Source organism: Cyprinus carpio, chromosome B15 (genome assembly GCF_018340385.1).
Source record: "Cyprinus carpio isolate SPL01 chromosome B15, ASM1834038v1, whole genome shotgun sequence".
In the NCBI taxonomy this organism is placed as follows: domain Eukaryota; kingdom Metazoa; phylum Chordata; class Actinopteri; order Cypriniformes; family Cyprinidae; genus Cyprinus; species Cyprinus carpio.
Genome location: NC_056611.1, coordinates 16,232,606 through 16,376,784, shown reverse-complemented (window position 1 = coordinate 16,376,784; position 144,179 = coordinate 16,232,606). Strand labels below are relative to the sequence as shown.

Genomic DNA, 144,179 nt, shown 5'->3' with positions numbered 1-144,179 from the left:
TCGATGCTGCTCAACTGTAAAGTACAGTAGTAGTTGTTTGTGCTAGATTTTGAAAAAAGTATTTGACATAGTACATCTTGTTGCCAGATCATTATTTAAAATTAAATTAAATTAAATAATGCACACCTTACAATACAAAAAAATGTGTTAATATTATGTAATGCATTATTAATTCCTACAAATACATTTTAACATTAGGTTGTATAAATTATTACTAGTTAATGTATTCTAAACAAACATATATCAACAAGTACATGAAAATAAATAGCACAGGAAACTAATGTGAACCTAGATAAATAAATATAAAAAAAAAAAAAAAAAAAAAAAAAAAAAAAAACATTGTTTGTTCATGATAAGTACCTTCACTGTTAGGTAATTTTTTAGCAAATTAACCTACAAAAGTAAATTATTTTAAGTAGATTAACCATATTAATAATTAAGCAAGTTCACATAATTAGGAACTTGTAGGCAGAATATTAAGCATTTTATTAACACATTAGCCAAAATAAACACAAATTAGCCTTAATATTTAATAAACAGACACACAAGAGGCAGGACACTTGTAGAATTCTATTAATTAAATTGAATTAAATTGATAGATGAAAATTTTACTTACTCTCAAGTTGTTCCATATCTTCCATACTATGAAGAGAGAAAAAAAAAAAACTATATGAAAGTCAAAGGCTACCAGCAACTGTTTGACAACCAACATTCTTGAGAACATCTTTTGTGTTCAGAAGAAGAAAGAAAGAAACTCATACGTTTAGAAAAACTTGAAGGTGAATAAAAGATGACAAAATGTACATTTTTTAGTAAATTATTGCTTTAAGGTGTAGATTTCATGTGGGCTCAGTTAAATAAAACATCTCAATGATTTTCCAATATTTCACAAGTTCAGTAGTTTATTAACACAGTGTATTCTTGCTGACATGCAGCTGTATTATGGAATTTTAACATTTGCTATGTTTGTAATGGACCGATCTAGGGTGCTTTGACTTACAAATGAATTCATTTCTCACACCAGACAAATCATTGAACTCAGGTCTGCAAAGCTCATGTACTCTGTTGGCAGTTGTATGCGACACAGATGTCTGTATTTCAAAATCAATGTGCAGTGGCATTAAAGGAGGAGAAATTGATCACAACAACAGCTGAGGTTCACACCAGGCCACTTCTTTGTTAATATGGACAGTGGGCATCTCCTCACAGTGTTCATGACAGCCAGCTCATGCTCCCACAGATTTATCTGAATGTCAATGAGAGCGGGGAATGTTGAGTACTGTAGGGTAGGGGACAACTGAGGAGCATGTACCCAAAAACACGCCATTATTTTCTGCAGATTACAACTGAGGGACTACGAAATGTTGACAATCCACAGCAACGTGGTGGGAACAGATATCAGTTTCCACACCAATTACGACAGCGGGCACAGATCCCCTGAAGATAGAAGCTAAACGCAAAGAGCAAGCCACGCAACTCAGCACCAATCATGAGGAATATCAACAGTACAACTGCAGAACGCACACATACACGAAGCTGACACAGATCAGAAAATAACCAATCCAGAAAACACAAATCAACGGGACATAAAGCAGAGCGCTAGTCTATTGTTTGCCAAAGTAGAGTATACGAGAAGACTGGCTATACCTCTCCTGAGATTTACGTCTGGACCAGTGTGTATTTAGTGTTGACCCTCTAAATCTCAGCTCAGGTTGGTCGGGTATTGATTTCTGACAAAATACGAAATGAAAAATGCAGTGAGCTTTTCCAGGGGTTCATAAATGCATCCCGTCTATTTCGCAGGCACACACAGAGACCATTGAGCCCACACAGAACCGCTCTGATGCAGAGGTTCCAGCTTCACGCACCTACTCGGTGTAAACACAACAAGGTCACCATCCACCTCTCACCAAACATCACCTGCTCCTGATTTAGACCTGTCTACTCTTAGCCACCATCTGTAAAAGAAAAACAGCCACTTTGGTCTTTCAAGCAATGGACCCCTCACCATCACGACCCCTGCATAAGGAGGCCTAAGAGCTGATATCTGGTGTTTTGAGGTGCTGTTAACAGCATGGTTGAATTACACTTAATCGATCCATTATAACTTCCCTTTGTGCTGAGGTCCCTTCAATGTCACAATTACACGGCTTGGAAAGTATTACAGGCAGCTAATGGAGACTAATGATACCTTTGTGCATATGCCGACTGGCACCCACCTTTCAAACAATTTCATGAATGTCTTTAGACGTCAACCATTGCCTATGCTTTGGCCTTTTCCTGACACGACTTTACCGTTCAACAACATCAAATATGTTACAAAGTAGCACTTCTTCCAGGGGGATATTCACAATTCATGTTTTCACACGTTTAACAGGCCCAGATGGACTTTTTCCACATTGTCAGAGCTGATTATGCAGTAAAACCTGTGGAGTTAATTTTGTCAAAATACATTAATCAGATTAGCATTAACAAATTTGCCTAAATATTAAATTCCTACTTGGAAATAAACAATACTAGCCTAAATATTAGCAAATTAACTGAAATGTTAACAAATTCACATTATTACCAAGCCATAACATAAGGTAATTATCAAATAAACCTACATGAGAGACCTCTAAGTACAATAACAATATTAGTAACTTAGCGATTTTTCATTATTAGCAAATTAGACAGAGTATTACCCAATTTTATTAGCTTAAATACGAGCAAACTAGCCTTAATATTGAATAAACGGACATACAAGGGACAGGAGTCTTGTAGGATTATATGAATGTAGCTTGCATGTGAGATTTTTCATCAGGAACCATACTTTAAGGAATAAACAACATTAAATATTATCAAATTAGTTTAAATATTAAATTCACATAATTAGCAAAATAGCCTAAATATTAGCACATTTTAGTAATGTAACCTAAATAATAGTGATTTCATATTTTATCAAATTAAAATATTAGACAGTTATTTTAAACAAATTAGACTAAATACAAGAACATTAGCATTAATATTTAATAAGTGCACACAAAAGGGGCAGGGATTTGTATAATTTTATAAATTAAGGTGATTCTATGTGGTCTGTTCTAAGGTCTATTTACATCAGTAAAAATATAAAGACAAAAAAAATGGTAACATTTTATTATAGGGACCAATTCTCACTATAATTAATTGTTTGTTAGCATGCCTATTATTAACATACTGGCTCTTTATTAATGCTCATAAATCATATATTCTGCATGACCATATCCTATATCACTAATCCTAACCAATACCTAAATTTACCAAACTACCTTACTAATTATTAATAAGAAGCAAATTAGGAGTTTACTGAGGCAAATGTCTTAGTTAATGGTTTTTTAATAGCGAGAATTGCACCTTAAAATAAAGTCTGACCAAAAAAACTTTAGCTATATAAATAAATCTTTGAAATAAGGGTTTGGTCTCCAAGGCAGACCAGGCGCAGCGTACAAAACATCATCCACCGTTGGCTGGTCTCCCTGACGGGCTGCACATCACATATGGCACATCTATATTATTGCAAGTGGCGTGATTAACATTGTGAACCCTGCTGTTGAACAAAACTCACCACTCACTATAATAGGCCTCTGGCTGAAAGCCATGATGTCTCCAAAGACAGATGAAAGAAAGACTATCTGATTGAACCCATTACCATACTGATGCATATGGGTTGCCTTACACTGAAACACTGCATTCCACCTAATCAAAATATGATAGGTGTAGCAATTTGATTATTTGTTGGCATGGCAATAAGCTGCAAGCAACAACAATGAAGCAGGAAATAATCAGCTCTGATATGCCCAAATTTAATTCATAGGTTGTGTCAATTTATGAGTGTCTTACAATAGCAATCTGTGGGAGTTCCCTAAAGGACATCAAGGAATGGTGTATGACAAAAGGGAATTAACAGAAGACTAGACAAAGAACAGCGGCTCTATGAGGAAACCTCTCTGTGCCTCATCTTTTCCGTAATGGAACAGAAAACACACCACATCTTCCTTTAAAGCAATTTCTCTGTATAAGTATTCTCAGCCATCAATCAAATATGCATTTATCTGCATAAATTAAAAATAAATACATAAATCACAAAAAAAAAAAAATAATAATCTAAGGCTAAGCGGACTATTTCAAAGATCTTTGGCATTTTCAGATATCTTTGGCATGGGTGCCATTAAAATAAGAGCTGATTAAAACATCACAATAAATAGTTTTAAATAGTTATTTTTACTGGAGGAACCGTTATTGTGGACTGTGGATGGTTTAAAGTTAAAACACCTTAATTATGGAATTGGCATAAACTGAAGGATTGGAGTCATGTGGATTACCTATTATTGTGATGGTTTTTATCAGCTGTTTGGACTCTCATTTTGACAGCACCCATTCACTGCAGAGGATCCATTGGTGAACAAGTGAATAAATCTGTTCCGATGAAGAGAAAAATCAATTATATCTTGGGTGGCTGAGGGTGAACAACTTTGCAGGAAATTTTCATTTTTGGGTGAACTATTCTTTTAAGTGATCCTTTAAGGAAAAAAAAAAAAAAAAAAAAAATCCCTGGGGCCCAAGCATTTTTAATCAATTTCTATGGATCATTTGCATAGACACAACACACTTTCTACAACTTTTAAAGGTCATCCAATTGTTCTGCCTGATTCTTGTCTTCGCCTGCTAAGAGTGTAGATGCAATACCTAATTTATAATAACCTACAATTCATAATTGTACACACCTTAAGAATTTAATATGTATATTACCTAGGGCTGTCAATTCAGTTAATATATATCAATCTTTGTTGAGAAAATTCCCTAAGGGTGCTTTCACATCTCTAGTTCGGTTCATTTGGTCCGAACCAAGGGCAAACAATTATACATTGTAGCATTTTTCAGCTTTTTTGGTTCCTTTTCACACCACACCGAACCAGTTGAAACAAACCAAAATGCAGTCACATGACAACATCCACATCACTCATTGGCCATGACGTATTTCCTAAACTCCTTTTCTATTGGTCAGAATTTACGTGCGGGAAAATTCCAACATAAGAGGAAAAGCCAGCAAACAACACGGAGACAACACAGCTATGGAGAGACGACTGCGCGGCTGGTTTTGTCCCTGGCCATAATCTATTACATTGTTTGTATACACCACAATATGCAAACAATACATTTCTATAATGAAGCGCGGATGCGGCTTGAAAACAACGTTCTAATGCACTGTAAACGGCGAGCGGGGCATCGCTCGTAACTTCAAGCGGAGGCGTACATTAATCCACGAGCTGCCATGCTAAAGTGCAAACTGTCAACAAACACTTTCTCATCCCATAATGCACATCGCAGCTGACTACGGCAGCTGGTTTAGTCCAAAAATGATCAGTACTTTTTGCAGTTGGGTCTGTTTGAGGGTCGGATCACGTTCTCACCACAAACGAACCGCTCCAGAGTTCGTTTGAAAGCGTACTGAGACCACCTCTTCAGGCAGGTCTCGGTACGCTTGTTTGGTCCGCTTTTGGTGCGCACCCGAGTGCGATTGCTGCTTTCAAAACAGACAAAACAAAATAAACCAAAGAGAAAAAAACAAACACTTTTGAAAATCAAACTAACTAAATAAATAAAGTACAAAACCACCCCAACAGGCTTTAGTAGTCAATACTTTGCATATCATCAAACTTAAGTCTACCACTGAGTTATAGCATTATGCAATATAATTTCATTGTTGGTCTACAAGTATGTCTAGACATCTCTGGCTGTTGAATCAGCATCTCACATTGCTGCATTACGATGGCTATTATGTTATAAACATTTCAACCTTGAAAAATGTATCTCAAGACCCCTTTTTTATTACCATTTCACTGTAAACATTACCTAGTGTCTACACTACTTGCTTAGTAATTGTTATAGTCACTCCGAATAAAACACAAGGCCTTTAGATTGCATAAATTAATAATGCTTATACAGGGTTGATGACAGGTCTTGCCAGGTCCTGTCAGTAAATACAGATTCTAGATAATAGAAACATTTAAATAGTAATGCTATATTTCATACACTTTAGATGAACTATACATAAATGGTGTCAGCAAGAACATGGCTCACCTGATGCTTGCTTGTACTGTGAATGCTGCAGTCATTCTTCTGATGCCAGACTAGCTGTCCTATTGTTGCACTACAACAGAATAATGTTTGCTGAGCAGGACTGTGTGCAGAAGTTGACTTTTGTGACCTCTGAAGACCAAATAAACACAGCCTTGGTCTGGAACTGGCCTTCAGCTTGTCGTCCCTGACAAGACTGCTGTCTATTTTTAAGGTATTAAAGGAGGTTCACACAAAAAAATAAAAATGATTTCATCTTTGTGTCTTTCCAAACCTGTAGGGTTTTCTTTTGTCAATGTATTGCAAAAAGTAATGTTCTGTAGAACAGAATTTTCAATACAATATGTTTAGTGATTTGTTTACACAAAGTTTAGCCTATAGCATAACTTCAGGGTAAATAGATACTTTTCTACTATTAAGATACTTTCCAAGTTTCATATGTCAGGTGGATTTTAAATATCATAAGGGTTCATAAATGATGACAATTCAATATTCCATTATTATTATAAATACCTTGGACAGCCTATAGTTCTTGGACTGACAATTCTGGGTCTGGCCTTCTATTTTGTTGCATACTGTGTCTACAATTTTGGTTTGATAGACTACATTAAGTGAAAAAAACATGAGGTAAACATAAAACATAAAAAACTGAAATATTCAATGACTGTGGCAATGACTTTAATTCATGCATTGTACCTCCAAGCAACAGAGAGATTTTTTGTCCCTATTGCTTAATAAAACAGTCTAATGTGAATGACTTCTGAGAGTCCTCAAGGTCCTGTTAGCTCTGGAATGTGAAAAGAAATTTAATGGCCCCGTTTATATGTTCCCTTTCTCAGTTTTATGTTACTCAACCAATAAATTATAACCAAATAAATAAAATCACCAATACCACATGGTGCGAATAATTACCTGTACAACTCCATTTTATGTAAAGTATTAAATGCTGATCTCAGCTCTTATCACATCAGTTTCTCATGTCAGATATACTAGGTATATCTTTTATGTACATTAGAGTTTTTGGCTGAAGGTTCTGTTCAGACCGCATTGTTTTACCAAACCAGATTCAGACATCTGAGGGACCTTTTGATTACAAATGACTATACCTTGCAATGGACTAATTAATTACTCTCATTAATGCTTAATAATAAGTTTGAATAAAACATCCCACTAAGTCCAGGACTAGAGGTCTTTGCAAAACTTGAACAGAACAGCAAAACTTGACTATTTACAACTTGTTTACTAATAAAATACAGGCCTATTCTCTTAGCTAGTGATAAACAGAACTGAGCTTTGTGTTTGAGACTATACAGTGGATTCATATGAGGATTAATGTTTGATGTTTCCCAGACAAATAATACAACAAATCTGCTGATCAGGTTTTAAAATCATCACTAAAATAAATATTAATTTTGTACGTGACGTTACAGCACTTTTATCACCTGCAGCAATAAGCTTTGTGTCTGAAAATACAAAATGGACTTTGCAGATATATGGTGCCTTTCTAGGGAATGTTAATGTCTGAGGCCAATACTATTGTAGGGTCATTAACACCCTGCTAGCTGCAGAAATTCAATATTACATTTTTATGCTCACACAAATGAAAAGAGCAGTGAATCGCTGTATCTCATTCTTTGTTTCCGAGCTAATTGACATAAGCATTATGGACTCATCCCTGTAGGCACACCGACTGTTGGACCTTCAGTCATCAAAAGCCAAATGTGTCTAATACACTGACATCTAACTTTTACCATGTATTTCTCAAGGGGATGAAATGTAGATTTCACCTACAAACCTTCAACTGTTAGGTGAAGATGACAGTCAGATCTTGTGAAGAAGTTCCTTACTTCCTAACAGCTGTTGCTGGGTTAGATTTTACATTAGAATTCTGGGTTTAATAATTTACTCACCCTCGTGTTGTTCCAAACTGGTGAATGTGTGCAGGAGAGCAATGATAACCAACATGATTTTGAAACTGCTTAAATATTTTGTTTCTCACAAATCAAAACACTTATATGGGCTTTTTCTGATACTCTTGTGTGTTTTATTAAGCATGAGAGTGAGTCACAATGTTCTGCCATTGTATTGAATGCGCCCAAACAGATATTAAATTATCTTCTTTTGTGTTTCAAGAAGAAAGTCATGCAGGTTTGGAACAATATGAGGTTGAAAAAGCAATGCCATCATTTTCATTTTTGAGTGAATTAAATACAGTCTTCTATACAGGTTTAAAGGTGCTGGAAGAATTTTTTTTTCTTTTCTTCTTGTTCTATATGACAGATATCACTGAAATAGGTGTTCGAGAAATAGCATCTGTCTTTGACAAAAAAAAAATAAATAAAAATGTGGGCTGTAGTTTTAAGAAATGCTCAGAAACGCTCTCTGCCTGTGAATCATTTAGCATGTTCGGTTTGCTGAGATTGTTCTTTCTGACACATCCTGACAGTGTGTGTGGTTGAAGTTAGCAAAATGACTGAAACTTTAAATCCACAGAGACAAATAGTTTAAAGATTTAGTTCAGCCAAAAATGTTATTTTGTCATTATTTACTCACTCTCATGTTGTTCCAGACTCTCTTTCACCTTTAAAACAAATTAATTTATTTTTAATGAAACCTGAGGGATTTCTGTCCCTCCATTTAAAGTTCACTTTACCAAAACTTTGATGCTTAAAAAAGTCATCTGAAAAATGAAAAACAATATGATTTAGGCTTTTATTCACATATGAACATTGAAAGGACTGGTTGACTAAAGAATTAAAATTTCCTGATAATTTACTCACCCCTATGTCATCCAAGATGTTCTTTCTTTCTTCATTTGAAAATAAATTAAGGTTTTTGAGGAAAACATTCCAGGATTTTTCTACATATAGTGGACTTCAGTGGTGGCCAACAGGTTGAAGGTCCAAATAGCAGTTTCAGTGCAGTTTCAAAGGGCTCTACATGATCCCAGCTGAGGAATAAGAGTCTTATCTAGCAAAACGTTGGTCATTTACGCTGATTATTCGTCTTGCAGTACCATCTGTGTCGACAACTTTACACATTACGCAGTCACATTGGAAAGGTCACTTGTGACGTAGGCAGAAGTACCGACCCAGTGTTTACAAAGCGAACATGCAAAGATTAAGGGCCAGATTTACTAACAGCTTGTGTCTGTATTTTGGCGTTAAAATAGTACTGTCAAGAATTAGCACTGAAAAAGAATGGACACAGTTATGTTTGATCTGGCTACGTCTGTGTTCTTTAATGTGTACATTGTGTTGCTTTTTTTACGCCTTTATTGTGAAAGGACAGTGGAGAGCTGACAGGAAAGCACTGGGAGGAGAGACGGGAGTAGGATTGGCAAAGGACATCAAGGCAGGATTCAAACTCAGTTCACCATGAGGGCAGTTGCGCTAACCACAAGGCTATGGGTGGCATAATGTGCACATTGTTAGTAAATCTCCCACAAAATTATTTCCTACCCTCTGCACTTTTATGGAATTGCGCTCTAATGCTTATTTGCCCTGTTTAGTAAATCTGACCCCTAGTCATATGGCCTTTACAAAAAAAGGTAAAACAACGATGTCGGATGATTTTGAAGTTGGAGGAGAAAATTTGTGGTTTTTCGCCATACCCTACCTTTTTGAACAGGAGTACACAAATGAAGAACTAACCGTGTGACCTTTTCAATGTGATTACATATTGTGTGAAGTCATAGACATGCATCGCAGAGCTAGTGCAAGATGAGCATTTGTGTTCATACATACATATTTTTTTTTTTTGAAAATTAACAATAATTTCTCTAGATAAGATCCTTATTCCTTGGATGGGATCGTGTAGAGCCCTTTGAAGCAGCATTAAAAAAGCAATTTAGACCTTCAAGCTGTTAATCCCCATTGAGGTCCACTATATAGAGAAAAATCCTGGAATGTTTTCCTCAAAAACCTTAATTTCTTTTCAACTGAAGAAAGAAAGACATGAACATCTTGGATGACATGGGGTGAGTTAATTATCAGCAAAATTTAATTCAGTAGTGAACTAATCCTGTAATCACACTGTGCAAAAAGCATATCAAATATGGTAACAGTCAACTATACTTAAGTGACATGAGAAAATGTCTCATATTTTAATGTGTTTCGAAGACGAACAAAAGTGTTCGGTCTGGAATGACATGAGGCTGGATAACTGATGATCATTTTAATTTTTTGGTGACCTAGCCCTTTAATTGGTCCAACATCTCAATTTATTGCTGAACCAATGGCCTGAGATTGGGGTGGGACTACCTGTTATACAGAACAATTAAAGACAAGAGTTGGGACAGGAGGAGTTTTTAGGAATTCTGTTTGTAAACAATAATGTTTGGCACCACTAGTTATGCAGAAAACACATTTCACCTTTAAAATCCTGCAGATGGAGTGAGTTTAATTATGATTTATATCTGCAAAGATTATTAAAAGGTTACGATTTCAAAGATGGAAAAGATTACCACCGTAATGGGATTTTAGGAGAGGGGAGGGTGCTCAGCGAACATCCATGTTTAATGTTGGTAATCTGAGGAGGATCTTGAGGAAAGATCGGTCTCAAAGAGAAACATCAATGCAATTAACACTGCAAATTCCAAAGGAAGAGAACCGTCTTTGATTGGATTAAAGATTGAATGTCTGTGAGATTTCTTTAAAAGAAAACCACTGCATATTAGGGTAATACTATTTTATTTATTCTCATCTCGCAGACTGCTGAGATGGGCCATACTTTTAACTAATCAGCCTGACCAAGGCTTCCTCCCTCCTCTCTCTCAGTCCCAGAGTAATTACGGCAGTGGAGACCCCCGCTCTGCGTTCCAACAGCACCATTAATAACTGTTGTGTAATCAAATTATCCGTCCTCTCCCTCTCTCGGTCGCTGCTGATTAGTCTGCTGTAATGAGCAGCGCTGATGGCCTGCATGCAGCTTTGATCTCTAAACTCCCATCAGAGGCCTGTGGAGCCGGAGGCCATGAGACCCACTCTGGAGGTGTGGTTCGCCAGGGGTCTCGACTGCACTAGGAAACTAATGGCTTCGAGAGAGAGGTCCTGCAAAACTGAGACCGCCTTATTTAAGAAACAACACCGTGGCACTGAGAGCGCAAGGGGCTGAGAGATAAATGATGTCAACCTTTGGTAGAATAAAAAAGACGAGAGCAATGTAATTATTTCTCGACAAGGATCACTGACCTTGCAAAGGTGATAAGTTCAGAGGAAATATCTACCCAGCTTGTGTACTCCATGAGAGACGCTTCATGACACAGCCTTCCAATTTCTTACCTTAATATACTTCTTGCGTCAGGAACGGGACAACGAGTTGTGTCTGACCAGTGAATGGATGCCGGTATGATCCACAGGTGTTGGAGTGAGTAAGATGGCCTTGCGTTTGTGTCATTTGAGCTCACGGTGGGGTGACGGCTGCCATATGTTGGTCTCACCATTTGCTTTGACATCACCATTACTCACCTGCAGTGCTTACGGCACATGTAAGCAGTTCGTGAAGACTTTATGAGCAAGATGGACTGTACCAACAGTGTTACTGATTTTCTTACTATGCTACCATGCAGTTGTCACCTCTGTGTCATCCAACATCTGCTAAATAGACAAAAGAACTCTCCAAGCTCAAAGCATGCTTGAAAACACACAAAGGCCCTCAATGTCACATTGCTGTAGTTTATCATTTATGCACGTTTATTTGAGCTTCAGATGTTGTCTTTTTCTTCCGTGTTGCATGACAGATGCCTCCACTGAATCTTGTTCTACCGAGGGAATGAAAGCAGCTATTTAATGAGCACCGAAGTAATTATCATAACAGAGAAACTATTAAAGAAAACTAATGAGTAGAATGGAAGGCTCAATTACATTCGCCAAAAAAAAAAATTTACATCTTTTTTCCCCCATTCTTAAAGCACTCTAATTCAAGAGCAGGAAATGAATCGAGTTGAGTGGTGCAGCAATGGCTCTGCGTGACTAAGCAACGGAATTCATCTTTTGGATATTTGCTCAAATTTAATACCAGTTTAAAGCAGCTTCTTTGTAAGATTCAATGAGAAAAATACTGCTACAACTAGTTGACCAATACTTGATTGTTAAAGCATAATGGCCCCTAAATTGAATAATTGACCATTGCCCGGCAAATGATTTCCTCCTTAGCTGTGCTAAACTCATATCACTCTTTCTTCTCACATAATACTCTAATCAATATTTCATGTTGGTTTATTTATTTATTTAGTAAGTAGCCATGAAATAAGCAAGATAATGTATAGTTAGCCAACCATTATCGTAAAAACAGCCGACTTCAGGGTTATGTGACACCTGTGTCTAGAATACAGAAGTGCTGATCACCATATCTGGGTTTATTTTGTGATAATAAACAGCTCTTATTTTATTTATAATGCATAACAATATGCAAGCACTTCATATGGCCAAAATGGATAATGTGCACAAATAAATAAATAAATGCACAAATGAATGTTATGTGTGATGTTAATTATATAAGGTATATCATATAACAAAGCACCAACATATAATAATTGGTCATGGGAGCTGGGGAGGTTGTGGATGGCTTTAAGTTAGACCACAGCACTAAGACTAGATGTGGCACTGATCTAAACTCCCTTTGTGTCACTGTAGCCTCACTGCCACGTCCAATTAACAGCCTGTCATATTTCCCAGCATGCAGCCAGAGCGATTCATCCCTGGGGAGACAGTCTGCCCTGCATAACGATGGTCTATCGCATCTGTCTCAACATGCACCTTTCTGCAAGCAGATCCGTTCCACTCATTTCTGGATATCTGCAAAACCAGACTAAATGGTCTAGCATCAGTCACATGAATAATTGCAGCGGTGTTAACTGGTCCAAGAGACAGTATCCATGGACACAGTCCCCCTGGATGGGATAAGTTCACTCAACATGTGATAGCGGGTGAGCAGGCCAGGATACGAATGGTGTCAGAGCACCTCCGATCAACCCTAATGAAGCCCAACTGATTCATGAGCGAGACATCTGGAATGACTCATCTGCCGTGAATGCGAGAAGTGACCCAATCTCTGCCAGTCTGCTTCAGGCATTGCCGTGCCACGCTGGCTTTACATGGCACCTTTAAAGTCCCACGTCACTGTTTTGTCTTTGTTGATTGCTAACAAATGAGAGATGTGTGGAATAAGCAGTGATGCTGCTGTCATTAGCAAGGCTTTCACGGCAAGAGGTTGTAGACCACAGTTTGGTAACACTGTAGGTGAATAAACACTGTGATTCATGCCCAGCTCTGAACTGCTCATTTTCTGATCTGTGATAATCAAATTCCCACCCTCTGTGTCATCAAGAAGGAAGCGGTCTTGTTGTTTTTTAGCATACTGAAAGGAGAGCAGAAGATAAAAAGCACCATCACAACATAAATGGTTGTGTTAGGTAGCTAATGGATATCTGCAGTATTTCTTAGAAACATGCACTTTATAAAGAGAGAAAAAAAGCTCTTTAAAGGCCCTAAATAAAAATGACATCAGAGTTTAGAAGTTTGGGGTCAGTATGTCAGTATGTGCAAATCCAAAATGTGCAATGCCTATGTTACATCTTGTACTCATTTACACTTGAAATGTAAGTTGAAATGTAAGCAGACATAACTAAATATTTATGGTAGCCTCCAACCAGGAATACTGACTGGAATAAAATGGAATACATCAAGGAGCTTACTCTTTGTGTGACAGATTCAGTCCTTAAGACACATATAAAGAAGCTGACATTTACACTTGTTTACCAGAGAGAACATTAAAGAGATACAATACTTCTTAGCAACTCTTGAGCAAATAAAAACTCTTTAAACTACAGACTTTTCTGAGTGAGTCAGCTTGTGCTTGCCAGGTTTAAACACAAAAATATAAAATAAAATGCATAAAATGCCTATGGATAAAATGTCACATTTTCCAGTCTTCCCCTACTTGAACTTTACGTCCCAGTTTAAAAAAGGCCTTAAGAATGACAATGCAGAACTGCAGGATTGGTAAACACTGGTCCAGATGATTCAGTCAGTTCAAACACCTCCCACTGATCATGTGAGATTTTCTTGTGCCAGAATTATAAGTAACAGTGCTTTGTGGAATACAACCACTGGGAACAGACATTTGCCACATTGCTCATATGAAGGCGACTGGATGGAATGAGTATTTTCTCACAAAATAAAAATTGAATAATATAACTAATTCCCTTATGTTTTAATCCAACATTGTTCATTGTTATCAATGTTATTAACCAATGTATTTTTTACCTCTCAACAGATTTGAAGTCAATATTTCAGTAAAAGGTCAAAATGAAAACGGTGCTAGAATCAGGTATTTTTCACACTACTGACTAGAAAAACTTTAAGAAAACTCTTAAATATTTTTTGTACTGATGATTAAATGGTTAACTTATAAAAAACATCTTACACCACGGCTGACCTCAGGAGGCCAGATTCTCCCTTTCAAAAAAGGTTCGATAGCAGAACAGTATAATTAATAACGTTCTCAAAGCAAAACCCCTTTTAGAACAGAATCCCAGGCCATCAAGCGATCAGACATCAATATCAGCACAGCAAGAAACACATTTAGCATTGCCGCTTTAGCCTGGAGCTAAACAAATGTCTGCACGGCTGTGTAGAGAGAACAGACGTTTATTTTCAGACACTAATACATCAGACACACGGTCGTCTCTCTCTCACTCTCTCTCTCCTTCCCAGGAGCTAGGCTAATAGCTGACCATGAGCACAGCAGGGCACGCAGTCTGAAAAGGGAGGGCTAAATGATAGCAGATCTGCAATCTCTCCAAGAGAGCGAAGTAGTGTGAGTGGGAAATGGACGACCTATCTGCTGTCTTCACCATGGGAACTATTATCAGACCCGGTCATGCTGTGCCATTTCCAAATAAATAAATCATCTTCAAGGCTCAGCAGAAGAATTAATCACCTGTAGCATTGTCTCACGCACACACGCAATCACCCGCCCGTCATCAAACCCCATTAACTATTATGTCACATACAAAATAGGATTAAAAGCTGCATATTCAAACTTGATTACTACATTTTCTGAAGAAAATCTGTGTGGTGTTGGCATGTGAAACTCGCCAACGTGATGCTAGCGTATTGTGGGTGGTTGCTAAAGTGCTCTGAGTGGTTTGTACTATCCGTGTTGCTATGTGATTTCTTAATGGCCCAAGTGAAAAAGCTCAAGTGTCTAAGACTGTAAAGGCCTGTTCACACCAAGCACAATAACTATAAAGATAAAGATAAAGATATAGTTCTAAAAATCATTCTCAGTATTAAAGTATAGCAGAGTCCACACAACAGCTATAATGATAAAGGCACAGAGAAACGATATCGTTGGAATCACTTCCAGAACGATTTTCTGGAAGAACGATGAACGATAAAATCATTGACACCCAATCATAATTAATCCTGCTTTAATAAGCCCAAGAATTTAAAGCGGCAGACACATGTGCACTTAGCATAAACAGACAATATCATCCACTGGTGTGGACACTAATATTGTTATTTTTATAGTTATCATATTCTTGGTGTGAACGGGGCTTAAGTCTATTAGCTTTAGGGTTGCAAAGGGGTGGAATATTTCCAGTAAATCTTCTAAAAACTTTTAAAAGTTTAAAAAAAATTCTGGAATGCTTTCAGAAATTTACTGGAAATTCTCAGCCTCTTTGCCACCCTAATCAGCATAAAAAAGTATTTTTATCTGTCACTTTGAGACTACATGATTTGAGGTATTCTTTTTTGTAGCAGAAATGGCCTGGGATGAGTAAGTAGTATGAGAAATAGTAGTTCCTGTGGCTCAGTGGTAGAGCATTGCGTTAGCAGCGCAAAAAGGTTGTGGGCTCAAACACACGTTAGGTAAAAAATTGTATAGCCTGAATGCACTGTAAGTCGCTTTGGATAAAAGCGTCTGCTAAATGTAAATTAGTTACCTATTGGAAAAAAATAGTCTACGGGTCACATTAAATATAAAGTAAACAATAAGTTTTACATCACAGCCATTAATTTGATATGGATGCAGGAGGATTTATAGAAACAAACATTTTAATTCTGGAAGGAATCTAATTGGATACAAATCAGTCGATGGCAGGATAAGTCATCAATAATTTGGCTGTTTTCAGAATATAAAAACTACATTTTAAATGTTTAACTGCAAAAAGTGGATTTTGATGTGAGTGACCAGGTGCGTGAGCTGACAACAACGTGGGAGTCCTCATGGAGGTCGAGTGCTTAGAAGGAAGCCCCGTCCACACTCCCACCGCTTTTGGACATTTTTGAATTGGATTTTATATACTGGTTTGGACAGTTTGTTCCCAGTTCCCCTGAACTTCCATTGTCCCCTACGTCTCCTGAGTCTCCGCTGGTTCCGTCCAGCTCTTCTATGTCTCCTAAGTCTCCGCTGGTTCCATCATGCTCTCCTGTGTTTCCTAAGCTCCCACCTAGCCTCCCTCTCCTGCCTCCTCTAAAACCAGCCAGTTCCTCAGCTCTATCCCCGTTGGGGCCTGTCAGTCCCTCCCCCATCAGTCAGCACCATCTGAACGCTCTGGTCTGCCTCAGAACTTCCAGTCTCCAGCTCTGCCTTGGCATGAGGATCCCCTGTTTCACCTTGGTCCTTCGATCCATCGGCTCTGCCCTAGCTCCTAGTTCCCTCGTCACCACCATGGCCTGTCATCCCACCAGCTCCAGCGGGCTCCCTTGTCTCTCCGGCTCTGGCCTCTGCCTACACCTCAGGACTCCACTCCTCCATCTTCACCTTGTCCTTCTATCCCTCTGGCTCCAACGGGCTCCTCCCACCCTCCAGCTGCGGCATTTCAGATCCCCACCTCCGCCTCAGTCGCCGGCTCTCCAGCAACTCCATCGTGGGCTGCTTTCCTGGCTGGACTCTGGTTCCTCACTTGGCTCCTCCTACTCCTGGCTCCTTCCTCCATTTACTCCACCCTGGCCCAATGAACTGTGCCCCTTTCCCATTGCCTGCCCTACGCCTGCCTCCTGAACCCCACCCTCCCTCCTCTGTTGGACTATTTTTGTCGGTGCGAGGACACGCCGTTCCGGGAGGGGGTGAACTGTCATGGTTATGGTCTGTTTTGGTTCGGTTTCTGTTTCCGTGTCTATTAGTTTCCATGTTTTTTGATTAATTAGCTCCACACCTGTTTAACCTCCTTAATTACATTTCTGTACTTAAAGGTGCTGTATGTAGGAATGACACCGAGTGGTTGAACTAGGTATTGCAGTCCAAATTCAAAATATTGGAGAGGGTTTTTTTCACCCGTCCCCTCCTACTCAGACTTGACGCACACACAGGTTGCCAGATTGACACACAAACAAGTAGGAGCGCACTTGACGATGAATGAAATTAAATATGCTGTGTTTTCCGACAACTGGCAACCTGGGTGGCGAAATACATTTGGGTAAACTGTCAGTGGGTGGGTTTCACAAACCAAAAGAAACACAGACATTCCGAGCCGGAACACACATTTTCAAAGGAGAATAACTGACTGTAGCATTGTTTTTCAAATAAACAAGTATGTTAACTTAGCATGTTTCTTAAATATCTGCAAACATATTATGGTATTTTTATGCTTTATTAGAGTCAAAATCTTACATACAGCACCTTTAAGTTCTGTGTTCTCCCCTGGTCCTTTGTCTGCTATTGATGTTGATTTGGATTTTTGTTGCTGAATGTTGGATTTACTACTGAATTCATGATTAAATACTCTGTTGACTCTGTTCCTTCTTCGTGCGCTTCCTTCTTAACCAGCTCACATGTAAAACATGCATGACCAGTTGAATGACCAACTGAATTATATGGGGTCTTTAATACTCAAGATAATGAGTTTGTTCAACTCAACTAACCTTAAGTATGTTCAGTATTAATAATAATGCTTGCAAGTAGTACTAATTGCACTCACTATCCTAGACACATCATCTTTTCTCTTAGTCTGCTAAATCAATATATTGCATCATGGCAGCAGACCATACATACACTACAATCTGTAATGAAAATCAATGGTATTTAACTTGAACATGCACACGCATGCCACGCCCCTGAGCACTACTCTGTATTTAGCTTTACACATCAATCGACTGCACGCACATCAATGGCAAGCTACGAGCAAATCAAATGGATCATTTATTTGGAAGGTAAAAAACATGGATTTTGATCCGACAGATATTTATGGCATGCAGTCAGAAGGAACAGTAAAAAATGACAATGTTGGCAGTTACTCTACTTGATGGACTCCTTTGCAAAGTGTGGGATTGTATTTTTAGTAGATTAAAACGATTAATGATGCACAACGTCCAGTAGCTCAGATAAAAAAAAGGACATCTTTCCCAAAATCTTTGTCCTTCTTACTGATTAAAGTTATTATCTGTTATTTAATCATAAATGCATTTTTGCATATCGTCAAGTTTAGATCATACTGTAAATCAGCTTAACATTCAGTCCACTGATACAGATATAATATCATACATTGTGATGAAGTGCTTTTTTGCTTTGGTAACCGGATCAAACCTGCCAGTCACTTTAAGAATAAGGTTTAAACACCGACATGCTGTGTTTTATTTGTTCTGCTCAGCTGTGATAAACCCAAAGTTGATGTGATGAACCTAATTAAATCGAACTGAGCCGACAGTTGATTTGCGCCCTACACTGAAAGCAACAGAAGAAATTCATGCATAGAATGTGACTGTGTTTTAATCCACACCGAGAAATCACGCTGCCAGCTTCACCGAGCTCCAGAAATGATTTTCGTTAGTCTTTTGGCATCCACTCCTATGACTCTTTAATAAACAGAAACAAACAGAGCTCAAATCAAATCAGTGAGTATTTGTGTGTGAGAAGCCTCAGCCCACTTCTGTTGGCAGACACTTGCTATTGCTGTGCTTTGATTCAGCCCATCTCCATCCAGAGAGAGCTTTACATGGATCTCTACGCTCAAAAGCACTTACAAAATTGTTTTCATTCACTGAGCTCATGAGCTGGCTAAACAATCTGATGGATAAACGATGGATGGAGATGTGGACCAGTAGTTAGAGCGTGTTTCAGCTTATGTGGGTAATGCAAGTCCAGCTAATGTTTTCAGAATCCTGTTTCCTCTCTCTTTTCCATCATTTCCTGTCCTGTATCTAAATTACAAACATTAAAGAGTAAGTAATTTATTACAATAATTCTTATGTGTGAATACAAACTTTTGACTACACATTATACATATCATACATCATATCATAGGAAAAGATATAGCTTGCGTAAAAAAAAAAAAAATAGGGAAAAAACAGAGAAAAGGACAAAATGCATAGTCAGGTGCAATCTATGTGCAACAACGAACTCAACATGGAGAAATAACAGGATTACGCGCACACATACAGCACTGCAAACGTTGCAGTTTATGTGCGTATTCTTATGCTTAGCTTGACTTGATTTCATGTAAATGGTATATGGGTCGCGACAATTTAGTAAGAAAAAAGGAGGCGCATTTTAAAAAGTTTAAACCACTGATATACATTATAGATAAGGCCATGCCTATGCCATCCATTGTGTTATTACAAACAGCAACCTAAACTACAACTACATACTGGTATCTAAATATGATTTTATAATTGTATGCTATAGTAGACCTACCACATTAACCTATGTCAACAAATGTATAGCTTAATGAGCAGCAATAAACTACATTTTAGAATGCCTAGTCATACGTCTGAGGATATTTTGGGGAAAGCAACTCAAAAGTAACTCAAAAGCAGTGTAACGCATTACAATTCAGAGACAGTAATGTTTTAATGTAACTAATTACTTTCAAAAGTAACAGCAGTAAATAGTAAAATATAATGTACTACATTTTGGAAGTAACCTGCCCAACATTGTCTGTACATATATAATACAGTATATACATTTAATGTTTAAAAAACATATTTTCCATCTTATATTACAAAATTAGAAAATTACATAATCTATATCTTTTTTTTTCCATCCACTTCTATACAAAGGAAGAAAATGGGAACTAATGTTGTTGACAGGACAATCAAAGTCAATAGAAACCAAAACTGTTATCAACTTTCTTCAAAATACCTTATTTTGTGTTTCACAGAAGTAAATAAGCCAAACAGTTTTGGAACAACATAGGGTTGAGAAAATTATGACAGAATTATAATTTTTTGGTGAACTATCCCTTTACCATTGAAAAAGTTATTCACGTCAGCTTTAGATTTATTGCTATCTGGAATTACTCAATATTTAGTTCAGAAAGCAGTAGATGAAGCAGTTTAGCAAAAGTATTGCAACATCTGAAATGGTCTTTAGGTCTTGATTTATACTGCATTTCTTCTTGTTTTAGTCATTTTATGTGCTTTTGTAATTTTTATTTTTATTTCTTTTACATTTCTTTTTAACATTAATTTATCTTTATTTTAGTTTTAGTCATTTTAGTTCTTCAGCTGTTTTCAACTTGTATTTATTTCAGTTAGTTGTCAACTCAAATTATTTTTTTAATCAATAATTTATATTTGTATAAATGTTTTATAAATTTCAAATGAACAAAAAAGGTTTTATTAGTTTTAGTTAAATAACAGCATAGATATACTCGCTCAAAAAATAATAATTTAATGGAATAAATAAATAAATACTGATGGCAATGAATTCTAAAAATGGAAATGTAATGGAAACCTTGCTAAATCTGGTATCATCTTAGTAAATTCTTATAAGCTAAACATTTCAGATAAATAGAAAGAACAACATGAATATAAACTAATGTAACGGCAGTTACAAGTAAAGCTCTCACATATAATTCATGTTCAGATTTGCATCTTGTCATCACTGATGCCAAATTACCACTGGCTCAGTTCTGTTTCTCTTATCCCATTTAGGGCTTGACAGTAATGACCGTTTGTTTTTATACGAACAGTATAAAATTGGATCTGTCACATCCAGCCAATACTCAATCCATTTTAAAAGGTTGGTATGGGTGCCAATACCGATCCAGGTATTGGAGTGGGGCATTCCTACAATAAAAATGTTCCAAAAAAGCCCCAAAATGTCAAGCAGCCGTTTTGCGGTAGGCAGCCGGAAAAAGTCACAGTATTTGATAAATCTGAGAGGTAAGAAGGAAAATATGTGCAGAGAGGCTGAAAAATGCAGAGTAAGGTCACGGTCGAGCTCCCGACCGACAGGCCTGTTCTCGGCCAATCAGTCGACAGGCTGCCTGTGGATGATTGACAGCAAGGGAGACAGGTTGGCACAGAGGGGAGGCAGAGTCAAGCTCCCGCAAACCACCCCAGGGCAGACCAGCTCTTACTCGCACACACAGGCACACTTTTCCAGTAGATAGACTGAAAATCCACGGCCTACTGAGACTCTGAGGCCCATCACATTGTGTAGTGGTTCACATACGTCTCCCAGCATCCATTACCCCTGACACTCACTGCCTGACACTCAGCGTCATTCACACTCAGCCTAATGTTGCTGTTTGATACGAGCATAAAGGCTGGCTTTTCAGGAACCATAATCCTACTCAGATCCAGCATTGCGAAAAAAGCAAAAGAAAGGAATAGAATCAAAAAAGGTCTCTTTTTCTGTTTGGCTGCTTACATTAGCAGCAGGCTCTGACAGAAGGATTTCCATAGGATTAATAGGGAGCAAGAGAAGGTTACTGTAATAGGGCCCGGCTTTAAGAAATCCTTCAAACTTGGAAAAATCCTTCATGTTTATCCAATTTTTCAGCACTTTTATTTGGATTGTTGGAGTCTTCTACAATCACATCCAACAGTTTGATAATATAGGATCTTTGGCACAGCTAAAGAAAAGCTGTAGTTTCAGCAAACAGAGTGAATCACCTTTTTAAAGGCTTCACACAAGCAGTACAGCAAAGGCTGCACCTTATTCTTGTAAAAAAAAAAAAAAAAAAAAAATAATAAATGAATAAAAAACACTTATTTTGCTTTTTACCTTGCTACTATGCAACTAAAAAGAAGCATCTGAAGCCACTAACAAGGCAGATTCACTGTGTCAACCAAGTACTTTGTAAACATGACTATGATTCCCTCCAGAAGTCAGCCAATCAGATTAGAGATTTCCAGATCAAGTTTTGTGTGCAATATGCTGTAGGCGGCCCATGGGCGATGGCTGTGCCGTCTGGGCTGAGGCTATTAAATAGGTAATAAAGTCAAGGTTTTCTAGAATCCATACATCTCATCATGGTTATGATGCCCACATGATCTCAAACTTCATATTATTGATAACTTACATGTACATGTACATACGCAACCATGGCAACGACGATCACAGAAACAATTGAAGATGACACACAAGCATATTCAAACAAAAGCCAACACGGATAAGTTGTGTGAAATGATAAGTTGTTACTCATTTATCAAGAAGAAATAACGCAACCTCGGTGTCCGATTTCAGGACTTCCTGCTCCTTCAGTTCTCTGCACTGGTGGAAAGATGCTCTGATATTCACAAGGGTGCAACCTCTTGCCTGATCGTAACCTTTCTTTTTAATGTTTTGTTTCTGTGATATTTTCTTCTTTTTTATCTGCCATCTCTATCTATAGTCGATCTGCTAATATTTGTCTGTGCACTAAAATTGAGCGCTCTCTTCTTTCTATTATTGCAAGACACGCCCCCTCACTGCTGATTGGCTACAAGTGTGTTTTGGGACTCAGTCCGATGCTGTGGTCAAAAGTGTTTTTCAAAAATCACTTAGTGCACCTTTAATACTGTAACATGATTAAAGTTTCCCCCCATAGGTGAATCACAGTACTTCACCAATTAACCTTTAATCTACAGATAGACATCTTAGAGCTTCTGTTTACCTGGTCCTTCCATTGCTGGCATTGAACTTCCTGTTCTTTATTAACCATCTGTCTGAACATCACACCTAATCAAATCTGCTGCACACTTGCAGTCTTCAGACCCAGCGTTTTTAACCAGAACACAGTCTATTACTTGAATGACACAAGTGAAGGAGAGCACAATGATAGCTTCCATTAGAGGTCGGTACAATGCGGAGAAAAGACTGTCTAATTACTGTTATGCACTTATGCAAGAGCTGCCCTCTGAATTCTTAACACATCCTGCATGTCCATTGATATTCAGCACACAGACGAGACCCACGTCCAATAGGAAGTTTAGAGCGTGTGGGCAGCGAAGGGTAGGAATATCCATCACAGATGTGCTGACATCAAGCACGTTTTCAGTTTGAAAAACATCTCAGCAAACGATCATATTCACTGGCTCAAGCTACGTCCTTGATTGCACATTAGAGACCTTGTGTACGGACACAAAAGATTCTCATCTTGGATAAGCTCACAGCATAGACGCTCACTGCATCAGCCACAAGGTGCTTCTTTCTCGATCGATACGAGCACAAGGCCGTCGTGAATCACGCAGGGAACGCTTACGGAGAGCAAAACCCTGTATCTGAGCAAACAAACAAGATTTGTACCATGTGAGCTTAATATTAGCACACAGTTTACCAAGATTTTCTAATGTGGCTCTTATTACAAGCACATTAATGTAGTGAAATTGTTTGTGGCGTCAGAAAAGGTCAAGACGGTGAGGGACTTGTACAGTATATCTCTATTAGAGTAAAGGAAGAGCATGTAGCTAATTACTCCATTTGATTTCTTCCCCAGGTTGACACAAAGGCCAATGCCAACAGAGGTGAGACTGATGCGTCACGTAATGAATTAAAGCTTCCTAATTATTAACGTTTAAATCACCATATGTCGGCATATACGTGGCTTGGCTTCGATCCTGCTTTCCCCTTAACACTCCAGCAGCGCTACGCAGGTGCGTTATCAGGCACTTTCTAGCAAACCTTTGGCGATTTGTATGCACATGCGTCCTTTTGGGATCTGATAAGCTTACATTTGAAAGGGTAAAATAAAAGGGGATTAAACCAACACATACTGGTCCGGGCTGAAAGAAATCTGTGAACACTTCACTGGCCCAGAACCAGGCACATGAGTCAGAGTCATTAGAGCTTATCCCTGGAAATCACAAGACCCTTTCCTGTATCAATATTAGCATAGATTGGGATGGCACGGTGCCCAGAGGAATGGGCCGGAATGGGAATCATTAGGAAGTTTGCGACTGGATTAATTTTACTGTGTATAATTAGAGAGCTTGCAAGGCACTTCCTCTTGATTACCATTGAATCGCACTAATAGAATCATTGGATGGAGGAGCCACAGCCTTGAAGGAAGCGCACTGACATATGGCACAGTCGCGCTTCAGGCGACAAGAGTACGAGGTATTTTTCCAGCCTTGCTTCCATTTGCTTCCTGTCTTTCCTTCCACTTCCTTCTATCTATCTTTGGATATCTAACCATCAGTGATGATATCATGGAAATATTAGTGAAATGGATTGTGTGTTTGGTCACAACCTCTCAAGCTACTGGTTTTAATCTGTCTCTACTTCTCTCTGTTTGAAAGTATGACTTTTCGAACCGTCATTTTGCCTAACTTCAAGTAACTTCAAATTATTAAACTTTAAATAATTCATAGTTCCCCCCAAAATGGAAACTGTTACATTTACTCCTGCCAAGCTCCAAATAGGGAAAAAAGCCCATAGGACTTGTTCGCCTTCTGAAGCCACTGCTTTCAAATCTTATTCACAATTAAAAACTGGCATTTCTAAACATGTGGCACCAGGTCTTAAGTCTTTGATGCCAAATGCCATTACAATAAGGATGGCCTGCTGGTCTAGGGCCAGTTGATGTAAAATTGACTTTTGATAGACTTGAAAGCATCAGTAAGAATGTGATGAAAACTAGAATCAAATTATTCAAGCTCTGCATCTTATGCAATGAGTTTCAAGCAAAGCTTATGAATTCATGTAGTTACATTATAGCTATAATTGAAAAACCAAAAATGCTATGAAAATACAACATTCAGTGAAAAATTTACTTATTTCTAGAAAACATAAAATGTATCATTATTTTGTGATGTGGTTATTAAAATGTTAGCAGGGCAAGTAGTATATAAAAATCCTTCTTGTTGAGCTCTGCATTAGTTTTCTGGACTGATCACAAGTTTGAAAAAAATGCAAGTGAGATTCAAGTTTTGTATCAACACAGGATATGTTCAGTGAAAAATGTCACTTCCTGTTAAACTGGCACTAAATATCAGTAAGAAAACTAGGAGAACTGAATATAATAATTTTCATATATGATAAATTACTTGCGCCTCAGAGCGAGCAGACGAAACACAATAAATAATGTCATTGCTTTAAGAGGCAGATGCATGCTGCTGTTTGGGAACGCAGTCGTGTAAGACATTATACAGAAATACTTAGATGACAGACTTTGCTCAGGCATTTCAGAACGACCATAACAACATTTCAGATGCTGTGGAACGAGATCATGCAGTCCGCTGCTAGTCAAGTTATCCTGCCTCATAGCGCAAAGTCAATTTTTTTTTTTGTGTGTGTGCTTAGAGGAATTTATTCTCAAAATGCATTTCCATCTCCCATTATTCGCATTAATCCTTTTTCGCACAAGTCAAAAACCACCTCAATCGAGCGTAAAAACTTTTTTGAAAATTAAGGGATTTTTATTTGAAATTTGGCATTTCCATCACTCGTTTCTCATTCGATACTTCAAAATGCGCCTTAAAACAGGGTGATGGAAACATATTCCTGCACTTGAAAAAACGAAGATGATTACGAAAAGCAAGCCAACAGAATTTAAGAAAGCCCATGGACATCACGCAGCACCACCGAAGTGGGCCGTGTTGCCAACTAATTTCCAGGGGAAGTTGCTAAAGGCAGATTGATTTATTGCTAAAAGTTGCTAAATGACGTTGTGATGTCATTGCGTGATGACGTCATAACCTAACCTTGACACAAAACAGCTTTTTTTACGTAGAATACACAACGATATTACTCAAATCTCAGTGAAAAATATATATTTTTAAATGTTATTTGTTCCTTCAAATATTATGAACATAAAATATTTTTAAATTGTAAAAGTAACATAAGTAACATCTTTATGATTGGATTTTTTACAACATTGAATTATTGAACAGTTAGTAACAGTTAGTATTTTCTTATCAACTAGTAAAACTGCACATTCTGAACAATTAATAGTTTTATGTAGTGTACTGGTAGTTAGTTAGTGTGCTACACAAAAAGTCTGTAAAATAGGACAATGTACTGTTAATATGAAGGAACAATCCGTATTTATTTTTTGCAAGTGTTTTACCTGTGTTTTAAATTCCACACTGCATTTTTTGTTTTAAGGTTACAGGGTTACAACTTAATGGATAACATCCTGGCAGAAAATAACTAGTACCTTTTCAGTTTTTAACTGAACAACAATTATATATACAAGCTAATAACACAAGCTAATAAGTAACATAAATGTGCATTTATTATTGACTAACTGGAACTTGCAACTTAATGCACATTTGATGTTTGTACTGTTTGCATCTTTCTCCAGCTCTCTCCAGGTTGATGTGCTGCTTGGCTGGCTAGCTGTTCAATGATTTCCTCTTTTCATGTAATTAAGATGAAAATAAGTGCCTTTTTATCATTTGAGTCACCTTAAAAAAGTTGCTAAAACTTTTTAAAAATAGCTAAATTTGTTGCTAGGTACTTTTTGAAAAAAAAAATTGCTACGGTAGTCTGAAAAGTTGCTAAATCTAGCAACAAAATTGCTAAGTTGGCAACAGTGGAAGTGGGTCTTCGAGGAATAGACGGCGCGGAGGGGATCGCAGCGGCGGCAGACTGTAGTGATTGACATTAGCTGGCTTTGGCTAGTCTCTAAGCTAACGCCTATGTGCCAGTAATGAATATGATTATGCATCGCTCCAGTAGAGTTATTGTAAGCCAATTTAACATTACACAGTTCACACATAACTTTTCAGTTTCCTTTTAATTCAAAATAATCCCACACCTTGCTTGTCTTTTGCGTGGTCACTTTTGAGCTCGCCACAACTGACACGAAAATAACTCATGCGAGGCATGAGATAAAAATGTAGTTTACATCCCGAAACACTTTTAAAAATAATGTATTGATTTTCAAATGCTTTATTTTAACTTGTTATTTAAAATGTTTTAAATGTAACAATGGGAATTTGATAGTAACATAAAATGATGGTAATTTGAATGATAATCATGTTTTGTTTTTTTTCTGTCGTGTAATCGACTATTGTTTTCAGTGTCGACTAGTAGGAGCTGTAACGTTTAGTCGACTAGTCGACTAGACCCGCACATCCCTACTTTGCACATGTGCAAATGTTGAAATGCAAATGTACTTCTGCTTTTATGATAGAGGGGTGACTGTCTGATACAGAGTGGAAATGGAGTGTCTGGTTCATGCAAAGATTTCAAAGTCCTTTTTGACCTCACCAACAAGTGCACTCAATTGCATCTACATTATGCAACCGCAAGGTTACTGCAGACCAGCCATCAGCCGAATGAAGACATGAGAAAAAGAGATGCCTTCAATTTTAAATTTTTCTGCCAATTTTATTGCTCTTTATGTGGACTTGATGTTACACTGCCTGAATGGACCACCATGACTCACCAAGTCTTTGCTAATTGTGGCCATTCATTAGCGTTGTGCTTGGACAGCCAGACATAATGGCCCGGCTTTATCAATTTTGCCATGATGGCACAATTAAGCTCTTATTTGACATTAAACATGAAAGGCAGTAAGGGACAGCCTGGCTGCAGAAGAGCTCACACAGAGGAAATGTCACCGTGTCTGGGAAGGGGACTGGCTTGCTGAGGAACAGAGGTTTGGACAACACAACTGAGAGAAAGCTGGTGTTCCGCCAGCCCGCTGCCACGGACATCGAAACCCAGCAGGGAAATATGCCTCTGTCCAGCATTAGCGCTGACATTCTGCATTCAAACAGTGGGGTGGCTCGGCGTGGGCAGCTGTGGCGGGGCGTACGTGCCATAAAGCTGCTATGACAGCCCACCTGGAGCTGGGGATGGTGTGGATAAACCTGCCGTAGTTTGATTATGGGAGACCGGCCCCAAGGAGGATGCAGGTGACAAATCAGACCCGACAACAGACACAACAGCATCTGACACTTGGGAGGGGGCACTGCCTGTAAAAGCCAGCATGGAGTATCAAGCACACCTGACCCCAAAGTGAGAATAATGAGCTTCTGGCTGGAACACACCAGCGTGGGGCCCTTCAAATCGTAGTGCGGATCGTACGTCCAGAGCATCATTTCACAGCAGCGGTTAGCCAGACAAATGGAGAAAAATGGCACTCGGGTTTGGCTGATGTACCCCTCAATGTTGGGTCAGAGGGTCAACCTCAGCAGGACACCTTGCATTTCACTTCACAGCTCCTTGGTGAAGTGTATTTCAAGGGCACGATGAGAAAAATGAGTGGAAGTATACAGTAATTGTAAAAAAATAACAATGGACAGTTAAAAATGACACCTCTTTGAGTTTCTTATTTCTAGAGGGCAAAAAAAGTATTCAAATACATAAAACGAGAAAAAACTAAGCAGCTTTCTTGGTAACAGAAAACTCTCCTGGGACATCTAATATAAGAAGCCAATTTACTGCTATTATTATAATCCATTAAAATCTTTGCCATTTTATTGCATGGGTTGTTTCACTTTATTTCAACACTGAGGGAATAAAAAATAATCACTAGTAGAGAGGTTTCAGCGAAGCCGCTCATCACCCCACAAAACCTAACAAAAATTAGGCCGGGATCCGTGGGTATTCAAGTCAATCAGTATGTAATGAGAAACGAAGAAAAGAAATGATACTGACCAAAAAAAAATAGTGGCAAAAAGCCACACAAATTCATGCCGGAGCACTGCTGTGTTTTTTATTAGTTCTGCCTCAGTACTTTTCACTCTAAAACAAATATCCACTTGAACTCCAAGGACGAAATAAGACCTCATATTACATTTCACCATGAGTAACTAACTATTCATTAGGAAATCAACTGTAATTATTTTCACTGTTTGAGTCCTGACTCAGTCCCGACCATCTTCAGTCGACCGGTTTGAGTTTATTTTAAGACATATTTGATTACAGCTCCATTCTATCTGGTTTTTACAGAACAAGGACAACAACATAATAAATGCTGTCAGATTAAAGTGTATGATAGTCCTTTGAACGTACACTAGACTCTGCTGCTTTGATAAAATATTGATCTGTTCAGTGGAACCTTTTGAATGAAAAAAATAACCACAAATGACATCTCTTTAATATCTCCACTGCTTCACCTACTGTAGATGCAATAAGATTAAATAGAGAGCAAAAGGACACTTGATTACATCTTCAAATTTTAAGAGTTAGCTCCTAAGAAAAGGACACTGATTTAGTGCTCTAAACACAATCCTTCTTGTTATTTTTGTGGAAACCAAGAAAAAGGTTTTTTTCTTTGATAGACAGAAAATTAACATCTGAGACAACACTGATCCTTAAAAGAGACCAAGAAAACAAAGAAAAACCAACAAACCAACAAAAAAAAAAAATAATCATAAAAAAAATAATAATAAAAAAAAACAAAAAATAATAAAACAAAAAACAAAAGTTTTACATTTACATTTACATTTAATCATTTAGCAGACGCTTTTATCCAAAGCGACTTACAAATGAGAACAGTAGAAACAATCAGATCAACGAGAACAACAACGGTATACAAGTGCTATGACAAGTCTCAGTTAGTGTAGTACAGAACAACGTAGCCAGGGTTTTTTTTTTTTTTTTTTTTTTTTTTTTGGGAATATGATAGAAAAGAAAAAAGTTTACCAAGGATGATGGGTTTTTGTCAATGCCTTGATTAAAAAGAAAGAAGGTTTTATCTCAGAGGATCTTGCAATAATCCACATTTTTCACAGAAGCTGGTTTGGTACAAAACACAGGGTTGTCTTCCATGTCAACAATGGAGAGCTTGAGAAACCATCCTATTTCAAACAAGATATTAAAGCATAAGCCAGAGACAAATACCAGTGGCTTATTGTGACCTAGTGTGATAGCTAATACTTCAATTTTCTTTACATCCCACACAAATTGTAGTTTGAGAAACTAAAGGATTTATGTGCAAGAGAGAAGGAGAGAGAAAGAGATTAATTCTTCTCAGAGCACTTTATCTTCATTACTCTGTGTTTTAATGTCCATTGCTATAGCCATCTCTAAAGCTCAGCATGTATCTCAAAGGAGCGTTCCAGAAAATGAACCTCAGATGTGATTCATTCCACAGTGCTAAATTATCCCAGCTCTGCTACAGGAATTAAATGCCTTTCTTAACCCCACAGGACTCACAAGGCACTGGGCTTTTAAGAGAAATAACAGAAAACTCTTTATAGCATTGAGAGTGACAAAAAAACCTGAACATGTGTAGATGCCCAGTGGATGGCAAGTTCAACAATGCAAACCTTCTGAGAACACACACACAAAAAGCAAGAAAAAATGTATAAAAATAGAACAAATGCGAAACGAATTCCTAATTCTGAACCACACCAGACAGACTGAGTTTTTGCTTCTCGTTAGCCCACTAGTGCTGGCTTAACCCCGTTCAGAAAACAACAGGTGTTGATGCTCAACCTCGATGAAGCTCTACAATCCTGAGAGCCAGTCAACATTATCAATTAATTAAAATTTAAAACCAAGTTTGTTCTGAACATGAACATATGGAGCTCATTTGTGCTGAAACAAACATGTATGTTGTTGGTATGTGAAAAGCTGAAAATAACTAGGCTTGTATTACAATTGATATAAGGAAACACGAGCAGTGCTTGCCCATGTAGAACTTGCTAGGGCAGATTCTAAAAAAAGTGTTTGTTTGTTTTTTAAAGCAATCCCAGCTTTTTAGGCTATTTTCTTGGCAAAAAACACACTTTAGTTATTACATTTTTTTAATTAGAAACTAAATGACACACTGAATTTTTCTAAAACTAACTTTGGATTAACCTGATTAAAAACATTTTCAGCAGAACTAAATTTTCTCAGAGTAGAAATATTGCAGCACAATTAAGGTTTGACAGACAATGAGCTCTAGCAAATAAAACAAAAACTAAAGAATATTTAGATTTTTGAGAAGTTAATTTACAAAAAAAAAAAAAAAAAAAAAAAAAAAAAAACAGTCGATTCAGGAGGCTCTGACTGTGATGCAGTTGTTTAAAACTGTCAACTAACTTAAAACCCTTAACAAAGTTTTGCAATAAAAGTGATGTTTTGTCAACCTTAAAATAATTTTTTGCCCTCTTCCCATCTTTTTGGGATAAAAGACAATAAAAATCCTCTGCTACCACTAGGGGCACCCTACCTAACATGTGGGGCTGCAGGTCCTCTATCTGTCATTTTTATCATGCACGTTTAAAACATTAAAATCTTTACCAAAAACAATCAGATAAAAAAAATTAACAGTACAACCTACATTACAGCCTGCTTTCTTTAAAGCTTTCTTTAAACCTGATAAAACCAATGGACAGTATGTTAGTTAGACAATATGTATTTTTTTTTTTTGTCTGTCTGTCTTTGCATCTGCGGATAAATACATAAATAAATAATCTGACTGCTTAGAAAAGTAGAAGCACTCCACTCAACAAGCAGCATGATTTCAGGTATCATTCACATCAGGACTAGTATGAGCACTAGCACCTCAGCAAATAGCAGTAATTAGAAACGCAAGTACATCAAAGCACAGAAGTGTAAAGAAAGGTTCAGAAAATGTCATTTGGATGAGTGGCTGCGATTGACTATTGGATGTGTCAGCCTGCAGGTGGAGGTCAGTGCTGGAGAACGATGGCTTTAGAACGGACTGAGGCTGAGTAATCACTGCGCTGACATCACAAGTCCTTAATCAATATTGGACAGAAGATCACACCCAGCCTCCCTTCCTGCAGATTAAGCCGTTTTAAAGGTGCAAGCATTATTGCTTACCTAAAACGCCATATCCACTTCCAGTCCTTACATTCTGTTTGTGGGTTTAATTAGCAGAGTAGTGACGCTAATGGGAGCAAGACAACCTTCCCGGAGGAGGAGGGCAGGGTGAAGATTGCTAGCTTTCTTCATCCAGTGTTGACTTTCCCAGGATGATGAAAGCAAAATCTAAGAGTGTGTCCTCCTGACCTCATAAGACGGGTGGAGTGTGATGTGTGCAGCCCAGGCAATCTCTGCTTTGTGCCTGCGGGTCTGATTATGATGGAGATGAATCTGGCACATGAAGTCGCCATACAGTAGCGCCGGCCACCCACACCCGCCTTCCACCACGCAGTCAGCTGTGCCGCTCTGACTCATGGCTCGCTGGCCAAATTTCAACAGTAAATCTGACATCACAAGAATGATAACGACGCGGGTTCAGCCAAGGATCCAAAAAAAGACTGCAGATCTTCGCCTCTTGATTCTTGAGTGCTCCTCCCAAATGAATGAATCAATCTTGATTTAACACTGTGCCCTTCAGTAAGGCTTGCCTTCCAGTATTACAGATAGTAAAACGCTGGGGTATGAGTAATTTTATATCACCATAATTGTAGGATACATATCAAGATGTAGTTATTTTTGTTGGAAATGACTAAACTGTTTATATTACACAACAACTAAATGATACATCCGACATCAGTGCAAGTAAAGCTTTTTATTACAAAACACTTATGTAAAATAAACAAAAACAAAAAAAACATCTAATATTATAAAATCGATAGTTTTGAATTTTAGCCAAGCTTAGTGTACTTAAAGGGATAGTTCACCCATGGAGTGGAGTGCTTCAACTAAATGCAGACTTGTAAGTGCATTACTGCCACCTATCTCTCAAGTGAACCATTGACACTCATAATTGAGATTGTAGATAGAGTGTCAATGGTCCATTTGAGAGATAGGTGGTGGTAATGCACTTATAAGTCTGCGATCCGCCATAAAGCAAGAAGAAGAAGAAGACACGTCATGTGCCTGCTGCTGATAATGCACTCAGGAGAGTTCTAACAGCTCTGACATTGCGTGAATCAGAGGTAAAAAATTATATGAATACTGTTCAGTTTCTTGCACAGACAGATCGTTTTGTGTCTTTACACATCAATGTATCATCACGAGCCGCAGGGTTTAATTTGGTTTTGTTTGTGTATGTTTTTTTGTTTGTTTGTTTTATTGTATGTTTTAGCTGTGATTCCCATCCACTTACATGCAACGGTTTGAGTTAAAAATCTTGGTTTGTGTTCTACTGAAGAAACAAAGTCATCTACATCTTTGATGCCCTGGGGGTAAACAGATAAACATCAAATTTTAACTTTTGGGTGAACTATCCCTTTAAGTTTATAATTTAAAATAATACATTTTATTATAGTGTTATGACAATTAAAATGGCACAATTAATGACACAATTAACATTAATATTATATATATATATATATATATTATATATATATTATATATATATATATATATATATATATATATATATATATACACATACAAGCATACATATAACACTTTATTATACACTGAACAAAATTATAAATGCAACACTCAAAACTCAAAGATCTAAGACTTTAACTATATACACAAAAGGCCTATTTCTCTCAAATATTGCTCACAAATCTGTCTAAATCTGTGTTAGTGAGCACTTCTCCTTTGCCGAGATAATACATCCACCTTACAGGTGTGGCATATCAAGATGCTGATTAGACAGCATGATTATTGCACAGGTGTGCCTTAGGCTGACTATAATAAAAAGCCACTCTGAAATGTGCATTTTTACTGTATTGGGTGTTCCGGGTGGGGGTGGGGGGGTGTCCAAAAACCAGTCATTATCTGGGGTGTCCACCATTTGCCTCACACAGTGCAACACATCTCCTTCGTTGATCAGGTTGTTGATTGTGGCCTGTGGAATGTTGGTCTACTCCTCTTCAATGGACATTGGCAGGAACTGGAACACGCTGCCGTAAACGGTGATCCAGAGCATCCCAAACATGCTCAATGGGTGACATGTCCGGTGAGTATGCTGACCATGCAAGGACTGGGATGTTTTCAGCTTCCAGGAATTGTGTACAGATCCTTGCAACATGGGGCCGTGCATTATCATGCTGCAACGTGAAGTGATGGTCGTGAATGAATGGCACAACAATGGGCCTCAGGATCTCGTCACAGTATCTCTGTGCATTCAAAATGCCATCAATAAATTCCACCTGTGTTCATTGTCCGTAACATACGCCTGCCCATACCATAACCCCACCGCCACCATGGGCCACTCAAGCCACAACGTTGACATCAGCAAACTGCTCACCCACACTACGCCATACATGTTGTCTGCTATCTGCCCTGTACAGTGAAAACCGGGATTCATCCTTGAAGAGAACACCTCTCCAAAGTGCCAGACGCCATCAGATGTGAGCATTTGCAGACTCAAGTCAGTTACGATGACGAACTGCAGTCAGGTCGAGACCCTGAAGAGGACGACGAGCATGCAGATGAGCTTCCCTGAGACGGTTTCCGACAGTTTGTGCAGAAATTCTTTGGTTATGCAAACCGATCGTTGCATCAGCTGTCCGGGTGGCTGGTCTCAGATGATCTTGGAGGTGAAAATGCTCAATTTGGAGGTCCTGGGCTGGTGTGGTTACACGTGGTCTGCGGTTGTGAGGCCAGTTGGATGTACTGCAAAATTATCTGAAACACCTTTGGAGATGGCTTATGGTAGAGAAATTAACAATTAACATTCAATTTACAGGCAACAGCTCTTGTGGGCATTCCTGCAGTCAGCATGCCAATTGCACGCTCCCTCAAAACTTGCGACATCTGTGGCATTGTGCTGTGTGATAAAACTGCACATTTTAGAGTGGCCTTTTATTGTGGCCAGCCTAAGGCACTTCTGTGCAATAATCATGCTGTCTAATCAGCATCTTCATATGCTACACCTGTGAGGTGGCTGGATTATCTCGGCAAAGGAGAAGTGCTCACTAACACAGATTTAGACAGATTTGTGAACAATATTTATGTGAAATAGGCCTTTTGTGTACATAGAAAAAGTCTTAGATCTTTGACTTTAGCTCATGAAAAATGGGGACAAAAACAAAATTGTTGAATTTTTTAATTTTGTTCAGTGTACTTAATTGTAGTCTATCTTAAAATATGTATTCTATTAATATTTACATATTAAAAAAATACAATATACATATTTATTATATTAATTTAAAATGTAATTTTATTTGAATTAGAATTATAGATAGATAGATAGATAGATAGATAGAATGTTAGAACAATAGATAGAACGATAGATAGAACGATAGATAGAACGATAGATAGATAGATAGATAGATAGATAGATAGATAGATAGATAGATAGATAGATAGATAGATAGATAGATAGATAGATAGATAGATAGATAGATAGATAGATAGATAGAGTTTAGGGCACAGCTTGGCTCGGTGGGGTTTAGTGAGGTTTAAGGAAGAGAAACTGGAGGAACAGAGCAGGAGTTGGACTGTGGAGAGACAATGTACCAACTAAAACAGAGAGAGAGAGAGAATGGCCTGAAGCATCCCACTTATCTCACCCCTCACTGTTTGTCGATGATAACAGCCTATGCTCTCTTACACACTACTGTCTGCAGTCCAAAAAAGCACAGAAATAACTCACAGACACACACAGAAACAGTTCTCGTGGCGAATAACTGGGCAGCGAGTGGCCTATTCGGATTAGTGTTTTGAAAATGATGAAATTTCATTCAGCCATGAGCTCAATCAAGCCTTTATGCCAGCAACCTCCTGTAAAGCAAGCTCTCTGACAGACTGGTAAGAAGAGAAGAATAGATGAAGAGAAGAAGTAGACTGATCAGGGTAGGTGCTACCTGCATTCCTCCTGCATTATTTAACATAAATTCACATGTCTAGACGATTCATTAATTTGACAGATATACCAGTGGAGTGCGTATGTTATGGGACACTGAAACGCCATTAGGAGCTGCCATATCCTGCCATCTTGAAACCAGTTCTCACACAGAGACTGCCACTTATGTGTATTCTCACCTGTTAAATACTTATTCATTCCAGAACTGAAAAATGCATGCAGAATAAATCCAACACAGAATGAATGCATATGATAGCAAGTATAGATAGATAGTATAGTGCTGTGAGTTCCAGAAGTATTGTTTAAAGTCAGATGAAACAGCGCTGACAAACAGGAGAAACACTGTGCACAACGATACAGTCGGGACTCAGAAGGCTTTTCAGTCAACCAATTGCCATGATTTACCATGGATATAATAACTGCACCATATTGTTGCAGAAATGTGGGATATTCATATCAAATCGAAATCTTATTATATTATTAATGTAGACATGTATTAAAGGAGTAATGGAATATCATTACAGCATTTTTTTGTGATTCAGCTATAGCATTTGTGCAATTCAATCCAAGTGGATGCTGCACACTGGTGGTGGTTGAGGAGATACCCCCCACTTTGGCTGTACAAAAATACACAGTTAAAGCTCTATTCAAATGCATCATTCATTCATTCATTCATTTATACGAAATGTATTTAGACCACTGTTTTTTATACAAAAACCTAGAAACCATAATAGTTAAATTTTTTCCATGGTATTGAGGTGCTATATACTGTATGTGGTTTTAGCTGTGGTTATCATGAGCTAAATGTATGCTACTATGGAAGACCAGTGGTTAATTGGAATAAAGCTCAGACAGAATAATTACATTTGCTGTTACTATTTTTTTTACTGATGTTGCTGTTTTTGATAATGAACCTAATCTGCATCTGAACTCAAGCTAGTACTACTGTCAAATGTGCTTTTCTAAGAGACAAAAAAAGACTGCCTGCACTGCAAACTGTGCTCAAGATATCACAACACACAAACCTGTTTCATGATTTGAAACAATATCACTCATTAGAACAAGCAGAAACTAAGAAATATTTTTTTCTATTAAGAATTTATAGAAATGTTGTAAAAAATAAAAAAATAAAAAAATAATATTAATAACTACAGAAGTGTAAAACAGTAAAAACAGTAAAAATGTGAAGTATTTGTCATGTTCTGACCATAAAAAATACTTTAAAACCACAATTAATGGTCTGGATTATACAATTTTCATTTAGGAGTAAAAATCTGCCTTTCAACTTGAAAGACTATCAAAATCATCTGATAAGAAATGGGTTTCTTTTCGGTTTTTTTTTTTTTTTTTGCCGTATCGCCCAGCCATACTTTAACACAAACAGTTCTTTATAATGGTAAAAAGGTTCTTCTGATTATTAAAATAAAAGTCACGAATGTTTGTTCATTTCAAACATAAACCCACTTAATTTATTTACTTACAAACAAGACTTCATATAGTATGTTCAATTTGCAACTGAAGTAAATATAAAACAAAAACAGAGGAAGATGTTGATTTTTTTTTGCAATGCAACATTTAATGCCATGGCTTTATGAATTAAAGGGATAGTTTACCCAAAAATGAAAATTCTGTCATTAATTGACTGTTCACAAAGACCCGCCCTCCTTAGCTACTGTTGCTATCCCTGACAAACAATGCCGTTCTCACACTACACATCATGTTCTCATGCAGTGAAAAATACATCGCAAAACAAAGAGGAAACTGACAACACACCGACAGACAAGACAGAGCAGGTTACTTCTGATATGAAACAAGGTCTCCGGACTCTCAGCTTTTAAATTGTCATTTTTAAAGAAATTCAAACAATAAATACCGATTTTTGTGGCTCTTTAATGTGTCGTGACAGATCACTGTATTGCCTCTGCTCAAACACATGAACTGATTCATTTTCATATTTACTTAAAGCATGAAATGAACATTAATAAATATCAGAAAGTATTTTATTTCAACCATGGAAAACACCATTTTTCAAGTTTAAGTTGAAGATTCAAGATGGGGGATAGCTGCGGAGGCACATAATATCCATGTTCTGATTGGTCAGATCGCCTGTCAATAAAGCTCTTTGCGAATGGTCAGTTACTCACCCTCATTTTGTTCCTAACCCGTAAGACCTTAGTTTATCTTCGGAACACAAATTAACATATTTTTGATGAAATCCAAGAGCTTTCTGACCCTCCATAGACAACAACGGAACTGATACGTCCCAAAAAGGTAGCAAGGACATTGTTAAAATAGTCCATGTGACATCAGTGGTTCAATTTTATGAAGCTACAGGAATATTTTTTGTGCACAAAAACAGAAACCAAAAATAACTTTTTTAATGCACAAAAACTATTCTTGTTGCTTCATCAACTATTTTGTCGATGTTCTTGGTACCTTTCTTGGCCTTGAACGTGGTAGGACCCTTGCTGTCTCTGGAGAGTCAGAAAGCGCATCAAATAAAGCTCTCAGATTTCATTAAAAATTATCTTAATTTGTGTTCCAAAGATGAACGAAGTTTGGAACAACATGAGGGTGAGTAATTATTGACAGCATTTTCATTTTTGGGTGCACTATCCCTTCAAAAAACTTTCCAGTCTGATTTAAGATCTTTATAGACCTTAATTTGTGGACGGGTGAATGAAGACTTTTTAAGAGTGTATAATGATATAATTTTGATCATTTTCTTTAAGTCCATTTTGGTGGCTTCACAAACATGGAACATGGTTAATCCAAGCATTAAATGGGTATACGGTTTAAGCCGGAAGACGGTTGATGATTCCTGCAGTGACTGACTCCACATGGCTATGATTGAAAGCCATAATGTGTATACAACACACACTGGGCAATATATCAGAGCAGAGAGCTGTTCACCAGGAAAGGGTAATTACCCCAGTCTGTGCACCGTGTTCCTCTGCTCTTACAGCCAGACTTCATTCACTGCCCTGACCTGAAATCCTCATCGCATGTAGCAGGAACCACACAGAGTTGTGGCAGCACGTTTTGCAGAGCTTTTCTCTCCATTCTGTGAAGTACCTAACTTGCCCCGATCCACTTGAGTGGTAAATGTGTCATTATCCCAAGAGGGGACACCCATCTAAGCTGTCATTGTGCAGCTGGGGCTGAGTGGATGAAGCCAAATGTTGTCGACCCAGTGTCGCGTTCCCGCTGAACCAATGAGTGAGCAAGTGATGACAGGGTGAGTGGCATTAAATGTGACTCTTCTCTAAACAATCGGTTTAAAAGAGATGCTCTGTTCTGGCTCTCCAGTTGATTAAAGACGAGATCTGAGATGAGGCCCAGCATCTGGTAACACAACTGAATGTTCGGGGAAGCGGTGACTAATGAGCTGCCTTCTCCCTCAGTGTCTGACTTCCATATTGCAACCATCCCATTCCATTATGTAAGCATGACAAAGAATGAATCAAAGTTGGGTTTTATTACACATCTGTGGATCTAAGACTTGAAAAATATAAAGCGTGGTTTGGACAAAGTAAACTGCAATTCTGCATCTAGACGACCTAATGCAGAGATAAAGCATAATATTAGCAGTTCCTTCAAAGTGCTAAAGTCTTTAACATTAAAGTCAGAGTTTTAATATTATATATGCTTTTAATTTATTTAAATTTTAGTCATTTTGTTACATGCTTTTGTCATTTATTTGTTTGTTTTTTAAATATTTACTTTTAGATTTCTTTTTTCACTTTAAGTTTTAGTCATTTTAGTACTGCAACTTATTACAGTTAGTTCAGTTACAGTTTAAGTTTTTCATCTAATATTTATTTTCATTTCTTTCAGTTTTATTTTAATTAATCAAAGGAAATCAAATGTAACCCTATTTACTATTTATTACACATTCCAATGCAAAATAATATACGAAACTACTCTCATCTATGGTTGGCATCACTTGTTATGCAGATAAAACAATAAGTCACATTTCATAAGTAGACATTTCAAATGCCATTTTAAGTCTAACTGCTGATATTGTTTTGAAGGACAACCTTTCCTAGCCAATGTCTGAGTGGTTTGCCACTTCCACTTCCTCCTAATTGAATCAATGGTGCCCACTGCAGCATCTGAATCCTTTAATACTGTTTTGTATCTTTTCCATGATGTCTTTGTTGTACTTTACTCTTAAATTCTTGACCAAAATCTTTAATCTTTGTTATCACGGATGTCCTTGAGATTCAAAGGGATCTACAATGAAACACTGATAGAAGCAAAACTGGCTAATTGTATTATCTTTATGTCAACTGTAGTTCATTTGTTTAAACATATAGTTTTGTAACATAACCTGTTGTTTACCAAGCATATGGTGGCAAGCTATGACCAGTGTCTCAGTGGCACTAATTTAATGTCTTTGTCTCCTCCTGGTCATTACCATCTTTGTGCTGTCTAAAAGATCCACCAGAACAGTTTAAATTTTAACTGCACCTGCAAAGTCCTAGAAGATGATGATCCTGTCAGCAGCCAGACATGAACTGGCACTGGTGTTAATCCAAAATAATCTAATGGGAATCTAGGAACAATCCAATGAAATGGGCATAGTTCTGTGGGTAAAATAAGGACACTCAGTTCTTAAGACTCTACAACCACAGGGCTTGTAGGGCTTTCAAAAGGGGGCCAGCAGACCCCTGGTGGTTCACAAAGGTACTGTATGGCATTTAGAAAAATTGTTGCTCACACTTTATTTTAAGTTCCATTTCTCGCTTTTACCAAACCACTGACTACAACTTTTGCCTCAATAAACTCCTAATTTGCTGCTGCTCATTAATAGTTAATAAGGTAGTTGTTAAGTTTAGGTATTGGGTAGGATTAGGGATGTAGAATATGGTCATGCAGAATATATGCTTTATAAGCACTAATAAACAGCCAATATGTTAATAAAGTGCATGCTAATAAGCAACTAGTTAATAGTGAGAATTGTTGACCATTATTTAACCACATTTATAAAAAACATTTTATATGTTTTTAACATTTTAAACATTAACCTTTTCAAACATTTGAATGCATTAATTATGCATTTTAATACACCTTACAATGCATTGTACAGTCTCATGAATAATTGGAACCACAGTTAATACATTATAACACTTATCAAGTCATTGTTACACTATGCATTTTAAATTTGGTTATAATTATTTATGACAAAATATTACAATGTATTACAATGCACATTATAAATAATTATATTTCTTAATAACCCTTTGTAATGCATTATACATAAAAGCTTTAAGTAAAATGTTCCCCTTTTTTTAATACTTTTATTTGTCAGTGCTAATAGCCTCAAGGACAGGGCACCGACGTCTTTGAGTCCCAGATTGCGGATCTTTCTCGATCCCATTCCACTCTGTCTCCCACTTCACTTCCTCTCAATACTTAACTGTCCTATTGCAATATAGGCCAAAATGCCAAAAATTGATCTAAAAAGAAAATAAATACTTTTATTTGGCAAGGACATTTTCCAGGACATTTCTTTTTAAATCAAATGAATTTCTTTTGAAATTTCTACTCAAAGAATACAAAAAAAAAAAACTTACATCATGATCATGATACATCAAAGTTTCTTGATAATAGAATGATTTCTGAAGGATCATGTGACACTGAAGCCTGGAGTAATGGCTGCGGATATCGAGGTCATATAATTGCCGCCTTTGTAAGACTTCTTTCAAAAACATTTTTTTTTTCAAAACTACCGACCCCAGACTTTTGAATGTTAGTGCCTATAAATTAGTGGTAAAGTCACAAGTTTGGTTTCACATCATTACTCTAAAAAAATATGTGATCTGCATGCTAAACAATGTGATCTGCATACTAAATATGGAGAAGAGGGTTAGGGCTGAAGCCTTCTGCTCTAACCTTCTGCTCCCCCTACTGAATACTGATTCATTCGCCCCTTTCACATGTTGAGTAAATCCCACAGTCACGGCACAAGGCTGTCCTCCTTGAACTCTAATCTCAGTACATCTCTTATCGACAATGCTGAACGACATGATTAAAAAGGAGCCAGGACAATCCAGCCTTCCGCTTGGGATCTCCTTTACTCCATGGCCTCTGTCAATCACCCAGGTAGCTTCCATGGCTTTGCCTGGGCGGCCAATTAGGCAGCTTCAGCAGTCACCTCTGTGGTGCGTTAAGCGCCCTGTGGGCATTAGAGATTCTATCTGTAGAGCCTGTGTATGGTAATGAGGAGAGGTAAAGAGAAAGTCTTCTGGAAGCCCAGTCTGAGAGGAACTCAGTTGGTGCTGATGGTTTTTTCTTTCAGAGCTGTTAAGAGATGCTGGCTGTACTCGCTCAGACTGCCACTCCAAAAAGCAAATGGCCTAGGGCCCCGGCACTTCAGCCCCCATTAGCAATGAAACAAATCACAGCGGTTGCAAAGGCCTACCTGTGAAATGTGCACCATTTGTCTCCAATGAACCTCTCTCTGAGAGCGGGAGGCTTATTTGCGGAGGTGGAATCTTTCAAAAGTGTATAGACATCTTCACGTATTGACTTAAGAGCGGCGGAGAGGAAGAGAGACGCTGTTGAACTGATGAAGTGAGTGATCATTGGGACTACCTCCCTGACAGCCTGGTATCATAATAGAAATAATTCAAACCGTATGGACGTACCAAAAAAATGCTAACTTGTATATCAATGTAATCTTCAAGGTTCTGAGTGAGGACTCGTGGACACACGTCGGTGAAATCTGAGGGTAGTATGGGAGAACTGATATTGACAATGCTAATTTTCAGGTCTGGCAAACTGGAGAAATCAGTGAAACAGAAAATGGAAAAATGAAAGCCAAGCTCCTGCTCACAGAGCCTCCTTCATCGTGCAGCCATATCTAAAAACAACGAGCAATTTCACACAATAATTGACAAACATTTTGCAGAAATTAGAAACAGGGAAACAATCTTTTGTACAGCTGTTTTTTTTTTCCTGGCTGGCCATGTCAGGGAAATATGACTCATAAAACTCAGAGAAAAGATGCTAAAGGCTGAAATACACTACATGATTTTTCAAATCCGAAAAGATTTTAAAACAATAAACTGGTTTGAGAAAAACATAAATAATAAACTAAATGAGAACTAGTTTTAATCCATCATAATCTGCACTATTTCCTATGAAATCTGTCAACTAGCATTGTCTTCCCCAGACTGTAAATTGGACAAAAATCTGGGCAAAAAAAACGTGTAATGTATTCCAATTCAACTGACAAGAAATTGTTTAATAAAGTCAATATTTTTGTTTTCTTTAGCCACAAAAAGTATTCTCGTAGCTTCATAACATTCCAGTTGAACCACTGATGTCACATACACTATTTTAACAATGACCTTAATTCCTTTTCTGGGTCTTGAACGTGGTAGTTGTGTTGCTGTCTATGCAGGGACAGAAAGCTCTAAGATTTCATCAAAAATATCTTAATTTGTGTTCCGAAGATGAACAAAGGTCTTACGGGTTTGGAAAGACATGAGGGTGAGTAAAAAACCACACAATTCAAAAAATATTTAAAAAAATCCCTATTAAATGAACACTGTTTCAATGTAAGGCCCTTGCGAGATCTGAAAGGACAAAATTAGATGTTACCAAGATTGATGAAAAAAGTCCTCAGGCATTAAATAGGACCAGCCTCTAGGTTGTTTTATGCCTTGTAAAACCTTAGAAGGTCATTTTATAAGTGCATTTCCTTCATTTATCAGTCAATTAGAAGATCTGACATGCTTTAAGTCACAACAATCTTTTATGTTCACCCTAAGCCTTCCCTAAGCGAACGCAGAAGCGGTTCATTCAAGCAAAAGCATTAGATCATGTACGATATTCAGTCACTCGCCGGTTATGAATTCCCTGCAGGGAATCTGCTATCATGAAAAGATCCCTGGACTGCTTTTTCGCTCTCGAAAGATGCATATTTGCTAATTCTGAGATATTAGACTGCTTAAACTTCAATGATGTCTCATAGGATATATGCACGTCATTCGCTCTCATCACAAGAGTGACACAAAGTGGTAGCTGCTGTCATGGCAACGGCTGCTAGGCATGAACTTAATAAGATGCGCTACAAAGGTGGTGCACAAAGTTGATAAAAAAGTGACTTCAAAATCCTGCAGGAAAAAGCAACTCATGTGACCTCGAATGGCCTTGAAAGGAAATTCAGCTAGAGACACATCTGACAACTGACACTTCCAGGGCAACATGAAAGAGGCATTTTCGGAGGGTGGGTGACATTCAGAATGTGCTCGACAGCCAAAACACTGAAATCAAATGTCTGTAAATAACATCTTGCTAAATTCAAATAGCACACATCAAACTCTCAAGCCTACTTTTATGATGTTTCATGAGCCAAGGAGTTAACGGTGGCAACTCTGTGCTATATAAAGTGCAAAACCCATGCTGCATAATAATAATAATAAAGCTAAATAAGCTGCAGAGAATTATATTTTGTGCAAGCCTCAAGGAAAATAACATAGCAGCTGCAATTTTCAGCCATTCACCTGGGCTAAACTGATTTGTGCCAATAATTATTAACTATGATATACTGACTGCGCTGGGCTGGGATTCTCTGGGGAGGAGAGGCCTGGAAAATTCACTTAAACACTACTGACCACAAAATCAATATGAGACACAGAGGATAGATATGGATATGTCATGCTTTCTGACATTATATTCTGCTCACTGACAGACATATGGATTCTGAAATGGCCTTAGCTGCTGAAGGCATTGAAAGCACAAACAATTCTCTATGGTTTTAACATGTCATGATTTTGATTTTTATTTTATTAGAATATACTATTAGTGTTTTCTAACTGGGGTCAGCATGACTTGTGTGTATTGGTAAAAAAACAAATCAATCAACTAAATACCAAATATCAACTTATATATCTTATATTTCAACTTCAATATCAGTATTAATTAAATACATTATACAAATCAATCTGTTTCAACTTAAAAGTTTCAACTGAAAAGTAAGGATATAATAAAATTATGTTCAATACTGATACGTTGATAATATAAATGTATTATGGTCAATTAATAAATTAAAAATAAAAAATACAGAAAAAACTTAAATCAGTTGTTTAAATTGGTACATGCAAATTTAACCATCACAACATTATATATTAGTAGGCAAACTAAAAAGGCATGTATCAACTTATATTTCAAATACTGATTAATTTAAAAGAAATATTATTATAAAATAAAAACTATAATATTATTCAATAACCAAAAATCTATGGTGCATCCCTATTGAAAATATTCTAGACACCACAAAAGCATGTTTGTTAGCATCACTAATGTTTTTCAATCAATAATTGTACAAAAAGGGTTTTCATTAGCTAGGAAAATGGGCTGAGTGTTGAGTTTGTGAAGGGCTGGTCTCATGGGTGTTCTACAGATTGGCAAATGTCCTGTGAGTGGCCCTCAACACAGAAAGTGCTGAATGATGCCCTTGTCTCAGTTCTGTGGAGACCAGCCTCATGGATACTGACAAATTGTCACACCATGTTGGTTAACCTTCACTACAACAGAGAGTTGTGCTTCTCCGTGACCTATCCATCAAATGATCAGGCATGCAATGAGATCATGCATCTTATTCTGTTTTCTGTCAGGTGCATATACATATGCGCTGCCAGCCAGGCACTCAGATTCCAAACTTGTGTGGGCCTTTGTGTGCCCTTTTAATCATGTTTGTTCAGTTGCTGGGCACATTCAGTCTACTGGGACAGGGCTTTCTGTGAAAACAAATGCAAATCAGTAGTACCAGTCCAAGAAACACTCGCTTTAGCCACCTTTAGCCATAATTACACACTGGTGATATCACTGAACTACAGCAGACCCACTACCAATGCCAGAAATCAATACTGTACCTTTAAAGCTGCTGTAAGTGACTGGGGCAGCATTAGCTGCACCAAACAGAATCACAATAAGAACTTTCCAAACAGGTTTCCCTAAACAGGTAGCCTTCCATTGTTCCAAAACATGTAGTCCAGACCCAAACCTATGCCAATGATATAGTATTGTTTTAGTATTTTTGTTTTAGCATTAAATAAAGCAAAAGCTCCAGTGCTGATATTTCATTTTACCAGCCAGTAAAAAAATACATATACAAGCTATTCTGCAACAAGACGATAAAAGAAGCCTTCTAGAAACCCATTCAAGCATGCCTATGCCTGCAGCAGACTTTATTACATGTAAAATAAATATGGCAGTAAATAATAAATGAGATAAAGTGGAAGTCTTTGCTCCATTGATATACAGCAGAACACTGCACTAAACATTTCACATTTTACATTATACTGTATATATTACCATTGCATTTTAATACAATTTTGGATGTTTGACCATGTTGATATATAATGACACAACCTTCACAGCTCACATACTTTGGGCTTGGTTTGTAAAGGGGAAAATCAAAAGTATCAAGAAGTAAAAATCCCATTTATTTTCTCTAAAGGGGAACTGATTTAACAATAACTTATTAACCTTAAAGATAGACCTACTGTGAGCTAGGTAGCCTAATTGTTAATGGTATTTTCTTTTCATAAAGCCATTAGTCTGCATTTTTTAAAATTATTTATTCAATATTCATGATTAAAAGTGGGATTCCTGGTCAAAAAAATACATGACCCATGATTCATCAAATCCACCAATCAAATAATCAGTGTCCTATGGTCTCAAACAACTTAAAAACATGTAGCCTATAAATATGCATATTTTGCAATAAACGTAAAATACGCTGCTTCTACATATTAATTAAATCAATAATTGCATATTTATCCATTATTTTTTATTTTGATTGTCATCCATAGTAGTTCTCTTTACGTGCACAGTCTTGTATCTTTGTCTTTTTACTTTTTTTTTTTTTTTTGCATCAAATCAAAGTCTGTAATGTTGTGATTCACCTTATAGTAGGTTGATTTGATTCTAATAGCATATCTCTCTAACAAAGACTTTCTTTTTATTACCATGGAAAAAGCTGTAAGCACCTTCCAAACGAACAAGCATGCCGATTTTTCCTTTACAGAGCATGTTACTCACCAACAACGATTGCATCTACCAGTAATGCCTCGCAATGTAAAGACATTAAATGTGCCCCATGAGCACGCCGACAGTGAAAGCTTCTCACAGAGTTTAATTGCCTGTTAATCAATCAATCCTGTCAATCCTCCTTCCTTTGAATATTTATTAAATATGTTTTCTAATTTCTGATTTCAGTCAGCAGAGATTTCAGGGACTAGGGAATCAAATTTGTTCACAAAGTGAGAAGGAAGGCAGAAGTATTATGAATGCTTAAAATGACTGACCATTATACAAATAAAAACTTAAGATGGTATTTAAAATCTAATTTATTAACACAGTTATTGTTGTTGTTTCTATAACCTTCATCATTTGCTTCAAAACATACTGATCGGTGGACAACACCAGAGGTGATAATAAAATGACACATCAGCCTTATTGTCATTTGTGCAAAAAATGATGCTTAAAGGGTTAGTTCACCCAAAAATGAAAATTAGTCTGCATTTTACTCACCCCCGAGACATCCTAGGTGTATATGACTTTCTTTTTTCAGACGAGTCCAGTCGGAGTTATAAAAAAAATTGTCTTTGATCTTTCAAGCTGTTTCATGCCACTCAACAGTATCCATATTCAAAAAGTCCAAAAGATGTGAAATAAAAAGCACCCTTTCATAAAAAAAAAAAAGTGTCTCACATGGCTCCGGGGGGTGAACTAAGGCCTCCTGAAGCGAATCGATGTGTTTTTGTAAGAAAAATATCCATATTCAAAACGTAATAATCACTTTAATCTAGCTTGTGCTCACTGTTGTAAATGAAGTAGTTCCGGGGGAATGACGTATGAGGTTAGCGTCAAGCATTATTACGTTTTGAATATGGATATTTTTCTTACAAAAACAGATCGCTTCACTAAAAAAACGCATTAATGTTCACCCATGTGACAACACTTTTTTTTGTAATGAAAGGGTGCTTTTTTAGGATCACATCTTTTGCCACTGAAGGAATGCAACACCCGTTGAGTGCCATGAAACAGCTTGAAAGATCAAAGACAATTTTTTAATTTTTGGGTGAACTAACCCTTTAAACTCGCTTTCTGTGGTCTCATATTAACCTAGGATGCTTTGGGGGTGAGTAAAACACAGCCTAATTTTCATTTTTGGGTGAACTAACCCTTTAAACTCGCTTTCTGTGGTCTCATATTAGATTTGTAGTCAAGCAATTTTAACAAAGGATTAAAAGTCTTGATGTTTTTTACGGAATCGGTTGAGTGAGTGATTCCATGACTCGTTCAAACACAAAAGACACTCACTTGTTGCCACCTATTGGCGTAACAATGTAACCTATGGAAAGTCCTATCAAGCGTATGAGTGAAAGAATCATGCAAGAATCCAAAAGATTCTAGTCATAGAGACCAAAATTTCTAAGTTTGAAGTTCACATTAAAAATGCATTTAGGAGAAGGTAGGAATATCCTTATAGTTATAAAAGAAGCATTGTGTTGACATTACAGTATTCACCCTTTTCACGACTTATCACTAAGCACTCATGAACATTAGGGCTTTACATAAGAATCAGACCACTTTTTTTAACACACACTGAAAGCAAATAATGACTGACATTAAAACAGAAACCAACTCTTTTTTTCTTCTTCTTCTTCTTTTTTTTTCAGCACTCGCTTGCCATTATCCACCAGGGGGTGCAAAGATGGCACCCATTCCACCCTCATCCTTACCCTCAACACAACCTGACGAAGCTCTCTAATACATCAGGTTATTTCAGTTCAACCAGGGTGGATTTCAAATCATTCAATAATAATTGTAATTCTGTGTAAAAGCTGAACCAGATGCTGCAAAGTTTAAGACACACATGTTGCACAACCTAATGCATTATAACATCACACCTATAAAACAAACCACCATAACCGGTTTAAAGGTCACTTTAACGGATGAAGATTCGATATTTGACTTTGAATGCTGTTTGGAACCAATATAGAGCACAACAATTAAGTTCCTTGCATCACAGGAATATTCCTAATATTCTGCCTTTCATATAGCATTTTTTTCCCATTAATCTGGATGCATACGCAATAGTAGCCTACACTAGAATTTGTCATAGTAACTCTCCCGTGTTCAGTATGAATAAACTAGCACCACTTAAATAATAAATTATTTCAAAGAACGATCTAATTGTCATGCAAATCATGAAATGTTCACTGACTATGAATTGTTGGTGTGACTAATGCAGACCATCGGGAGAAAATGTGCTAATTTACTTTCAAATTCATTTGTGACATAAGGCTACTAAATGTTTCCAATTGCACATAATGATATTCAAGTTAAGCATATAGCCAATCTGCATGATGCTTCAGTATTTATAATTCCCATGCCGTGTCCACGGAATTAGAATGCTGTAAATCCAAACACAGCATTAACAAGTCTCGCGATCTACAGCAATTTCCCATGCAATACAATCCATCACATGTTGAATAAACTAAATGCAGAATAGACCGTAACTGCATGAAGCAATGATGCGAATCGTCTTACCTGTTTTAAAGCTCGTCGTTTTTATGCCCCCGCGGTTTCTGTATAACAATATCAGTGGTAGCTATTATTTCTTCTGGTAGTGTTTTATTTGGCTTGATGTGAGCTTTAATGGTCAGCTGTTGTTTTATAAGCACTGCGCGCGTGCCCTATCAATTCCCGCCGTTCCCTCGTGCCCAGTGCAACGCTGTTGAACACGATTAAAGAAGAAATAAAGCCCTAGCGAGCGGTACGCCGTCAAAAACTACTTTCGAAGGTCACTTCATCTTAATTTGTTCTCCGTATATATCCGTATGATACGAGCGATGCGGGGCAGACGCACGCTGTCAAGAAAAGAAGGGAAAAAATCCGCATCCCAGTGAGAAATAAATGAAACAGATATCCTCTCTCATGTCAAATTTAGTCAAACATCGGCTGGCGGTCTTCTTTTGCTCTCTTTCCTTCACTTTCCTTCTTGCTCGTTCCAGAAATGAGTTGCTTTAAATAACGGTTTTAAACGCATGTGATAAGAGCCCAATAGCTCTCTCTCTCTCTCTTCTCTCTTGTGCTTCAGGACCTGCACTGATACAGCTCTCACTCCTTCACGCTGCTCTCTTCACGATCTCCCACTCCGCTCAGTGCATCTCTGGCTTCGTAGGTTTTGTTGCAAATGACAGGAATGCAAGTTAGACTGTCAAATATAGGGATGGGAAATTAAATAGGAATGATTCTGGATGCGATTCCAGTTCTTCTTGATGATATGTTACCTTGGCGATTCCATTAACTGCCCTTTTAGTAGGCTACTTTTGCAGAATAATTTTTTAAAAGGACTCTTTAGAAATTAGGGAAATTCTTATTGGGTTTACTGCCCTCAGTCTGTTAGAATTACTGAGATAATTCAGAATTCAACAAAATAAACCAAAAATAAAAGTCTTTCAATAACTTGTTTATAAACTTTAGGGACTTTTTAGACGCGACATAATCCATTAATTTGTATTTAACACGATTAATGAACAAACAAAAATGCTGTCAAATGTAACTAATTAATTTATATAAAATAGGCTACTGATTACAAATCAGCTTTCATGAAAATAACCTACAGCGATTTAAATCTCGAGCTATAAATAAAACATATAACTTGACCATTTCGAGTTGGACATGACGAAATTAACAAGTAAATTTAGTAACCGCACCGATTGAATCAAACGACTCGTAAGAGTCATTTTTTTCCCAGACATCAACCAATATCCGCCCAGACACCTCCCACATCTGGCCCGCATGGATTTCAGATGTGGGCCAGTTCTGGGCCGAAACTGCTTGCTGTCTGGGTTGTTCGGGGAAATGGTCTTCATTGCGGGCGTATGTTTCAGAGTAACTAAAAAGAACCGACTCAAAAGAGTCATTGGTTTGGGGAAACGGACTACACTGGTAGCGATTTGGATATACATTCAAAAGAACCGGTTCACAAGAGTCACCCGCACGCGAAATACCTTGGTCGCAGGGTGGTAATGATTCACTTAAAAGAACCGACTCATAGGAGTCGTTACTTCGGGAATCGAACTTCACTGGTTGCGCGGTAGGCTATGATTCGTTCGTAGCCGCTGAATGATGGAGGAAAAACTGTACGGTGTTCCATCAGCACGTTCGAGAACCATTAACCGAACGTCTCATAAATCATCCGCTTCGGGTATTTTTTTAAATGAATCCAACCCTGCATGAAATGGTCATTCCCATGCAGGCAGCAGCCTCTTCAGTCAAAGCAGCGTTATAGCCTACTCTCTTTCTTGCTCCATCATGTTATGTATGAGCCAAACATCCTCCGTATTTCTCATCACGTGCTCTGTTCATTTGCATTAGACATAAGCAGGGCCTACTCTCCGTTTGGTGCCAATGAGTAAGTCATTAATCACATCTTTCCATACTCCACATGGACCTCTAAACATTTTGCAAATTCTACTCAAGCCCAAGCAGAATCATCATGGATGAATGGCGATTTACCAAAGTGATTCACATGAGTGTCAGCATCAGCAAACTCAAACACAGCAGATGAGGGGTGCAGAAGATGAGAGCGGTTTCATTTACTCGACTGCCCAAAAAGGAAATTCCCACATTAACATGAGATCAAAGACACTCTTTCTTGTCCCATCTGTGGTTCTCAGTACAATTGCCTCTTGAAATGGCTAAATGGTGTGCACTAGACTCAAATAAATACTAATCTTACTCTCACGTGAGCTGCAGAAATTATTAATAATTGTCAATAACAACAAATAACACATCTACAGACCCTGCAAGTTTTTGCAGACAATAATTAATGAGGCCTCTCATTTATCCCACCCTTAATGATGTATTTAAAATTTAATGCATTCTCTAAACCTTGAGTCAGTGAGCAGTGCAGGTGTTCAATAGCTTGTGTGTCAGCATCCCTGTAGAACTGCCTATGAATCAGCAAGGCTGTAGCTCTGCTAAGTGAGGACAAATCTCCACGGACTGAGAGCTAGATTTAGGCTAAACGGACATATAATTGTAGTTAGGAGATACGCATCTGTGATTCGGTGCAAAGAGAGAGACAACAAATCTGCCTTTTATGAAGACCTAGTTCTTACAGAGCCCTATCTTAGCTGGATCTAATCCACGTTTTCTTGACATTTGGTCCCAGAGTCGATTTACACTGCTGGATAATAAGAAAGGATGTCAAGCTATGTGACCTTTTCGCTCAAACACACACCAATCACGCAACCTGTCATTCCAATAGAGGTGCACACTTTGAACTCCCAGAGAACGGGTGAGGAAAGGGGCAGCGGGAGGCTCTGCTAAACTGATGACTGGAAAGCTCTACAGATTTCTGGGTGCATGTCAAATAAGTGTGTCCATAATTTCCAGACATGAGTTTACATGAATTAATAAGTGAAGCTGTTTTGTTAAAGTCTAATAATTAATAACAATAATATTCCAAAAACCTAATGAAATCTTCTTCAAAAAAATAACATTACACTTTTTTATTATTAATTAATCATAAAAAACAACAAAAAAAAAAAAAAAAAAAAAACATGCTCAAGTTGTTGTCATGCTCACGTCAAGTCATTCGCCCTTCAAAGGGAATTTGACTGACAGGCGATCCGACCAATCATAACACTGAATCTGCTATATTGTCCAACAAACAAATCAGACCAGAGAGTAGATTAACATTGGTGGACTTTAACTTGATAAATGGTGCGCGGTGCAAAAAAGAAACCTTCTGATGTTCATTCATGTTTATTTCGTGCTAAAGAGGAAATTATGAATGATAATGTCGTCACTGTCCCATCAGCAAAATTCAACATATCCCCAATCCCTTGTTTATTAATGAAATATTTTGCATTTAATAATGCTTTCAGGTACCAATAAGGCATTTTACTTTTATCCTAATTCACTTCCAAAGAATTCTGGTTCTGTGTGGGCCTACTCACTCCTCTCTAGTATATGCTGTCAAAGGCCTTCACCCAGTGGGACTCTTCATGAGCCTTCCTCATATAGGAAACATCTGACATCTATAAAAAGGAGAGGACTAGCAAGTATAATGAAATTTACAAATGCACATCCACTTTATCTTCCATAAAGGCACATACTCCCCTTGTCAGTAAAAGAACAGAGAGAACAGACATTTAATCTCCAAAGATGTAATGGCACTTTTAACCTCAAATCAATTTTGAATGTGTGATCCGAGCCAATGATTTAACATTTGCATTACGCATATCTAAGTGAGCCAAGTTTGAAACTTATCACCCAATACTTTTGTTCTATGGAGTCTGTATTTCAAACACAGCCTGTGAGGCAACAGATTTGTTCTGTATTAAGTTGAAATGAAATCTGAAATGTCATATTTTCCAAGTATGTTTGTTGTACCTCATATGATGCAAAGCTTCATCTTTATACACTAGTTTTTGCACAAAATATGAATATTTGAGGCATCGTTTGGATCCCGCTGGCACTGAACTCAAAGCAACAGAATGTGATCATTAAATTTACTGTTTAAGTCACTGAGTTTCCATTACAGGCTACATAAATTTATGCTGAGAGAAATTAAGACAACCCATGGGATGGTAAACAGATGTAGTGTGCGTCTGTTCCTGGGGTGATGGATACGATTTCCTGTCTTATCATCTATAAAGCACAGATATTTCTTGTTTTATCAAATACACTGACTTGTTACAATGAGGATTTAGGGGTTGCTGTGAAATTTCATCCATCAACAATGGAAAAAGACAATCTGTTGACGGTCTTTTCTCTTCATAGCACCTAGATTTATTAACTCAGCTACGAGGGGCCAAGGAGATGATTTGCCTGTAGAAAGGTTGTTACATTGAGGCAGCTCAATCTCATGCCAGAACCAAGGGCATTTGCACTTCATTATCACAGAATAATTTCAAATAGAAACTGCAAACCAGAGCGCAACAGGTGATGCATTATTATAAACGGGATGGTGTTTGGAATGGCGCTGGCCATCAATCAAGAGCTCCATTTGAAGAAATGATGCATTGGGGCGAAATGCAGGCGCACATTATGCTGCAGAGCGTTAGCCGTAAATGATCCCCGCATTTCCACAATATTCTAGCATCAGTAGACAAGATGCAGTGCAGCACGCACAAATATGGCTGAAGTGAGAAATGAACTGGACAAAAGAGAGGTGACACTTCTGCTACTGAAAAGGATTCTGAGTTGGACATCAGTCTTGGTCGTCCTTGTTGGGGTAAGTGTTCTGAGACTGCATTATGATGTTTGCACTCATAAAAGTCTCTGCCAGGACTGCTTTTGCGGACCATCTAACACGAGGATGAGTTGTTTATCTTTGTCTCTGTGCACAGAACACTGGTTCTATTGATTGAGGGAACTGATCCCGGACGGGGAGCTGGTGTACTGGGTCTTTGGTGTACCTGATGGAACGTCATATTTTTGTAGGGTCAAGGCTATAACTGCAAACACTCCCAGATGTACTAAAAGAAGAACACAAACACTCTAAGAATTGCTGAGTCATGTAAATATCATCAACATCACATTCACTACCATTACAACTTTAAACTATTCTGACCTTATCCTGTGCCTAACACAGTCAAAATGCCATATTAGCAAGACCAAATTCCATTCATAATCGGCCTGACAATCGTGTAGTGTGTTCGGAATTTTGGGATATAAATTCATAATTGAGAGAAAAAAAAAAGTCAGAATATGTATATATATACTGTAAGAAGAGTTCATTAGCAAAAACAGATAACTCCATTTTTAACTATTTTCAAAAATCATGTTTTTATTTTTATTTTTTATTGTGCATTCCAATTAATCTCAAGCAAACTGCAGTTGGGTTATTTTGATTAGTTTTAAAAATAACTTTAAAATACAGCTAACTAACACAATGAAACATGATAACATAAAAAACTTTTTTTGAAAAAAAAAAAATAATCAAATCAAATAATATGGGACTCCCATACTGCTTTGCAGGTGCAATATTCTGTAATTTTTATACTTACCATATGGCGTTTTTATCTCTGAATACATGAACACACATATTATCATAAAGTCGTCCATGTTTTATGAAACAAAGCATCACAAAATTAGTCAGTATGGTTTGTTCACATTATTCCAAGTCTTCTGAGGACATTTAATTGTTTTGTGTGTAAAACTTTAGTTAAAACCATGTCCACACCCACTTGAATATGATGCATAAGCGAGAATGACATTGTGTTTAAATATGCACAATGTAACATATAAGGAGAAGAAGGCAGAGAAGAAGAAACTCACATAAACCTCATTGCTTCGCACTTCTATCATCAACACTTTAGATTTCATTGTGCGAAAATGAATGTAGGAGTGTGTGCAACATACTTTGAGAACCACTGGAAGTACAGACGTCAAGTTATTGGCAGTTTATTATCCCTTGACAATAGTTTATATAATATTTCACTGACCGGCCAATTTGCACCACAACAAACATGCACATTTGACAAGAGACCATTTGCTGTGAGCAGACTTCAGAGCTTAGTATTGTCAGCCTTTATGATTTGCCAATAAGCCTTTTAGCTGCCAATTAGATTGTAGTATACTCTCAGCTCAGCTTAACACAGTTTACAATATTTAAATCCATTCTGCATTTTGACCCTTGCAATCAGTGAAAAATCTAAAAAGTGTGTAGATTTCATGAGGGGCTAACCAGAACTGGTTCAGTGGCTCCTGAATTGTAATGTGCAACCTGAGCAGGCTTGGAAAATATTCATTAGTTATGAATCAGCCAATCTCCTGGGCCTGAATGCACTGCTGTGCTGTTGTGTTTATGTCAGCCAGAAGTATAGATTTCTCTCCTCTCTCAGACAGACAGCTGCGTAAAGGCTTTGGCATTCTCCCAATATTCAACCACAGAAAGCCTAGTGTTCTGAAGCCATAAAACCGAGACCTATGTTCATTTAACAAAACTGCCATTCAATCTCTGATGATATATGACAGGGTTTAGAATAATAATGCAATCAGATTAAATGAGTTAAACTGATTTTAAAAGAATAGTTTCTCAAAAAATGTAGCGTGCCTAGCACATGTAGCACAGCATATACAATAGCACGTAGAACAGCAACTGGAATATTAAATAAAAAAATAATTGGTAAAAGTAACATTTAAAATAAGACACATAGTGACTAAGCATAAATAGGACCAACATTCTATTCATTACAAATGTGTTCACTTGAACTCTCTGGCCTTTGATAGAAAATTCTATTAAACCTCTTAAACAGATATTAATATTGTATAAGCAGACTATATGCCAAGCTCTACTTACAATAACCAAACCTCATGGGTGATACGTTAAAGAAAACAAAATGAGCATTAACAAAAAGCCATCCATCTGTCCACATATCTGAAACTACGGATTGGATCTCAAGGGCTGTATTTTTGATGCGTTTTATTTTGAACTTGTTAAATTAGTACAATGAATTCTAATAATGTGTTACATGTTTAATCAAGACTCACCTCACCAAACCAGTGGCATCATGCCGTTAATTTGATTAATTAATCAACCTATCATGTAATTAATTTGATTAAGATCTTTGTTCAATGGACAACCCTCGTTTTGTGATTATCTTCACTCTTTGGAAAAAACTCTTTGGACTCATTTATTATGTATGTTGGTTTACTGTGTCAGTCAAGCTTAAACTTTATTAAGGGCTAACCAGAGTCAACAGGCCCTTTTTCTTATCAAGAGGACTGAATTTATTGTACGAGCATTTGTAATGAGACAATTAGAGTGGAGAAGCTATCAGTTTATCCCGTTTTAAACACACAGAATTGAAAATAAAACTAGATCGCTTTCTGTACAAGTAGAACTTCAGTTTCATTTGTCTACAATACATGTGGAACCTGTTCATTCTTCACTAAGTGTACGTTTCTGTATCTCCCAAACCATTCATTATTGAAGGTAAAAGGCGCATTGAACTTTTCAGCAGCACTAAGGGCAGGTGGAAGAATGGCAATACTGGCGAACAGGTGCCCTTTTCCTGCAGAAGCCAGGAGGCTATCAGTGGACAGCAGGATGTCTGACTGCCTCTTTAGAAGGGCTCCGTATTGAGTTTGACCTGTAAAGGTAACGGACAACAGCACAAAAGTCATTTTAATTCCAGTCAGACTTTTGTTATCCGTAGCGAGGATTGTCTCCTCATGCTGACATTAGCATGAGAGTGTATTGATCAGAATGCTGTGACAGTGTTTCACATAGATTAAATCGCCTGACCTTTTTTTTCACTTACAAACAATTCAACGTTCCCAAAAGAGGCATTCGTTTCAACTCCTGTTATCTCACTCCTGGGCATGCTTTTCAAATGGATAAAGAGTGGCAGGAACATATGTATCATATGCCAGCATCAAATCAAAGACCTCACCTTTTGGCCAGGCTGTGAATAAGAATCACATCCGTGATAACATATGTTCGCCTCTTGGCATAGTTTAGTGCAGCTAATTCTGGTCAAGATTCACTTGCTTGAAGAGACTGTCTGAGTGACATGGGAAATAAATAAAATAAAAAAATAATTAATTATTTATAATATACGGCTATTTATAATAAAAAAAAAATAATAAAAACAAAAATCATTTTGGAGAATGGATGTACAGAAAATACTACTAAAACTATGTGATTTCATTGGTATTTTTAAGCATTCATGCATAAAGTGCGGCTCTAGCACATTTGCCAAAAATAAAACTTTTTATATTAAAAACAAACAAGCCCTGCCCACATGAGAAAAAGTAATGTAAAAGTATCGTAAGGCATTACTTTGCATAAAAAGTAACTAAGTAACGCAATTAGTTACTTTTTTTGGCAAGTAACGCATTATTGTAATGCATTACTTTTAAAAGTAACTTTCCCCCACACTGTCTAGCACAATTTCATACCTGTGAATAGACACTTCAACATATTGTGTATAAACGAAAAAAAGAAAGAAAGAAAAATTGTGCACAACTATAGAGATTACAAATTTTTACAATGTTTTTTTTCTTCTTAGATTTTTTTTATCAGTTGTATACATTATGTTTGTATGTAACATTTAATATAGTTTAAATTAATGTTTATTGCATTAAGTTTCTTTTTTTTTTTACCATGATGGTGTTTAGTGTTTATGTGAATGACAATCTGCACCACATACTGTAAATATGTTAGTATTTTCCTTTTAAGCTCGTGGAAAAGCTGCTTGTGATGAGCTTTGATTCATCATGTGACTTTCCTATGCACCACCTGCTTTTGGTGGTTAGCAATGTATTACAATGGCCCTAAACAGATTTCAGTACTTCAATAAGTTGGTATGTTAACATTATATCAGATAAGGAAACATGAATTTTAAATGTAAATGTAAGTTATAGCCATAAAATGTTGCTACCATATTTTTTATGGTAACATTCTGGCAACCTCAGCTTGCCAGTTTTTTACCGTAAATTATATAGTCAGCAAAAAAAAAAAAAAAAAAAAAAAAAAATTAAAAAAAACAAAAAAAAAATTTTTATATATATATATATATAATATATATATATATATATATATATATATATATATATATATACTGTATATACTGTAAAAAAATCTGTAAGATTTACAGTAAAAAAAACTGGCAAGCTGAGGTTGCCAGAATGTTACCGCAAAAAATAACAGTATAAGGTGTGTATATTTTATGTATATGTATATGTATATATATATATATATATATATATATATATATATATATATATATATATATATATATATATATGCCACTAACATCGAACAAACACACACACACACACACACACACACACACACACACACACTGATAACATCATTTTGTTTTTTGGCAGAGTGATATGTAAACATCATTTTGTTATTTACCATATTAACAAAAAAGTTAGAATGATTCATTTCATCTTCTCTGACAAACCAAAAAAACCCAAAATCATGACCAGAATTTTCCTGACTGCTAGGGACCTTATCAAGTGCAAAGTTAGAATGATTCATTTCATCTTCTCTGATGTCACGCTCAAAGCACCCAGGCCCTGTCTCCATCATAATTAAACAGGGCTTAAGGCATCCAATAGTGTCACAGAAGAAGATGGAAGTGTCATTCATTTATTTCATTGCTTTGCGGGCAAAGAAAGGGCACCAGGCCCCTGAACATACCGGGGTCAGTCCTGGCATCCGTATCTCTCAGATGAACGCTTCATACAGGAGGCCCAGGATGATGAAGCAGACGTGTCAGATTGCTCACCATGGTAATAAGACAGTGGTTAAACCCCCTCCCGCCTTCAACTCCATCTCAACCAACAGCTCGATAAGTACATCAGTGTTGTTGGCACCCTACAGGAGAAAGTGCTGCTGAAATTTATGGGGCACCATCCGTATGAACTTGAGCTAAGCCGCACTCCCTGTGGACAGGACACGGAGATACGAACACAATGAGAGTTGGAGGAGAGGGGCCGTGAAGCATATCGTACAGAGACTCCACCAGTCTTTACTCCGTGGTAGTCTGTTGTCAGCGCTGATCGATTGCTCTGCACATTTGCCATAGTTCTGCATTAGAGGCCTTGTTCACACAGCAGCAGAATATGGTTCAGTCTTGTTTTTGAGGACTTAATACGATTCATACATAAATTGGTTATTTTGTTTATACAGGAACTGTATTGTATAATAGTTAAATAATAGTATGCTAACTGTGTCTGTGACAACTTTGATTTGCATATCAAGCCAGTGCATGTTGTAGTATTTCCCATCATCAGCAATAAACTTCTAAATCTCACCAAATCCGCTAATATTAATTTGTAAACTGGGTCGACTGGAAAAATAATTCTTGCATGACTTTTTCAGTTCATCCAATCTCCTATAGCACGAATGTCATTCACACAAACTTGTGTGTTCTTCTCTGAGTGGTTTAAATAATAATTTTGTGGGGGCGTGTTAATTCGTTCTATATTAAGCCAGGTTTGTTCACCTATGTAATTAAAAGCAGCTGAGTGCTGTTCCAGTGAGACTAAATGCCGAGGGGTAACGTTCCATTTAGACGAGTCAATATGAGCGGAGAGGTTCATTACTCACCAAGGGGTGGAAGTGAGGTCATAATCAAACACTAGCATCCTACGGGGGACTCGTAACCTCTCCTTGCTTCTCTCTTTGCTGCCATGTTACGTGATAATAAGCTTGAGAGGTTTCTAATAGCCTAGCTTAGTCTTCACTGTACTGGGAAAAACTCTCGGTCAAACTCAGATGTCTCCAAAGACAATAAAATAGCTCATTTACAATAATTTGAGAAATCAAGCCTTTAAGCACTATTGTTTTAGTAGACTTACTTTTAATATTAAACCATGGGTATCACATTATGTCAAGTGGAAAATAACTATGATTATGTACCTTAATAAATGTGTTAAAATATGGGTAGCATAATATGTCAGGCAGAAAGTGGCTGTGCAGATGTACGCCCACTGTAATGAATGAGCTAACCAAACCCACACATAATATATGTGCACCTGCAGAACAACATCAAAAATTGTGGTACTGTACATGATACTCTTAAAAATAAAGGTGCTTAAAGGTTCTTCACAGCGATGCCATGGAAGAGCCATTTTTGGTTCCACAAAGAATCATTCAGTCAGAGGTTCTTTAAAGGTTCTTTATGGAACAATTTAGACAAAAAGGTTCTTAGATGGCATCGGAAAGCACCTTTATTTTTAAGTAGGCTATAACTCAGTTTTAGGCAGAAGGAAAAGCAGTGGATGTATTGCACCATTTGTGTTGTAGGTTATACAAAGTAAAACTTAGAAGACTTTACTAGGCTAGACTAACATAAAAGCCTACTGACAAATAGGGCTGGGTTTTGACAAAAATTTCCGATCCAACATACCTTATCCTGGTTAGAAATGCTGGTACATGTCAAATTTTCTCAAGGAAAAAAAAATCTCTCAATTACTGCGTATATTTAGCAAAATTCTCCTCTCTAGAGTTAGAGTTTTTCTAGCTGACTAATGAGTCACCGAATATGTTTTTCCAAGGTGACTTTTTACAAGCTGTTATATTGGGATTAAATCTTGCTAAATCGGGATATCGTTTCGTAAACATGAGAATCGATTAAAATCGATGAATAGATTTTTTTCTTTACCCGACAGCCCTACTTTTACCAATAACATGAGATTACCATTAGATGCTTAGCAATAGACACCCAATGGCGCCTCACATTCACATACTCACAGAAAAACCGCGTGTTGTAGTGTTTGAGGGGAAAATGTCAAATAGTGAAGGAAAACACGTGAGCTGGAAGGAAGAAGATACTTTTTATTCTTACCTTTCTATGTAGCTCCGATCCAGTGCTGTGCTCGTTTTCTTCTGTCTGTATTTGCACAGCATTAAGGTTAAGTCTACGAATTTACGAATGAACCGCTTGTTTTAAAATTATAACATTTGTTATGACATCTGCTTCGAACATTACAATGTACATGATAACTTTGGTTAATGCTACAATAAGTAAATCCATTTAACCAGCTAATTTTCAACAGGCTATAGAGCTGACGCAAAAACGGAATTTAAATCATTCTAAAGATGGCTCTGAACAATATATAATACGAGGATTTTATCAATGTAAATGTAGATTGTGATGAATGTGGATGTAATTGAGTTTTTCTTCATCATAACAGATTTGGAGAAAACTTGTAAATTACTAGTTTTTATCAGCTGTTTGGACTCTCATTCTTATGGCACCCATTCACTGCAGAGTATCCGTTGGTGAACAATTGATGTCGTGGTAAATTTCTCCAAATCTGTTCTGAAGAAGAAACAAACTCATCTACATCTTGGAAGCATTTTTTTCACTAATGGTCTCAACTTGGACTCCATACCTTGGTAAGAACCACAGCACTTCTTAGATCTTCATAAAGCAGCATATTTCAATAGTTTATGTTTGTGCAATCATGCACACTGCTTTCAAGAGTGTGGAACAGAGAGTATGGAAACAGGAATGGCTCTTGGGTTGACCTAGGTGACCTGAGAGACTGTGAGAGATGTGATGCGACACCACAGTTCGCCCTTCTTCTCGCGCCCCCCCTCAGCTCTTCAATCAGATAATTGACAGGTGCATGCCGAGACTGAGACAATCAATTATCCTGCTGACTGTCTGTTTCTCTGCACTTAACCGCACCGTGTTTTAAGGGTGAAACGATGAGGACATATTACCTCAGAGGACACACAAGGTAAAAAGGTAACCACTTTCCTTCAGAGGAACAGTGTCTTTCTAAAACTGCTTAAGGGAAACTAGACTGAGGCTACAATGGAGCTCTGTGATTCATGTGAATGAGCACTACTGATGTATGCAAGAGCATGGTTAAGTGAAAAGCTTTTTTTTCTTCTTTTTTTTTAATGATTTGCAACAAGTGTCACGGTAATGAGCAGTGCCTGAGGTGGACTGACTGAGCTTAACAGGAGTTGTAGTTTTAAACACTTGCTCTGCTCTGTATCTGCATGGCTAACCTGTAGAGCCCAGTTAAACCCAGAGCATTGATGTCATTGCAGCCCTTTGGGCAAACACAGTCTCTAGACAGACAACAAGCACTATCTGCCCTCTACTGGCCTGTCACTGTATAATCAACAAGAATATCTGGTGCATACTTATTTATACCATGTAATGTTGGATGTCTCAAGCAAAGAACAGAATAAATCAATTCTTTGACTTCTGCTCCTCATCATGATATTTATGGTTTACAATAACATAAGACCCCATGTTATATGGGAATGGTCATATTTATAAAATAATAATGATGAACACCACCACAATACCGTATTTACTAGTGAAAAACTTGCATTTGTAGAGAGAACAGATTTTGGAGCTGGAGTGACTCAAAATCGTTTAAATTGAAGGGGAATTGAAAAGTAGTGCTGGTAGATAACTAGTCCATTACAGATTCCAAATTACATGACAAAAATGTTAGTAATCCAATCAATTACATTTCACATTTTAGGTAATAAAATCAGAATACTTTTAGATTACTTTTGACCTAACTTATTGCATTGGTTTAAATAGGATAATTTTGTACAAAACTGATATAAAAATATAAAGACCAAGAAAATATTTTCCATTTAATGTTATTAACAACATGAAGTGCATTAAACAGTATGTTAATAGTAAATTAAATCATAAAAATGTAACTGATTTTAAAATTAACCTTTAACCAACTTCAGAGAACAGTGAACATGTAAATGTGTTAGTTATTATTAACTTATTACCTTAAAATCTTAATATTTCAAGTAAATTTATTAAGTGAGCCACTGAGCGATCATTCGAATAAACAATGTCTTCATCAGTAGCTGATGTGATGTTGACATTTTTAAAAAGTACTTCTTAAAATTAAAATGGTTTTTGAAAATCCATTGTTCAAAAACATGCTGTGTGGCCTCTCCATTTTTGTGTAATTACAGCCACCTGACTGAGTTTCACAAAAAGGTATATAAGCAGTAGGCTATTTTAAAAAGGAAAAATTTAAAAGATGAAAATGGAGAATTAGGTAGAATCAATAAATTAAGAATAATTTATTGCTATTGTGTGAATAATATGTAATCAATCAAAAGGTTAATGTAGTCTGTGTCCCAATTGGAATTTACAATCAATTAAATGTTTGTATATGTTATATTTTGGTTGCATTGGTAAACGAATAAAAAGTTTAACTGTAACTATAATAAAAACACATAAAAATAACAATAGCAACAAACAAAAAATAAATATATATATATATATATTGTGTGTGTGTGTGTGTGTACATACTATTGTGTATATGTATATATGTATCGATCACAGGCCCCTGAATCTAATCAATATGTTATCGTATCGTGCCATGTTTTGAGGTATTGGCAAACACTGAATCTCTGGTGAGGAGAATCTATGTCAGATCATATCATGATGAAACATCAGATATAATCCTCTAGTATTTTCAAATAGCACTAAATATTTGCAGTCACCTGCATAGATAACCATAACAACAGTAAACAGCCCGAGCATTTTGTTAAAATATTCTTTTTTAAAGACTATGGGTGCCAGAAGCCAAACCTTAGACTTTTCTCCAAAATCCCTCATAGAAAGTACTATAAAGATTCTTCTCACCGACACTCAAGTGTGTAATTCGCACACTGGGGGTGTCAAGGAAAGAATCATGGCAGAGGCAAATTTGGATTGATCATAAAACGTAACCGTGAATGATGACTGTACAGTTTCGTTTGTACCCACTTTATGTACCCTTGATGAGGAATGACGATAAAGCTTGCTAGAAAACACAACTCATTTAGCTGGTTTATGAGGAGACAGACTTCAAAAACAAACTAAATTTCCGATCATTCTCCGTGGCAGCACATAATTAGAGCATTAATTATGCTCGCAATCTTTGCTATCCATTAAGTAGCACTAATACTAAAAAGCTTCCTGTCTTGTTGTGAAGTGAAGAAAAAGAAATATGAAACTACTTAAACTCATAAGGAGGAACTTGCCAGAAGCTCTTGTCCATGTTAAAAGACAATCACAACAGTGAGTTGCAGTTATTATATGCAGTTTTGATTGACAAGCTACTTAAATTCCCATTCTGTGTCACGAACATTCTAGCACATGCACTCATTATACTCCTCCAGCACCTGCATTTAAAAAAAACAGCCAAAACTGATCAGTACAAAGATTTTGTCATTGCATCTTTATTTCCAGGTTTTGCATCACCTTCAATCCTGATGGCCAATCTTCTCTTTTTGCAGTCATCAAAATGTAGCTGCAGACTCTATCCACTCTTCATCTCAGCGGGAGGGTCTCAGGGGCGAATGAATCAGGCCAGGGCTCTGGGAGGAATGTCAGCTGGCTGGAGTAACTGAGGGAGGCCTTGAGCAAAAACTTGACTTTATGTACTGCACAGACTTAGGCTTCCACGCATAAAGATTGTGGGGGAGAGAAGAGTCTGAATTCTGGAGCGCTCACCCTGTTCAGTCACACTGGAGCCTACAGCGACAGACAGCTTAAGAGTTTCAACAGCCAAAAGCATGCGAGAAACATGGAAAACACTAAAAGGAAAAATAAATACATCTTGGGATTTTAAAAAAAAGAAAACAGCTTATTACATTATTAGTTAAAAAAAAATCCTTTCTCAACTTATATATTTTCTAAACACACAGCTTTGTACATTTTGGTATGGTTCTCCTTTCTCTAGCGAGGGTTGCTGGGGAAGGAGAAGAGACTCGACTGCCCACGTTCATTGGAATGAGGACATGTAGTCGGGACAGGTAAGGCTGAGAGGAGACAGTCCGTCTTCCCTAATTGACGAGTGCTGACAGAAGCGAGAGGCCTTGTTTGAGTATTCCTCTTATTTTTGGATGGAGGTGTTCAGCAGTGAGGAAGACAGGGTTGTGCGGAGCATGTTATGGATAGAAGCGATGCCCCCTTCATCACAGGAGCCGGGAACTTCTGCCACTCTATTTCTTATCTGTGGGAGGAATGAGACAGAGTAGAATGATGGAATAATCCTGAAACAGTTGATCTGAAATGTTTAGCAGTCACTGTGGTGTCCACGTTACCTCTGCTCTCGTCCGTATCTGCGGCTGAGCCAACTGGCCTTTGGCGAAGTAGATTATAATACTTTGTTTCCATCTCCTGAAAAACATTACCAAGATATGATCCAAATTAATTTAGTCTCAAACGTATAGAAACACTGATGATCATTAATAATTGGTCAATAAACTTCAAAAACTCTTTCTTTAATATTAAGTCTAGTAATAAATAGCAACATCTGGTGGCTTAATTATTAGTTATTATTTAAATAATTATCAGATTTTTCAAACAGCTATTTCTTAAATAATAGCATCAAATGAGAATAAAAAATTATATATTATATATATATATATATATATATATATATATATATATATATATATATATATATATATATATATATATATATATATATATATATTTTATTATTATTATTAGTGCTGTCAAAAGATTAATCACATCCAAAATAAAAGTTTTTGTTTACATAATATGTGTGTTCTGTGTATATTTACTATGCATATATAAATACACATGCATACAGTATATACATTTTGAAAATATTTACATGTATTTATATATATATATATTATATATAAATATATTTTCAATCATGTGCGTGTATTTATATATACACATAATAAATTACACAGCACACATATTTTGTAAACAAAAACTTATTTTGGATACGATTAATCTCTATTAATTGTTTGATAGCACTAATATATTATTTATATTTATTGATAATACTGATCATTAAATGAATATAATTATTTGTATTATTAATTATAAACAACATTTTTATAATGCATATATAATATATTATTACTATTAAGAAATCCTATCAACAATACATTGTTTATTAATCATTAATAAATGTATATAATTTAATAATTGTATTAATACAATTTTATTAAATAAATAATATAAATAAATGATGTATGATTACTGTAATTAAATCAAGAACAGTGATACAATTATTAATAAAGATCATTAATAAATCATAAATTATGTATTAATAAATAACATTTTGAAAACTGATTTTATTTTATAATACACACACATTTGTGCATATATTACAAAAAATATAAATAACATACATTATTAAATGACAATACATCACAAAAAAATAAATTCTACATATTGTTTATTAGACAAAAATCTGATCTGTATCAGTCATAAAAATTCAGTATAGTGGCTAAAAACGTATGAACTATAAAAAAAAAAAAAAAAAAATTTGTGCTAAAAAAACCTGATGCTCCCATATCACAAATGACCAAACTAGCCTAATGACCGACTTTAAGAAATTAATGGCCTCAAAAAAGTGCACTAAAATAATCAAGATCATATTATATTTAGCCAACAAAACAATCGTGAGTATATTGTAAATATTGAATATATTGTGGAGCCCTAAAATTCATAGAGTGGTGAGAGCAGACAGACCTTGAGGTGGTTGAGGTTGGCCTGCAGGCAGCGTAGATGTGAGAGGACCTGTCTGCTGAGGCGGGACGTGCTGCCTGAGGAGGGCGAGGAAAACTTGAGGCTGATGCCCGAGTCAGCAGCACAGCTGTGGGCCAAACTCGACTCCTTTCTCCGGACCTGAATATCATCATCTGTACTGCTCTCGTCTGGGCCACCGTACCCCTCCAGAACCAGGTAAGCTGCTGGAAAGCACAACCACAATCAGCCGGGACACCTGGATGACGGAGCATGTGTACAACCCTCCATGCCACATCTTGACAGTCCACCTCTCCTATAAACCAGCATTAACTCAGGACAGGAAAGTTTCTTGGTCAAACACTCACCATAGTCCTCGGGGCACTCGTAGAAGCCCGTATCTCCAGAGGTGTAGTCCTGAGCTTGACTAGGGGTGCGAGTGGAGCTGTGCTCCACCGGTGTGCGTAGAGAGGTGGTCCTGAGGAGACGACTGCCAGCCGATCGGCACAATCGCTCGCCCTCATCCTGAGCCATCAGCTGAGTCACCAGCACCTGCTTCAGCGCCGCCACTGAAAAAGACCATGTGTACACACAGATCTTACTAAATGATACACTACCCCAAAACAACCTGAAATGAAGACGCTGATAACATAACTTCAGCTTCGATGATATGTAACACTGCAAGTTGTCATAAAAAAATTTGTCTCTTAGCCCAACTTTTTGCTCTTGCAATCTTGTAAATTGCGCGTTTACATCTCCATCTCCGTTATAAAAAGACATCGCTGTCGGCCGCCTCAGAGTTCCTGCTGCCAGTGCAATTGCAACCAGGAAAACGGCCCGAGGGAGAAATTTGTTCTCTAGGAACTACCCTGCTGGCTAGTCTCTAGAACTGAGTTCCTAGAACTACATGGTGTGAAAGCCCCTATACAGGACAAGTGTGATATTGAGACCCCATTTATAACTGATGCTACCAAAATAAAATTAGAAACGTCTGGACTTTTAATTGAGCCGTTTAAACTGCTTCACAAAACCTAAACAAATATTATTTGTTTAACTGAATCAGAATATGACTATATTTTATAAGTTGAATCTGGGGTTTGGGGTGGGCTATCCCTTTAACAAAAAAAAGGAATATGCACCTATCTATGGAGTTATTTGAATATATTAGAGCATGAAATACACCACATTGGGCTATCAGGGATGTAAAACAATCATTTAGTGTTTTTTTTTAATCTGTTCACTGAAACAAACCGTTCAAGGGAGCTGATTTGTAGAAATGAGTCCTATTACTAAAACAAACTGTTTCCCAACATGATGCTCAGATACCAAAAGACCCATGTTGAACTCATACAAATAGCAAAAAGCTTCATGTTAAAATAGAGATGATCCCAAGTTCCCGTATATGTGTTGTTTTCAGCACGAGTGTATCTCATTAGGAAGCAAAAGCACACAAGATTTTATAAGTGTTCTACTGTTAGATACTGAACTAATTAAAAGACAGCTGTAAAAATAAATAAGTCTTTCCTGGAGTTTTTTAATCAATAGAGGCTGAGTTGTCAGTTTCTTGAGTTGGCAGCACAAAGACATCTGCCTCCCAATGCTGAGGACAAGCCAAAACAAACAAACAGGCACAGTAGCCTTAACTCTAGGAATCTGGCATTGTTAAGATGTCTGGCAAGCACAATTTATTATGTAAATTATTATTTCACATTTATTATTTCAAGTTGTCAAAAATAAGCACAATACGAAAGTGATGTGTTTGTAAGGTAATGCATTATAAATGCAATCTTACAGGTTTTAAGAGCCTCATCCGCTTTAGAAGAACAGGACTGAGAGTCTGCATCCCTGCCATTCAACAGTTCAGAGTCCAGATACGAGCCATCCCTGCCAGCTCTCGGGACCTGGTCCTCTTCCCCAGGGTTGGTGTCCGGGACACAATCCCGCAGGGCTGCCGTGGGCGAAAATTCACTGTCTTTCTCTGAGGACAGATGATGAAGGCTTGAGTTGGGTATGGTGGCAATCAACCCTTTTACAATCAGAGGAGCGTTTGTACATGCACAGCTACCTGCAGACTGGGTGCTTCCTGTGGAGATCCGTTCGGAGCCTTTGCTGAACTTGCCTAACTCGACACCGTCTCTGTCACCACTAGAACACAAAGGAACAGTTATGTAAGGTAAAGGCCTTTATTGTTTATATTTGCTACATTCTAATGCATGTTATGTATAGATTGTATTGTTACTCTTGTCCCAGACCAAGATTTTGAAAATCAAACATAAAAATGATATAACTTAAGTAGTAAATAGAGAGGAACACACTCGTGCTGAGGCAAAGGAATGACGCTGTGGGGTTTGGCATTCATAACATCTGCCCTCTGAGCAATCTGCCGTTGCCACCTGGTACAAAAGACAATCAATGCTGCTCTATAAACAAGAGAGTAGTGGATTGCAGAAACATTAGAAAGAGAGAAGAGGTGAAAACTTACATTCTCTGCTCGGACACTGTTTGTGCCATCAGCTCATAAATCTGAGCTCCGTTTTTGGACATGGAGATCACAAAGAATGATCTGTTATCTGTGTGGGGAAATCAAGGAACCCTGTAAGGATTCATTCTTGAAATATATGTGGAGAGAGTGTGTACTTTTGACAAATGAGAAGTCAGAAGCTCACCTGTCGCCACCGAGCGCACCAGCACAGTGCTGAGTTTGATGATGGGACTGAATATGTGTTTCGTGTCAGCTGTCCCTGCGAGGTTCTTGCTGTGACACCTGAGAATAAAACGCTCGTCCTGCTTCTGCAACAACACCAGGATGTCTTCCAGGAGTAAAGTATACAGCTCTGATGCAAAAACAGAAACTAGTGTTATTATAAAATCATCAAAACAGCAAGCTTTTGGGAAGTTTGAGAGCAGAGGCTTACCAATAGTTTTGTCTTTGTTAATCTTCCAGGACAGAGGACCCTCGTGGACCATTTTCCTTTTAGTAAGATCCAGGTTCTGTGGGACAAGAAATGAATGAAAATCCTCGTTGTAGAAAGGACTTACAAGTTTTATTCATACAGCACCCAATTTAGGTTTGCTCTTCAAATCTGATTCTTATGTGGATCGACTGATTGTTTACACTGACAAATCAAATAAATAAAACTGGGTCCACATTTTCAGAGAGGGTAATAAATCTCCCCCATCTAGATTAGTTACTACATTGCGAATGCCAGATATGAGCGTTAAAGGGTAAATTCGAAATTGAACTCTTTTTATTGATGCTATTCAATCAGCGAGATACAAAAATAATAAACCAATAGAAGAGTTCCAATCTGTTAACAAAGATCAAAATGAAATTAGGCAAAAACTTCCTTACTCTGAGTCAATCACAAAATACAATTATGAATGCTAGCATCAAAACCTATTACTTTTTAGTTAAATAAAATAAAGCTGAAATAGAACACAATTTAAATACTACAGAATAAAAACTTAAACGAAAATGAGAAATGTTGCCTTGGCAAATAACTGAAATGAAATGAGTACTAAAATGACTAAAAATGAAACAAAAATAAAGCTAAATAGAGATATTAAAAAATTAATACAACTGACAAAAGCACATAAAAATTGAAACTAAAATTAAAAATACAAAAGTTACTTCAAAATATTAATAATGTACAAAATATTAATAATACATTAATAAAACTTTTCTAGTCGTGTCATGTCCTGAATAATAAAAGCTTTAAATCTGACTGAAACTTTAAGACTGAAACGATTTAAAAATCCATTTTTAATTGAATTTGAAACCATACATGGATTGGGTTTGGACTGAGTTTGTATAAATTAAATTTCATTTTTTTCCCCAAGCTACAAAAACTAAAAGGATGCCAAGAAAACCTTATTTTTGTCTGTCTGAATAAATACACAACTTGATTTTAGCTCCTCACAATGTTGTCTTCCTAAAAATGAATCTCAAGACGCACAAATATGATTGACGTTGATCCGCATGACAGAGAGGCTGGTGGGATAACCTGCTATTCTCTGCTCCTCAAATACGGTTTTCTAGGAAAAACCTAGACAAATCTGTATGATAAGCACTAACCTTGAACTCTGATATCATGGGGTTCTCGCTCTGCTTGAGGGAAGAGAGGTCCAGCCGTCTCTGGTAGTCCTCTAGTCTCTGTGGGACACAAACACAATACATATTTATGCTGAAGAATCCATTAACATTGGCTGACCTCTTATGAATTTAGCCACCAAAAAAACCTTTAAAGCTGCAATGTTTAAGAAATACACTGTAGACGCTGGAGAAGATTAGATTTTCCTAACAGAACTCTTTTTAATGAATTTTCTTATGAATGATCTCCAGCAGTTTGGATCATCCTGTTTCTACTCTGAGTGCAGTTTCAGGGCTGATGTAAGAGGACCTGGAACTTTCAACCTAAAGATGAATGCTGACAATCATTATGTTTTGGTTTCCCAGTCTTTCCTTTAAGCTGACCTGAGGCTATAAAATCTGCCTACCTCGAGCCAGGAGAGAGAGTTGCACTGACTGCTTACCTGTGTATTCTCGGACTCCTTCAAGGACTGGTTGACGTGGCTGAGAATGTGTCGACAGCATTCGGCTGCCCGCCTCACTTTGTCTTTCTCCTCTGACTCATCTGTCGGTAAAGACGATACATTACGTACATGCACACACGTTTCAAGAAGAGACTAATCAACTCTTTAAGAACATCCTGGCCAGCCAAGTGCCCTCTATTTCCTCTAGTGCTCACCACTGAGACTATTGGCAAGTGCCGATGAATATGAGGAGAATCACCTCCTCCTTAATCGCTAGTTAGGGCCCGAGCACCGATGGTGTGAGGACCCTCTTGTATCTGCTTCGTTTATTATTATTATTATTATTATTCTTCTTCTTCTTCTTCTTCTTCTTCTTCTTCTTCTTCTCCAAAATGAATCGCATTTTTGAGGGCCTAAACATGCTCGAAAAGTCCTGAAACTTTGAACACGCGTCAAACCTGGTGAAAATTTACGTCTGATATAGGTTTCAGAAGAGGGTGTGGCAAAATGGCTCGACAGCGCCACCTATCGTAAAAAAATCAACAGCCCTCAAGCTGTGTTTCACGTACATACACGAAAATTGGCACACATATATAAAGCATCAGTACCTACAAAAAAGATTCTTGGAGCAATATCCGAAACCCAACAGGAAGTCGGTTATTTTTAATTTTATGAGCAAATTTTGCATCATTTTTGTCATTTGCATGCCTTGTATTTTAAAACGAACTCCTCCTAGAGATTTATTCAAATCAACTTTGTCTTGGTATGCCTAATCTAAAGGCCTTTGCGATGTTAAATTGCGAAGATCTTGAGTTTTCGTTGAAGGGCGTGTCCGTGGCGGCCTGACGAATTTTGATGATTCGCCATGAAAAATAAAGTTGCTATAACTCAGACATACAATGTCCAATCTGCCACAAACTTCACATGTTTGATAAGACTCCTGACCTGAACAGATTGATATGCCCATATTCAGTTATAGTCATAGCGCCACCTACTGGCAACAGGAAGTGACATATTTTACACTGCGACGAACTACTCATAGAAATTTCATGACATCAATGTCTTTTTTGTGGTCAGTCTAATCTAAGGGCCTGTGCAATGTTAAATTGTGAAGATCTTGAGTTTTCGTTAAAGGGCGTGCCCATGGAGCCATCACAAAGTTCGATGTCTCGCCATGGGGAAAAAAAGTTATTGTAACTCAGGCATAAAATGTCCGATCTTGCCCAAACTTCACATGTTTGATAAGAGTCCTGGCCTGAACACATCTGAAGGCCAATATTCCATTGGGTGTGGCAAAATGCCTCGATAGCGCCACCTTTACATATTCAACGGAGTGCGCCTCGAGCTACGTTTCACGTACATGTACAAAAATCAGTACACACATGTAACACACCAATACCTACAAAAAAGTCTCTTGGTACGAAATTCGAATCCCAACAGGAAGTCAGTTATTTTGAATTTTCTCTCGCAAAATTTGTGTCGTTTTTGCCATTTTCAGGGGTTGTACTTTAACGAACTCCTCCTTGAGATTTATTCAGATCAACACCAAACTTTGTCAGTGTAATCTAAAGGCCTTTGCGATGTTAAATTGCGAAGATCTTGAGGTTTCGTTTAAGGGCGTGTCTGTGGCGCGCCTTACAAATTTCGATGTTTCGCCATGAGAAAGGAAGTTGCTATAACTCAGACATACAATGTCCAATCTGCCCCAAACTTCACATGTTTGAGAAGGCTCCTGGCCTGAATATATCTACATGCCAATATTCAGATATCGCTATAGCGCCACCTGCTGGCAACAGGAAGTGACATGTTTTACGCCGTAACAAACTACTCCTAGAAATTTTATGACATTTAATAATCTTTTTTGTGGTCAGTCTAATCAAAAGGCCTTTGCAATGTTAAATTGTGAACATCTTGAGTTTTCATTAAAAGGCGTGTCAATAGCGTGGTGACAAAATTTGATGTCTCGCCATAGGAAGAGAAGTTGTTATAACTCAGGCATAAGATGTTCGATCTTTCCCCAAACTTCACATGTTCGATAAGAATCCTGGCCTGAACACATCTGAAGGCCAATATTCCATTATAATGATAGCGCCACCTGCTGGCAACAGGAAGATTGGCACATATAAATGACTTTGACATATTCAACTTATATTTACAAATTTAAATGCATATTTCTCGCCGTTTACTTCTTTACTAAAGCTACTCGCTAGCGGTGAGCCCGGGTGCGAGGGCCCGTTCATCGCTGCTTGCAGCTTTAATTATACTTTAGATTTATTGCTTTTCTCTGACAATGCCAAGTGAGCCACAATTTAACACTTCTGCCAAATAATGTGAGAGACTCTTTGAAAGTGTGAGGTTCCCGCCTCAGAACGTTTCAGAATAATAATGGGGATTTAAGAGCTGGCATTGCTCTAATTTACTAATGGTTGTTTGTCCAGCCAGCAAATGCTTTTTGAACAGCCAACACAATAAAGGTGAGGGTCTGACTTCTTATTTGTCAAACATATACTCTGCCCACATATATATCAAGAATAATCCTTATAGTTATAATAATAATATAATAATATAGTAATAATCATTATAATAGATCCCCAAAATGGAGGGATCGCAAGGGGTGATGGGAATCTGTGAAAAAAATTTGATGGAAAATAAAAAATAAATGTAAAATGTATACTGAAAATATAAAAAGAAATAATTCAAAATATTAATAAATATTTTATACTATTATAGTATCTTATGAAATTAAAGTTTATTTGAAAATATTTTAATTTAAAAGTATATATATATATATATATATATATAATATATATATATATATATATATATATATATATATATATATATAATATATATACATATATATATATATATATATATATATATATATATATATATAATTTATAAATATATATATACATATATATATATATATATATACATATATATATATATATATATATATATATATATTTTTTTTTTTTTTTTTTTTTTTTTTTAAATTGGTAATTTATCACTGTGATGGAAAGCTGAATATTCTGCAGTCATTACTCCAGTCTTCAGTGTCACGTGATCCTTCAGAAATCATTCTAATATTCTGATTTAATGCTAATGAAAACATTTCTTCATGTCTTCTTATCAGTGTTGAAAATAACTATTGTTTTGAGATTTTATACAGAATTAAAAAAAAAAAGTCAACTGCATTCAATAACGGAAGTGACTTCCTTAAAATTTTCAGGGCTCACAACTGAATTTTTAATGAGTTTGTTTGTTCCAGTCGACAACTAGCTGTCTGTCACATCACTGACATACCTATGGCATGAGGTGAGGGTGTCACAAATCATTTTTTGCTGTCAATCAGCAAAGCTATGATTGACAAGCCCTTCGGGTAAGAGAAAATGACAGAACAGATGTTCTCCCTCGTTCTCCAACTGTTTTAAGCACACAGGAGAACAGGAGTCACACCTGTTAGTAAACTTGGATGTCAATCTCAAACATTGACATTTTGTTTTTAAATATTTTTGTGCTGAATTTGGTTTAAATATTGTGTAGAACAAGCATTTATTTAACTTTAATGTAAAGCTTGCTGCAACACAATGCTTTAAAAAGACTGCATGCATGAAGCGGGAGAATACCTGTGAACTTGGCAATGTTGTCCATCAGTAAAGGGTACTTGGTGAACCTCTGCATCTCTGCAGGGATGATGTCCTTTAGCTGTAATCGTCGACACAGTCGATTGCTCTCAGCTTCCTGCAGATGGTGCAGAGACAATCAAACAAGAAATTGAGGACAACAGTACATGCAAATCCACAACAAAATCCTCCCTAATCTTTTGCATATTTCCTTGTTATCAAGAGTCTCCAACATCATGAATAATACACTTCAGTGTGGGTTTTCTCTTTCACTCAAGTGAGAAAGTAATCCTCTGCAAGTCACAACATTGTGATCTGTCAGCAAGGTATCTAGAATCACTAATGTCTTGGTAAACAACCACAATACATCTCTAAAATCTGTAAATATACTGAAAAAACACTAAAAAAATAAAAAAATTTGAGCCTCGAAACTTCGATAGTAATCAACACTGAATATTCGGAGGGAGGGGCTGAACATATTCTTCTCTCTAATAAAGGCAGGAATCTCTGTGTGTCAGTCTGTTGCATTTTTATTATGTCGAGAACCGTTCATCCAATCGACTTCACACGTGGCGGGTGTGTTGCTGTGGACCCAAAGGAGTGCAGTGTGCATTTTGGTGCAATATGGACACGCGACACATTCAGAATGAATACACTTTTAATAACTACAGAACAGAACGAGCCGGAAGCGTCACACCTCACACGGGCAGGGCTTATATGCTCCGAGAATAGACACTGCACTAGTTATACAACACAGGTCTGTTAAGAGCAATACTTTTAAAATAGACAAATTATTATTAGGCTGGGCTAGTGTACTTTAAAAAAAAAAAATGATGGCCGTATTCACAAGTATTTTCCAAGCAAATTAAGTGCACGTTTTTATCATGTGTAAAATTACTGATTAACATGGCGGATAAATGCAGCTCCTTTTTTTACACCAAAAATATACTATAGGCATACTTTTACAGAACTCAGGTGATTTTTCAAACTTGATGTGCTGTTGTGGTAGGCCAGTTTCTAATCGCATATCTGGCACACTGCCTTTGTCTTGTCCTCACTCAATTTAAAGTGCTTCCACACAGCTGAGGTCCTCTGCATTTTTGTCTTCTCTTCCAGATGAACTGAATCATGACGTTCACTTATGGGCGATTCATAAGCAGCTTTTCTACTATTGGGCCGAACGGTTCTAAGTGAAAGTGAAAGTCGTGACATTTGTCAAGTATGGTGACCCATACTCGAAATTGGTGCTCTGCATTTAACCCATCCAAGTGCACACACACAGCAGTGAGAAGTGAACACACCGTGAACACACACCCGGAGCAGTGGGCAGCTATATCCAGCGCCCGGGGGAGCAACTGGGGGTTCAGTGCCTTGCTCAAGGGCACTTCAGCCATGGGGTATTGAAGGTGGAAGAGAGCGCTGTTCATTCACTCCCTCCCACCTACAACTCCTGCCAGCACCGAGACTCGAACCTGCCTCCAAGTCTCTAACCATTAGGCCACAGACTGCCAATCGAATGCCAACCCACCGAACGAATATTCGAATAATCTGGTCCAGCCCTAATGCTGACCAAGTCAAAATGGCTCTATAAAAGTATCATAAAAGTGGTCCAAGCAAATATCGTGCTATACATGTCATTTGAGGTCATATTGAGGCTTTGTGTGAGGAACAGACTGAAGTAAGTCATTCAAAGAAAATGTTGCCCTTTACCTCTGCTTTCACTGGTCACCATTAATTTTCAATAGATTAAAAAAAGAGCAGCGTGAACATTCTCCTAACTATCTCCTTTTCTGTTGCTCAGCAGAAATTCAGTCAAATGGATTTGGAACAACATTGAGGTGAAAAAACAACAGCAATTTTGGAAGAATTGCTTCTTTAAGATGTGAAAAAGCTCTATTTTCTCGAATATACACCTCAAAGGCATAACAGGTATTACAGTGGATTTGACATTTTTGTTACACCTTTATGTTCTAGTGCTTACACACTAGTTTTCTCAATGGAGAGATTAGCGTGGTTGATTTCAGAAAATGCAGTGTATGTGGAAAGGTTGTTAAATCTTAAGTCTTACTCTCCGTGTTCCGTGCATCTACTTCTACTATGAGATAATAAAAACAGTGCAGAGACAAACACAAGCACTCAACACAACTACATCTGCCTAAGGTTCATAAACTCTTATCTCCAAGATAAGCAAATTCTACAGTATATCCTACAAATATAGCTCCAATTAAACAAAATCTCTTTTGTCTTCCTTTTCTCTGATGTTTGGCTGTCAGGCAAAGCTGATACTATTAACAAGTCAGAGATTACTATATTTAGATAAGGATCTCTTCTGCTGTAACACTGTATCAACAAAGCAAACCTGCCATTTGCTGTAAATTAGTAGGGCTGTCAATTTATTAAAATGCAATTAGAATTAATTAATTGCAAACTAAAATAAGTTAACACATTAACACATTCTGTTTCTCCTAAAAGAACACATATACAACAGAATGAAATAGTCAAGTGAATAAATGTGCTACCAGCATTATTTAATTAATCACATGCATCAACACATTAACTTTGACAGCCCTAAATAAGGAAAATTAAAACAACTCTGTGAAACATGCAAATGTACACAACCATTCAAAAGTTTGGGGTGATTAAGATTTTTTAAAGAAATTAACAGTTTCAATCAGCAGGAATGCATGAAATTGATGTAATGCAATATTTTTTATTTCAAATAAACTCTGTTCTTTTAAACTTTCAATACGGAAAAAAAATGCATCACAGTTTCAACAAAAATATTAAGGCGCAAAAACCTAATTTTCAAAACTAGTCATAATAATAAGTAATGAGCATCAAATCAGCATATTAGAATAATTTCTGACGAATCATGTGACACTAAAGACTGGAGTTATAATGAAGCCGAAAATAGAGCTTTTTAAAATTACATTTTAAAAATATTTAATATTATAATATTTAATAATGTATATATTTATAATATAATTCAAAAATTATAATAATGTAAAATTTGAATATTATATTTACAAAATACATTAATAATATATTAATTATTATTGATAATGATAATCATCGACAACGATTCTCATTATTGATTAGTCAGGTCTGCCCACAGTGCACGTCCAACTTCGAAAAAAAAAACCCCAAAAAAACCTTTCAGTTAACAGTCCTATACTTATCTGTAAATGTCACAAATTCAAATTTTAAATTTTTGCATAAAGGCCCGTCCTGACAGTCTGCATCAAGTCGAAATCTTTACTGAAAGAGTGCCGGCAGGCATGCGCGTTAAACATACAGAACACAGTAGAGAGGGAGACACTATTCAGCACAAAAACATCCACTGTGCTGAAATATCTGTTGTTGAACATTAAATTTATGTTTAAAAGTCAACATGCGGTGCAAGTAATTTATGAGAGTACTAGAAACTGTGAAGGGACAGCAGGGTGTAATTGTCTGAATATAAATGTCACACGCTTTTACAGGATAAAGAAATTACAGTAAGAGGAGACTGACTGCGATCAAAGTGCACGCGTTGCGTGTTCCTGCAGAACATTACTGTGATTTTATTCGTCTTAATTATCATTAATATTTTAATTTTTGATCTAGAGATTTAAACTATATTGCCTACAGTGATTAATAAATTTATTAAAACAAATTTATGTGAGGTTTTTAACCAAAAACAAAAAGCTATTTCAAATGCATAACATAACCAACAATATTATCAATTAAAAAAATCATTTTTTAGCTTTCTGTATTGGTTAGTTCTCCAATATGCATAAGCTCTTTAGTTACAGTAGTAGGGTATTTCTAATGCTATAATAAAATTATTGCTAATAACAAAAAAAAAAAGTGGCACATCTATATTAAAGACATTAATCATAATTTTAAACAGATACCCAATTACTCAAAAATAAAAATAACAATTCAAGCAAGCATGCAAGCTGTTAACAAAGGCAAAGGAGGCCATTTTTGTTATTATGTGAATAAATACTATTTAGAACATCCTGTTTGTTATTTGCCCAATAAATGACAATAACATTTTTAGATTTACATTTTTTTTGACAGATTCTTAAAATATTCTCTATTATGACAGGTGGTGTAATAAATTGTTAAGCACTGCATGTTTTCATAGCATTCAGGTGGCACATTTATTTGAAGGACATTGGGCAGAATGTGGAATAGTGTGCTTTTGTCAATAAAATTAAAATAAAGAAAACTGTGTAGTTTTTTTTTTTATCCGATTAATCGGAAAAATAATCGGAAGCAATTCTGATAAAGTCAAAATTGCGAGTTATAAAGTCAGAAATGTGAGATATAAACTCGCAATTCTGAGTTTTTTTTCTTGGAATTGCGAGTTTATATCTCGCAATTCTGACTTTATAACTTTCAATTGTAAGAAAAAAAAAAGAGATATAAAGTCGCAACTGCGAGAATTTTTTTTCTAAATTTTTAGATAAAAAGACGCAATTACCTTATTTTATTTTTTATTCAGTGGCAGAAACGGGCTTCCATTAATATAAATAATATCAATTTTACGTTTTTTTTTTTTTTGGATGATGATGATGATGATGATGAAATAAATGCAGTGTTGATGAGTATAAGAAACATCTTTCAAAATAATTTTTTACAAATCTTCCTGACCCCAAAACTTTGAACAGCACTGTATGTCTGTAATGCTCCAAACACAGTCTCTCTCAAGTGAACTGCAGCTCTCACAGCCCTGCGGCCAGCGAGGAGTCTCGACCCACCTGCATGAAGGAGGTGAAACGCTGGTCCTTCTTCTGCCGAGATTTGATGAGCTCCAGAGCAAAGGGCTGGTTACTGCAGAAAGTGCCCACTGCCTGCTTGATCTTCTCCTCCTCTCCACCACTGAACTACAAAACAACAAGCCAGAGGATTTGTGAGCGTGTAGGAGTCTTATCACCCAGAAAAGACCTACCACAACAGCCACAGGATACGAGCAAAACATGAGTCCTTACCCAAGACAGCAAATCATCTCCTATGTTGTCGATGACCGACGACTCGTTCTTCTTGCGTATCGCCATCATTTGATCTGCTATCCTCACTGAAATTTTAAAAAGCAGATGCCATCATCCGAAACATGGCGGTTTATCGGAATAAAAAATGATTGGAAGAAAACATACTGTGTAACTGGACGATTTCCTCCAGGTTGGTGAATATGTTCTTGATGTCAGCAGGGGGCAGTATGTTGTCTCGGGTGAGCTTCTGGTAGAAGACACTGTCTAGGACCTTCAGCATGCGTACATGGGCTCGCTCCGTGTAGAATAATTCTGCGAACATCAGATAGACTGAGAGTTACTTCAAGTGCAAACTAAATACCAAAACAGCAGCTCTAACAATGCATTGTGCATGTTAAATCTGACGTGCACCTGTCTGATTTATGTAGTGAAAAGCGAACAAGATCGTACCATTAATGACTTCTTGTCTCTTGATCTCGTGGGGCGTCAGGCCTGCTAAAACATCACGCCCGACCAGCTGCTGCCAGTTTGGAGGATCTACATCAGAGTAAACGTCACTCCCCTGATCATCCTCACTTTGCAACTCTTCAAACCTGTGAGGGAGGAGATGGTACATAGATTTACAATCTCATTAAGCTCAATGTGCATCTGAATGTGAGAGCTGGTGCACAATAAGAGGGCATACACATAGGAAGCTCATCAAAAAGAGGGTTAACACTGTATTCCAACCAAGTTTAATGCAAAATGTTATGTGAAAAACATTTTATTTAGACTGTGAAACTACTGGTATAATCTCAGCCAATCAGTCGATTTTTGATGCTCAATGTGGTAGATACATTGAACAAATAAGATTGCACTATGAGCATGGCAGCCTAGCACAAAATAGAAACCTGGCGGTGGAGAAAATGTCCTCATTACAGCTGGTTAGGGAAAAAAGAAATAGCTTTTATCGATTGTCACTTTATCATGTCGCTTCTGGTTAGGACACAGTGTATATGTGATGTGGGTGATTGACAGCAGCCAGTGTCCAGTACCTTCTACTCAGTTTAGGTGTGCCCCCATCAAGAAGTCTGGAAAACAGGACATACTTGCTTACTTCACTGACACAAAGTGACCACACTGATATTAAAATCCTGGTATGATTTGATAAATGATTTTTATGGACGATAAGCAAAAAAATGGCTGATATTAATATCATAAAAATAATAATAATAAAAAAAAAAATCTACAAATGAAGTTAGACAACCCAACATAATGTACAGTTTAAAAAATGGATATTCATTTTGAGATTTGATGAAGATTATATTTAACAGTTATATTTAACAGTGTTATTAAAGTTTTCTACTTTAAATGAGTGGCAAAGGTATTCAAAATGTACAAATAGCTAAAACATGCATGCACAATTTATTATTCTATATCAAATCAATATGGATAAGTATAAAGAAAGAAAGAAAGAAAGAAAGATAGAAAGAAAGAAAGAAAGAAAGAAAGAAAGAAAGAAAGAAAGAAAGAAAGAAAGAAAGAAAGAAAAGAAAGAAAGAAAGAAAGAAAGAAAGAAAGAAAGAAAGAAAGAAAGAAAGAAAGAAAGAAAGAAAGAAAGAAATGAAAACCCCTAGTATCTACCAATAATTTATACAACACTATCTTTAAAGGGTTAGTATACCCAAAAATGAAAATTACCCCATGATTTACTCACCTTCAAGCCATCCTATGTGTATATGACTTTCTTCTTTTAGACTAATACAATCAGAGTTATATAAAAAAAATGCATTGCTTCATTTCAAGAAAGCCTTTATTCAGTTGTGTGGAGTATTTTTTATAAGAATCAGAATCAGAATCTGAAAGAGCTTTATTGCCAAGTATGCTTGTGCATACAAGGAATTTGTTTTAGTGACATAAGCTTCCAGTACACAGAGACAACAACAAAATATTGCAAAATAAATAAAAAAATAAATAACTTGTATGAACAGTTGTTCTATAGATGATAATGGAATAGAATTGAGTAAGATGCAGGGATGTACTAGGATGGAGGGGTAACCAATAAATATAAGGATATTGCACATTTTTATTGCATAAGTGGGGAACATTTAACTGTTTATGAGGAAGATTGCCTGGTGGAAGAAACTGTTCTTGTGCATGGCTGTCCTGGTATTTGCGGCTCTGAAGCGCCAGCCAGATGACAAAATTTCACAAAAAAGGGGTAACTTTTCTGAGCCCTTTTTCTCACTCTGGATGTTCTTGAAGGGTGGGCAGGGGAGCACCAATAATCCTTTCAGCAGTCCGAACCATTCTCTGTTGTAGTCTTCTGATGTCTGATTTTGTAGCTGAACCAAACCAGACAGTTATTGAAGTACACAGGACAGACTCAATGACAGCTGAGTAGAACTGTTTCAGCAGCTCCTGTGGCAGGTTAAACTTCCTCAGCTGCCGAAGGAAGTACAACCTTTGTTGGACCTTTTTAACAATGGAGTCAATGTGATTGTCCCACTTCAGGTCCTGAGAGATGGTGGTTCCCAGGAATCTGAATGACTCCACTGCAGCCACAGTGCTGTCTATAATGGTGAGTGGGGGGAGTGCAGGGGGGTTTCTCCTGATGTCCACTATCATCTCCACTGTTTTGAGTGTGTTCAGCTCCAGGTTGTTAAGACTGCACCAGACAGCCAGCTGCTCAACCTTTTGTCTGTAAGCAGACTCATCGCTGTCCTGGATGAGGCCGATGACTGTAGTGTTGTCTGCAAACTTCAGGAGCTTGACAGAGGGGTCTTTAGAGGTGCAGTTGTTGGTGCACAGGGAGAAGAGCAGTGAGGAGAGAACACATCCCTGAGGGGCACCAGTGTTGGTGGAGCGGCTGTTTGACATGAATTTCCCCAATCTCACTAGCTGTTGCCTATCTGTCAGAAAGCTGGTGATCCACTGACAGATAGAGCTAGGAACAGAGAGCTGGGTCCGTTTGGTCTGGAGGGCTGTTGAGATGATGGTGTTGAAAGCTGAACTAAAGTCCACAAACAGGATCCTCACATAAGTCCCTGTTTTGTCCAGATGTTGCAGGATGAAGTGCAATCCCATGTTGATTGCATCATCTACGGACCTGTTTGCTCGGTAAGCAACTGCAGGGGGTCCAGTAAGGCTCCAGTGATGTCCTTCAGATAAGCCAGAACCAGTTTTTCAAATGACTCCATGACGACAGACGTTAGAGCCATAGGTCTTTAGTCATTAATTCCTGATTCCTTGGCTTTCTTTGGAACGGGGATGATGGTAGAGCGTTTGAAGCAGGAGGGCACTTCACACAACTCAAGAGATCTGTTGAAGATCTGTGAAAAGATGGGGGCCAGCTGGTCAGCACAGGTTTTCAGACAGGCTGGTGTAACGCCATCTGGGCCTGGTGCTTTTCTTCTTTTGTTCTTCCTGAAGATCTGGCGGATAGCAGGAGGTGTTAACGGTTGTGTAGGGAGATGGTCAGAATGGGTGTGGGGGGTTTCAAATCTACAATAAGACTCAATCAGGTCGTTAGCAAGTTTTTGATTCGCCTCAGTGCAGGGGGGTGGTGTCTTGTAGTTTGTGATGGCTCTCAGCCCTTTCCACACTGAAGTTGAGTCATTGGAAGTGAACTGATCTTCCATCTTTTTAGAGTAGGTCCTTTTAGCCACTCTAATCTCTTTGTTCAGTGTGTTCCTGGCCTAATTATACAAGACTCTGTCCCCATTTCTGAAGGCATCCTCTTTGGCCTGACAAAGATGTCTGAGTTTTGCTGTAAACCATGGCTTATCATTGTTGAATGTTAAATAAGTCACAGAAACTTTGGGGGCAGATGTGGCCTAATGGTTAGTGATTTGGACTTGGCTGGGCGCTGGATATAGCTGCCCACTGCTGTGTGTGTTCACGGTGTGTTCACTTCTCACTACTGTGTGTGTGCACTTTGATTTAAAAAAAGAACACCAACAATTATTATTATTTACCACAATACTCAAAAAACACAACAAAAAAACAAAACAAACAAACTAACTAACTAATATAGGATGTTACAGTCTCAGTGAGTTCATCCAGATTGGTGGAAGCAGCTTCAAAAACACTCCAATCAGTGAGGTTGAAGCTGGCTTTTACAGTCTTTATTACAGATTTATGTTTTTGCCTGTAGGTTGGTATAAGATGAACCAAACAGTGATCAGAGCACCCCAAAGCTGCTTGTGGAAAAGAGTGATATGCATCCTTTATTGTGGTGTAACAGTGATCTAGTATGTTACTGTCTCTGGTGGGACATGTAATATGCTGTCTGTATTTTGGCAGTTCACGGGAGAGATTGGCTTTATTAAAGTCCCCAAGAATGATTAAAACAGAGTCCGGGTGTTGTTGTTCTGTCTCTGTGATCTGATCAGCGAGTTTCTGTAAAGCCAGGCTCACGTGAGCTTGCAGAGGGATGTAAACACAAGAATGAACGAGTGAAATTCCTGCGGCGAATAGACCGGCTTGCAGTTAAAGAGCACTTCTAGGTCTAAACACGCACATCTTCTTTAACACAGTTACATCTGTACACCACCATTCATTGATTTCCCCGTTGATTCTGCGTCGCGATCTGGTCTAAACAGCTGAAAGCTGGGCAGATGGAGCGTGCTGTTTGGAATGGCGTCATTGAGCCAGGTTTCCATGAAACGCAAAGCAGCAGAGTGTAAGAAATCGTTATTTGTCCGGGAGAGCAGAAGGAGTTTGTCCGTTTTGTTGGGTGGGTAGAGAGCGGAGATTTGCCAGATGGACGCTAGGCAATGGCATTTGAAATTCGCGCTTCCTGAGTCTGACGAGCACACCGGCTCGCTCTCAACCCCCATTCACTGCCATTATAAAGCTTGAAAGAGCCAAGACATTTTTTTAATATAACTCTTGATTGTATTCATCTGAAGGAAAAAAGTAATATACACCGAGGATAGCTTGAGGGTTAAGTAGATCATGAAGTAATTTAAGTTTTTTGGGTGAACTATCCCTTTAACAAAGTGAGAAAAAAAGTTGAATTATTAGTGTTTTAGCATCAAACACTAAAGGCGTGGTCACATTTGCAAAATTTCAACAAAATTTTGCTGGCAGAAAAAAAAAAAAAACAGTCCAATGTCAAGAGTGTAGAGAACTTTTCTGCACTCATGTGATACTCACAACTGCACAGATATCTACTGAATTGGCTGTATTCTGCTGACAAAACTTTGCAAAACAACAGTAAATGTGACCATGTGTTGAGACAGATCAAGACTATGTTAGAAATATGTCAAAAAAAAAAAAAAAAAAACAGAGATGCTTTGCTGCATAAGCTTTTAAACATGCACCTGTCTGCATCTTCATCTAGCTGGTCCATGTTGTATGGGATGTAGTCACAGGGTGGATAGATGCTGTCCAGCACATCTCCAGACTGCAGTCCATCACTGAGCCGGGGAACCATTGCAGACGGGCTCATACCTGAGCACACAGAAGAGCCAGTTTCAGAACGCACGTCCAAGAAATGAAAGAAACGATCACTCAGATGAATGAGATGGAGATGCAGTACTCACTAAACTCTGGGTCCCTGACTGAGGGGTCTGACGGTGAGCCGTAAGAGGCGCTGAAGGGGGGAGAGGTGATCAAACTCGGGCTCTGTAGGAGGTCTGAGCCCTCACTCGACTGACTGCCCCGAAAACGTCCACCCTCTATAAACTCTGGCCCGAACAAAGCTGGCTGAGACATCTGCTTCTGAGGCCGATGCTTGATGTTGTCCCCGGCCCTCCCAGCTGCTCAAACACACACCAAACAAGATTCGCCATCAACATGAATCTTTCACCACCCAGAGGAAGGAAAGCAAAATGAGGGCAAGTCTTCTGCTTTTAGAATTTGACATGAATCGCAAGCTTTCAGGCCTAACATTCACTACACTACCAAAAGTTTCTTAAGCTCACCAAGGCTGCATTTATTTGATCAAATGTAACTTTATTCTATTGTAATATATTTTAAAATGTAATTTATTCCTGTGAAGGTAAATCTGAATTTTCAGAAACCATTACTCCAGTCATCAGTGTCACATGAATAAATAATTCAGAAATATGTTGATTTGCTGCTCAAGAAACATGTTGAAAACAGTTGTACTGTTTAATATTTTTGTGGAAACCATGATTTTTTTTCAGGATGCTTTGATGAATAGAAATATCAAAAGAATAGCACTTATTTGACATTAAAATAAATCTCTATATTTATCTATATAATCTATAAAATGTGCTGTCACCTTTGATCAATACTTGCTAAATAAAAGCTGTACTTGTGTCAAAATTTTGAATGGTAGTGTATATTTGACTGCAGATTAACATATTTTAACAAACAAATGCAGACAGTTTTAACGTGTTTACTAAAAAAAAAAAAAAAAAAAAAAAAAAAAAGCCAAGCCTACTAATATGTCTGTTTTTAATTAAATAACACCAAAGACAGTTTCATAGCTGGTAAACAATACATGTCCAGTACATTTTTTTTTTCAAACCAGCCACTGGTTAATTCTGGATTTGAATCCACAAAAAAGTTCAAAGCCTTGAGAAAATAGTCTGTGACTTCAATAGCTGCAGGTTGTAGAACTTTGCATTAGACTTACATGGTACTGAATCGATGCGACTGGGCCAACGCTGGGGCACCCGGATGGGAAAGCGAGGCTTTTTCAGTTTCTCCTCCCCTTCCTTCTCTGATTTGCTTTTCTGTTCAGGAAGAATAAAACAACAATCCTCAGGGTAATGACTTTGCCATGGGAAGACTGAGAAGATAACTGCTTTATTCCATAACCTAATAAACTGCCTACAGTGGGAGTATTTCAGACATTATAAGTGTGCTCCAGACTAGAGGTCTACACGGAGGACCCGAGGACCCAGGATCCATACGGGTTCAGGGCTACATTTTAAATGGTCAGCCGGGTCCGGGTCGGGTCCCAATCTATTACTTCGGGTCCCGGGTCTGTTTAACATTGTGTGTAATACCCAAGTCGATCGGACTCGGAGTCATTCAGCGATGTGCGTGTGTTGTTTTGTAACTTTCAACTTGTAAAATTAGGATGAGAAAACTGAGTCGATAATTTGAAATAAGGTGAAAAGAAGAAAAAAACGATGCAATGACTTTACCTTTGACAACTGTTTTTTTTATTTAAAAGGCAGAACTTATTCCACCATATCGCGTTTTGCAGCTTCTCCAGTTTTTATAAAAATATTATAAATTAACCGTCTTGTTGTTATATCTAAAATTTTTGCTCAGACTTGGCTCAAAGAGCACAGACATGATAGCAAATAAGTAAAGCTAACGTCAGCAGCCATGGCACTGGACGAGCAATCGTTATTATAATCTAAATGGGCAAACAATCTAAATTATTATGCTAGTTGACTCAAGATACAAAAAATGCTAAACTGCAAAGTCGCATTTGTCATCTGTCACTGTGAGAATAAGTGGATTTTGAAGCTGGAATAATGAGTGGAATAAGCATTTCAATTGGCAAGAAAGGAATAACATGGATGGAACTTTCTTGGCAGGGAGGATTGTGTGCATAACAGTCAGGTACAAGGGAGAAGGCTACTTACATTAGGTAAGACAAAAAGTTTAATTTTTACAACATGTTTATCGACTTGTTAATAGCAATTTGCTGTGGAATGTGTGCCGATTGGTTCCAGTTGGGTCTGTCTCTTCCCGGCCGAGTTCGGGTCCAGCTTTCAAATAACTGACGGTCCACGTCAGTTCCAGGTAGTACATTTTTGACATTAAAAATGACATCAATTTGTGTGCACTATTCATTTTTATATTTATTAGATTAATATGCTGACATAAAACTATACTAATGTCAAAGTATTTTACAAAGATCGCCCCAAATCATTTAAAAGAATTTCCATTAGAATGTTCCCTCAGAAGGTAACTGCTGCCTATTTAGACAGCAAGCCAGGTATTGGAACAGAGTTACGTGATCGTGTTGTGTCAGAAAACAGTAGAAACACATACCCTTAATTTGGAAGGAAGAAAATTAATTCGAACTCGTTTGGACTCCAGGTTTCGTTGCTCTTTCACTCGAACTCCCAGATGCTTCATGTACATAAAGATCACATACTGTATGGTGTTGCTGGAAAAGACAAAATTGTGTATTAGGGTTGTGAATTGAGCTCTTTACTCACTCCCTGTCCAAGCTCAGTAACTAGAGCACAGCGTTGAGCATCAAAGTCTTTCATTTCCTAATTTAGATTCAAGTCTCTAAAGGGTTGTGTTGTGCCTGTTGAATGCTGTTGTCTCCATGTGGCCAACTCCTTCTGTTCCACATGACTCCTATCTTATTGTGCCTTCTGCCATATGTCTCAAAACTCACATGCACATGCGCACAAGTTCACCATCTATCTTCTCACATATGTCCTGTACAATCATAAATCATGCAGGCTTGTGGTGTTTCCATATGGCATCTCAAATATGTTTGCCTACATTATGGTAAATGAGGACTAGGAAATGTATGAAGATTAGAAACCTCATTAAGTCGCTCTGTTCTGTAGCATCTTGCATTTGTGTCAATTGTCAATATGCTGGCGTACCCCAGGCTGGCAATTTACAAACAAATCTAACGCAACATCTTTACGCACAATTAAATAACCCTCATCCTTAATGTGTTTATTGTCGATCATTATTGACAAGGTTTGCTGGAGGAAAACTTGACAAATTCTCACCCTTTCTCCTCTTCTGTGGGTTGTGAAGTCAACCTGAAAGAGACACGCGTGTAAGATGGAGAACAGTTGCTGAGAATGTGGAGTATTATATTCAAAACATATTTTGATATTTACATATTTTCTCTGAAATGCATAAGTTAAACACTGAACAAAAAAATCTAAATAATTTTTATTTAGCAATATAGCTAAATCATTTTTCAAATCATTTTAGTCTTTTGACAGTATCAAATTTATATTTTGATATTTATGAATTAGCAATGAAAGAGCTAAATTAAAGGGCTAAAACTGTGATAATTATAGAGCTAAATCATTTTTTTTTAAAACAATATAACCAAATTTTTATTAAACAATATAGCTAAATAATCTCTCAATTTATTTTTTAGTCTATTGACATGACAATATAAAATTTTATTTTGATATTTATGCATTTGCTCTGAAACAGATAAAAAAATGCTATAAGGGTGCATTTAGCAAAATAGCTAAATCTTTTTTCTGTCTATTGACTTGATTTGTATTTTGATATTTATGTATTTGAAATACATATATCAAACTCGTAAATATAAATACTTGATATTTTTATCCATTTGAAGACTTTTATCATTTAAATCTTAGCAAAACAGCCACTGAAGCCAAGCAGATTCAGAAAAAAATATTTCATTATATATGTATATTAATTAGTGCTGTCAAACTATTAATTGCGAGTAATCGCATCCAAAATAAAAGTTTTTGTTTACATAATATATGTGTGTATATTTGTTATGTATATATAAATACACACACATGGATGTATATATTTAAGAAAAATGTTAGGATTATATATTAAATATAATTATTATTAAATATAAGTTATATTCATTTAAAAATATACATGTAAATAAGTATATATTTTCAAAATATATAATATATGTGTGTGTGTATTTAAATATACTTAATAAATATACACATATATATTATATAAACTAAAACTTATATTTTGGATGCGATTAATCGCGATTAAACGTTTATCGCGATAAAACTAATATTATACATAGTATTCATGATTCAAATTATAAAATTTTTGCAACTGAAGTTTAAATCATACATATTATTGATAGTTGTCATACCAAAACTATGATAGATTGCAAAACTAGACTATTGTCATGAATGTCAAGAACAACTTAATGGCCAAATAAAAAGTATATTGTTTTGTTTAATATCACCGCTGCAGAGTGATTAAAAGTCTGTGTGTGATTCTCACAGAACGTCATCTATCTTGGAGAGGATGTTTTCAGCGTATGATCTCTCTCTCTCTAGAGTCAGCTGTTCAGAGTCCAGACGAGACAGCTCTACATCAGCCAGGGTCAAGCCCATACTGCGCTTCTGCCTGTAAGAGTGGATGCAGTTGTTTTGTACGCGTTACTGTCAATCTGAAGGAGTGCAACATGTCAGTACAGGTTAGTGATGAAATGAGAATGTCTATATTCCTGACCTGAAGTCCTCCAAGTTTCTCTGTACATCCGGAAGGAGAGTTTCCTGCATTGTCTGTATATATTGCCTGTGTAATTCCTCTGGAATCAGCTCTGGTCTCCGCCGCTCTGAATACATTTACACACAGAAAATGAGTAGTCATGTTTCATAGTTTTATATTAATTTAAGTTTAGGCTTTAATTTTTTTCCATTTCAATAAACACATTTTTTAGTATGTTATAGCATGTTATGTTGTAATATGTTAATTTAGCAAATCCTTAAAGGGATCATTAGCTGATCCAAAAATCTAGGTGATATCAAGCTTTACTGTCTGCGTGACAATGCTGACAATGTCAGACTAACATACACACAAATTAAATGGGGACATATAATAGAAACAAATAGCTTTAAGATTTTTTTTTTTAGACAAACCAGAATCTTATTTAAAAGGAAACAATTTGCATGATTTATAAATCAATTTTCAATTGAGGAGATCCTCAAATGTCCCAAAAGGATAATTCTGCCCCCAAATTATAGTTAGGTACATACAAAACAAAAACAATTCTCACAAATACACATCCATACATGACCAGTAAACAACCTGCATGAACAGAAACGGCATCAGTATGCATCACTAAATATGTCAACATGACACACTGGCAGAGTGACCAAGTCCTTCAGAAGCTAAATCCATAATTACATGAAGAGTCAACATGAATGTTAAACAGGATTTGTACTTTCTGAACAATTGCAGGTTTCCCACCGAGGGCTGAGAAATGATTATGTGGTTGGATGTTGAAATGTAAACAAACAACAGTGCGAGGGTGAGAACCATGTTTGTGGTTCCATTAAGACGCTTCTAAAATTAACTGTGCTTACCGAGCTCAGAGGAGATGGTTTCAGGCACAGCGACTTTCAAATTCTGTTGAATGGAAATAATAAATTAAAAAGGGCTTTCTGACAAAAGCAGCAGTTTTTTTCTCTCCTGCAAAACAACTACAAACACTACAATAACAAGGTAACAAATAAGCAGAGCTGTAGGAAAAGATATGCACAAGTTCCAAATGAGCTACCCGTCCGTCTGGCAGAAAGAAAACAAAGTTTGCTGCAGGGAAGACGCGCACCCACTCAAACAGAGTTCGAGAACAACAATATGCAATGACCGTGGAGGTAAAAGGTTGTCTGAGAGCGTGTTTGCTTCCTGACCCTGAGGGTGCAGGGAAAGGAGTAACCCTCCACACACCTCTCAGGACAAAAGGCACGGTTGATCTGGGTGGATACAGGCTTTTGCCTCAACTTGCCCGCAGACCAAATGATACTAAGGCAGAGCAGACAATGACGGGTTTGAGCGAGAAGAGATGAGGTGTGAAAAGCTCCACTTACTGCCCCCCGGTCTATGAAGAACGTCAAGAAGTCCATGAAGATCCGCCGTGTTTCTTTGGAGTTGGTCTGTTTGTAGAGGTCAGCGTGCAGGTAGCAGAGCTGTGGAGGGAAGTGAGATTCAGTGAGTGATAAACAGCAATTTGAGACAGATTTGTGAAATTGTATCCCTTTAAAACATTACTGATGATACCGATATAGTCACCAATAAACACTATGTTTCAAATATTTGGGGTCAGGGGTTAAATTTTTTTTTTTTTAAATGATTAAAAAATAGTATCCAGCAAGAATGCAATAAAGCGATCAAAATTGACAGTAAAGACACGTCACAAAATATTTGTATTTTAAGTAGGTGACATTTTCCACATTGATAATAAATGTTTTTTTCAACATTAGTTTCTCTTTATCCATAACAGTAGTGTATCTTTATCCATAACTCTACAACTGTGTTGAAACATGCATAAAAAATCTTTTTTTCTTTCTTTTTTTGTCTATTTAATTCAATTTAGTTTTTATTATTATTATTATTATTATTATTATTATTATTATTATTATTAATTTCTTCTTAAGTTTTTGAAATTTGATTAAAAACTGATTTTTTACATGCAGTTTGGATTTTTGAGTGGTTTATTGTGCTTTCATTGTGCAACTGGTTGTACAACATAATAGTTGTTAAAAATCAAGAATACATTAAATATTACATATGCTACAATTTCCTTTTTTTTTAAAAGCAGAATGAATGCATTGAGATCAAAAAATGCTTATAGCTTAAAAAGTTGGTGTAAAAAAAAAAAAAAGCAGATCTGAGCAAAAAAATCAAACCAAAAAAAAAAAAAAAAAAAAAAAAAAAAAAAAAATACCTCAAAACAAAACTTAATCCAAAGTCTAATCACTTCTTCAAAACAAGGTGATAACCATAAATCTGATTGAATAGAAAGAATGATCAATAGTCTTGCTTGCCTTAGCAAGCACTGCTAATTACTGCTGGAACTCACCAGAGGTGCAGGGTCAAACTGAGAGATCACATGGTGCAGGAAGGCAGCAAGATGAGCAGGGCGAGTCTTGAGCAGCTCGATACTCTGGAAGCAGCTGCACTGTCCGTTCACCTGAGACACATCAGATCTGGTTAAAAAGGCAGGTGACCAAGACCACTGAAGGAAAGGAACTAAAAATACCTGCTCCTGCTCTGTGTCAAAGTCATCATCTTCAGCAGCAATGATCTCTGAAGCCAGGCGGGAGGGTGGGCTCCCTATGGTGGATGAGAAACGAGAATTCTACGGGAAGTAGAGAGGTGTGACAATCATGTTCATCAGAAATCAGGCGGAACGGTCTGTCATAAGCAATGGTTCTCACCAGGTCGGAGCTGTCTTCGACCTCAGGGGAGGGATAGGAGTTGAAGCTGTCTCTGGGGGTGCTCTTCGGACTGGAACAGTTGGATTCCCTTCGGCTCTCTGGAGAGGCCGGGTAGAACCGTCGCTGGACCTGCACGTCACACACCATAAACACAATTCATAGCCAACACCACAGGGAAACAAGGAACAAGAGCCACCGAATACACTCATGATAAGTGCCACTGTTTAACTGAGATCAGTGAAAATATCTCAAAGAAAAGAGAGCGCAGTGTACACTTACAGTTGATACTAAACTTCCACTCCAGAAACACTCCGGGCTGAAATCTCCCTTATACTGATCCTCATCCAGCCAACAGCCATCTTCATTGTTCCTGAGACACAGACTCTCCTAAAGCATAGATTTACAGTCAATACATGCGCGCATTATTCAAAGCTATTCAATCAGATTCAAAATCTTTTGAAACGAACATAATTTTTAATTAATGGTCAAGCAATATATCAATATATATAGTTTGCCTAAAAATTATCACTTAAAGAAACAAGTGGAAGCTGCTATTACCCAAAAATACAGATTTTTACAAATATATTTTCATTTTAGCAATTCAAAGTTTTAACTTCAGATTTTTAAATACACCTATTATGCTCACCAACGCTGCATCTATTTGATCAAAAATATTGCCATTTAACATGTAAACTTTTCTCTTTTTATAAATTAAACATATATTATATATAAAACATGTAAACTAATATCTGTTTATATATTGCCATTTATACATTTAAATACTTTTCTCTTTTTATATTTATAAAATATATTTTAAAATGTAACATTCCTGTTATGGCAAAGCTGAATTTGTCATATTATCCTCCAGAAATCATTCTAGTCTGCTTATTTGACACTCAATTCTTATTATCATCATCAATACATCAATGATGAAAACGGCTGGGCTGTGTAAGATTTTTGTGTAAACTTTAATATCATATGATATATACAAATCTAGAATCAAACAATCTGTCTCTTTAGCTATATCCAAATCGGCTGACCACTCCCTAACAGTGTGTTACTGATGCTTTGAATATGAATATCATTTAAACTGGTCAGACTCAGAAATGTCATACATGTGTAGCCCTGTTAAGCTGGCCCTGCTGATGTGGAATGTGCTTCTTGGCTTCCTGGATATCCCGTAGTGGTTTGGGTGTAAGAGCTCTGCTGTAGTCCTCCTTCAGTCCCTAAAGAGACATTTTCATATACTATATAATCAGATCTCGTACACACACAGTCAAAAGTTTAACAGACGAGTTAAACCTAACAACTTGTTGCTCTGCTCTGTAAAAGTCTACTTCTGTGTTGCTCTCCAAGACAATGAGAATGACAGATCTTTGTTTACAAGACATGTGAAGGTGGTAACTGTCGAAACATAGTGGGAGGAGCTTAAGTTTCCCCTCGCACTTATCAGCTAAACTAAAGCTCTAAATTACCTCCCAACAGGAAAGGCCTCATTCTTATCAAGTCATACGTCAACAGTACAGTTCTGGAACTCAACACTTTACTGACAGGCACACTTTGTGAAATTGAAAGTAGCATGTGTACCCACTTTAAACTAGTAGTTTTGAGTCTGATATTAAGATTCTGACCTGTATGTCCTGTTGCTCTTTGGACACCATCCTCTTGTTGTCCATTCTTTGGTTGAGTGGAGCACTGTTCTCTTCCTACGTAGGGTTGGGTTGACAAAAGACAAGGAGGAGCAAATAATAAATACTGATTATGTAATTTAATTGGAGGAGAGATATGAGGAAGTGAACTTACAACAAATAAACACAAAATGAAAAACAAAACAAAATCAGATGGGAAAACAATTTTCATTTACCCATGATAATAAAGAAGAGGAGGTACGTTCCGCTGCATTGTAAGAGTTGGGAGATGTAACAAAGGGGTCCCCATAAACCCCCGGGGACCCGAGACCCATGTCTACCTCAGAGAGGGGGATCTGGGGCAACCCGGGAGGCCGGCCTAATACTGTGAGGGCCACATATGAGCCGGCTGTAAAGAAAAAATGAGTTTTGGTCAGTGGTGGAAATGTGTCGTCTGTACCCAAGCAAATGATTTATACTCACATTTGATTAATTTCACCACTTCTACATGGTTCGATTGCGTCACCAATGTCCCGTTCACCTAAAGCAGAGGAGACAAACATTAAAATGCAATATACTCGGATTATAAAAACATATAAATGCTAGTTCTCTTATACAGACTCAAACATGAGGTCATTTTGTGACCAGCAGGTGGCAGAATAGACAGATGCTGAAATGCAGTGGTGGAGAGAGAGAGAGCAGTGGGCAGTGAGAAATACAGCTCTTGCATCTGTAAGCAGCTCACCTTAATGATCCTGTCCCCCGTCTGAACACCTGCACGCATTGCAGCGCCATCTACCAAAAGACAGGAGACGATTATGACGATTATGAATTGAAAGCATTTTCTGGTGCAGTGGGTGGTTGCTAAGGGGTTCTGGGTGGTTTTTTGCTATGTGGTTTATGTGCCCCATTTACACTGCACACAAATTGGTTTTCACTGTCATTCTGCAAATGATGAAACCTCCATTTTGGGTATTCATGTATTCACATTTCATGGAAACATGTTCACTCAATCACTATTCACTACAATGTCATGTAGTTAAGAACTTTGAGAAAGCTGAGCAATTATGAGTGCACTTCTACAGAATATTCCACACTGAATGACCACCTTTCAGACTAAGATCAAAAAAAGTTTTATAAATACTATTTATATTTAGATATAGTTTTGCTGTTCAGATTTAAAAAATGAATAAGTTGAGTAACATTCAAAAATTTTTTTTTAAAATGGTCAGCTTAGACTTTAGTCAGTGTAGACACCATATTGAATTTTATTCGGTAGAAAACAAAGTTGTGAGGGACACACTTACAGTCTTTAGAAAGACTTGCACACTATGTAATTTTCACAAACTCAGATGTTGGTTGTATTTAAAATGTTTGCCATATCAGCTTCATATTCAACAGTTAACAATATATTACAACATAAAAAAAGATTCAATTTAATTTTTTCTTTAAATGTAATTTTGTTTTTTAAATGTTTTTGAGTCCATTTTACAAAATAAGTCCTTCCAAATTTTCACAACTCAGAATATTGAAAACTGTTTTGTTTTTTTTGTCTACTGAAAAGTGTTTGAAAAGCTAAACAATTGTCAGCAGTACAGTCAGTTGAAGACACTGTACTTCAGTCCCTCCACAGCCTAGTCTTTATTCCTGTCAAAAATTAAATATAGCGCTACCCTGACTTTATTCAGTGTGTTTATATAATATATATCATCCTTAAATGCGTTTATATAATATGTATTGTTTATTTAAAACTTTATTTAATGTATTTGCAGCCCTGCTTCTCTTTTACAATGTTTTAGGTGTCCTCTTGGTCCTGCTCAGAGCACATCAGCTCCATTTCTAAATTGCAGCCAAGTCTTATCAAGCCTGGGAAGGGGAGGGTCTCGACAGACGCCCACAGAAGCTGATGTGGGCGGAGCCAGAAAGACAGACAGCGTGATAGACGGGCATCTTACCCTGTTTGACGAGCTGCACGAAAACAGGGTTGTCCCCGCTGACGGTCAGCCCAAAGCCATTCTCATCTTTCTGAATGATCACGCATCTCTGAACCAGCCCTGGAGGAAGGGAGAGAACAAGAGGAGAGAGAAATTGAGCTATGAAAGCAGCTATGAAACTGATTTTACTGGATTGCCAATGTCTTTATTAAAGCATTCATCAGAAGAGGCCTATCAAAGCAGATTACAGTAACAATGACTCCAATACCTGATCGAACTGACAGTGCAAGTAAGCGCAGACAGTTACAGGCATAAAGTACTTGGCAACATAAAAAATCTGCAGAGTTGTGAAATGAACGCATCAATCTTGCAATCCAATTAAAATCTAGCCCCCTTCCCAGCATAATGGAGGGATACAAGAAATGATGAGAGCAGTGGAGACGTGGGTTATCACGGTCATCTAATGCTGCAGTGTGAGAGATGGGCCTACTTACAAAACTGATAGCTCATCAGATCTGAAAACAAAAGCCGCAGTTCTCGGATCACAGAAATTGATATGAACTGCTCAAACAGTCACACACAGATTTAATATACCCTCAACTCCTCAAGAAATATTGCAGTTTAAACATGACAAAGCTACAGTCAGCGTTGTTTTCCACAGAGTTTACATATAGTTACATCACATATCTTTCTCATATCCTTGCATGTATTGTGAAAATTACTTGATCTTAATGGTCGTGACTGAATTTGAAAAGATTGAATTTAACAGAGAGAACTGGTAATTGATTACATGCTAACCCATGTGATGTTTAGGTGTTATGGATATACTTCTGAAAAGTCATTTTAATTTAACTGTTTAATAAATCATTTATTTTCTTGCTAATTCAACACAAAAAAGATGTCTTCTATGATTAACAACCCAAAAAAAAAAAACTAATTATATAAATAAAATATCATAAATTAAACATTTTCTGGCGTTAACGCAGTAATAATAGTTATAGTAACAGTAATAGTAATAATAATATCAAAAGTATTTATGTTATAAAATAACTGTTCAAATAAAAACTGTTCTTTATATTCAATAAAGAATACTGAAAAATGTATTATGGTTTCTACAAAAATGTTAAAGGATGTTTACCCAAAAAAGAAAATTTTTAAGTCATAAGTCATTAATTACACACCTTCACATCTTTTCAAACCTGAATTTCGTTCATCTTCAGAACACAAATTAAAATATTTTTGATGAAATCCGAGAGCTTTCTGACCCTCCACAGACAGCAATTCAACTACCACGTTCAAGGTCCAGAAAGGTAGCAACGACATCAATAGAATAGTCCATTTGACATTAGGGCTGGGCGATATATCTAACGATAAGATCATGCGCATCTAGTCAGTAAATCTGGTTCCGTGATTAGCGCTAAATCGCCATCACCTGTTCAAATGGAGCGGCATACAAGAGCCGTAGATCACTGACAAGCTACTTTCGTGTGCATTATCCCAGATAATCAAAATCAACGCGATATTGCGTACTTTCAGTCAATGACGGCTCTGCTATTCAATGCCGATTTGAAAGCAGGGTGATGGCTGACCTTAATTTTATGAAGCTACAAGAATGCTCTTTGTGTGCAAACAATACAAAAAATAATGACTTTATTCAATTACACGAATCCACAAGAGCATTTCTTAAACAATCGATGCAACAATCGTTTGACTTTATTCAATCATTACCGAGAGCAGGGCTGCAACAACTAATCGATAAAATCAATTATTATCGAGAATGAAAATCTTCGACAACGTTTCTCATTATTGATTAGTCAGGTCAACCCATAGTGCATGTCCAACTTCAGCCGGTCACATTAAATTACAGCAGTGAATAACGCATTTCTATGGACAAAATGCATCTAAAAATAGTGGAGGAAACAGAATGAGCTCCTGCAGGAAAAGTACGCGATCAAAGCTGCCCAAAACATGAGAAATCTTTATTTTAAGCTTCAAGCTCATGCATTAACGTAATGGTTTGCCCTGTCAGTTGCTCTGACAGATACGTGTGTGCATCCTCAGTGCAAAAAACTTTCAGTTAACGGTCATATCCTTATCTGTAAATGTCACAAATTCACGCGAGTCTTTCCATTTTTGCATAAAGGCTTGCCTGACAGTCTGCGTTAAGTTGAAATCTTTACTGAAAGAGCATGGGCGTGGAGAGGGAGACAATATTCAGCACAAAAATATTAATTGTGCTGAAATATCTGTTGTTGAACATTAACTTTAGCTTTAAAAGTCAACATGCAGTGTGAGTAATTTATGAGAGAAGGAACTGTAAAGGGACAGCAGCGTGTAATTGAATAAGTGTCTGAATATAAATGTCAGTCGCTTTTATAGGATAAATAAATGACAGTAAGAGAGGAGAGTGACTGTGATCAAAGTGCAAGCGATGCGTGTTCCTGCAGAGCATTACTGTGATTTTATTCGTCTTTATTATCTTTTAATAACATAGGTTTGTGCCACTGCTGCTCTTAACTAACAGTATTGGGAATTACCAAAATCATTTTTCAGCTTGTGCGTTATAGTGTTTTTTTTTTTATTCAGATAACAAATTAGTCAAAAAGTATATAAACAATGCCAGGAAGCATGCAAGCTATTATCAAAGGCAAAGGAGGCCATTTCTATTATTATGTGAATAAATACTACTTAATTGTTTCGGTTTGTAATTTGCCCAATAAATGGCAATAACTTTTTTAGATTTAAATTTTTTTTTTTGACAGATTCCTAAAATATGTGTTTTCTCTATTATGACAGGTGGTGTAATAAATTGTTAAGCACTGCATGTTTTCACAGCATTCAGTTGGAACATTTGTTTGAAGGACATTGGGCAGAATGTGGAATAGTGTGCTTTTGTCAATAAAATTAAAATAAAGAAAATTGTTTTGGTTTTTTAAATCCGATTAATCAAATAAATAATCGGCCAACTAATCGATTATCAAAATAATTGTTAGTTGCAGCCCTACACGAGAGTACTTCGATGTATGCATGTGGTGCTGCTGATGCAGAAGCCGGTGTAGCCTGCAGTAGAACCCAGATGCGCTGCACCTTGTTTACAAGCAGAGGATAAGGCACGCTGTAGTGCTGTGTTCAATACGACTATACGAGTATCGATACAGCTGGCCCTGTATCGATATTGTGGCACGTGTGCAGCAGTGGACTGCACTTAATTTGACTACAAGAACAACTTTTAAAATTGAGTAGAAAAGTTTGAGGTTTCTAAAAAAAAATAATGAATAGAGCATAATACATATGCTACAACAAGGTTTAATCTGGCTGCAGAGGAACACAACTGGGTTGCCTGATACAAAGAGACGTAATCCCTGAAAAAGAGCTTCCAACTTGTGCAATATGGAAATATCTGCAAAGTGTGCTAATTATCTTTGTCAACCTGGAAACCATGAGCATGCACTCTCTCTCCACTGTGGATAAATGTGCTTGCTTTCTGAAAACACTTCTCCACTTCAATATTCTATTCTCAGAAAAGTGTAATTCATCAAGTGTTCATTTATGAGAAATAGAGAAAGGCTGTGTATGTATGAATTACCATGGTTTTGCCGCGTTTCTCTATTAACAGTGAAGCTGTGGCTTTAATTCCTTTAAAAAAAAATGTTACCAGCTCCTTGTTGAGAAAGATAATGTAGCCCTTGATGCGATTAAGCCATTTAGCTGATAAAATTGCAAGGCAAGTTTGTTCCTGAATGTCTGAGTGCGGCCACAACGTGATCTTTGTGAGTGAGTGAGCATGTGTGTGCGTGAGACACAGTGAAGACAGCGCGTTAGTTTAGAACTCTTCTAATATTTATTTTTATTTTTTAAACGTAGAGAGTGTGTTATTTTGTGCAGTGATAACCTAATAGCAATGTAAATATTATTTTTTAATATATTAGAATGAGAACATTACAATATACATTTATTAGAACGAGTACCTTATTATTTCTGGGCTTAAAAACAAGATGCAAACAATCAGAATATTGTATCCGGTGGGGAGTGCCCAATGTAAACATGAAACATATGCCATTACTCATATTGTACTGTGGTACAGTTATGGAGGCCATTCATAATGCAGAGGTCAACTGCCTGCTCTGCCAAGCTGTACATAAAACAGTCTTAGTAAACACATATGAAGATTTCATCAGAGAGGATGACTTGCATTTTTCCCCCCAGCCTTACTTCTTCAATCAGAATATACAGACGTTGAACTAAGAGAGATGGACATTCTATGTCAGAACACCGGCTCCAGCATCAGCAGCACTACACACGTGTTGAGGTACTGTCATGAAAATGCATCGAAGTCTCACATGGAAGAGAAGAAATTGATTAATAAAGTTAAAAAATGTTGTTTTCTTTGCACACAAAAAGTATTCTCGTAGCTTCCTAAAATTACGGTTGAACCACTGATGTCATGTGGACTATTTTAATGATGTCCTTACTACCTTTCTGGACCTTGAACATGGTAGTTGCGTTGCTGTCTATTAGGGCTGCACGATATCAAAATACGGCAAGTGTACAAACTGCGATATGCATATCACAATGGCATGTGATATCTGATTTATTGTTTTAATAATGGGCTACTTCTAAATGTTGCGATAAGTTAAGTTTTTGGTCAACGCATATAGCAGAGAATAGACTGGGCATGCGACTGTTACTTACATGACTTGCTTGATGTTAAAAAGAGTCATTAAGTGCAGAAAAAGTTACAGACAGTTATCTTGTGCTGTGTGACTACTAACAGTATTTACTACTGATCACAGAACCATGCTTCACTGACAAGCTGTTAAAAGTTAAAGCACTGTTTTTTCATTTATATCTTTGTTTCCTTGTTTTGTTTTTTTGTTTTTTAAGATTTGTGACATTGCTTTTTATGTAGGCCAATTCAGAATTCACATCCAGAAGTTGTAGTGATGCTTTCTTTTCCAAGAAAGATTAAGGTATTATTACAAGGTATCGCATATCGCATTTTTCTACAATATCGCACAACCCTACTGACTATGCAGGGTCAGAAAGCACTCGGATTTCATCAAAAACATCTTAATATGTTTTCCGAAAATGGTCTATGGTTTGGAACAACATGAGGGTGTGTAATTAATGACAGCATTTTCATTTTTGGGTGAACTATCCCTTTAAGTAGCACAACTATGTTCAACATTGATACAAACTGTAATAATAATGGCTGCTGAAAATTCAGCTTTGACTGACAGGAATAAATTAGATTTTAAAATATATTAAAATATAAAAGTTTTAAACAGTAATAATATTTCACAATTTTTTTATCAACTGTTTTGAAAAACTGTAGCGCAAACATTTCACACAAAAAAATTATCAGTAAGTTATATAAGTAAGTATATCATGTAATAGTTAAAGTATATCTGTAACAGTTATCAGGCCTTTAAAAACAGCATCCAGACTCTCTTAGTCTTTATCTTCTGAACCATTAAAATAATGTTATCTGTTATTTACAATAATACACACAGAGCCCAAAATCAACTCAGCAGGGAAGCTGAACATAAATAAACGCAGATAACACTTGAACTTCACAGTGCTGGAGATGAATCACCTGCACAAGAGTAAAAACAAAACTAGAAACACAGCAACAGTACGATCATCTTACCACAAGACTCAGGTCTCCTGTCAGCCCCTACAAATCCGCTCTTCTGCACCAGCACTTCTGAGCCACACAACATCATGATACAACACGGGACACACACGCACATATCACAGAGGACACAGAGAGAGGACTCAAATGAAAAAAAAAGAGCAATGGCACAAATACACAGTGTGGCTGTTTTGGATTACTCACACAAAAAAGCCACACTTCTCAGACAACACTAAAGAGATATTGGGAAGACATTAGGGTTGGGCGATATATCAATGTATTCTCAAATGAACTTCCTGGAAATGTAAGATTAAGCAACATTGTGAATTGTGCAATGATTCTAATGTGTGTTGTTGTTTTTCTTTACTATATATTTTTGTTAGGCTTCTAGGTAATTTTGGAATTTGAGGGCAAAAGAATGTTCGGACAGAGATATTCAAGCACCATCTCTTTAAATTTAAGCAGCAAAACTGTGTTGATGTTTGTAAGTTGAATCCATTTCCATGAATCAGAATGCTGAGAGATGACTTTTTGTGTAGGCCAAGCTAGAAGTAAGCATCATCCTGGACCATCAACAAAAACCCAACAGGATTTTTCCATTGTTCTTGGATTGTTGCAGAAAATAAACAAACGGTATTACTGGTGTATTTTGTGTCATAGAATAAAACATGAAAATATCTTCAGCCTGTGTTATACAAAAAACTTAATTAACACTCTAAATCTAAGACTCAATCAAAATACTTTTGTCAAAGATTATATAATTGAAATATTGAATTTTACATATTGCGTTTTTAAAAATAAATGTTACTGTAAATATTACAGTGTATCATTGTAATGTTATATTGGTGTATAGAAATAAAAACTGTATTATAGTATTGCATTATTGATTATTTTTAACTCAATTTTTACTGTATTTTACTTTTTTGCATTAATCACTTTGAAAGTAGTGGACAAAAATGGTTGCTTGGTAGAAAAACAAAACAAAACAAAAAATAAGCCAATTCAAAACAAACACAGAATATCAAATATTGTCAAAAGAAAAAAGTTTTAAGTTATATCGCCCATCCCCAGAGGACACTGAACGCCACATTGTGGTTGTTTTAGTCATGCATCAGAAGAAGCGAGTCCAACACCAAAGGAATATCAGAAATAAACATGCATCACATCCTCCATTCACCGCTATTCTCTCTAACATGTGAAAGTGAGATATTTATGTTAGATCAACCAATAAAACATACTATGCACATGTGAAAACTGCTTCAGAATAGCTCAGAAATCTTTGAAAAGACCACTGATGAAATTCTGTCATCATCTCACTCGTCTTTCAATCAAACAGGAAAACATCTCCCCTTCTAAACAATGTGAATCGCATTTTAATCGATACGATTATCACATTGTTCTCCACCATAAATCTCACATTAATGGCCATGCACAGGACTGCTTTTCCTTCTCTACTCTCACCAGCAGCTGAGAGGAAAAACAGAGGCGAAACTTGAAAGAAAAACACACTGACAATGTCTTTCAACTGCCAAAATCGGGGCCAGGAACATGTGCATCGTTTATGGTCAGCAAGTATGAATCATGCCGCTGTTTAAAGCCGTTCCACTGCAGTTAGTGGACGGGCACAGCCTTCCATCTGTGCTGTGTGTGGAGGAAACTGTTTCCATTTAAGAGCCTGAAGAGACTGTGTGAGAGGAGCAGTGTGCTTCAGTCCACACCACACGCACACACGAGCAGTCAGGACAGCCTTTAGTACAGCTAAACACTGCCTTTCTGTATGAGCAGAGTGTGAAAGAAACTCTCGGATGAAATTTACCTGTAGAGTCAAACTCGTGTGTAGGGGTACCAGGCTGCTTATCGCTTTCGGGTCTCTTATCGGGAGGTTGGTCTCTGCTGAGAATGCTACCGGTTCTGTAAACACAAACAGGAGAAATCAATATACAAAGTCAATGAAATACATTAACACACTGCAATGAGCACATAACATAATTCACCAGTGGTTCTTATCTGGGAGGGTTGTGACACAAAAATGCACTGCAGTCTAATAGGGTTGAATACATTAGGTGAAAAAAAAAAAAATGCTAAATGCAAATAATGAAACCATAAACTATATAAGAAAATGCTTCTCTTATTTTCATTGTTGCTGAAATTAAAGGACATCAAACCTAACAATATTTAACACAAATGAATTTGCTACTGAAAGTAGTGAAAGTAAGTAATATTTGTCAGATGCCAACATGGACATGTTTGTGTGACATGCTCTGATCTCCAAAAACAAAACTCTCCATAAACAAAACTCCCTAGGTCCCTTTAAGACGAGTTAGTTCACTCTGCGGCCATACTGTTAACGCCCCTGGGCAGCTATTTCCAGTCATGCAACTACAGATCCTGTCTATCTGAACGGAGAAAGACAGTGTTTTTCAAAGCTACTTTTCATATTTCAAATCAGGAATAAATGATAGAGGCTAATACATCATGATACCATATATTGTGCTTCTTGAAAATCATGCAATAATTATACAGACAGACAGACAGACAGACAGACAGATAGATAGATAGATAGACAGAGACAGACAGACATTTAGGCTTGTCCAGTGAACCACATTCTACAGTAAAGTTACAGGTGATTAATATTTGAATCTATCTGTCTATCTATCTATCTATCTATCTATCTATCTATCTATCTATCATCTTACATATACACATAATTCTGGAAAAATTATTAAAAGTTTATATTTAATTAGATCATAAAAATACTATTAATAAAATTGTATAAATTAATATTACAATATAAAAATAATAATATTTTATCTTTATGTATATTTATAATATACAATAATTAATCAATACTTTTGTACAATAAACAATTTTTTCAAGCTGTGTTGGGTCATCACTCGATGTCCAATGTAAAATCTGGAAATATTTTCTCTAAAGCAGTAAACATTCAGATCAGTGACTGACTGATTAATCCATATTTTACCATTTTCAGCTGATACAAATAAGCAGAAGAGTCCATTCTAAACCATCAATACTCATCAATGATTAATACACTTTTTGTTATTCTTATATTAAACAGTCTGTATAATATGAGTTCATTTTGTTACAGTGATTATGCATGTAGCAGGTCATGATGAAATTGTACTAACTGTACTGTATTTATCATCATTAGATTGACAACAGCAACAGCATTAAAGAACTCATATTGTCATCTATTAATTTTAAGTGCATTGATGGCACTGTGTATTGTGTAGTGTTGAATAGCATCCTCTTGCTGTGTGCAATCACTATTTGCTTAGTTAATTTCCTGCTAGGACAACAGATGTGCCCCACTGCGCTAATGTCGCCCTATTCATTACACACATCAATTAAGAGGCTCTGCATGAGTCCTGCCGGTTCTTTATCACAAAGGCAAGTGGAAAAGCCTGCAGTAGCTATGACTCCAGGTCTAAAAGTAGCCTCGGCAGTAAGGCGAGTTGAGGTGGGGTGAATGTGTTTAACAGTGCTCTGCTTCCCGCTTACAGGCCGTGTGAGAAACCTCTGTTCTCTAGGCCAGTCAGTGATGGGACACAGTGCTGAAGAAGCCCTTTGTAGGCCTGTCTGACTGCGTCTAACTGAGACCCACTGTACTAACAACCCAGTGCCATTTCCTTCACCTGGACTCACACGCTTGACCTCGCAGAACGCCAAACTGACTGAAAATAATGTGCAGAATGAGAAAGATCTCTGCGAAACAATCACTTCAGCATTTTAAATGATGGAGGTTCAGCTAGACCTCACATTTGTCTGTCAGCTTGTGGATTTTGAACTCATTCTGCGGGTCAGCCAAACGGCCGGTTCATTATGGGACAGTATCGGAGAGAGTGGACTCCATACCTTCACAGTGAATTGCGAGACATTTGCAGTGTTGCTCTGTCTGAACACAGGGAATAATCGCGCGAATGCTTAACTAACTTTTCTAAGATTGCTTCAGAGGTCAGCTAACTGTGAAATTAACACTGCAGCAAAGTAATGGAAAGGACTCAGTGGGATTAGCCCACCTTTTATGAGGCTGGTAGATTATGCAAAGCAATTTGTCACCGCTGGTAAACTAGATAAATCTTATGAGAGAGCAGCCGTCAATCACTGACTTTTTCAATTAAAACTCAATTAATAAAATTAACCTTGAGTGCTGGCGCAGGCTAATATGAAGCAGTTCTCTTCCCGCTCCCAACAGGGGCCATGATTAGCACATTTACTCTAGCTTTTCATTTTATGTAAATCAACAGTAACCCAAGTCTGTGAAGCAACAAAAAAAGCTTAATTTTAAAGCATCATAATAGTAGCTTACACATATTATATGCTATAACTCAAGTCTTTTGAAGCGGATAGCTTCGTGTGGAACGACTAAAATTATTACCTGATAACCTTCCCCTCAAATGAGCTGTTAACTCTAACTATTGCAAACGGATCATTGAGTTGTGAACGAATCAGTTCAATTTATGAACCGGACCAACAGTTTATCGAAAAGAACAAGTTAAAATGAACAATTTTATCACTGAACTGGTTGGGAACGACTGGGACTCAATGATCCAGTCACAGTGGTTTTCAAATTATTGGCTTGCTGAAGGGCAGGATTGTGAGTGAATAGTGACTTTATGATGACTAGACTAGCGTTTTGTTTTTTTTATATAGAATTTTTGGACCTTAAAAAGCAAGTGTTAGATGTTGTGTGGGGAAAAACAACAACAACAACAACAACAAAAAAACCTTCACATTAAGATTCTTCATAATTTCTGGGGGACATTTTTTTTTAAATACACACTGTTGAGAGAAATCTGTTACCCACACCAAAGTTGCTTTTTTTTTTTTTTTTTTGATCATCGATAAAGCAAAAACATTGATATTGTGAAATATTATTACAATTTAAATAAACTGTTCTATTCTATTTTCATACATTTCAAAATGCAAAGCTGAATTTTCAGCAGCCAAAACTCCAGTCTTCAGTGTCATATCATTTTTCAAATACCACTCTAATATGCTGACTTGCTGATGCTGATTTTTATAAATGAACAGAAAGTTCAAATAAATAGCATTTACTTGAAATTGAAATCTTGTAATTGAAAGTCCTCGCTGAATAACAAAAAACTAAAATTAGGGCCCAATGGTTTCTGCGATGCGAAAAACATGGACGGAATCGTGGAATCCAGTCATAAAAACGGAATTTACTGTTTAATGCGGAATGTCACGGAATTTGTCAAAATTTGGTTGCATTAATCAAAAGTAGGTCACTACACGTAAATCAAATGAAGATATGGACTAGTATCTATGAATAATAAGCAGCAAAAAGACTATAAAATATGAATCTGACATGATCTGTGTGTCTCTGTGTGAATTAAAGGCGCAGGCACGCGGTTTCCTTTATTACACACATACTGAAGCGCACCTGACGCTCACAGTGATTTCAGTGTCTGCCGTCTCACTAAATTAGGACATAAATACATGAACAATTTCGAAACATCTCCAAAACTGCTCTGAGAGTAACTTCGCAAGCATTTTACTGTTTAATTTGAATAAAACTAACAGTTAGTTATCATATGCACACAGAAATTTAAAGGTATTCACGGCAAAACAGAACATTTCATAAGGCCCCAAACATGTAATTTTGGTTAAACTTTCAATAAATTTATGTTGAATTGTATAAGTTTCATGATTAGAATTAATTAGACATGCTTTTGATTAATACATTTTATTTAACTATTAAAAAAAAAAAGAATTCCAGAAAAATGAAAACGGAAAAAACGAAATTTGAGAAAAAATAAAACAGATTTCATAGGGCCCTATAAAATATTGACTCCAAACTTTTGAACAGTGCATTCAGGATCTTCGGAAGAACATGAACTCGAGTTGTCATTTCCAGTCACTTTAAAATGAAAAGAGTCAAAACAATCGTATAGTTCTTGAGTCTTCAAGCAGGGCTGTTCTTGCTCGTATCAGAGCTTTCTGTAGTGACACTGGATCCTTTTGAGAGCAGTTTGAGGGAAGTGAATGGGCCATTTATGAAAGGGCCTGTAAAATGTTCCATGGTCCGCTCAGCTAAAAACCTCCCACTAAAGAGGAGGAATGGAAAGTAAATCCAAACAACCAAAGCAGCCAATAATCCTACCTTTTACATGTTATTCTCTCCCTAATGAATCATGCATGCTGATGACACATGTAAGAACACTGCTATTTGTGCTTATGACCACAACTGTTACAGTAATGCTTGTGAATGTGAATAAGGTTTTTATACAGTTTTTTTTTTAGTTGGTCTCCAACTGGAATAGCATCTCCTATGGAAGCTTATTTCCACCATGGAATAAGAAAAAAAAATGTAATTGCAACTTTTTATCTCACAATTCTGACTATTTTTCTTGTAACTGCAAGTTTATATCTTATAATTCTGCCATTTTTTCACAACTGCAAGTTAATAACTCAATTTCAAGTTCTCACAATTCAGACATTTTTTTGTCAGAATTTTTGAGTTTACATCTTTGCAATTTCTAATTTTTGTTTTCTGAGTTGAGTTTATATCACACAATTCTGTTCTTTTTTCATGTTTCAGCCACAGGAAAAAAAAAATTTAATCACTCTTTTTTTCATCTTACAATTATTACTTTTTTCTCACAATTGCTAGAATATAATTGTCAGAATTAACAAATTACAAATCATAAATTTAGAAATTCCAGATGTATACTTAGAATTGCGAGAGAAAAAAAAACAATAATCTTTTTCATTTTCTCCTCCTATGGCGAAAACAAATTTGCATAATCTCTAGAGACAGACGAGTTTGTAAATGTAGGCGTCAACAACACTGTCTGATGCAAATGAGGCCATCTTCACTCCTGGAGGAGGAGGCGGCAATGGGGGTGAGTTGGAGTGGTAAAGGAAGTGCAAGAACGGGATTGGTGAGGTGGAGGGGGTGGGTTCTCCACTCAATTTAGGTTTTGTGCAATAATGGAAAAACGTTCCACACGAAGCCAGAAAGGCCTGCATAAGGGACACCCCAATTACTCCACTCTGAAAGGCTTGTTTGTCAGAAACCTCTTGAAGGAAAAGCGGGACACGGGTGGAATCAACATGGCTCTTTTGCTACGTTGTCCTTTCTCTTCCACACTTTTCTGGAAGTTCAACATACAGATTTCTTTAGTGCATGCATTGTATGTATGCATGTGATGGTGTCATGCTCAGGTTGTGGTGGGCAAGCTGGCAAGAAGATAAGGGGTTCGGAGAGCCGAGGGATGATATCAGTGCTGGCTTGAGCACTGGAGGAAAAAACAAGTGAGTGCTGGGCTGGCAGCGAGCGAGAAGGAGCAGTGACTTTGCAGAAGAAAGAACACTTGCTGTTTGTATCCAATGCGGTCCAGAGGACCTCTGTGCTCCAACTCATGACATCACCACTGTCAAGCACGGCCGCATCGCTCCAAATGGTCATGTATGTGTTTCTGCAAGAGTCTGTGTGCGTCAGACAGTGACCTGACCCAACAGCCAGACGGCAATACTCAACACACACCACAGGACAAGGACTCACAATATAGCCTTGTAATAATGTGAAGTAATGTTTGATTCTTAAGTATGCATATGATACATTAACACAATCATAAGTTATTTTAAGTGGCGTAACCACTTATGCAATATTTTTTTATATCGTTTTTATTATATAAGCTATTCTAACTTTACTTTTTAAATGATCTTTCAACATGTCATAATTGTAACAATTTTTTTTTTTTCTGCTATAATAAAATTTGTAGTGTAAAGTCATCTGCCTAGCATGGAGGAGTAAGATACGTCCAAAACAATACACAAATTACAGGATGCCATTTCATGTCATCATTTTCCAGTAAAGTATGTTTCTTTATTTATGTCCATCATGAAGTTACATTATAGCTTTATAACTTCTGATTATTTATTTATAAAAAAAAAATGTCTATTATTGCTGATTTAAATAAAAAACGAATAAACTATTTTTAATAACTTGAGGTAAAAAGATAAATCTAATGTTTAATGAAAAATCAAATACTTTTAACATTTTTTAATTAATTTAGACTAAAATCAAATAAAGGTAGACATTTCTTTTTCACAAATAAATATGCTGCAAAAAAATAAAAAATTCTCTCATGAGTACAAAACTCAAGGCAACAAAAAAAAAAAAAATTTTATTGTAAAAAGGAATCTTAGCAAACACAAAATTACTGAAACTATTTTATGTGGTAACTGATATCATGCTGTCAGAGATAAATTAAAAAAGAAAAAGGAAAAAAAAAAGAAAACCTAGAAGATTCCCTTAACCGATTCACATGAAGTGTTAGAAGAAAATCTTTTTTGTTTTTTCTAAGAAATAACATCACATGGACACCCCTGAGTAAATGTACACTACAGCCTTTCACTTCCCCTTCAAATACCAAATGAGGAACTTGTTGCTAAACTATAAGGGACAAAACCACCCGCTCCAAGAGATGAGGTCTCATTTGCAGACCTGTCAAATTTTGGCTGTTGAGTCAGTGAAAATAAGTGAAGCAGAAGCAAACAGAAAAATAAACATTGCTGATGTCTCTTCACAAAAGCTCAATCAAATCATTTAATAAATAAAAGGCTGCATGCAAGGCCATTATAAACCAAAATGAATAAGCAAATCCGGGAAAGCATCTAGGCAAATAAGAAGAGGACAAATGCTTTGCGGACAGATAGGAGAGGCAGTCTTTATGGCCCCAAGCGCACCAACTGGCTCTAACAGGAGCCAACATTTGCTCTAAACATCAGCTGTTAAAACCCATTAAACAGTGATGACTGAGTAATGACATGATCAAACAAGAGCACAGCGACTATGTGTGTGTTTGTGAAAGTGCACACACAGATACAGTCTACGTAATAATGGGAAGCGAGAGCAAAAGAGAAGAGAAATGAAAAGGTAAGTGGATGTGGAAGTGTCATTTGGGGTAATGTAAGAAGACACGGGTCGAGCTGGGCCTCTGAAATGAGCGTCCCCTCCCCCAGGTGACATCACAATGAGGAACGGGGGGTCTGAGCGGCAGCGGCCTAGGGAGATTTTCCTTTTCTGCTCCAATAAACTCAATCACCCGTCCTGACAGGGCTGGAGGATGTGCATTTCTTCACGCTAGATTGTCTGTTTAAATTCTTTGATATTGCAGGAGGAGGTGGGAAAGCAGAGAGTAAGCCAAGTTCACAACACACTTTGTCGCCACCAAGGTCAGGAGGACAAGCTGACGCCGAGGGGTAGACAGAACTCGTACCAATCCATGCCTCCCAAAACAAAAGATCACAACCAACACGGGTCCTTCTCTATCAAAAACTAAAGACAGGTAGCATGCTACATATATATCTGTATGCATCACAAGATAAATACAATAAAAATGTAAGAATTAAAAAAAGAAGAAAAGGTAAATAAATAATTTTCAAATGTAAATGAATTTTAAAAATGCTCCATGCAAAAATCACCAATAATTAAATTAAATCAAATTAAATTGGTTTAGAACAACAAAAGAGTAAAAAGACAAAAAAGACTTGCAGTGAACTGCATCTATAATTTGTATTTATCCTTCATTTTTCTTTAATGTTCCCGAATGACCAAGTTCTTTCAAAACACTATATAGAAAATCTTTTTTTTTTTTTAGTGCATCAGTTCCACATTAATCCTGCAGCCAACTGTCATAGCATCTCACAGCAGTAAAGCACGCAACACAAAGGATTAATCTCGGCCCAGTGTGCCTGCCTTGCCACGCTGCCCCAGAAACTACATAAGATTTAAGCATCCACACAGCGTGAGGGAGAAGAGGACAGGCGAATAAATCATATCCAGTCGCCTTCTGCAGAGAGGCAGTCGTCTCTCTCTCCCCACACTTTTCAGTCACAGCTTAATGCACCGGAGAAAATACAGCACAGCAGTCTGGTCTCCAATTGGCACAGAAGGCCAGAGATTGCATAAGCCAAGACTGCAAATGGAGAAGGAATATATCAGACCTCAACGATATGGCACAGGGAACAGAGAATATTAGATGTTCATTTTGATGTTGAAAGTAACACTGGCAGCAAGCTTCAATGTCATGTGACCAGCCACATATGTCCTCTTGCATCGTACCATTGGTAAAAACTTGCACCTTTCGTGCGTTTTGGTATCGACGAGTGCATGCAAGCATTAACATCTACATCACAACACTGCAAACCCTCGGTCAATGTCCCTCCCCCTCTCAACAGCCAGGGGGCTATTGGCTGCAGCTCCACATTTCCTACTCGCTGCCAGGGTGTATAGGGGAATCTATGTTCAAACAAACCCTGTGAAAGAACTCTCCAAACTCGGCTGGCATTTGCTGTACTGCTAGGAATCCAAATTTTAGAGCTCTTTATTGACATCTGTTATAGTCACAAAAAAACTACTAGTACTCTGTCCCAGTACAGAGGATAATTCCTGGACCATCTGAAGCATGGTTTACAGTAAAAAGCATCCATCTGATTGATTAAAACTTACATATCTTTCAGGAGACAGGGTGTAGAGTTTTATGTCGGGAAACAAATTTTGTTTCCTAGTTACCAGAATTGATTTGTTGAAGTTTACATGGTAAACGACAGTGAATTAAAAAAAATAAAAAATAATAATAATAAAAAATATACACACACAATAATTTGAAGCCGTACACAAGATGATATTGCATTTTTGCTTATAAAATATGGGGAAAAGTACTGTATCTAAAATAATCTGCAAACACCATCTCATTTTGATGGTTGCATGTTCTCACAGTGAAAGTTAATGTGAAGATGTTCAGACAAACATGCTTGTTTGACATGTCAGTTGGACACCCACTTCCTGTATAAATTAGAGGTTTTCAACTGTTTTGATGCCATAGGTGTCTAAATATGCTGACCCCTTGCTAGTGACCCCTCTCCTAAAATATAGTGGCAATGGCAACTATATACTCTCATGTATAAAGACCCATTACTCTGTGAGCCTGTGAGAAAATAAGCCTGAAAATTTATAGACAACATGCTGTTTGCAAAAAAAAGATTTTATATTTTCATTTTACTAAAGCCAAAAAATATGTACTTTTTAATACAATCAAAGCAAAGCTATTGTTATGTCCTACGTCATTCACTGTAATGCCCCTCTCTCATGAACGCATGACAGTTAGTGGAAGCTAGAGATTACGATTTATAAAGTTTTAAATATGGTTATTTTTCTTACACAAATGCATTGACTCATTTAAGAAGACCTTTATACCAGTTCTTTTCATGATGGATGGATGCACTTTTTTGGGCTTCAAAATCTCAACCACCATTCACTGCCATTATAAAGCTTAAAAGAGCCAGGACTTTTTTAATATAACTCTTATTGTATTTTCTGAAAGAAGAAAGTCATATACACATGAAACGGTTTAAGGATGAGTAAATCGTGGGACAATTTTCATTGTTGGGTGAACTATCCCTTTAAATTTTGTGTTTTTTTAATTCAGCTAAGAGCTCAGGTTGATCTACCATTCACACATCTTCATGTGATTTGAATTTGCAGAGCAGAGTTCACCAAACTTGATCTTTGGAACACAGCGAAATACAAAATTTCTTTGCATGCATACAAGTATGACTGGAAGTCAATGGAACGAAAAGAATTACGTGGCTGGCCCCCTTGGCAAAAGTTGTCACAGTAGCACCACTCATCACCTTTTTTTTTTTTTTTTTAAATATTCATGTGTCCGCCCAATAATTACGCACAAGAACTACAAATATCTGCCCAATGTGACAAAATATTTGTTGTCTTTCATGACATATGCTAATTTATATGCTAACAGCTAATTTAAAACAAAAACCTTCATCAAGCTATTCCCGTAATCATACAGCTGGCATATGATCATTAACTGATGAAAACCATAAGAACCAAATGTGGTTTTAAGCTGAAAAACACCTTCCTCAAATTTCAAGGGTGTTGACTAAATGGGTGTTGAAAATTTTAAAAACACCATACCTGAACCTTAGGGAGAACTTGCCCATACTTATTAATAATTAATTTTATGGCCATGTGAAATGCATTTCTTGCCAGTTGATGCAATATGCATTACTCCCAAAGGGACATTTTGTAACACAAAATGTGCATTCATGGCTATCTTCTGCGTGAGACTGAGATTTCTGAGTTTCTTCTATTCATAGACTTTCAGTTGATTTCACAGTGCGGTCTGGGTTTAGTGACTGTCAACTAAGATTTTCTACACTGCCAGAGAAACCAGAATATCCACCCCGCACAGACCAGCCTTCCTCCGAACTATGATTTTGTGTTTTTGTGATTTTTTTTTTTTTAAGATTTTCCACAGGGCAAAACTGGTATTCTTGTCCAAATCCAACATCAAACATCTATGTCAATCTGCAAACTTTCCATTTCCACCGTATCCATCAAGACAACAAGAAACCAATTTCTCTATTTCAGCTCAGAATCACAATGAGGGCTTTTACAAGACAGATGACTCATCTGCTGCTAAGCTTACATGCTCATATTTACGTCTGACAACGGAGTAACTAGGTGTGTTTCTGAGACTTTCAGCTGCTTCACCCAAGGTAAAGGTGAGCATATAGGTGTGGCCCAGTGCTGTAGTGAAAGGCCCATTTGTCTGGAGGTGGAGGGGGCAGGGGAGAACGTGGGGGGGGGGGATCGGTGGTGTCAGACATTGTTGTGCCTCAGCAGGGGCTGGTGATCTTTACTGAGAAAGATCTGGTGCAGAAAGAGCACCGGAGAGGAGAAGGAGTAGCTGTTGTGTGCATGCCAAAGTGGCAGCAGGGTGTGAGGCCAGCCCACCCCACTCTTCATTTACACTCCAGTGAGAGCGTCTGTCACCCACTACGGACACAAGGATGAACACACACTAATATCATACTCAAAACATCAGCGCGCTGCTTCAAAAATACTCAACCATGAATCTTTGTATTGCAGAAAGCGCTGGGCGTGTGTCAGGAGAACACAGCCCTCGTGTTGACAGTATGATCTAAAGCTAGAGTGGGCCGACCGGTTTTGTGCGTAGAAATAATGGACTGAAAATCTGAGATTCAAGAGAGCTCTGCATGATCTCAGTACGTGCACACCCTGTACAGCAGCTTAATTAACCACAACGCAGCTAGATTTATATACTGACAGCTACAATACTAACTAGCAATTTAGCACAATTAAACCTTCCTTCTCCAATACATAGTTATGTAAAATAATAAAACGAATTAAAAAGCAATTACACAAAATAATAAAATATATACACATATGTAAAAATCATAATTATATATGTACTAATTTTAATTATGTATGCATACATGTATATATACACATGTATGCACACATGTATATATGTATGCACACATGTATATATGTATGCACACATGTATATATGTATACACACATGTATATATGTATGTATACACGTATATATATATATATATATATATATATATATATATATATATATGTATGTGGCCTGTGTGTGTGTGTGTATATGTGTGTGTGTGTCTATATACACATATACATACAGAGAGAGAGAAAGAAACCATGATTTTTGGTTGTTTTTTTCCTATTTAGTTTGCATAGGGGGAACACCCAAACAGCTTTAGAATAAATCACAACAAACAACAATGACCACATTAGCTGATTATTCAGACTGTAGAGGGCTGTGTTTAATTAGTCTGATTGGTTCTTCTAATTCATTAAAAAGAACCGCCCTAATCGAGCGATTCAGTGGGGAACTGAACAGCATGTTCTGCTGTAGGGTTATTGCTGCATGCAGCCAGCGATGAAAACAGTTAAAAAAAAAAAGGCTTGGTTATTTGTTGTCAAAAGATTATTTTCCAACACCCAAGTTTTTTTATATAATGTCTTCATGATGTTTCTCCAAAAGGAACTACAAACATTACTGTATCATTGCTAACTGATGCTAACTAGCTTACATTATTAATGGAGCTACAGCTGTAATGACCATAACATGCATGTCATTTCAGAATGTATTAAGAGAGTCAAAATATCATTAGTGAAGCTATGCATCAGAGCTCAGTAGCAGTACAGCTATTTTAAAAGTTTTTAATGAGCAAGATTGTAAAAAATAAATAATATTTCCTTTTTTATAAAAAAATTTTGCCTTCAAAAAAAAATAGGAAATGATAAAATTTTATAATTGATTTGTAAATCTATTTTCATGTAATAAAGAAATTGCTATTCTAATTAAATGAATGCTAATAAAAAAATCATGAGGTTTTTGTTTTTATTTTTTACAGTAAACAAAAAATTCTGAGTGCATACCTTCAATGTCCTGTAAAGCTGTAATCTGAAATGCTGCTTTACACTAAACTATTGCTTCAATCCTAAATACAATACAGGAACAATGCCTAAGTAAAACAAGCGGTTCACAGACTTAAAAGCTGTTAACCAATCTGCTTACAGGATATCCTGTTATATCTTACATGTCATTCTTCAGTGTAGGGGTGAAAGCGAATGAAGTCTAGACACAAAGAAACAACAAATGGCTTTGAACTGGCATAACCTTGGGATTAAAACAGAACGCCACATGGCTGAAGGTAACAAAAGATGCATTAGCCACATACATGGTGCCATACAATGCATCACCTGCAGTGATAACAGATGAGATGAACACCAATCATCTTCAACTGGGCCTGGGTGGCCAGAACTGTTCAGTCCTGATATTGCTACTCTACTAGATGGAATGAAAGGTAGATCTCCCTCAGAGTTACCTTCAGATGCTTGTGTTTCAATCCCTGCAGCACTGAAAGCATATCTGTCATCACGGAGATGACCAGACAGACAACCAGTCTGCTGTTCCACAGTGACGTCAGTGGCAAAGACCTGTGAGAGGTTACCATTAGAAAACACTCTTTGACTGACGTTTTTTCAGCCATCATGAATGAAAAGTATGTGTGAGGGCTGAGCAAATAGTGGTTATTGATACATTTATTGAACTTTCCCATGGCTTAGTTTCCACTAATCACTTGTTATGAAAAAGTCTGAGTATGATCAATAGCAAATGGCATAATGATGGAATTAAACAAAAATTCTCACTTGATTTGTGTTCTGGTCTAAAAAGAAATAACCAAGTAATATGCAATGCTGTGAACCAGCACAATACAATAAAAAAATACAACATTATAATTGTTTTCTTCTAAACCACTTCTCTATATAAAATGATCAAGATTCTCGTTATCTGCAAACCTTTTAGGCTTATTATTGTGTGGCCATTTGGCTTCTGAAATGAGATTTGAGACAGTTTTGATCAAATTTATACAAGAAATGCATAATAAACTGTAAGCAACATGGCAGGATTGTACCAAATAAAACCAAACACAAGCAAGATACCGGTTGATGCAGAATTCAAGATGCCAGCATTGCTAAAAAAGCATATCAAGCAACAGAAAAATCGAATTTTTTTTAAGAGACATATATGCACAAAAAGTACATATTTCGCACATGCACAAAAAAAAGCAGTTCAAGTCAGTGTTGTTATTATTAACTAAAACTACTGAAAATAGCTTACAACAGCTGAAATATAAATATTAAATGAAAATCTTAATCTTAAAAAAGACATTAGAAGACATTGCCTTGGCAAATAAATTAAATAAAATAAGTTAAAGCTGAAGTACTAAAACTACTGAACCTGAAATTAAAATAAATGAAAGCTGAATAGGAACATTAAAGCTAACTAAACTGAGAAAAGCATAAAAGTACTAAAACTTAACTGGAAAAAAAATGCTGGTTCAGATATAAAACTAGTATAAAAATATATTTTTTAAAAATATTACATAAAATATTTATATAAAATATGCATATAAAAAAAGAAGTATAAAAATAATGCTAAAATAAAACAGGTACTCCAGTGGTATGAGTAATTCGATACTATATAGTATGCAAAAAGCAGTATATCAGTTGAGTAACATGCCTGAATATGAGAGATTCACAAAACAGTAGGCAAAAAAGCCCCAGATGAACTACTGCATTTGCTGATATTCAAAACAAACTCTCCCAAAATGCCACAGAAGCTGTCAGTCAAAATGTTGCCACAATAAATGACTTTTCAAGTGCTATAGGCACCATGAAAGCTGCTTATCATGGCTAAATTGCACTTGTTAAGTTAAATAATTTTCACTGTTGATAGGTCAAAAGACATACGGGTCAAAAAAACAACACCATCATGACAGATCACGCAGCATTTGTATAATGTATTTATACAACACACCTGCAAACCTACAGAAACATACTTGAGTGCATCCAAATTCTCATACATGCATTGACTGGTCAAAGGAAACACAGTTTTCAAAATTGGAAGCAAAGCACAAAACCAGTCAAAAAACGGACATGACCATAAATCTACACCACACCACACACGTAATTACAAAAGCAAACCAATGCAAGCTCAATGCTGTCCAATACAGTTCACTACACAGAGAGTTAACACAGATGTAGGCTGAAAAGTCTGCTTTAAGTATATCAATCATACCAGAAGCAAGTTTGTCCACATAACACGAACATAACTCATCCATACCTGTCAGTGACTGTGGACCGTGTGTCGCTCATTGGGCTTTTTTTTTTTTTAACCTTTTTTCGTCCTATATCCTATAGTCATTTTCAGATGCATCAGGAGCGGCATCGGTTTCTGATGTTGCATGAGGCTGTTGCATCCGTATTTTGATGTGCTGACCAGGAGGTACACTATTTACAAAAAAAAACATAACATTTATTATAAAAGTTGCACCAAAACAGCAATGAATCCCAATGATTCCATACAATCATAAACATAAACAACAACCCATGAGCAGATGACTTTAAATATTAGAAATATAAAAGCATATGATATACACTGAAGACCTTAAAGTACTTATACATCATATTTTTCCAGAACCAACATGTTTGTTTTTGTTTTTAAACCAATCTGCAAGTATCCTTAAGTAACCCAAAAAACATTTGGTTCTTCGAGAAATGGTGCTGTTTACCAAAAAAATAATCCTGCAACAATAACATTAACACAATAACACCTACCTCTACTATAATTGCAGTTTTGACATATAAAACAAAACTAATTATGTTCTGTGTACACAAAAACGTTATATAGTTATTAAAAAAAACGTTATACTTGCTACTTTTAACGGTATAGTAACAAGCCAGGAGGCTTGTAAAGATCAGTAAAAAAATATTAAACCAAAATAACTCACAATTTGTGATTTTCCGTTATCGTGTAGCTGTAAATTTACCTTCTTATTCAGCAGCAGCTCCCAGGTGAAGACGAAACACTTCCAACTGCTCGAAGTTACACTCCTTTGACACTTTTGAGCTTCCTAATGCTGAATGTGTGTACGTTCACAGCCAACACAGCAGCAGCAGCAATACCGCAAACCCACACTGCAGACGAGGCCTTGCTATGCTAAAGCTAACAGCAGCCTAATAACGTCCACTCCAAAAATGAGACGCGATATTTTGCCAACAACAATAATGAACAACCGTGTGCATCCACACCAATCCCAGTCACCCAGACAGGGAAAAAAACACACTCATACACGTGTCACCTCGCGGAGAGTTTCCATGGAGCGGCGACGAAAACACTTCAGCATCAAAATAAACAAAACCACTCGACAAAGTTCGCGTGGCTCTTCCCAAGTGTTTTCCAGATGATACTGAGCTCGTATGGAAGAGAGGGTCCACGGTGAAATCAGTTTAGAGGTTGTAGGTTCCAGTCCATTAGACTGGAGAAAGTTGAGATGTGCCGTGTCTCCCGCGGGGTTGCGTCTCAAAACCTAGTGAGCCGCCTTCATGGACAGCATTTCCGATTCAACCCAGTTCACGCCAGCTCGCTCTGCTCAACTGACTAGCAACGTGCACCAAAATGCTGTCTAGGTAGACAGGCTCACTGGAATTTGAGAAACTGTCAGTGTTTTGGTTACAGTTTGGAGTGAAGGTGGTAACGTTACTTCAAAGTTTCTTTTTCGCGAAGACTCACTCAAACTCTGAAAACGCTTCCAGTCAGTGGGAAATAAAATATTAGGACATGTTAAAAAAAAAGGAGTCTGTGCAGTAAATGCAGTTTTAGATAGCTTTTAGTATAAGCTTTTTAGTATTTTGTTCATAATTACAGTGAAACGTAGTTGTTTTGAATGGAAACATTTGTGTATCCATAGTGATTCGGATAAGGTGTTCACTTTTCGCTTTGTTTTCGTCATATTATGATTTAATTAAAGTAACAGTCGATAATTTTTAGATTTACAGTCAGCTGGCTGAATCAGTTTATTTAATCCGTTGGAAAATGTGAGGCAGTCACTGGTTAAATTAAAAAACGTCAAGCCCTAGAGTGAGAAAACCCGTTCAAGTATTATGTTAGCTTGCCACGTGGTGGACGCTCACAAAACTGCAACGTCTTTTACGCACATTATTATATTTTGTTGAGTAATTATACTTTCAGTATATTAAGTATGCATTATACTTTGTATAATAATAATAATAATAATATACCGTTTAAGATGCGCATATGTTTACTTATTTACAAGAAAAATAAAGTCATGAATCTATAGATCTCCTTAAAAGATTTCCTCTTGAATAAAACAAAACACTTTCATAAAAAAATCTTTACAATATATATATACAAATATAAATATAAAGCACTTTTTTTTACAATCTCTTAACAGTTAAACCACCAAGACCTCGATTTCAGTTATTAAACCCCAATATATTAATAATTTGTAATTCAGAATTTGATCACATTAATCAGAAGAGGTGTATTAAAGTCACAATGACTTTGAATAAACTTTAATACATTTTCCTTGATCAATAACAACATTACAACATCCTAAAATACATTATTGTAATGATGATGATGATGACGACGTTTATTGATTTATCAAGTGGTGTGGTCAGATCACCATAACAGATAAATAATTGATGCAAACAGCCTGTAAGACATCACTCAGTCTCAATTTAAAAATGGTTACATTTCAAAGACAAGATTTACTTTTTCACTCAAGTCATTAATCACACACAAATCATTCAGTAACCTTCCAGAAACATTTAGTAGCGTTTCATGATCATTTCTGAATATTCCACGTACTAAAAGTTTAATGGAAAAAAATTAAAAGCAACATCACTAATTAAAATTTATAACAAGTAGTGTTCCTAATTACAAAAATATCAAATATTTCCAGTACGTAAGAGTTTAAACACTTCATTCCTTATGAGTACAAATATATCAAATTAGATTTGATTGTAAGAATTTTGAGTTAATCATAATGGCAAAAAAAAAACACATTAAGACTGTTTAAAAGCTCTGATACAGCATGGATGTTTTCTCATGTGTATATTACCAACCAGAAATCAACATTAATGGCTGATATCCTTTTAAAAAATATGTAAACATCTATTAGCTGCAGAGATTTATTAGCTGGTACACTTGTTCTGATTCTCATTCTTCCCTCCAGTGTTAGAAACGAGAGGCCGACCCGCTGATCTGAGAGATCCTTCAGTCTCTCTTCACATCCTGCCCGTTGACCTCTGCCATCCTGCGGCGATTCATCCAGCGCTGGTGTTTGAGCTGGGATTTGCGGTATGCGAAGCGGCCGATGTCAACCATGAACACCCAGGACAGCGCGTACATGGCCACACCGCCACATTTAATGATAAACTTGGGTCTCGGAGAGATCAGCTCACAGTACAACATGGTGCCGCCCACGAAAATGCGCATGAACACAAACAGTAGCACGAATAGAACGTCCACCACGTCTCCGAGGAAGCTGTCATAGCGGCCGGAGTGTTTCAAAAACCAGCGCGTCTGAAGGAGGGGGTTTGTGATCTCGCTGCCAAACAGCACGGCGCAAGACTCGATGCCCGACTCCCCCAGCCACAGAGTAAGCAGAATACCCAGGATGCTCATGGTGTGGTGGGCAAGCATCACCAGGCCCTCTGTGCGGAAGTACACACACCAGGCCATGTCAAAGATAAAGTAGCCCAGACTGACCACCATAGCGGTGATCTGCAGAGGGGTGTTCTTTGTACCTGCAAATAACATATAGTAAAAATTGAGCATTTGTCAGGAAAAAACACAATATGGCAATGCTAATAAGACAACATTATATATTAGGGGTGTGCGACATGTCTGCGATAATATTGTGTTGTTTTATTGGGTTAATTTGCAGCTGGCAAGATAGGATTTTTAAAAAAGTTAGCTGTCTATGTAGTAGAAACTATGTCTATGTAGTTTTTTTTAACGACCAGAAGAAAAAAAAAGAGAAAAGGCGGTGGTGAATGAAGGTAGGAAAATATATCACCAATAATACACCCGACCCCACAAAAACAACCACTAACGGGAATTCAAAAATATAAAAATAAAACATTTAGTTTTCACAAAAGTCCTGGATTTGTCAAAACAAAAGTCCTTTGGATGATGCATTTTGCATCAAAAAGTGATAATAACGTTGTGTAGGTAACAGAAAAATAATACACATTTTTCATGTACTTGTACTACTGACAGTACAAAGCTTTTAGCGAAATCGGCGAACTAATCCTCTGACATTGTGTGAGCTGATATTGTCGAATATTTCATTCACTTTGCAAAAACCAAACAAAACACTCCAAATATCAGCATAATTGCAAATGTGATATTGATTTAATACAACAGTGCAATAAACATGATGTTAATATTATGCGAGTTTCATTTAGACATAATTTATATTTTTATATTTATATTACATTTATAGACTAAATATTTTCTGTTTTGGCTTCATTTCACCAACCAAAATAGTTTTAAACACAAATCTATGAGAAACAAACACTGGTGTTTTGTTACTGACTGAATCGGCATTTAGAACAAATCATTTGAGTGAATAATTCAATGACTCATTCATAAACAGCTGCTTTGCCACTTGCTTTGTTTCTTAATAAAATCAGCCAGCTGAACGAAGATAATAATTAGAAGATTGTTAAAACAATTCCTGTGTCTGAAACTCTGAATATGCCTACTTCCTCACTAAGAGCGAAAAACAGCACGTGAGAAGAAAAGTAGTATGTCCAAATTCATAATATTAATAAAACAGTAGGCGAGATGACTTACAACTTCAACTGAGATTCCATAATGCCAAAGAGTTGTAAATGGCAGTGAAATGGAGCAACTGACATCGTAAGTCGTTTTACTGTCGCAAACTTATCAAATGTAGTACCTATTTTGGACACAGCAACTGAATTGCCACCAACTACTGGTGGTTTTAGTTTTATTTAGTTTCATATTTTAATATTCGAAATTTTGTATTTGAAAAACTAATCTCTTAGCATTAATTATGCAATTGCAATCTCTGAGCTGCATTAAGTAGCCTCTATATATCATACACCCCTATTATATATATATTAGCATTTAGTACATCTTGCCTGGGTAGGTGAAAGGCCACGGTCCATCTATGTATCCAATGTAAGCAGTTATACAGACTGCAAGGATGCCATGGAATAGTGTAACTAGCCGACAGTTCCATTCATAGCCACAAGAGCCATTTGTGTAGCACAGCAAAGCATAAAGAGCAATCCACCCAGCTAAGCACACTCCGACTCCCAGCACCAACGGCGACATCTTTATTCTGTGAACCTAATCAAATACAATGAGCTGTCACATTCACAAAACACTTTATCATGTTAGATTGCATGCATGCATTCATGAGAGTACTTACGTGAAGCACCACAGCACTTGAGTGACTGTCTAAAAATGACACTTTTCCTTTGATTCTGATGTGGAATAAGCGCTAAAACCACTCGGGTATGTCTGAAGGGCTAGCAGTGGATTTCACATTAACAGTTGAGAAATACAAGAGTCTGGCTTGTATCTGGGTGTGTCAAAAGTAGACTAAAAGTTACTGTGGCAACCTTATCCACACAGCTCTTAATCCTAACGTTGTCCGAACCTCAGATGTAAAGCAGCTGATGTTGAACTAGGTCAGTACTAGGTTACTTTATTGTACCGTATATATCCAGACACTGATATAGCCTGTATGCAAGTTTGAGAACTGAGAAAGCCTTCTTATTCATAGCAGGTTTGATAAGAAATATTTGATCAACAAACTCAAAAGTTATTGTGGCAACCTTATCTACAGTTCTTTATCCTAATGTTGTCCGAACCGTGGAAGTACGGCAGTTTAACTATGTCAATATTAGGTTATTTTATTAAACATATATATCAAAATACTGATATAAGTTTGGGAAATGAGAAAGGATTCTAATTCTTATACATACAACTCTTTATCCAAATGTTGTCTGAACTATAGAACTATGTAAACATTAGGTTATTTTAACAAACATACTGGATGGGATACAGGATACTGATATATAAGTAGGTTTTGGAACTGAGAAAGGGTTCTAGTAAAACAAAATAAAAATAAATACAATTAAAAAAAATTAATTTAAAACATGCTCCTGCTTCAGGCAAAATTATGCAGTGAAAAAAAAAAAGTAATTTTCAATCATATGATCCAGTTGCTTTTGGTAAATCAAAAACATACAACGCGAACTGTGTAGCCTGATTAATTTTTGGTTCATCAAAAACAATGCGAACTGTGTAGCCTGATTAATAAGCAATTAGCGAAATAAACAGATGAATAAAAACAAATGTATGAATAAAATGTAACCAATGTTTGTGTTTATAATTGTTCTATGGTATATATGTAGAATCAATTGTTGCACTGCATTTACATCACTTCTAAAAAAAAATAATAAATAAATAAAAAAATGTTTTTCTGTTTTCTATTATCTGTTTTGTTGGAATATGATTTGATCTGACCATTTGGCTTTTTTTTTTTCCAGATGCATTCATTAAAAGTGCTACTAAAAGCATCGTTGATAGAACAGTTCAGGAATCGTTCAATTTCTTAAGATTGCCATCCCTACTTTTGCCAAAGAGTCATAGTTCATTGTCACATCTCAAATATTAGTTCACAGTGCAAAGCAGATAGCCTACTGCTGGATCCAGACTGGCTAATCTTCTGAGCCGTGGGCTGACTGAGGTTAAATTAATTACCACCCTTCATTAAATTAAGACGAGCGGGTTCAGCGTGTAGCCATGAAATTAAATCTGTTGTTTAAAAAAAGGAAAAAGTATATACCTCTTAAAATATTCACTTCAAAAGCGTGTTCAGTGACAGGCCGGAGGGTCCTTGAGGCTCAGCATGGATGCTGTCTGCTTCCTCCGTGCCTCCCGTTTCTGCATCACGTACGGTACAAACGCGCAGCAGCGGAGCGGACACAAGGCCTCGAGGGATCTCAGTGATCAGCTCCGGCATCGTCTTGGAGATGGTACGCAAATCACCACACAAACAAAAGCCACATTTTCAGCCTCTCAGTCCCTCAGCGGCTGGACAACAGCGAGGATGGCAACAAAGAGAAAGACGCATCCTTACAGCACGGCGACCTCTGCTGGTTCGGACCGCAGCCTTCACAACAAGTTACAACGTATCCATAGTTACCGCCGGTGTTTGTGCGAAGTATGGTCACTAGAGGGTGACACGGGAGTGGATTTCAAACTTCGCTTTAAACGGTAGTGTATAACAAAACATTATAAAATGCTTCAAGTATTTAGAAAATGTTAAAGATATAGGTGGTTTGACGCCATCATAATGTTGCAGGCATTTAAAAACAACTTTGTTTTCCTAACTTTAAAAAAGACACAGGTTATAAAAGACACTTTGCTGAAGGAGCTTTTATTTAAAATGACTTCATATTATGCTCATATTCATTTTCATAGGAAAATAGTGTTTGATACTTTATTCATACCAGCTTTATCTTTAAAAAGAATCAGTAAACACTGAATCACCAAGGCACTTGTATCCCAGACAATGGCGGTTGTTTGGGGAGGTGTAATCTCGAAAACACTTTCAACATAACACTTTAACTCTCTGAAACAAATTAAATAAATCGGTAGAAACATTTTAGTACCATGAACGTCAACCGAATCACATATATCATGTTAAACGCGAACATTTACGTGTTAAGAGAGGCGAGTCGTGAGGTGAAGGTGAATGTAGTGAAATGTGAAACAATAGAACCGTTTCTCTTCTTCAAGATAGCGCTCAGGCTCGCATTTGATCCTGTTGAATAAAAGTGATTTCTTATAGTACGTCTGATGTCACACAAATCTGTATTTGTGATGGTTTCACAGCTCTGCTGATGTCCTGAGGTCATACTGATAGGAGGAGCCTGAGTGACAGTAATGCTGCAAAACCAGAAGACGGCAGTGTTGGATGCACAGTTGTGGTGATGCCTGTACTTTCTATCCCTCAGAACATACACTTACTTTGGTTTCCTCATGTCACTTTTGAAGTGTTGCATGTTCCCAACTAATCAGAGGCCATACTTCAAACTGTATTGATCCAAATGATACTGTTGTGCAAAAATAATAAAGACAAGTCCATTCTTATGAAATTGAAAACACACTCCCAAAGATTCCCATCATTAAGACTTGAGGGGAGATAATTCACATGATTGAATCATGGTCTGAATTAAAAGTTGAATGATTGATTGATTGATTGATTGATTAATAGCATTTTCTGTCCGCACCAATATTAATCAAAGCATGTGTATGTTCACCACAGTGCTTTGAATCTAACAGTCAAAATATAAAACTAAAAATAATGAGGAAAAAAGGCATTTTCTCTGAACGTGTGCGCTGTGCTTATGTGTCTTCAATCATATCCCATTGAAAAATAAATAATACCAGTTTCAGAAAAAAAGAAAATTGGCAACCTGACGAGATCCAGCTAATTTTATGATTACATCTTGTTATATAGTGACTTATTCACAGGTTGCTCGTCCCAGACTCAACTCCATTCCATAGTGCTGGTAAGAGCAGGAAGGACTTTAAAACTACTGACCAGCTTAAAGACGTGGCAAACTGCTCAAATCACACTCCATCCACACCCATCATTTCTGCTCTGTGCATAAGGCACAAGTCTGAAGGCTTGGAGGTGGTGAAGGTCACATTAAATATGTTTTTGCAGAATCATATGTGGTTCTAGGTCTCTTCCTCCCAAAGGCACAGCTGTTTGTGGGGCACGTAGTAAGTAAACTGGTAGCCTTTGCTGCAGCTCTTGATGCCGCATTTATACGAGCTGCCCCTGCCGGAGACGTCTCTGTTGCGGCAGTACTTCAGCAGGCAGGGGTACCATTCCAGTCTGAGGTTGTAGCTACAGGAGCACGGCTGCCATAGGTCCTTCACTGTCCCGCAGCTCTGCAGGCCTGGCACCTCCACGGTTTGAGGCTCGAACATGGAGCCCTCCATGCCTGAAGAATCAGAAAAAATCATTTAGTATAGTTAACGATCATCAAGCTTCAAGCTATGTAGGTCAGTGAGGTGTTACAAATGCAGATGTGTTCCAATTAAAACAGTAATGCATCTGTACTGGGTCTAACTACATTAAAACTGATGTGGAATAGAGTTGGAAAAAGCTTTTTTTTATTATTGTTTTACTGTCGCCATGTATATAATGATAGTTAAACATGATAATTCAAGTAAAGTGTCTCATTATTTAATATTAGTATTTAACTCAATCAAACCATAAAATCAATTAAAAATATAAATATTTTACAAATATAGTTATATCATTATTGAAAAATCACATTACTTTTCACTATATATTTGAGATACCATAATTCATTTTAATTATTCATAATAATTTCATTTATATTTTTATATGATGATAACAGACATAACAGATATAGAGAGACAGAGGTTATATATTACAATTACTCCACAATTATTAAAAACCACATCACTTTTCATCAAAAAAATGTTCTTGATGCATCATTTATTTTATTCTTACTAATATCATTTATATATTTGTTATATATTTTATATGAAATATTTTTAGTCTGCTCTTAAATTATTAAAATCACATAACTTCTTTTTATATGTATATATAAAATATATATTTATATTATACAAACATAATTTTTGTATTGAAAAGTTGCTCACACTTTTTTTCAAGGTCCAATTCTTGCCATTTACAAATCATTAACTACAACTTTTGCCTCAAACTCCTAATTTACTGTTTATTAATAGTTAATAAGGTAGGTATTGGGAAGGATTAGGGATGTAGAATATGATGCTTTATAAGTATTAATAAACAGCCAATACATTAATAATAGGCATGCTAAAAAGCAACTAGTTAATAGTGAAATTTTGGTCTCTATGCTAAAGGTTCAATATTATTCATACATGTATACAAATACATATTTACATATAAAATATATAAACACATTTAAAATATATTTATACACATTTATATTTATAACCTGGTTTCATCCTTTCTTGGCATCAAAACTTACAGAACCTAATGCAGAATTTAATCAATGTTTCAAAGCCTATAATTTCAATCATGAAAATACACTTACAATTGTTGGTATCTTTAATTCACCATTAAAACCTGATGTGTCAAATAATACATGATCTACAGTGTGCATTCTTGAAATTATACTGAATTTACTTTTTACATATTTTGTCTAAAGGTTCTTGTGGACTTCAAGTGATTTGTCCGACTATTATTTCATACATCAGGCTACAGAGGGTTAATAAGTGAAGTGCACTATGTCAGCGATATATTTAAGTGTGCTGGGTTTGGTAGGGTGTAATTAAGGGACGCAGTAAGCATGCTTGCCTCTGTCCAGCCAGTGTCTGACATCAGCCTCACGCGTGTACACGGCCTCGCGGGCGACGCTGCACATGTTGTGGATGTGGGCGCTCAGCTGCCACGTCCGTGTCAAATTAACTGCTACGTTCATGCTGAGCATCTCCGTGTTTCTCTTCTCTTCCGCTGTGCGGATGGCCTGGGGATTTTTCTGTAATACAAAAAGGAAAATTTTAGTATTAGTCCTGTCATTCTTTAAAGCTAGATGTTTCCAGTCTTTTGTCACACCTTTCATTCATATTCACACATCTAAGACCTTGGCCGCCCTCCCAGGAACTGCTCATCAAAGGCCTTTTACAGCCTTGTTCCTCTGAGATCTCCCATTTAAAACATCACACTCCTACGCAACACAGCTAACCCATGGGCTCAACTCTAACACCCAGCATCTGCTTGTTTTCACCCCAGTGACAGTCATCAGCCTCTGAGGGAGTCTGGGAGCAATGGACTGACCTGTCGGAGTCTGGCCATGGACTCGCTGGGGATGATCTCATTGTGGTTGAGCCGTGTGATGAAGCAGAGCGCCTGGTACTGGCTCTGCCCTCTCTCCAGCTCTCCCAGGATCAGCGCCCGGAAGATCTTCACATCCTGCGAAGAAAAACATGTAGTCATCTTTCAACTGTGCCACTCCTTAAGAAATGCACTAGCGGTCAAAAGTGAATTGAAGTAATTTAAAAGTAATCTTTAAAAAAAAAAAAAAACAGAAATAAGCTTTTTTTTTTTAGATTTTAAAATCTGTTGCTCCTCCTTCCCTGTTTGGTTTGTTTGAATGGATGTTGTTTTGTTACAAATAAAATGCAAATAAAAAAAAGTTGATCACAAAAAAGAAACAAGCTTTTATTCAAATTAAAATTCAGTAAAAACAGTACTAAAATTTGCATGTTAAATATTTTTTGCATTATTTGTTTTTCTGTGATGGCAAAGCTGAAATTTAGCAATCACACTTTCTTCCAAAATATTAAGCAGCACAACTGTTTTCAACATTGATAATAAGAAATGTTTCTTGAGCATCAAATCTGCATCTAATACAATAAAATGATTTCTAAAGGATCGAGTGACACTGAAAATTGGAGTAGATGGCATATGGCATCAAATACCAATCAATTTGTTTCATTCTGGCTCCTGAATTCTCGCTTTTTAGCATATGAAAGTCAGCCGTCGACCTTCAAGTTTACAGTCAGCCCCTCATTAGAAGATTTTATAGCGTTCCAGCCCAGAACAACACAGAGACACTGTATATTTCAGCACATCATTAAGTTGCTGTTAGCAACCAGACCAGATATCTGGCAGCACCCCTGTGCCTATAAAGACTTCCATGTAAAGGCATTATGGGAAACCCCAGAGAAGAAAGCAAGGCCGTGGACCTGTCTACCCATTCATCAGTTTCTCCTTGCTCTGGCATCCCCATGACTCTGCCAGCAGAAGACACACACATTCTCCTCACTCCCTCCTCCTCCTCTTGTTTTTCACAGTAAGCCCTTGAGCACTGAGCCGACAGAAGGGAGCAAGCTTTCAGGGTTTCGCTCGCAAAGTAGGAGGTTTTCTCAGACAATCCAAATAAACAAGCCCAAGCTGTCATTGTTTGCTCTGGAGCTCTCATCTCACCCACTTTCTAGAATCTTCCATCTGGTTTCCAGAGCTGGTCACCCCCAAACTCAAAGAGCAGCAGTCTCACTGAACTCGTGGCAGATAGACAGCCAAGAATCGTTCACTTCCTCGAACATTCTATTTGAATAGCAATGATCTTATCTGTAAAGTTTTGCCCAAAGGTGTAAATTCAGTTCCGCAGACAAATTGCTATCCAATCCAAATGAAACATGTCTGTTTTTCTTGCGCAAACTTGGCAAAATGTTTTAATTAAATTACCTGCTTTTCTGTGGACGATTAGGAATGGCACTTAAAATAATATTAAAAAGTAAAAATAAATCACTTAATGAACTGACAAATAAATACAAAAAAAATAGTTAATAATATTTTTCAAGAAAAGCAATACTTTTATTCAGCAAGGATGAATAAAGTCCTTATTCAGCAAGGACTGTCAAATGAACGCTGTTCTTCTAAAATTTTTATTCGTCAAAGAATCCTGATAAAAAGTTTCAAACAAAACGGTTTTCAAAAGGTAGTTAAATAAATAACAAATAATAAGTGTTTTTTAATGCTACATTTAAACTGCATTTCTTTAACCATTTAGATTTGTCTATTAAGTTAAAAGGCCAAAAACATACATACACACACACACACACATACATATATATATCAAATAAATGCTATTCTTTTAAACTTTCTATTCAAAGAATTTAGAAAAAAAAATAAGCATTTTAACAAAAACAAAAAAGCAGCACAACTGTGTTCAACATTGATAATAACAAGAAATGTTATCAACATCAATAATAATAATAACAGAAAACATTTTAAATATGAATCATATTTCATAATATTACTTTTTTATTGTAAATGAAGTAACGTTTTGTTTACAATGCTTAAGCTAATTCATTGTGTCCTCGGTTAGATCTTTAATCACAAAATAATACTTTTTGTGGAAAAATATCAGTAAGTGGTTCAAATACTATCTACTAGCATTTGTGTTCACAACAGACACTACAACATAAAAACATAGCAAGTACACAGACCCCAGTCTCAGTACATGAAATGATGCTAAGTTAATGTAACTCAAAACTATAGTGCTAATTAAGAACCGTTCTGCATGGAAGCTCTTCCGAGGAGGAAGCAGCAGGAAGGTAATTAGACTGGCGGAGGAGACAGACCTGCTAGAATTACCGCATGGGGGACAGAACAATCAGCAAACACAAGGGGGAGGAGTGAGCAGGCCGTTGTTATTTCAAGCTCCGGCACTAGAAGGACCTCCCAGCCGGCAGAAAGGCGGTTTGGTTTGAGAAGGGGGCGTTGGTGGGGGAACTGCTCTAGGCACTGTTTAATTACAGGGAAGTGTTGGCGTCACTGCTCTGCAAACACCTCGATGACAACAGGGAGAAACCCAGCAAACTGACACTGCACAGGTAGACCACTCATATCTGCTGACGCGAGCCGAGTTGATATCAGTAGCTCAATCATTGATTTCTCTTTACAACTACGCTTTATCTTCATTGCTTGGCCATTTCCTCTTTCCTTATCTGTGGTGAGTATCTCTTTCGCTTTCCCCTGGGGTCTCGTTACAATTCTCTGTTTGACCCCTTCCATGCAGGAACATGTCTAAGCCAGGTTAGCAAGTAAATACTTCAGTCAGCTTGATCCTGGGCTCAGTTTTTCATTCGTTCGCCCACCTTCAGCAGGTCTACCAAATGCCCAGATTAGAGGCTGAACATAAATCTTAGTGCTGAAAAGTTTATTTTGACAGTCCTGAAGAAATATATGGCATCTCTAAAGTCAAAGCAAACACTAGCTTCTGCTCCTGGTCCTGCTTTTTGCTGCAGGATCACAGCATGTTTGTTTGGACTATGCTGACGTCTGACTGTAGCACTGCCACGAAACTTGGCACTGCTTTCACTGTCAGCTCCAAACGGCGCTCATGCCATAAAATTCACTTCAGATATACAATGTTTATTCATTATCAAGAACAAAGTCATAGATGAAAGGTTGACTGCACCAAAGATATTTTGAAAGATGATTCAACTGTTTGTCCATGCAATGAAATTCTGTGGAGTCCAAAGCAATATTGGTTCCCATTGACTTGCACTGAATGTGGGGGGGGGTCTCTTTTACTTACCAGTGCTTCATTTAATTGGTCAAAAACACTAACACAATCAGAATTTTCAGCAGCCATTACTTTATTCTTCACAACAACATCCAAAAATCATTAAATCATTCTATGCTGATTTGGTTCTTATTATTTCCAATGTTGAGAACTAGGGGTGGACCGATAATATCATTATGTGATTTTACAACATATTATGTGATTTTCCGGGTCGATGCAAATACCGATTATTACGCATCAAGTAGACCGATAACCATTATACAGTATCTCACAAAAGTGAGTACACCCCTCACATTTCAGCAACCATTGGCTGGTGTAAAACTTAAAATTAATGTCAAAATTAAGAATAACAAGGGCTCTGACTAGGGGTGTGCCGGTTTCAGAATTGGTGATGACGGTTATGACGTGAGTCAAATGTGACGGTTTATAACATAACCGTCGGGGTGGGGGGGGGATTGCATACACAATCTGTATTGTATAAAGCGCTATATAAATCAAGGTGACTTGACTTGGTATCAGCCAATATTGATGATTTAAAAAATATATATATATTGATATCATTTGATATTGGCTATGTAATTGTGCACATATCCCCTATTTTTATATTTAAATGAATGTGCTTTCCATTAAATGAATCACACACAGTGAACAAATCCTTAACAAAAAAACAAAAAAATTTTGCAATGAACGTGCTTTGTTTTAAATAAATCACACACAGTAAACAAAACCTTTTAAAAAAGTAGGCTACTTGTAACAAATACCGTTTTTCCACACATTCTGCACACAGATTTTCTGGTTTTCCGTTGCCATCTGGTTTAAACCCGAAATGTGCCCATATAGGCGATGTAACATTTTTTTTTTTTTTTTCGCAACGAGATCCATCGGTTTTTACCCTTTCTTCACAAAGTTTTAATTTGAGCCGGAACATGTTCCATCACCTCCGACGTTGGATCCGGAACATTTTTTATTGGATCCGGCACCTCAGTCCTATGTCACTATGGGAAATTAATCGCCTAAATTAAAAAAATTTAATTAATATTTGTGTAGTGTTAAATGTTGTTATCGATAGAGATACGCAGATGGGGTATTATTTCATCCGCAACCACATCACAAAACTCATCATCCGCGCCAACGTTTTTTTGAGCAAATTTCAAAGCCGCACCCGCCCGCCATCCGCTGATTGTTTTGTGGTCTATGGACGATGCAATGCTTTGCTGACGCAAAAAAAAAAAAAAAGCACTTGTCTGTTCTAGAAAGGATGCAGCAAAGATATTTAATGCTAATGTATGAGGCATAGGCCTACACTGAGTTTCATTTACGATGAGATGCGCTCTAGTTCACAGTGCAGTGCAAGTGAACGCGGCGCGCTGGCGCTTCCATGTCACGGTTATCATTGTCTGCTATATTTGCTTTTTATTTATTAAAAAAATACATGCAATTGGTTGATGAAACATTTATTAAAATTAAGATAAAATTTGTACAAAAAAACGAAATTTGTTTTTAAGAAAAGGTTTTCTACAAAGCAAAATTTAATGAAGTGGTAAATATCATGTCTGACGATTTTACAAAACTTCATTAAGTGGTAAAAACCATGTCTCCCGATATATTGCGCATCTTATGATCCTATCTAAAAAAATTAAAATAATTTTTGAAAAAAAAATGTTTGTAAAAAATATTTTAATGACACGGTTTTGGCATTTATAGAGTTCTAATGACGGTGTTCAACTATAACCGCCGGTCTCACGGTTATATACTAACCGTCACACCCCTAGCTCTGACAAAAACTTTCTTTAAATGCTTTTAAATAATTTTATTGGCAAATCAGCTGTGAAAATTACCGATATCGATAACCATAAAAATGCTTAATATCGGCCAGACCGATAATTGGTCGACCCCTGTTTGCTGCTTTAAATTTTTTGTTCAAACTGATATACTTTTTAGAACTCTCTGATGACTAGAATGTTCTAAAGAACAGCATTTATTTTGTAATAGAAAATAATTTTTGGTATCATTATGGCTTTACTGTCTCTTTTGATCAATTTGATCAACAGCCTCAGTGTGCATAAGAGACCTCTTTCAAAAATCTTGATAAAAAAATAACAATAATAATTATTCCAAACTTTTACTGTTAGTCTAACTAAAGCCAACATAAAAAGACTCAAGCTTTCCCATGGATTATTGCTTTATTTTGTGCTAAAGTTTTGGAACTTGTATCTAAGTGATTGTTGTTTGGATCTGAATTCGTGGTAGTTTATATAAGACTAGCCTTCCAACTTCATGTTTGATTGTGTCTCTAAAACATAAAACACTCTCTCAATTCATCTCCAGAGACTAGCATCTAGGAAAGACGTGATAGAATGTATTTTTGTTAATTCTGCCAGTACTATTCAGTGACACTGATGAATGATTTTATAAACCATGTCAATGAAATGCTCTTTGTTTTGCCACATTAAAGATGTTTGTTTTATGTTTGCAAAGTGCTGCTTTCCATTGTGACAACTGGCAGGAATAACATCTACCCAAGGGGCCTTAAGTAGAATTGCTTAAGATGCGTGGTTGCAATATAATGCACATGTTGACATCAAAAAACTTTGTACTGCACAACAGATACACAAGAGAAATGAAAAAAAAAAAACAAGTTGGTATATTTAAAAATTTCACATCACATGCATTATTAACATTTGCATTACCATATTCAAAATGTGAGTTAACTATAGACAGATCTATGGATGAATCTGATTAGATGAAGGACTTAAGATCTAATTACTAATAATCTAACTAATTACTCTAAGGCCCAATCCATGCATATATATGTGAATGCAAGATTTCACACGTCATACTGTATATTTGAAATCTATCTGAACATAATTCATAATGCGTCAAAAGTAGGGATATGCCGGTATCAAATTTTCATGTTGCGATTAATTGCTAAAGATTTTATCATGGTATATGGTATAATCACGATTAATGAACATTTTAGAAGAATTTTTACTTGGCAGTTAACTAATGTCAACTAATGAAGCCATAATGTAAAGTGTGACCGAACAATAGGCTAAAGAATCGAAGCATTTTCAAACATCTAGGCATGTTGTAGTCCAGATTAAAATGTAAAAAAGTTTGAAAATAATTCTACCTATTAAGTCTCCAACTCACTCTAACATGCTTTCATAAACCGAACTCCTCTAACGCACTCTACCATGCGTTTCTCATCCGTGCTAGTTTACATCAGAGTGCGCACGGGTCTTTCACGCAGCATACAGGAGTGTTGTGCATTGTGACCAGTTGATGGGTATTCTTAAAATGCATTCAAAATTCTGAATAATTTGTAATAAATAATTATTTATGGTATTTTGAAGTGCCCACGATAACAATATTCTGCATATTCATTATCATGATATATGGCATGTTAACATAAATGCTCTTCTTTTCAACAGTCAGTTTTATTAGCGTCATGGAGGAGCAACAGTTTAGTAAATATAACAGCACACATTCAACCGTCGACATGTTTATAGCTGCTACTTAAGTAACAACACATTTGGTTTACTGGCATATACATTTGAAGGTCACTCTAAAGCCCCCTTGAGTTTATTTTACTACCACATAAATACATACAAATGCATGTTCGCCAAGCATTGATATGCGTAAAGTATGTTTCCGGCCTTCCTAGCTAAAGTCACTTACTTATCCTCATGTTGTTCCAAACCTGCACGACTTATGTTATGACAAACCTGAGATGTCTTCATGTTTTTTGTCCACTCAATGAAAGTCAATGGACTCCAAAGTTGTTCTGCAATCCACTGACTTTCATTGTATTGACAGAAAACAGTTGAAACATTCTTCAAACTATCTTTTATGTTCCACAGAAGAAAGAACGTCTTACAGGTTTGGAATGACATGAGGGTGAGTAAAGAGTGACAATTTTAATTTTCAGGTGAACTTTTCCTTCAAGCCATATCACTAGACTGAAGTAATTGAGTCAGTATGCAGGTCTGCATGCTTTGAAATTTCCCTTGTGAAACAAAATTCCAGATTGGCAAGACGTCAAAGATTGAACGGTTATGAGGCATTACAAATAACCAAACACCCAGAGCAGTTATAGGTAACCGGGGGAAAGTTTCAAGACTAATACAAAAAAATAACAAGGCATGCAGACATAATCCAGAAGAATCAGGTATGCTTAATGTTTATTGTAAACGTGGTTCCTCTTTGAGAAGAAATTACGTAAACGCTATTGTCTAGAATTTCCCTTAACTAGATTATAGCTCCTTCTGTGACGGCAGAGATGTTTAATTGGTTTCCTAAGAAGGCTGGTGAAAAGGCTAAGGTGCATGCCAGTATTTAACCTTTCGCTCTGATGAACAGCAACCTCGGACAAAAGACAGAGCGTGGGAGAAATGCTTGAGCTGTGCTTAATAAATACAAAAGGAATTTGAGGTCTTACACACCTAAGAACAAAAACATAACATGTATTGCGCTAAATAAAAGTCGACGCAATTCTGTTTTGGTAACATCTTAAATTAGATTTCCTCTGAATAAGACACCAAAAACCAAACAGCATGGCAAAAATAGAGGCACTGGGCTCTAATGGTAATGGAAGGCCATTGCTTCCACAGAGCTGTCAACGGGTGACCTTTGACTCCCATTTGGCATGTGGCTAACTTGAGCTCTTGCGGGATGGCAGGGACGTTTTTGTCCTGTTACAGCTGTCTGATTGTGCTTTACAGTCACTGATATATGCTCATCTGCTCTAGTCAGGATCACGGCGGTACCTCCTATGGGCTGTTAACTCCTTCCACAACCATCTCATAACTAACAAAACATCTTGATTTGGCACAAAGGCTCATGTGTTCAATAATAAATCAAGATCTTAAACCTGATGCCTCTTTACAACAGTTATGCCAATATTTCAACACAACATACCAAGACAAAGGTACATGTATTGCACAAGACCCGGAGGGAGACGTCAGAGTGTGGGAGAAGAAAAGACAAGACCCTAACGCACCAGGGAGGATTCATGCTGTTCCTGTGAACTAAAAGGGGAAGTAAATCTCATTTCTATAAAGATATGCCTCATCAAGAAAACAAAAATGTTACCCTGGGTTATACAATGCATTTCAGTGGGAAGTTGGACTCCACAAGATCTGATGTAACCCAAGGCTTGATTCATAAAGCAATGAATCAACCAGATCAGCGGTTATTCATTCTCTTGTGGCTGTTAAGACATGCCATTTTGGAGGGGCTTTAAGGAAACAGCTAATCCTTAATAATGATAAAGCATGTTTAACAATGAAAACTATATCCGGCTATATAGTGACTGAATTATGAGTAGTAAAATGCTCTTCATATACCTTCAGGGTCCAAAAGCATTCACCAAGTTCCTATGCAAGAGATTTGGTGAGCTGGCCAGTATCTTTATTAGGAAATACAATTACAGGATTAAAGAGCAATTGATGCCTCAATAGTGATTAAAAATAAAATATCAAATAAAATTAAAAATATCAAATAAAATAAAACATAAAATAAAATATAAAAAATAAAATGAAACAAAATAAAATATAAAATAAAATAATAGGTAAAACATCTATTGCAATGTTCACATTCTCTCTTTTTCCTAAGTCATCAATTTGCCATCAGAAGCTCATTTAGAAGTTGAATATAGAATATTGCTTGCATTAAGTTACAAAACAAAAATTACAATGCACAATTACTACAAATATCTATGGTCTCCATTCTTCTGCCACTGAAAAGTGTAAATCTGTGTATGCTTCATATCTACAAATCCAGTGACTGAGGAAGATCTACCATGTTGATTAAGTACACTATGTGCTGCAAAGATACAATGAAAGCAATCTTGAGCAATCAAACAGCCATTTGCTTGTGACAATTTTTGAAACATGAAGACAGTCCATTTTGAGTTCACACGGGGATTTTTTGAATAATTTGTGCTCTGCAATCAAGAGTTTTACCAAATTGCAACACACACAAATTAAAGGACTGCTGTGCTTGGAGGTTCAAGAAAAGTATGATTAAAAATCAGCATATTTCAGTTGCTCGCTGCGCAAATGTCCTCTGGATCAACTGACTTGAATAGTTCAAAGCATTTTGCATAACTGTGTGCCACTCTCTCTGTGGGTAAAAGAGGCCTCTTCCTACTCAGCAGCATTCAAAGGGTCAACATCTGCCTTATTCTGCACTGAATAAAGACATCAGCTTGTAGCCAAGGGGCCGCCAGAGATGGCCTGCCTGTTGCCCACACACTTGCATGAACATTTTTATTCAACCTGTATTTATCTGAAACTAGTTAGAGACAATGCACACCGTTTTGAATACTGCAAGCAGCCGATTTTGTGTAGTGGGAAAAAAAAATCAAATTTTACAAGTGATTTCAAAGGTAAATTTTGCCATTTCTGCATTCTGACACAAACCACCTCTAAATACAGCACTTTGCAATGCAATATTTATATCTCACCAGTCATGCAATTTCTTAGTTCCTTTACTGTAATGTAAAACAGCAAAGTCTACACAACGGGTGTGGTCTGTCATTCATCTTCACATTAATCTTTTAAACATCCATTTGTGTCATAACGCTTCATGAGAGAGGTTGTTCAAGCCTGTGCGGTGTGTGGTTAAGGTCACATCCATCTCACATGACTCAGACTAGCGGGACCTTCCGAAACAGGTTAGACTGGGCAGGTTCACGCACCTGGATAGCATCCAAACACACTGGGACATAAAAGACAGACAAGTTCCCACAAGTGACAAAATGACAAATTGAAAAGCGAAACAAGTTCAAAATGCCACTGAACTTATGGGTTTCTCATACCAAAGCCAACGAAACACATCTTGCCACAAGCAACAATAAATGATTGCCCTAAAGTTGAATCTAATATAATGAAGTTTCCAGCAAGCCCAAAAGTTACGTGCCGATAACATTTCAAAGCAAAGAGGAGAGTTGGACTGAGTCCAAGCAGGTCACAGATATCCCAATAGTGAGATGAGCATAAAAGCAGACCGCTCTGCTCCTCAGTTGGCAGAGGATGCAAGCTGAGATGAATTCATCTTCACTGCTGTCTATGCTGCCGATGGGCAGAGGCAGAGCGCTGAGTAACACAATACCACTAGAAAAACAATGGAACAGTTTAAGAGAAGAGCTTGAGTTGGAGATGAAAGATTCATGATAACACATGGTTTCTCTTCCACCAAACAGTCACTGCTGGATTGTGATTGGTTACTGGAATTCCTGCAGCCCCGAAATGAAGCTGAAGCAGACAAATGGCTGAAGAATCTCAAACAGTCCACACGTTTCCCACACAAACTGGAAAAATGCTAGTCTTTTCTCGGATTGAGTCAGATATACCCGTTTTTTATATTATGAAAATGTATGCAAAAAAAAAAAATTGCCACAACCACTGACATTTTCCTTCTAGATATTATTGAAACTGGAACTGAATGGTGACAGAACAACACCTTGCTATATAATTTGTGCAGAGATGAGGAAACTTTATGGGACTTCTTTAAAACCTTTAACAGGAGGAAAAACTTTCTCTCTTCTTGAATTTCTCTCTTTAACGGTGACATTTAAAAGACAAAATATCAATATTGGCTGAATCTGGTCTAAAATATTGCCATGGTTGGCATTTCACCCATGTTAATTCCAGAAAACTAATATTTTCTGATGTGAAGAAATCACAGGCAGCTTTGATAAATGAAAGATAAATTAAGAGCTGTGCTGTGCCAAATCTGTCATCAAATGCTTATGTAAAAGAAATGAGTAAAAAAGATAACAAAAGAAAAATACTTCTGCTATGGAGATCAAATCCAGAGGGTTCACTTAGCACCTGATTAGGCGGATGCCAGCAAAACCATACTTCATTCAGTAATATTTCTAATGAATGAGTAGCTGTCTTCCTCCATCCCCGTTAAAGCCTTTGCAGTGCAGAGTGCAGTAAATCCAGCTGGAAGTCATCGTTAATTCAACTTTCCATAAATCCCTGAGATACAGGGGAAACTCGAGATGAGAAACACATGTGAGAAGAATGGAGACAGGCTTGCCAGTGGAACTGATAAAAAGAGGAAAGGAAAAGTTCAAGCCTTCCCAAATGTGATCCAAACCCCCACACTGACCACATCTGTGCAGGATCAGGGGACGCGAGAGGGCAGAGGGCTGCTGACGTGACAGAACTGAGGCAGATGAGGGCAGTGACAGTGCCACTGCTAATCCTGATGGTATGATCACCGATGAAAGAATCTGACCTCAGGTCAGACGTTCAGTGCTAATGTGGATGATTTAACACAAATGCACTGATTATAATGGTATAAGGAAGGAAAAGTAACCACTTCTCAAATTACAAGTTTAATCCCCAATATTTCAGGCTTTATCACTGTAAATGATCTGGTAAATGAAAAAAGAAATGTAGTCAAGCTAGAAATGTAGGTAAAATCATTCAAATCACATGGGTTTTGAGAAGATACATTGAATGCCTTGTACTTTGCTTTGGATTAGAGTCAGCCTTCTAAATAATTAAATGAAACTGTATAAAAAAAGACAAAAGTTTTATGAAACAACTTCTGATTCTTGATATCATTTTAAGACAATTATATATATATCCACCTCGCAAACAATTCAATTAATATAAATGCAACTGTATGTAAAAATTCCAAAAGGTTTGTGAAATTTGTGAAATTCCAAAACACAATAATAACTTCTGATTCTTAATATCGTTTTAAGATCATTCAGTTTAAACACGCAGAATATATACTGCTTATTCTGGAAGTAACTGAGCATCTGTAAAATCACTTAGAACTGTTTAAGAGTAAAACTGTACAAATGAAATGCGTGAACTGACATTCAGACTAATCAACAAATAATTCATCCGCTATGAATGAAAATGAAAGGAGAAAAAAAGTCAAGAAATGTATTGTATTTCAACACACCTGTGTGATATCATGTGACAATCAGATTAAACCACCACAAACATTCATCCTGGCCACAATATTTAACTTACCTGCTTGAAATCGGCCACAAAAGTTATAAGAGTGCCATCTCCCTGTTTAAACTCCACAGTGATGGAGTCTCTCTCACTGTCCGCCTCCAGAAGTTCATCTGTGATCTGTCCATCGGCCAAACGAACCCTCACCTTCAACTCTGAAGCGGACCCGAGGGTTGCTGACACCGTAAGCAGCCAAAGCAAAAGAGTTAAACGACCTGAACCCGGCGAAATCCACCTCGCAAACATTCCAGATAATCCTAAAACTCAAAGTGCGAGCTCAGAAGGAGAATCCACGGGAATAACAGTCGCAGATGCGGTTCGACTCATTCCACGAGACTCTTCACATAGATCTCCTCAAAACATCACAGCGGCTCCACTTTTACTGCTTCATCCATATTTTTTGGAAGCTGGATATTCAAAAGAATTCATAAAGTCCTTTAAAACAGGTCTAGAGGCTGTTCACGTTTGATAAATAATCATTTAGGAGAGCCGCGTCACGCACGGATCAATCTGGTGTTTGCACTCGTGTCGCGTCTCTCATTGAGGGAACTTTGATTCGGGAGCTTCTGCAGACTCGTGCTCATGCCTCTGACGCTCGCCTTCATTCAGTACAGTGCGCTTCACGCTGACTTTAGTTTCTGTTTTTCTCCTCTGGGGTTTTTTTTCTCTCTCTCTCCTAGTATTGCGGATTCGTCACTTCCTTCGTTATCCAAAGTGCAGCAGTCCAACGGCCTCCCGAAGTTTCGCAGGCAGCGCTCGCTCGGAAACTCTTAAAGGCATAGCGCCTCTCAAATAACAGCCTGATTAAGACGCAACTCCTCAGATACATTTCTAGCACTAAACTCTTTGTGTAATGTAGGTAACTGATATATCATATTCTTTAACAAAGCAGGAAACATATTGGTGTATAGATTTATACTAGGCGATATTGTTTTATTTCATTTAGGAGAAAAGTCAGAAACTTCAAAATCACACTCAAAGTTATATGTTTCTTAATTTAATAGTAGATTTACAGGACGGGTAGATAATATGGGGATATTTATGTTAGATTATTTTGATTTATCCAAAACTTATAGTTCCTCAACTTTGGGTACTTTCATGAGGGATTTGAGGGGCAACATTTTGTGTTTATGTGGTCACATTAAAACTGACGTACAGTATGTTTTCACCCTTCCACAGACTTTCAGTCTTAAAATATGAAAATCAGCCATGAAAGATATTAAGTAGCCTACTTTTTAAACTATGGAAATCATATCACGGGAGTGAAAAAACATAGGCTACATTTCAATGTCCAGCAAGACCAACATATTTAATTATTTATTTTATTTTTATTAATTATAAACATTATAAATTTAACAACTTAAACACTTAAAAATGAAATAACATTAAAAAAAAAACCGAAAAAAACGATTTTAAATGGAACAGTTTATTTAACCTTTAGACAAAATATTTATATCTAAACAATTTGTGTGTTTTATATATTGTATTATGTTTCATACATCAGGTTTTTATGGCCCATAATATGGAGCCCACATTTGAAGAGGTAAAATGCCTAAATTTATTCAAAGCAAAAATATGCAGCTTGGTGCAGTTGTTGTCATTTGGCCACAAAGTAAGATTAAATAATTATTGTAATGGAAAACAATGAGATATTTATAATTGTATAGAAAACTACTTATTAAAATCAGTTGTTTCAATAACATGTCTTTTGATTATATTTTTATGATCCAAGCTCTGTAGTTTTCATTACAGGGCAAACATATAATGTTTTTATCTGAGAAAAAAAAAAAAAAAAAAAAAAAAAAATATATATATATATATATATATATATATATATATATATATATATATATATATATATATATATATATATATATATATAGCAGATGAGCAGAGCTTCAGTCCAGTAAACATTCATCTTGTAATTTAAGCAGTCTAAATGATTAGAGAAGTCCTAAATACACGTCATAAGCCTGTATAAGTCTGGTGAATTTTTATTTTATGCCAACTTTAATAACTTTCATTATCTCAGTTTGATCTCTAACAATAGCTGCTAGTAAAATGATTTCCATACACCAGACCTGGAAATGTTTACAATGCTAGAATTGGCATATTACACAGCGAATTGCCTCTTGAGGAGAAGATCGTCCAGCTGTGGCTCATCAGAGCTCTTATTACCAGGTGATGTGTTTCTTGCTGGGTGGCCCAAGTATGTGACCTCCTCAGGGAGCACATCATCGCTGGGCACATGTGCTGGAGAGCTTCACTGGAGGAGAAAGCAAAGAGACAGACTATGGGCTTGAGTAAACACTGTCAGCTGGGTCAGGACACTGGTCAATACAGGTGAAAGATTGGAGGGAAGTTCAGGTAAACATGGCCTTTTGTGACTGGCTAAGCTAAAGCTTTGGAGGAGGTAAAAGAGACAGCGAGGGTGGATCTTAGTCAATGACGTTTGACAAGCTGTCACTCCCTATTTTTGTTTTGTATGTTTACATCATTTTGCAGTTACATACTGTATGATACACATTGTCTATTTTAATTGTAATGTGAAAATGTATTTAGTGTGAATGTAAATGTATTCAAATTTATCATGACATCTTTGTCATTATTTTTATTATTAATATTTTCTTGTTTTTCTGGAAATCATGCGTCTACAGTCTTTCCAAGTATTGTAGTACAAAGTGACATTTGGCGTCCTGGTAAGGTTATAGT

The 144,179-nt window shown here is 36.9% G+C and overlaps 3 protein-coding genes and 1 long non-coding RNA gene across 11 annotated transcripts in view; 1 reads left to right on the top strand and 3 right to left on the bottom strand.

Annotated features, from left to right (window-relative positions):
* LOC109103545 (glutamate receptor ionotropic, kainate 4-like) overlaps nucleotides 1-50,101 on the bottom strand; it is a 329,617-nt gene extending 279,516 nt beyond the window's left edge. Inside the window, exon 1 of the mRNA XM_042740067.1 lies at nucleotides 49,457-50,101. The gene's annotated coding sequence lies outside the window, so the exon portion shown is untranslated. The remainder of the gene's footprint in view (nucleotides 1-49,456) is intronic.
* A 14,499-nt stretch (nucleotides 50,102-64,600) lies between these two features.
* On the bottom strand, nucleotides 64,601-125,467 carry LOC109104317 (rho guanine nucleotide exchange factor 12-like). 8 transcript variants are annotated; one of them, XM_042739474.1, is made up of 41 exons: nucleotides 119,325-120,055; nucleotides 118,619-118,785; nucleotides 103,900-103,994; nucleotides 102,099-102,155; nucleotides 96,470-96,568; nucleotides 95,260-95,309; nucleotides 94,998-95,055; nucleotides 94,751-94,923; nucleotides 94,518-94,592; nucleotides 94,002-94,112; nucleotides 93,166-93,273; nucleotides 92,887-93,015; nucleotides 92,709-92,807; nucleotides 92,529-92,639; nucleotides 91,537-91,635; nucleotides 91,033-91,075; nucleotides 90,176-90,281; nucleotides 89,945-90,070; nucleotides 88,708-88,740; nucleotides 88,001-88,118; nucleotides 86,622-86,721; nucleotides 85,561-85,776; nucleotides 85,339-85,468; nucleotides 81,067-81,102; nucleotides 80,483-80,625; nucleotides 80,198-80,344; nucleotides 80,033-80,118; nucleotides 79,802-79,927; nucleotides 75,057-75,171; nucleotides 71,425-71,525; nucleotides 70,967-71,044; nucleotides 69,807-69,882; nucleotides 69,558-69,725; nucleotides 69,374-69,461; nucleotides 69,207-69,284; nucleotides 68,957-69,036; nucleotides 68,684-68,869; nucleotides 67,260-67,460; nucleotides 66,898-67,115; nucleotides 65,484-65,559; nucleotides 64,601-65,392 (listed from the first exon to the last, which is right to left on the bottom strand). In XM_042739474.1, exons 2-41 carry the CDS (start codon nucleotides 118,648-118,650, stop codon nucleotides 65,382-65,384), a joined length of 4,182 nt encoding a protein of 1,393 aa, XP_042595408.1. In that variant the 5' UTR covers nucleotides 118,651-118,785; nucleotides 119,325-120,055; the 3' UTR covers nucleotides 64,601-65,381. The 8 variants fall into 8 exon arrangements, 6 of the variants coding, with proteins under 6 accessions (XP_042595408.1, XP_042595407.1, XP_042595404.1 ...); XM_042739473.1 differs by having other exon boundaries at nucleotides 66,898-67,118; nucleotides 119,325-120,053; XM_042739470.1 differs by having other exon boundaries at nucleotides 92,529-92,807; nucleotides 119,325-120,057.
* Nucleotides 125,468-125,494: 27 nt separating this feature from the next.
* LOC122139818 lies at nucleotides 125,495-126,479 on the top strand. The gene is made up of 2 exons (XR_006156562.1): nucleotides 125,495-125,623; nucleotides 126,245-126,479. It is a non-coding gene; the product is annotated as an uncharacterized LOC122139818 (long non-coding RNA).
* Nucleotides 125,771-142,222, bottom strand: oafa (OAF homolog a (Drosophila)). Its single transcript, XM_019073515.2, has 4 exons — nucleotides 141,483-142,222; nucleotides 129,219-129,353; nucleotides 128,739-128,919; nucleotides 125,771-127,365 (listed from the first exon to the last, which is right to left on the bottom strand). The coding sequence occupies exons 1-4, from the start codon at nucleotides 141,711-141,713 to the stop codon at nucleotides 127,097-127,099; spliced, it is 816 nt and encodes a 271-aa protein (XP_018929060.1). The 5' UTR covers nucleotides 141,714-142,222; the 3' UTR covers nucleotides 125,771-127,096.
* Nucleotides 142,223-144,179: the final 1,957 nt, after the last annotated feature.

Coding starts and splice junctions, on each gene's coding strand:
- LOC109104317 (XM_042739469.1), bottom strand. CDS start 118,650: ATGAGCGACACACGGTCCACAGTCACTGACAG. Junction 93,274..94,001: donor AGCTTAACAGGGCTACACAT/GTATGACATTTC, acceptor TCTATGCTTTAG/GAGAGTCTGTGTCTCAGGAA. Junction 71,526..75,056: donor CAACATTGCCAAGTTCACAG/GTATTCTCCCGC, acceptor CTTTACCGACAG/ATGAGTCAGAGGAGAAAGAC.
- oafa (XM_019073515.2), bottom strand. CDS start 141,713: ATGTTTGCGAGGTGGATTTCGCCGGGTTCAGGTCGTTTAACTCTTTTG. Junction 128,920..129,218: donor CCATGGCCAGACTCCGACAG/GTCAGTCCATTG, acceptor TTTGTATTACAG/AAAAATCCCCAGGCCATCCG. Junction 127,366..128,738: donor CAGACACTGGCTGGACAGAG/GCAAGCATGCTT, acceptor CTGATTCTTCAG/GCATGGAGGGCTCCATGTTC.